Genomic DNA, 144,179 nt, shown 5'->3' on the forward strand with positions numbered 1-144,179 from the left:
TCCAAGCCTCCTCTTTAGGAAATACTTCCCCCCCAATTCTCCCAAAACAAAGATATCTTACTACACTATAGCAATGTTTCCAGAAAGACTAATAGCATATCTTTAATAAGTAAAGACAAGTTTCTTGAAAATATAGTTTTGAATTTATTGGCTATTGTGTATGTATTTAAAATACTTTGAGAGACACTGAAAAACACAATAAGTTTTTTCCTTCATAACATGTGACATATCTGCCAGTGTTATAAAATCAAAACTAGCAATGTGCAATACCAAGGAGAAACTGTTTCTTACTAGGCTGTCAATTGTTTATAGTTGAATGGCATACCTACCTTTTCATTAAAAACTTCCTCCTTGACCAACAGTAGGGCATACAGAGGAGGTACTTGATTGTCTGTTTTTCTTTGCATAGCTGAGGAACAGCTGTATTCAGTTATATTGCAAGGGCAGACCCATTTCAGCATAAAGGCGATCAGAAAGATGCTTTCTCTAAGCAAGAAGACCTTCCTGGGAACACCGTGCCTTTAACAGAGCATAGGGCTCATTTCCTTCACACTGGGGTTATCCATCCCAGAGGTGTTAAAATCTAAGGAGGGCTGAAGGTTGCAGCCTCAGGTAGATCCCTGTTAGGAAGCCTTCCTTAGATGACCTCTGTAAAAATCTCCTAAACTGAAGTATGCACATTATACCACCTCTTGTGCACATCTCTTGTGCAATTAACAGTGCTGTAATTATTTACATGTGTAAGTCATATATCTGTAAGTCTAGATAAAACATCTCGCTATAAATCTTTCAGTTTTTGTAAGCTTCACCAAAAGTAAAGTGCTTTGCTCATTACTAAAATTAAATTGCTTATTGTTGTTTTTTGCGATTTTAACTTTTTTTATTGTTATTATTAAATACTTTCCATAGCCAAAGACATTTCAGTGTCCCGTGCTCTGCATTGCTCAGGTGCCCCAGAGGCTGGGGGAGCAAGGCCAGGAGAGGTGACCCGACCTGGCCAAAGGGATGTGCCCTACACAGAGCAGCATGGCCAGGATGGAGCTGGGGGGAGCTGGCTGGGAGATACTGATTGCTGCTGCAGGATGACAGGCTGGACTTCTGTCAGTGGGTAAAAAGCAACTCCATTTGAGCATCTCTTGCCTTTCTGGGGTTTTATTCCTATCTCTGTTTCACTATTATTGTTGTTGATGACGTTGATGATTATTGCTATTGTTATAATTTGTATTATTATATTTTGCTTCAATTACTAAACTGTGCTTATCTCCAGCTACAAGTTTACTTTTTTTCCCTGACTTTTCTCTCTACCTGGGGAAAATGAGCAGGCAGTTGCACAGTATTTAGATGAAAACTGAGTTAAGCCATTACAAACAACTAGGAGATTTTAAACTTTCTCTGCAAATCCACTCTTTGTTGAAATAAAAGCCTCAAATTGATGGCATCTGCACAGCAAGAAATGTGATTAGGAGTAGTAAGTCATATGCCTAATACACAGATGGGGTTCCTTCCATCCTCCCCTCCAAAAGCTCAAAGAATATAGATTGTGTGAGATGGTGCTTTGTATTTTTATATTTCTTTTCCAATAGGTTGAACACTGCTGTGACACGGCCATCCTTGACATCAAACTATTAGGATCGTTCCTATGTGTTTCATGACCAGCAGCCTTCCTCTTCATTACCCTTCAGGTTACTGAGTTCAACTGTCCACCTACAACAGCTGGTCTCTGACAGAAGTAGAGGTTTTGGCTGCAGAGATATGTGCAGGCCTGCGCATAAATTCTGTGTTCTGGACAGAAGTTCTGTGCTTCTTGGTGGTTTTATTGTCAAGCGAACATCCCTGAGCATATTTAATTTACTAGCACAGATACTGCCGAAAAAAGGTCTAAGACCAGCTCCATTTCCTGAACAAGTAGGCTTTGCTTTTCTTTTCCTTATGCCTACAGAAAGGGCTATTTGAAGCCATTACTCTCTGGCTTTGGGCAATAGTTTGCGGGAAGAGTGTGGACTGAAGTAAGAAAGTAGCATCATATCCACACCACCGAGACACAAACTAAGATTTCAAACATGTTTTTTGTTTTCTGATCATCATGTGTCTTTGTTCATGACAGCACACACTAAGAGTGCAGGAAGCAAAAGACTAAATTTTACCCTTCTTTGGGAGTGAAGGAAACAAAAAGCTACAGATCAAGAGATTTTTTTTTCTAGAGCTTCTGCCCTCTTTGTCTTAAAATTCCCCATCTATAACTGCTCATTTCATTGCATTGTTGGTGATTTTGTTTTGGGGGTTTTTTTGTTTCATGCTTTTTATAATTAATTTTAGTTGTTTCTACTTTCTTTACTGTTTCAATTAATTGAAACAATTTTTTGTTTGAGATTAAATCACATGATAAAATATAACCAAAACATATATAATGTATCATCCTCCATTACTTCATAAAGTGCAGTTTAGGCAGATTTTTGTCCCATCTTCTTGATTCCAGTTTAAGAGAAAAGACACCTTGAAATGTGGCGCAATGACATCCCTGCTCCTTTCCATTTCTATTAAAAACAATTCTAGCCCAGTAATTCACCATCCTCACTCTTTATCTTGATATGCACTGAGTAAAAATCACTGGAAGGTTGTCATAGACATCTTTTAATGAAAATCCTTTTCTTAGGATTTTTTCCTGCTGAGAAGCTGAGAGCTTTCAGCAACAAACTATAAACAATGGTTATCTGCTGCTGTGGAATGCAACAGGTGCATCTGTGATTGGCCCATCTTGGATGTTTACAATTAATGGCCAACCACAGCAGTTAGCTTGGACTCTGTCCGAGACACAGACCCTTGTTATTCATTCCTTTCCTTTCTATTCTTAGCTTAGCTAGCCTTCTGAGATGAAGCTTTTCCTTTGAATCTTTAGTATAGTAATAATGCAATATATATATCATAAAATAATAAATCAAGCCTTCTGAACATGGAGTCAACATTCTCATCTCTTCCCTCATCCAAGAACCCCTGTGACCACTGTCACAGGAGGTAAAATATCTTGTAACAGCATAGAATACAAGTGCATTATAGATATTACAATTCAAACCCCACTGTGACACAGGATCAAAGCAGATTTTTTATTTTTCTTTATCTTAAGTATTGGAATGTGCAAATATTTGTATGTTTTTCTGTATAGCTACAATTTCCAAGTGCAAAACTAAATCTCAGTGAAAATTCTTTTTGCTGTTATGCTTTAGAATCCAGTAATTTTTATTTTCCTTGCAGCCCCCTTCCACAGCTCTGAGCAGTAGCTTCTCCAGAATACTTGCTACACCTTATATGACAGCTCTGGAATTCACATCATGACCTGCTGTGATAGAGCTCTGAGCTCATACTATTTTTTCAAAGAATACTGAATTATAATTTAAAAACTCAGTTCTAAATCTTATAAAGTATTTTAAGTAGCAAATTAACAATAGAGTTTTCTGTAAAATTGCACACCATTTAAAAGCTTAATCATGTTAAACAGTCAAAGGACTCTGGAGTAATCTACTTCAGGAATTAGGAAACAGGTACTTGCATCCAAATTGGAGAGCATTCCTATTAATAAAGTGTATATAGTACCAAATATGTACTTTCCTGATTTGAGATTTTTTTCCTGCTGCATTTTCTGTGGAATTTAATTGATAAGATGAACAAACCTGTGTATATGTTACACATTCCGAGTCCATGAAAAGCTATTTGCCTTACCCAATCTGAGGCTCAAGAGCATAGGGAACTGGATTTGTATTTAGAGGGAACAAAACTTAGAAAGGCTAAGCAGCATTCGTGGGTTATAATGGCATTCTGGATCAGTCAGAGGTGGAAAAGATTACATCTGCTTTCTTAATTTTTGACTGGAAAGGGTCGACTCTTTCTTCTTAATGCGCAGCGTGCCCTGACATAGCTCATCTGTCTGTTACTGACGATTTTAATCAGGTAACTTCAAGAAACACGAAGGCTGATCAGATGACGGAAGTTGAAGTAGTGATGAAGCTGCCAGTGACTATGATAACTTTCATAAAATACTTGTTTCTGCAAAGACTTGTGTGATTTTTATGTTGTCAGCATTCTACCCCAGGTACAATGAGGGCAGTATGACTACATTGTAGCTGCTGTGTAGTTTGAAGGCATACAAACAGCTTGAGTCCTGGAATTACATTAGACTCAGCCGTGCAGCATGACACAATTTCATTTACTCTGTTTCTCAGAGCAACAGGTCTCAGAAGAATTTGTTGAGCATTGTAGAATTCTCCTATTCAGGTACCTAAACCAGCTTGAGATCTCTACACTGTCTCCAAACTGAACTTAGGATGCATCCAAAGCAGCCATTCACTTTGTGTACAGCCTCGAGCCTCCCCAATGCCCATGTGGGACACAGCCTGGGCACTGCTGCCTGTGAGTGTTGCTGTGACACACCGCCCCTGCAGCAGAGCAACATTCAATATAGCAAGTATGGCCATTGAAATTTGGCCAGAAGCAGGAACTTGTGAATCCAAAATTAAAAGCATCAGTCTTTATAACCTGGGATGAAAGAATCAAAATAAAGACAGTCCAAGCCAACCTTATGTGTAGAAGGACAAAAAATGCTTCTAAGAGAACAGGAAGAGTATGGTCCAGCAAGTCAGGAGAGGTTGATCCTCTTCCTCTACCTGACCCTAGTGAGGCCACATCTGGAGTACAGTGTCCAGTTCTGGGCTCCTCAGTACAAAAAAGACAAGGAGTACCAGAGAGTGTCCAGTGAACAGGAGCAAAGATGATGGGACTGGAGCATCTCTGATAAATGAATGTGATTCATGCTAACAATTGTAACTATATCAGTATTTTAGAAAATATTTGTTAAAAAGTAATAGAGGAAAAGGGTATGTAATTAGTGTCACAAAACAGATGTTTTCAGATGTTCGTGAGAAAATAGGATGCAGGATGTAGTTTGAGACAAATAACATCCCAAAACAGAATGGGCCTCAGGATAATTAGAGAGTCGACCTTGAAATGGACAAAATTGAAATTATTCCAGGAATCTATAAAACATTAAGGCTTATTTTTGGAATATAATGCTGGCTTCCATAGCACAAGACTTGGGGCACATGTGGGGTTGTTCAAAGGACAGTGACAATGATGAGAAGCCTTCATTGGAATTGACCACCAAAAGCCAAAGAAGACCCCTTAGAAACAAGCGGAGCATGCGCTATGCAGTATAGTGGCATAGATTTCAAAAATAAGAGGAGATTTACGGGAAAATATTGGTGAATATGTATTAGCATACAATATATGAGTTGTGTTTGGATCCTTTTGCCTTTTGTATGTGAGGCAGGGTGGGAAGCCCTCCCCATACCCCAATAGATTGGTTTTGCTTATGCTTTATCTGAACCACTGCCAAATAATTTTGTACCTGCTTGATTATATTTGATTGCATTATTTTATATAAAATTGCTGCTCAATTAAAATTGCTGCTAAATTCTAGACATATAGGGACCTCATTCATAACACCTCTAATGAGGAGAGACTACAGAACCTGGGCCTGTTTAGTCTAGAGAAGACTGAGAGGAGATCTCATTGATGTGTATAAATATTTCGAAGGCAGGTGCCAATAGAATGGTGCCAGACTCTTTTCAGTGGTGCCCATCAACAGCACAAGATGTAATGACCATATATTAAAATTAAAAAAAGTTCCACCTAAACATGAGGAAGAACTTTACATCGAGGGTGGCAGCTCACTGGAACAGGCTGCCCAGGGAAGCCAAGGAGTCTCCCTCTCTTGAGACATTGAACGCCCGCCCTGTAGCAGGGGTTTGGACCAGGGAATCTCCCGAGGTCCCTTCCAGGTCTGACAATGCCGTGATTGTGTAAAAAGGAGTAGATATAACTTACACGTAACAGACATGGCACGTTTTAGATAAAAACACTGCAAAGTAAATTTTACTTTCTCGGTTTGTCAGAGCAGACAACGCACGCGAGAAAGGCTGAAGGCTTTGGAGTTCTGCTTCATCTTCCTGACACTTATGGCGTGGGGGTCAGCGTGACGCCAGCTCTCCTGCACACCAGCACGCGGTACCGAGGTGACACGGCCGGGTCCGCTCCCGGCCCGGGCTGTCGGAGTCACCCGGCTCTGGCGGCCCCCGAGCGCTCCGCTGCCTGTCCCCGCAGCCGCTCCGCCGCCGGGGCGGGCGCCCCCTCCGGGCGGGGCCGGGCTGGGGCGGGCCGAGCGCCGTCGCCGGCCGGGGCGGCGCCGCCAGAGGAGGGTCCCGGCGGGTCCCCGGCGCTCGCTGCCCCGCCTCCGCCGCCCCGCCCGGCCCGGCCCGGCCCGGCCCGTCCCGGTCCGTCCCGGTCCCCCCCGCGCCCGCACGGACGGTCCGGCGGGCCCGCGGCCGCCATTGGCTCACGGCGCCATCCGGGCACTCGGCGCGGCGCCGCCGCTCGGCCCCATCGTCCCAATATGGCGGAGGTGAGCGGGCAGAGCGGGCCGGGCGCGGGGCTCGTCCGGCGCCCCGCGGGGCTCCGCGCCCGCAGCGCCCCCGCGCCGCCCCGGCAACCCCTGGAGGCGCCCCCGCGGCTGCTCGGCGGGACCGACGGGGGCGGCGGGGCCGGGGCGGCGGAGCCTGCGCGACCAGGCCGCGGGACGGGCGCGGTGCCGGTGCGCGGCCCGCGGGCGGCGGACGGGCCGCGGGACGGGCCGGCGGTGTCGCCGCTGCGGCGCGGGCCATGGCGAACCGCCCGGAGGGAGGGAGGAGGAGCGAGCCCCGGGCTGGGAGCGGGGACGAGGCGGCGGCCGGTCCGGTCCCTGACACGTCCCGCCTGGCCGGGGCCGGAGGGAGCGGGAACGCCGGCCGGGCCTGGCGCGGCCCCAGGAGGGGCCTTGTGCCAGAGGAGGAGGAGGGACGGAGAGCGGCAGGCGGGAGCGAGGGAAGGAGGGATGGCGAGGGTGAGCGGGATGGAGCGGCCAGCAGGGCGGGACGCCGGGGCTGAGGCTGGAGGGGAGCGGGGAAAAGCGGGGTGGCGGGGAAACGAGGCAGCTCCGACGGCTGGAATGAAGGGCCCTGCGTGCTGCCGGGCCGCGGGGAGCCCGCTCTTATCTCGCTCTCTCCTTTCCTTGCAGGCTTCCTTTGGGAGTTCGAGCCCAGGTTCGTCCTCGCCCACCTTCTGCATCGGCACCCGGCCTGTCGCCCGCACGCCGTTCTCTCCTTGCTGCTCCTTCCCAAATTTATCCCCTCGTAGTTTTCCTAAGGCTTCGTGTGCACGCTGTTAACCGCCTGCCAGGTTTTTAAGAGGAGATGTGCGCTACGGAATCCTTCACTTAAGTCCAGTTGCACTTAGAAATTGGCTCCTCGGAACCAAAAATGAAATCAGACTTGTGTAGCACTTTTGAGGCAGCACCTCAGTTAAGCCAGATAGCTTGGAGAGAGACAGCTTCTCTTGTTGCTGATAACTACAGGCTTGTCTAAATTTTTTACTTCTTGGTAATAACAGAAAATGTTTAAAATCATAATAACAAGTAATTTTTAAGGCTGTAACTAAATTCTGTTAAGGTTCTTTGGACTACATTATACAACCAAATATCATTAACATCAGCAGGGCTTTTCTCAAGTATTTGGGGAACACACTTGCTGATATGTAAATGCATTCTGCAGTGTTTGTCATCATGTTTAACCATTATGAAATTTGTTGAGTTTGTATTTTTCAACATAGTTTTGAATATTTTAAATGGGGTGTTGAACTTTCAGAACTACAGGAGAAGTGGGACTTTTTAATGTAAAGTCTATAGAATGGAACGTCCCCTTGAGTTAAATGGAAAGTGAGTTAAAAAAGCAATTCCAATCAATAATCCTAATCACACCCTTGTAAGTGCATGTCAGATTAAGGCAGTTGAGGCTTTCCTAAAACTTGAGCACGATGTGATGGCCAACAGCAGGAGGATTAAACACATAATACCATTATTGGAGCTATAGTAGCATCAGCTGGGCTGAAAGTTCTGTGAGACCATAATATGAATAGCATGTGAATAAAAAGCATTTTTGGCCTGAATGTTTCTCTACAGTGTGATATTACAAATGTTGACAGCTTTGTCTTAGACAAGCTGAACAAAGTTCAGTTACCTGCATGTACAGAATGAATACTTAGCATAAATGATGAAAAGTTGCATTCTTTAAGGTTCAGAAGTGTTGGTATATACAGCTGTCTCAAGGCTGAAAGCAGTGCAAAGAGGAATATTGTATTATTTTTTGAAGGGGGTTGAAAATTTGTAGTTATTTTTTCAAAACTTTTGAAGAAGTTCCTTGATAGAAATAATTTTGGTAAACCTTTTCTTTGATGCTTGAAAGCTAAGGATTGCAATAGACCACCAGTATATAAGGGGAAGCCAGAAGTGGAAGAGAAATATACTAATCTGTCTTGTTCCTCCAACCTGAAAGCCATAAAGAAGTGAACATTAAAGAGCAAAGCAACCCTGTAATTTGGTGATTCTTGACTGCAGAACATTGACTACTGATGCAGAATATTTTTGTCTTGAAAATTAGTTGACTGTAATCATAATCTTTCAAATGACAAAGTGCATTTAAAATAATAGTACTTTTCTGATTACTTCTGAGTATTGTCTTCAGTAATTAAGTAGTGTCTCTTGGACCACACACTGGGTATCACACTGGGTTGTTAATTAATGTGATCCATTAGAAGAATTTAGTTATTTTTAGTGTATTTTCCATAGCATTTCTTGAAATTCTGCTGTATTTTTCTAGATCTAGTGCTACAAATTAATTTTATTAGAAGATTCATTTGTGAGGCTAAAGCAGTTGGAAGCGAGTCTCACTTGTTTTGCTGTTAGTAGGATGTGAATTCATAACCTAAGTTATCTGTTTGCCAGTGAAAAACTATGCTTGTTACCATATAAATCAGATCAATAAAATCAGAGTCTGTAGATGACAGTCTTGCAGCTTCTGATATCTTTTGATGTGTGTGCTTTGTAGCTTAATGATGATTTCAAGAGTGTTTTGAACAATCTTTTATTCAGTAGAATACTAATTTGGGATTGTATTTCCTAAAACTTAGTTTTTCTTGTTTAGGTACTTTTCTCTGCTGTTCTGTTTGTAGCAAGACAGAAAACTTCCTTATTACTTAAAAATATGAAAAGGAAGGTCATCTAAAGAAGCTGCTGAATTTGTCAAGTAGTTACAAATTTGTTACTCCACTGAGAGTTCTGATCCTGTTTGTAAGAGAATAATTTTTTTTTTTTTTTTGCTGGGATTTAATTTCTTATATTGGTATAGGGGAAAAAGTTTCTCACATTAAGTTTTTTTTTTTTTTGATAGTTGGCTCTTTATCATCTGAGGATCATGACTTTGACCCATCTGCTGAAATGCTGGTACATGATTATGATGATGAGCGAACTCTTGAAGAAGAGGAAATGATGGAAGAAAGCAAAAATTTCAGCTCTGAAATTGAAGATTTAGAAAAGGTAAGAGAGACTCTCTTCCTTGTGAATGTACATATTGTAGTTTTCTATACCTTTTTCATATGTACTTTTCTATATAAATATTTGTTTTCATACATATTGTAACTTTTCTAGTGAAAAGAATATTCAACCTGCCCTTCAGTTTGTGTTGTATAGTTCAGTTTTCTGCAAAAATGCATTTGCAGCTTGTATAAAAGAAAAGTCAGGTTGGGATGTAGCAGTGCATCATCAGAGAAAAGGCTGAACTTAGCTTCTTAAAGGTATTGATGCTCATATTTTCTTTGATTTAGTAGCACATTTGCTTTGGTAGAAAAATCACTGGCATAGGTTTTAGAGGCCTGTTATCTAAGATCACTTCTACATTGAAACTGTACATTTTGCATACTATTAAAATGGCATCTAGCTGTGTTTCATTATGTCGGTCAGGTTTTACTTTTCCAATATGCAAACAAACAACCTGGAATTATGCATATTGGGTCACATTAATTGCTATATAAATGGTATTCCTATGTCTTAGTTTCATCAGTTTAGCATTCAGCAGATGTACAAAATTATCAGTGTGCTCTTTGGCTTTTTCTATTCCATTTTACAGTATTTAATAAGAAGTTTTTCATATTTACACCTCTTGTACATCCCTGGCAGTGTAGCATGCATTCTGCTGAACACTGAACACCCAGAAACTGATGCTATTGGTGTTACTGTTAGCTAACCCATGTGCACCCCTCAGCATAATTGCAGGTCTTGGTCAGTGTACTTCTGAAAAAGTGTTATTTTTTAGCATCAAATACAAGGCTGTGGTTGTGTAGTCCACATAAAAACAAATTTTCTGCATGTGGAGTTCATAGTATTTGTACTCCTGCCTTACTAGCTTTAAAATTACATTTTTGCTGATTATGAGCTTGCTGTTACAGTAGTGAAGCAGTTTGCCTGGTCTGATGGTTAAAATGGAGTTTTTACTCCACAAAATTCTCTTACTGCTTCTGTAATAGAAGAAAGAAGAACTGAGAGACACTCATCTTAAACACGATATTACTTTAAGTCCTTATCCTGGAAAGACTTGGACATGAGTTTCAATTTACCCATTGTGAAAAGTCTTTGCAGGACTAACACCTTCCCTGGCTAAAGAAAAAAAGGAATTTGATCAGCTATGTAGGAATGAAGTCTTCAAGGTTTTCGATATTTCTCTTGAAGAAATGTTGACAAATCATGTTCTAAAGTATCAGATAAACAGGAAATTTGTAATATTTACTCTTTAGTTGCACCCAGTAAAATGTCTTCCCCAACAGCTTGACAGAACTTCCCTATATGCCAAGAGATATGTTTATGAATTATTGTTACCATAGAATCACAATATTTTAAACCTTTAATCATTCCTGCTTTCAGCTTAGTTTTTCTTTCTTTGTTTTTCATTTCTGTTCTTCAAAATATGTCTTATTCTCTTAGGCCTGCACTGTTTACAAGTAATTGACAATATGTTGAAGTGTTGTTAATCTTCTTGTATTAGGAAGGAAACATGCCATTGGAAGATTTACTAGCATTCTATGGCTATGAGCCCACGATTCCAGTTATGCCAGGTTCCAGTGCAAATAGCTCTCCAAGTGAACTTGCAGATGAACTTCCAGATATGACTCTAGATAAAGTAAGTCTGAATCATTTTCACTTGAATTGTTGTTTAAAAGCAGAAATCCAGATGGCTTTAAATTACATGTCATAATCTCTTGATGTTACAAAATACACCTTTGGTGATTTCAATATTTATTGTCACTCTGGGATCTTACCTTTCAAGGATATTGGACATCTAGTTCTCATAATGGTGCACAGCAACTTTAGTGTCACTATATTAGTACAAAAGAAAACTGAAAATGTTAACAGTTCTTCTGAAACACATGCGAAGAACTTTTAAGTAGGAGATTTGTTAGTTGTTTGGGGTTTTTTTAGTTAAGAAGTGGGATTTTTGGATAAAATATGTGATGTCCAGAAATAACTCTGACTTCCACCACACATCAAGTACCAAAAAATGGCATGAAAATAACTTGAAAATGTACTCTTGAATGCTTTGGAATTTTATTTTCAAATGCAAATCTTTCAGAAAGGTCTCAGCCATGGGGGGTGAGAGATTGTTTTATGTGTTGTGACTATATGTGTTGCATTGCTGATACAAAACTCTGAAATTTCAGCTTTTGTGGTTTGCAAGTTAACTTTAAATTCTGAGATTTTTATTCTGATTTTTGGCCACAAAGCATGTGCAGCTTGTAGTTGAGCTTAGAAAGTATGCAAGTAGTAAGTATATGTCTTTTTTTTTCCTGTGAGTATGATGTAATGGTAAACTCCACAGAAAGAAGGATATAATGATGGCTCTGCACATCTGATTCTCATTACGATTCAAGATCGTGTTGAGGCTACAAAAATGTAGTCGGCTAGTTGTCTAATGTGGTTCTTTCCCTTCCAAATCTCTGTTAGAGGAGTTCAAACATATCTGTGAGTGGAGGAAGTGTGCCTTTTCTCTCTTAATATTGTTTCTTTAACCTACAAAAACGTCAGATTTTTTTGGTGTTTTGTTACCTAGAAGTATCCTCGTGGCAAAGTCTACAAAAAATTGGGCTGGGGTTTTTTTTTTTGGTTGGTTGGCTTTTTCCTAGAGTTTAGGAGGCAGTAGTAGGCTTCTAAAGCTTTAGTATATCTGTGATGCAAAGAATGACAGAATGCTAAGTACGTGAGGCAGTTTACATTGGTGTTTCTTCCTGGAAGCAGTTGGAGGAACATGTGAGATTGATCCTTTCAGAAGTTAATTCTTGTGCATTTGTTTTAATCAAAGACAGAGGGAAACCACTATGTGTGACTCTGAAATGAAAGGCTATGTTCTTAGAGTTAGTAGGAGCAAACCGGCTTTTTCTTTAAAGGAATAGGGTCTACTAGTCTGCTGCATTTTCTTATGGGAAGGTAATTAATTTTAATTAATGAGGCTTACAATTGGCTGAATCTAAGTGCTCACAAATCTGTATTTTATAGTCACTCTGAGGTTTCATTTTTTTTATTTTAATGATACAGGAGGAAATCGCTAAAGACCTCTTGTCAGGTGATGATGAAGAAACACAGTCTTCTGCTGATGACTTGACACCATCAGTTACTTCACATGAGGCTACTGACTTCTTTCCTCGGCCGCTAAGATGTAGGAAACCTAATTTTATAATAGTACTCCAAAAGTCATAGCATTATATATAGCTTTGTACCTTAAAATACCAAAACTGAGGAGTACTCACTGACCAGGAGAGTGAGTAGTAAAACCAGTAGAAAACCAGTGCTTTGCAGGATATTGTACGTGGTGAATGTTGCCTTTGATTGGCATTGCTGAGTACTTAAAACACTTAAAATTTGGTTCTCTGCTCAAAACACAGGTAAAATTCATTTCTCTATAAATATAATGACTTCATAGTCAGTAGTTAATACAGTATTGAGGAACACCCTTCATGATTTTCCATGTTAGTGAATTATATGAACATGTAACCCATCTTTTAAATTAGTGTTTCTGTACTAAAATTTTTGCTGCTGCTTTTAAGCCAGTGACTCCTCCATGCAGCCTGTGGATGTGAACTGGGGCGCAGTGTCTTTGTGATTATTTCCCTTCACACACTCAGCACTTTTCCATAGGACTTCATGGGGTGAGCCAAAGCAGTTTTATATGGGATGGGGCCTGTAAACCCATGACCACCAGAATTTCACTATCCATGGAGCTGTGATGGGAAAGAACCAGTGGTTCAGTTATCCAAGCTGGATGAGATACTCCTCATTGCCTGTTGCATCTCATTTGCTCACTGGTGTCCTAGAGTTAAGAGCAGTGTGGAGGACTTACATCACAGTTTTAATTTGGCAAATATCTTAAGGTATTCCATGGGGGATTTCATTTTTGTAGAGGAGGGGGGAATAAAAGGATTGTGCTCCTCAGTCACCAGCAATCATAGCCCTTTGCATGCTGCTGTCTGATAAATGCAGGACCTTTGTATTGAAAGGGAGATACGAAAACTGTTAAAATTGTAACGCCGCTTTTTCAGTTAAACTCCAGAACGTGCTGGCACTTGGAACTGTTAATGAATATGACATTTTAAGTGCGGCAGCTTCATAGAGAAATATGTTTAGCCCCTCATCTGTACTGAGAATTAAGAAACAGTTATCTTTGTTCTCTGCTGTCATGGTTTTCTTTCAGACTGTTACTTTATTAGAACATTAGACTGGACATTTTAAGATCAAGTATCCACCATTTCAGGGAAGGAGATGTCAGTTCTCTGTGCTGTTGGCAGTTCCATCATTTTTCTGGTCGCTGTCCATTTCCCAAATTCTAAGATAGCATTAAGTTTTAAGATACACATTATCTGATACATAACACAGACTGTTTCCTTGAGTTTACATTAGTTGAGCAAAATAATTGTCTGATTGTCCAAGCATATTTTTCCATTCATTCAGGTTAGCCTCTTGCTGGCTACTTATAATACCAAAAAAGTGATAGACTGGTGATTTTAGTAATTGCTATGGAAGAAGACCATCAGTCCATGCAGTCTTGGATATTGTCTCTGATGTTCATGATGTTTTAGTTGTGATGAAGCTAAAATTTCAGCCCAGTTTATGAGTATGTTTTTTCTGAAGTTGGAGAATACAAAATAGGTGTAATTGTGTCACAACTGTAGATTCCCTTCTGCTGGGGATTATACAACTATAAAAATAGAACTGCTTCAGAACCCAGTGCCACAGCATTCCAGATTCTAAAATATGAGTTATTCTATGGAGTAATGTATTTGAATTGTTTGGAGGGCTCTGCTGTATTTCTTCCTAAGAGAAGGAAAAAACAGGGTCAAGGAGGAGTAAGGAGTCTTTTGCTCTCTTTTACCTACTCCATTTTGTATGTCTCTCGTGTATCTTCATTCTGTGCTAAGGCAGCCTGGTTTCAAGGAATGTTGTGAATGCCCATTAAAACTTCTGTTGAAAGGTTTTAGTAGGTAATAGAGGCATGCCTTCAGCTTCACTCTCTTTGTGATTAACCTGAGGCTGTGTCATAGCTCTGGAATTTTTCTGCTTTTTCTCTATGTATAAGCTTTTATTGAGAAAATCAACCAAAAAAAAAATCTTGTTTCCTTTTGTACAGTAGATTGTGTCATTTGCAATGATGATGAATGTTTCAGTTCTGCAGTATACAAATACCAAATAGTTCCAAATACAAATAAATAGTTCTGACTTCCTTCTAGTTTGGTTTTGGTAGAAATCTGGCTCAACAGACACTCAATAAGTGTCTCCCTGAATAAAAGCAGGTGCTCCTTTTAAAAGTAAACAATATCTTGTAGTTTTATGCTTGAACATAAAATTCTTCATAGCTAAAAGCAAACTTCTTTGTTTCTGAAGCAAACACCACTTGTGATGGAGATAAGGAGTCTGATGGTGAAGATGTAGAGGCAGACAATGGTAATTCATCTGAAGATTTGAGAAAGGTAATAATTACATTTTTTAAAGTTAGAACTTAGCTGTTAAAAAAAAGCCAGTAAGATTTTTAGTATGTATCTAAAATTGTACCTTCATTTAGGAATTCCATGTCACATGCCAGGTTAATGACGCTATTTATACTTGTATATCCAAAATCTTGTTGATCACTTTTTCTCTTCATTTTTATTACATTTTCAGGAAATAATGGTTGGTTCACAGTACCAGGCTGAAATTCCAGCTTACCTTGGCAGATGTAGTGATGATGAAAAGGGTATGTTCTTCTAATTGTTTTACTTCTTATTTTATGCTTATTCATAGTTCTTGATGGGAAAATGTTATTTAAATTTGTAAGGTCAGTTCAATTACCTAGCTAAAGTCTCAGAGACCATTAAAGAAGGTACTAGAAAATGGAAGTAGCACAACTGTATACTTACACCTCAGAAATGTGACTCTCCAACATAGAGGGGACATTCTTATGTCAAAATTAGAGGCTTAATTCTGAAGTGTCTGGTAATATCAGGTGTCAACTAACTGTAGGAGTTAGGAGTTACTTTTGTTGGAGAATCATAGCTGGTCTATGAGCATGTAACTTAGTTTACACTGAAGTGGTTCAAAACAGTCTCCTTCCTTGCTTGTTTTTTTTTTTGGCAGGTAAAATCATGTGAGTTACAAAACTGATATGGAAAACCAAGCAATAAGCTATTTTAAATTTCCTTGTATAGGTGCTGTTATACTGTGTCTTAAAAATTAGGTGTTCTAAATATGATTTTACTCCAGTGCAAATTTAGGTTAAAAACTGCAGCTGTGCTAGAGTGGAAAAAAAGATCCTTATTTAATAGAGTTTTGTTTCTTTAGAAACACAGTACATATAGCTGTGAAATTAAAAAGGCAAATAATGCAAAAACATTTGGTCATGGGTGGAATAGCTGGGAAATTAAGAAACAGGTAGGGTGATGTAATAATAAATGAAGGGCATTCTGTGGTTTTTTTCTGTAAATTTTTGATATTCTGTAAGGTTCTTTAACATTTAAGGGGGATATTATTTGAGTGAATTGTACTGAATCTTTTTAACAGTGCCACTTGCTCTTTTGAGGAATAATCCTTTGCAATAGAGAAGAAGAATGTTTGGTAGGGATGGAGCTGGAAGTGTTAGGAAGTGAATATCTTTGTGTTGATTAAGATCTAGGAAAGCCTCCAATTTTTTAAGATCCAAGCATGGTGCTAGTGGGTTGCAAAAAATGGAAAAGTAAGGACTGGATTTATGTGGGTAGTTCTTTTATTATTTCCACATCTTGACTTATCCTTAGCCAAGAACTAAGGAAGTTCTTATAACCAGAAGATGACCAAGGAGGTGTCAGTCTGATGGTTTTACCTGTAATGAGTTGGTAGTGGAGAGAACCAGTGAAAGTGTTGTCTGATAGCATGGCCAAGAGCAAAGGGGTAGCTGCTAGATCAGAGAGCTCAGGGAGCATCTTTTGGGGTTATTAGTAATGGACTCCAGCAAAAAGCACTGCATTGTCTTGGCTGATAAGGACAACTGGAGAGGAGTATCACCAGCACTCTGGAAGGCTGGGCTTGGTAGTAGGGCTGGATGGTTAAATAAAAGCCTTTCCTCTATGCCTGGAAGAACTAGTGATGGCAAATACGGCTTACATCTGTGCTATGTAATCCAGCTACCAGAATTGAGCTAGAAAGCAGTTCTCCACTCCTATAAACTTTACATTTGGGACATGTCTGACTGAAAGCTTTCTGTGTTGTTAGGCCATAAAAGAACTTTGTGTCATTTTATTCTTCACCTTAGCCTAATGTTGTTTCCTGCAGTTTTAGGAGAGCTTTGAGCATCTCCATTTTTTCTGCTGTAACAGCCATTAGGATTCTATATTTGAATTAAATAACTCAAATTCTATATTGCCAAGAGAGTACATAAAACATGATGTGCAATGATAATCACATCTATTGATCAGAGTAGAGGATTTATAGTTTAATCTAGTGTTGGAACATACGCACAGACTAACAAAGCTTCATGTCAGCTGTTGTGTGTTATATCATCCTTGAAATAAGCTATCTGAGAATTGCAGATGTCATTTCAATGTACTGTGGAGGACTCTATGTCCTAATCACTTAAAGCATACAACATACCAAGTTCTTAATAGCATTCAGTTGCTACTGAATGAAAAAACAAATCACCACATTGCCATATAGATTGCCATTTTGTTATGTAATTTTTGGCAAATTTTAGTTGAAAATTACTAATTAGCTAAAGTGATCTGCAGTTTGAAAGTTACATGGTCATGCTTGATTTGATTGCTTCTGCATTCCTGTTCTTTGTGAAATAGCTTTTAATGTTACAGCCTTAAAAATGTTACACATGGCATGAATGGATTTCTGTTTTATCAGCTTATGAAAATGAAGACCATTTACTTTGGAAACCTGATGTGATCTCAGAAAGTAAAGTTAAAGAATACCTTTTTGAAACCTCCTTAAGAACAGGAAATGAAAAAATGATTGGCAGAATTCCTGAAGGACTGCATACACGGGACAATGAACAAGTAGGTTTTATATCTGCTCCATTTGTGATACAGAGCTCTGTAATTAACATGTAGTCTCCTTCTCTGCTTTGTACTATAAAGGCACTGCTACTCAGTGTTGGATATTATGAAGTCAGGATCTTACTTAAAATGTTTAAGCACATGTTTAAAAGTCTTGAGTATTTGAATGTTAGCAGCCTTGTGATCTGTGATGTTTCTGATTGTCACACTGTTGACAAATTCAGCCTTTTTAATAATTTCATATAGTGTTTTACATTTTTTGAGTTAAATCTTGCCTCAGCTTTTGGGTGGTTTGGTTTTGGCTCTTATTTTTAAATCTTCATTATATGTAAAGATAAATACTTAATTTTTTTTACACTAGATATGTTCACTGGAAGACTAGTTTTGGAGTCTAGATTGGATATTGGAAAACAGACTTTTTCTAAAGACCTTTTTTATTTTATAGGCACTGTATGAACTTCTTAAAAGCAGCCATAATGTTAAAGAAGCAATTGAGAGATACTGCTCAAATGGAAAGGCATCTCAGGGTAAGGGAATACCTGTTTTTTCAGAAAAGTGTGGTTTAAAAAAAAAAAAAAGTTGTGTGGAAAATCCTTGAGTAGGAATCACATTATCAAGCACATCCCTGTCATGATGATTTTAGCCCAAATTAGGTGTAATCTGACAGTTGGCCAATTGAAAGTTCTGCTACAGTAGTTTGCAGTTTGTAGAAAGGCTGAGGATCTGCGTTTGATCTTCCCTTCTTTCTTCCACAGCTGTTGTAACAATGAAACAGATTGAGAAGGGTGGGGAGGGATGTGATTCTGCTGCTATAAAGCTGTTCTCGCCCACTATTAATTTAGTATCTCTTTGAGATAGTGATTGATTACAGTCTGATAACATTTGTACCAAAATCAGAATGTAGGTTGGTACATAAGTAAGCCCCCACACTGTGCTAGCATTTGTGCTATGCCAGCCCTGAACAGGCTATAGTTCCAAAGGGCATGGAGAGCTTTCCTTGAGTCTGCATTGGAAAATGGGCTTCCATCTTGTTTGTCCTTATTATTTATTAATCCCTTAAATGAAAACCAGAGTCTGTCAAAGATGGGGTTTTGTCCTTTATTTTTGCATGTGTATTGTGTGAAGTGGAATGGGTTATGAGCTCTGCTGTAAGTTGATATTCTGGCAGGTAGCCCTGTACTCAGATTCAGAGGGAAGCTGCATGTGTGCAGTGTAGGTGCTGTGAGACACAGGTGTCTGCGTGCATGAATGCTGGCTGGCAACTGAAGTACCACACAGCTGCTCACTCACTTCTGCCCCACCACTTCCTTTCCTGGTGGAAGTAAGAACTAGAGGAGAAAAGTAAAACTTTGGTATTGAGCTAAGAATAGTTTAATAATGGAAACAAAAAAAGAATACAGTAATAATACCAGTGATACTGATGATAATAATAACTGTAATGAAAGGGAAAGACAGAGGACTAAAGCCCCAGGGAGGCAGTGATGCTCAGTGACGCAGGTGCTCAGCACCTGCTGACTGATCCCAGCCCATCCCCAGCAGCTCCCCCAGCTCCATCCTGGCCATGCTGCTCTGTGTAGGGCACATTCCTTTGGCCAGGTCGGGTCACCTCTCCTGGCCTTGCTTCCCCAGCCTCTGGGGCACCTGAGCAATGCAGAGCACGGGACACTGAAATGTCCTTAATTGCACAGTTTGGCACCTGCTGAAACATCAGTGTGTTATCAATATTATTTTCATATGGGATCCAAAACACAGCACTTTACCAGCTACTAGAAAAAAAAGTATCTCAGCCAAAATCAAGACACTAAGGTCAAGGTGAAGGGGGCAATAAGGACTATAAGAGGAATGCTTTAAAAAGTCATGTACAAGAAGAGATTGTGTAAACCTTAAAGTGTCATCTGTAGGGCTGTATCCTAAGTCCAGTACCTCTCTGGAATTTAGGTTCCCGTTTCAGGATTGAAAAATACCTCTGTTCTTTTGTGGCTTTGATGCCTTGTGAAGGCTGACCTAGAATAGAGGCTAGATGGAGTTAAAGAACAAAGTAGGGATTTATTAAAAGGCTTAATGGATGCGCATTGGGCAGTGCATCCACAAGAGTCCAGCCAGGGCTACACACAAGATGAGCCCAAAACGGTCACAAAATCTGCAGCCAGAGATGAGGTCTCTCACTTTTTTAAGTTCTGATTCATTTACATATTGGGAGTTAATTGTCCAGTTACAGCTTTAGGTTATGAAGTCCCATCCTTCTTGTTTTTCTCTCTCATTCTGCCATTGTTTATGCTCTTGGGCCTGAAATTTGGGTTGGTTGTCCTTGGTCCCAAGCTAGGAAAGGAATTGTTGTGTCTCCTTGCTCTGTGAAGAGAGCTCACCATCCCTTCATATGAAGCTCAGAACTGCACACTAAAGAACTGCACAGAATCTGAAACATACAAAAGCTAAAACCTGAGGCATCAGCTTAGAGGCCAAAATTCCATCCTAAGGACTAGTAGTCCTTACCCATACCCCATCTCCAGTTCAAATGGAATTGTCATACTCTCATTAAAATGGTACGGGATAGATGGATGAGTAAGGCCTAGTAGATGAGGAAGAGGCTGTGGATGTTGTCTACCTAGACATCAGTAAAGCCTTTGACACCATTTTCCTCAGCATTCTCCTGCAGAAGCTGTCAGCCTGTGGCTTGGACAAGGGCACTCTTTGCTGGGATAAAACTGTCTGGATGGCTGAGCCCAGAGAATGGTGGTAAATAGAATTACACCCTGCTGGTGTGTTCCCCAGGGCTCAGTGCTGGGGGCATTTCTGTTTAATATCTTTATCAATGATCTGGAGCAAGTGCACTCTCAGTCCGTTAGCAAGCAAAACCAGTTTGGGTGGGAGTGTGGATCTGCTGGAGGGCAGGAAGTCCCTGCAGAGGGATCTGGGCAGGCAGGATCATGGCTGAGGCCAATGGTGTGAGGTTCAACAAGGCCCAGTGCCAAGTCCTGCCCTTGGGTCACAACAACCCCGGGCAGCTCCACAGGCTGGGGCAGAGTGGCTGGAAAGGAGCTGGGGGTGCTGGTGACAGCAGCTGGACATGAGCCAGGCCGTGCCCAGGTGGCCAAGAAGGCCAATGGCATCCTGGCCTGGATCAGCAATGCTGTGGCCAGCAGGGCCAGGGCAGGGATTGTCCCCCTGTGCTGGGCCCTGCTGAGGCCACACCTCCAGTGCTGTGTCCAGGGCTGGGCCCTCACTGCAGGAAAGGCCCTGAGGGGCTGGAGAGAGCCCAGAGAAGGGCAATGGAGCTGGGGCAGGCTCTGGGGCACAAGTGCTGTGAGGAGCAGCTGAGGGAGCTGGGGGTGTTTGTCCTGGAGAAAAGGAGGCTCAGGGGGGACCTTTTCACTCTCTACAGCTGCCTGAAAGGAGGCTGTGGCTGGGTGGGGATTGGCTTCTTCTCTCAAGAAACCAGTGACAGGATGAGAGGAAGTGGCCTCAAGCTGCATCAGGGGAAGTTTATATTGGATATTGCAAAGAACTTCATGGAGAGGGTTGTTAAACATCGGAATGGACTTTCCAAGAAGGTGATGGAATCACCATCCCTAGGGATGTTCAAGAAACAACTGGATATAAGACATTTAGTGTTGTGGTCTAGTTGATATGGTGATGTTTGATCAAAGGATGGGCTTCATGATCTTGGAGGTCTTTTTCAACCTTAACGATTCTGTGATTCTGTAATGCTGTCAATGTCTGTCTCTTCAAGTAGCCTTTATACTATGATCTACTCTACCTACTGAAACTCACTTCTGTTCTCAAAAATATACCACTCCAAGGCGAGTTTCTTGGCAGTGAGACTTTCCATGGGGGTGTTTTCTCCTCTTCAAAGGCTGAGAACTCTGTAGTAAGGAATGCAAAATTAATGGGGCTCAGAAAGAAAAAAACAGCTGTGCAGTAGAGCGATTATCGCTTTTTATCTGGGAGCAAAAAGGTCTTCTTCAGTGTCTGCTTCCAGAGATACTTTGAAATGTGTGAATGCATTTTGCCCCACTGGCTTTACATTTTAGGCATTACATTCTGAGTGGAAACTTTCTGAATCAGCATTATGAATATAAGAGATCTGAAAAACCCCTCCTTGCTTATATATATACCCAAAGCTACAATCAAGATAGGAAATTAACAAGAATCTTGAATGATTTTTTTTGTTGTTTGTCAAACCAAAATCCAGTTTTAGAAAATGTAGGCTTAATTGTTAAAATAAAAAAAAAGAGGAGAAAAGAAATTTGCAGTTTCTCCTTAAGAGATCTGACAGGGTTAGAAGTGACCCCCTGTGGCTCTTTAGGACCAGGTGGTTATTTGGGGTTTTTTTCTGGATTCCCTGATATCCCTTACTTTTCAAAAGCCTGGATCATGTTAACTGTAGTCCCTGTCAGTTGGTGCTGTATGGCTTCCAGACCCAGGCTTGGTGCTGAGGCACTTCTCCAAATGTGGAAAAACTACCTCACCAGGGGGTTTATGATACCAGGCAAGGTGTTGTGTGTTCTGGGCAGTCTGTCTCATGCTGGATCCGTCTGGGTGTCAGTGTCAGGTTGGAATTGCCCTCTTGATGACAGTTCATCCCACCCTGTGTCTCAGCTGTGATTTACAGTGCCGTGCACCATGGCTGCCATCCAGGCTGGTCCTTGGATCCTGGGTAAGACATGGCCTAGACTGCTGAGTGCCTGGCAGGGTGTGGGCCTAGCACTGCTCTGTGGTTTGCACTGCAGGGCTGAGCTCTCTCAGGCCTCCTTGTCTGTGATGCTCACTCAGAACAGGGCCATCTGTCAAAACAGGATTTTCTTTTGCTCTTTTTTCCAACAACCACTGTTCCTTGTGTCCTGTGTAACAAGAAATATTGAGAAAAATTATCATACTTACCACCTCAGTGATGTTTATCAATCATTATTTTTTGATGACAAATGTATTAAGAACAATAAACCTTTGAAATATCCTTTGCCTTCAAGTATGAAAGATTTCTGAAATCAAACTCTTCTAGATCATTCTTTGTAAAGAAGAATGTTAAATTTCAGGTAGGATAGTTTCTCAGTAGGGGAAATAAAATGATCTAAATAACTGAATTACTTTCTTTTTAGAATGCATTTGAATATTCATCCATTAGGAACAAAATTTTTATTCTTTGTAAAAGATTAATGAGTGAAATCAAGTTTCTCATGCTCCTTTTATAATTATCTAGAAGAGATGACAGCATGGTCAGAAGAAGAATGCAGAAGCTTTGAAAATGCACTTCTTATGTATGGAAAAGACTTCCATCTCATACAGAAAAACAAGGTTAGTATTTTACAGTTAAATGAGTTCGTAAATTGTATGATACTATGTGAAGGCAATCTGTTTGTTAGAAGCCATACAAAAGAAGGAAATAAGAACAATATTAAAATAAATTTGGCATTTTTGAACTAATTTTTCCTTTCTTTTGCACTAATGTTTCCAAATGTCATTGGAAATACTAGGCATTGTGAGATGAGTTGAGTTAATATATTGTCTCTGAAACCAACTTAAGTTGACATTACTTCTATACATGCATGTGCATTACAATGCAGATTAAATTCATGTCTTTCCTAGAAGTGAACAGTATTTCTTTACCATGGCTATAGGAGGGGAGAATGCATCTTTGCCTAATTTATTCCATCACCAGGAAGGTGCAAGTTTACAGAATCAGGCTGAGTTCTGTGTTTTCATAAGGTATAGTCATCCATAACACTCTCTTTTCTGAGCAAAAAATTAGTTCTAAGCTTGGTCTGGATTGCTTCTGATTGACTTCTCTGTGCCTGAAGAATAGGCCTTTTTGTTATTTTTATCAAAAAGCAATAGTTTACAATATCAATATTTCCAAATGTCTTGTATACCTCTTTTATGTTTTTGATACTATATTAAAGGGATTCTTTCTTTAGGAGCCTTTATTGTATTTCAGGTAAACTTTGTAGGGTTGTGGTTGCTGTTCAGCAACTATTTTCTGGTCTTACCCAGTAACTGGTTTGACCTATCCTAAATAATTTGGATAGCTGAGATTTTAAATGGACTTTAACAATAAGCATTAACGCATCAGAGATAAAAAATATAGTTTCCAACATGGAACAAAACACTTGTGTTGATGTGTCACTATGGTCCATAATTTGTCTAAGAAGTCTGCTGGGTTTTTTCCCCAGGCAAAAGGCAGAAAAGTTTAGGGAAAGTTCTGGGATCCAGAACAGATAAGGTGATGTCACTTGTACATAGAAAGTATCAGCTAGACAAGATTTAGTGTGTGGAGGAGCTTAACAAGATGTGTTTCCTTATCACTGCAGCGTAAAGCTTTGTTAACTGGGACTTCATGCATTAGCATGTGGACATCTGCTAATTTCCTCCCCTTCCTGGTATGTCTGTGCCTAAACTAGCAAGGTTTACTACTGCACCCAAGGCATTTTGGATTCACCACTGATCTTTCTGCATGTTTGGAAGTGCTCAAATATATTTTACTGCCTGACTGTATTGGATAGCATTGTATATTGGATAGAGTTGTAAAACTGGAACTGTGGATGATGTGATGATGATGTGAAATGTTTCAGTCCTTACTACCTTCTCAACAAGACTACAGTTTTATTTTGTTTAAGCATTTACTGCTCTGGTTGGACAACTCTTGTTGCCAAAGCCTCCACAGTTCTGGACTTTCCCCAAAGAAACACATATCCAGAGTCTTTGGTACTTCATTCCTCTTAGGTCATTCATTTGCTCAGCTTTTTCCCTCACAAGAAAGGGTATATCTTACAGTTTAAAAAATGCTTATGTCTAAGTACTTCAGATGTAGATAGAGCTTCAACCTAGATTAAGAAAAAAACATCCAATAATGCATTGAATAGAACAAATGTAATACTTGAAACTATAGGTCTGTTTGAAGTCTGCTAAGATTTGTTCCAAAACAATAGAAACTAACAATATTGCAGGAGTGGGAATTGGGAAGATGACAAAACCTAAGTCTTTGCATTAATCTTGTCAATTCTTCTTGCTGCCCTTTAGGTAAGAACCAGAACAGTTGCTGAGTGTGTGGCTTTCTACTACATGTGGAAGAAGTCGGAACGTTATGATTACTTTGCTCAGCAAACACGATTTGGAAAGAAGAAATATAACCATCATCCAGGAGTTACGTAAGTAAAATGTTATTGGAATGTGTTTCTGTTGCAAATCTATATAATGTAGAAGACTTCCCCCCCACCCCACTTCTGTCATTGCAGTGTAAAGCTTCAGTGGCTATGGTAACTGAAATTAAATCTATCATCATTTATAGGTCTTGTTTTCTAGTTACATAATAAATTATGGATGCAATATTCTTTTAGGGACTACATGGATCGTTTGGTAGATGAAGCAGAATCCCTTGGAGGAGCAGTACATTCTTCAGCCTTAACATCTAATAGTCGAACAGAAACCATTCCTGACCAACAGCTAAGCATTCTGAACTCTATCACTGCCAATGAGTTGACAGGTAAATCAAGGGGAAAAAAAATAATTGTTGGAACTATGCAAACAACTATTTCATTTGCATTTGTGTTCATCTGTTTTCCAGCACTGACAAACACTGTAGCTACAGTCTGCCACACTTCAGATGTGAACTGCCTGGATGATGCTTTTCCTCCCATGGACAGCTTACCCCGAGCACCAGTTAATCATGTGCCTGTTGGAACAGAAGAATTGCTTAACTTGCCCAGCAATGGTGAAAGTGATTGTTTTAATTTATTTGAGACTGGCTTTTATCATTCAGAGCTAAACCAAATGAACATGTGCAGTGAGGAGGCAGAAAGACCTGCGAAGAGATTGAAAATGGGGATTGCTGTCCCAGAATCTTTCATGAATGATGTCTCTGTAAATAACCTTGGTGTGGACTTTGAGAACCACACACACCACATTACCAGTGCCAAAATGGCTGTTTCAGTGGCTGACTTCAGCAGTCTATCTGCAAATGAGACAAATGGTTTTATCAATACCCACACTCTCCACCAACATGCTGCCCTTCATTCAGAATGACTGTGGAAAACTAAACAAACAGTGGGTACTTTATGCAGTAGTAGTAAACTTGATGGGAGCTATCAGGTTTGCTTAGTCTTTCACTGGAAGTTTGAACTTTATGACATCAGTGATGTCTTTGTATGTATAGAACTATATCTTGATTTATCAAGAGTAATTTCTTTTTTCAGTCCATAAATGTGGAAATGTCATAGGATGTGTGGCAGAGTTTGGGACTAAGAGAACTCTGTGATGCAGCTTTAAGCTCTGCTTCAGTTTTTTTTCCTAAAGCCTGTAGACGGAAGCCACCGTTTCAAAACCAGCACAGAAGTTCTGAACGGATTGGAGTGGCTTTTTTAGTAAGTTACTTTTGCCGTAATGGATGCAGTGGAATAACAATGTTTACAGGTACCGATCCTGATCCCTGCTCAATGTAGCATTTTTTTTCCCCCCCTTATAAAGGCAGGGATGGGTTTGTTTATTTTAAACTGCACAAACATACAAGGATGTTTTTTAAATGGAACCTTCTCTCATGTGATACTAAACTAGAGCACTTCAGTTTACAAAGCAGCAAATTCATGTTGGTGGAAGCTAGCACAAGGGACTTAAGATGAGTAAAGTGAAGATCTATACTTGAATGCTGTTGCAAAATTAAAGATCATGGCTACCTTACAAAGAAGTAATCATGCTGCCATAGATGTCTGTGTACTTTAAACTTACTGGCTCAAACAGATGAGTTTTAGGCTATATTGTATTTGGAAGGGGTTTGTCCACAACTTTGAAGAGTAATGCAATCGTGTACCTTAACTTTCCTAAGGCAGCTGATGTATAAAGCTACAGTCTGCACAGCTTAGGATTTACCACTAAACAGTCTACATTTGGAAGACATCTTAAGTTGTTTGGAGCACTGCAGTTCAAGTGTTACAGTTTTGAGGGACTATCTAGTTTATATAGTAACAGTAGAACCTTGAAGTACATGCTTGAAAGTTTTTATTTAGCGGGGATTGCATTTATTTGTTTTGGCAAGTCATTGGCTTCAAAATGGCACTTCACTTCTGTGGTTAAATAGGAAAGGATGAGTATAAATGCATCCCATAAAAGCAGCTATTTAACTTCATTACATTTTTTTATTTTGAACCTTGAGTGCAATTTAGCCATCCAGGATGTTTGTCTTGCAAATGTTTGTTCCAATTGCTGCAGGAACCAAGCATAGTATTGGCTTGTAAGATGTTGTAGCATACAACTTGCAGGGTGTTCTCATGAAAGCCTGAACGTCCCTTCAGGAGCATTACTCCTGTCCCTCCATACTTTTTCTTTGCACTGTTTGTATTACAAGTTTAATTGCCACTAATTTGCTTTCATTATTCCAGCAATTAAGTTTGCATTGTTGATATTTTCAATAGTTGCTTCAAGGTTGTGGTGAGTGATTAGAAGGTAGTGACTTTAATATTTGAAAGGGAAGAGGGTATTTATTATGCATACTGTGAACTGCATTGATATCCCAAGTTTCAGATGCAGCATATGGAGTTTTCTTTACAGCATTGTAATGAAGATTGCTTTGAAGTGTTTATGCAATAGCACATTTATCATATTAAAAACAAATCAGTTTAGCACAGTGGACAAAAGTAGATATGATTTTGTAATCAGTTCTTAACTTAAACATCTGAAATATGTAACTTTAGTAAGTACACAGTAAATAACGGGTAGCCTTGGCCCTGTGTTGTACTCTTGACATTTTTAGCCAAGTTCTCAGCTTCTTACTGCTGTGTTTTGTGCTGAACTTTGTACCTTGTTTCCTTCATTTATGAATCAGCCCATTTTAAGTAATTTTGTAGAATTCTGGCCATAATCTTCCATTGTTACACATTCAAGTTTATCTATGGGTTTACAGTGAGTGGCTGGTCTGTATAAAAATCATACAAGGATGACTGAATGCTTATACCAGTTGCACTTAAATGAACATGCCCATTTTCATTAGTTGATGCAGTAATATACTCAGTTTATCTATGCATTGCTGGGCTCTTAAAGTAGGCAGAGACTTGTCTAAGGTTTGGGTTGTCAGCAAGTTGAATGGACACTTTAGTTATTTAATAAAGACTTTGACCAAAATTCAGAAAATGATATGAGAGAAAAATGATTTCCGGGTAGTCTAATATAAATGCTGATCTTATTTAGCCTGTTGGCTAGCTAGCTGGTATCGTTTACTTTTAATTCCTTGTTAAAATGAGGCAATAATTTGCAAGATTTCGTAAATATGTAAATTCTTCATATCTTTTTAGATACTCTTCCAATATTTTCTGACTACTTCTGTGTATAGTAACATTTTTGTGCATGCTTGATGTGACATCCATGAATTTGTACCACTATGACTTTATCCATGTAAAATAGCTATTTATTGAAGTTTACTTTTAAAAGCTGGACTTACTTTTTTTCTCTCAGTTTAAACATTTAAATGGAGAACTTGTTACTGTTTATTAAAAGAATTGTGTTTTGAAAGTCAGCATGGAGATAACTGAATTGCAACCATGTGAAGAAATTACAATGCCTTGGCTATTACACAGTGAAGCACAATTCTTGTAACAAACTGTGATGAATTCTTTGTCCTTTGCCACCTGTGTTCTTCATACAAACAAACCAAAAAATCCATAATGGGCAATTGCAGTGTTGGTAAATGTATCCTTTTTATATGTACAGGGAATCTAAAGAGGGTAGCAGATTCATGTAGAAGTGTAACTGGTGCTGTGATTATAGCAATACCACAGTTGGTCACACGTCATCTTCCCATGCTAGGTTCTTAAGTGTTTAGTCTTCCTCTTGTAATGGTCAAACTGCTGAATTTACTTGAAGGATGTACAATACTGTTTGAAGAATACGAAATTGTGTATGATGAGGTCAGTGAATTGTGCAATTGAAACTGAGAGGCAGAAATATAGGAAAACTTCAGTTCAAGTAGAACACAGTGATACTACTTAATTTAACCAAAGTTTCTAATGAGTATTTCAACTTTGAATGTAAACTAATGGATAAACTGACCAACAGGGACGCTATTTGCCCAGCATTACAAGCACATCGTCTACAGACAGGGAAATGAAATACAGTAATTTGTAAGATAAAGACAAGGTTACTATTTTTATTATTCCTATTTTGCATTGAAAGAAGGAGGAAGATGCTATCAATTGTACAATAAAGTAGGAATGGTTATAGTCTTCCTGATAAAACAGAGATTCCAGTTATTCTCAGTTCAAAGTAACTACCCTGTGCATAACAACAAATCAAGTGACAATCGGAACATGTTTTAGTATCAGATGTTCAAGAGGAAGTCGCTGTTGTTGCATTGGTTTTAATATTTGTACATAAACACTGATTTTTTTGAGCATTATTTTGTATTTGTTGTACTTTAATACCTGGTGTACAGCTCCAGAAATAAATGTCTGGAAACCTTTCTTTATTTGTAAAGCTCTTCATGCATCTACACTAGTGTTTGCTACTTCATTTCCAGAGATATTTAGCAGTAACTCTGAATGCACTTTTAAGAACTCTGCACATGCTACCATCTTTGTAGAGGTACACCGAGGAGTGAAAAATGCAGCACATGGTGGTGCAGGTAGCTAATGAGTAATGGTTTCCCTCAGACATTTAAAACATTATGGCTAAAGTATAGCAAATCTCAGATGGGACTTAATTGTAGCTTCAAGGTAACACATTGCAGCAGTGTCACCCAGAGCTCTGACTATATCTAAGCTGTATGGAACACATACCTGTTTTCTGGGGAAAGAAAATTCACCCAAATTCATAAATCCATGTCAAGCTAGATTACAGGTGTATGTACAAAAATTTTACTTGGCTTAGGCCTTAATGTTGAACTTAAACAGTTTGAAGTGCTTTTTGCCTTGATTTTCCAGTCCCTCAAGACAACAAGCAATGATCTTAGACCCTGAAAAGCTGTAAAATCTTATGTACCAATTCTGTCAAATGCCAGATGGAGTTAGTGGACCTAGACCTCTCCTAGACCCAGCATGCTTGTTTTTACAGTGGCTGACACAGTAAATCTTCAAGTAAAGAAATTATTATTTTTTTACTTAGACAGGAGTACAAGCTGGTATAATTCTAAACAGCAGAAATTGTAATTTGCCAAGTAATGAGCTTTGCTTCCCCTGATGGGAGACATACAAGGTTGTCTTTCTGATGATGGCCAGTACAATCTGCAAAACAAAATACCTATCCAAAACATTTCAGTTACAAGCTGCACCTCCCTTTTTTAGTTGTTTAGCATAACGATCAATATTACAATAAATGATTAGGACTGACCCCATCTAGTTCTTGTTTTGATGCAACTAATTGTTAGCCTTGCAATATTGGAGTCTTAAAAATGGTTGTATTTTTGCGTGTGTGTCTATTTAATCTAAACTCCCCTCAACTCAGTTACGTAACTTACACTTCCATTTAGGTAGGAAACCTGAGTTTCTGTCAGCAAAAGGTAAGATTAAGTCCTTAGAGTGCTTAGGCAACAAACAGCCAAGTCATAGGATCATAGAATATGCTAAGTTGGAACGGATCCATTAGGATCATCCAAGTGCAGCTTGCTGTCCAACCTCTTATTCCCCTGCACACAATACCCACTGCACACCATGTGTCTGAGAGCATTGTCTGAGCACTTCTGGAACTCTGGCAGGCTTGGTGCTGTGACCACTTCCCTGGGAGCCTGTTCCAGCCCCCAAACACCTTCTGGGAGAAGAACCCTTTCCCGATAGCCTACCTAAACCTCCCCAGGCAGAACTCCAGGCCATTTCCTTGGGTCCTGCCACTGGTCATGAGAATTAAGAGATCAGTGCCTGCCCCTTTGCTTCCTCTCCTGGGGATGCTGAAGATGACAGTGCAGTCTCCCCTCAGTCTCCTCCAGGCAGCACAGACTGAGAGATGTCAGTTATTCCTCATCAGGCTTTCCCTCCAGAACCTTCAACATCCTCATGACCCTCCTCTGGATGTTCTCCAGTAGTTTAATGTCTGATACTGTGGCACCCAGAAGTGCCCCCAGCACTGGAGGTAAGGCTGCCCCAGGGCAGAGCAGAGCAGGACAATCCCCTCCCTTGCCTGGCTGCTGATGCTGTCCCTGATGCCCCCAGGACACGCTTGGCCCTCCTGGCTGCCAGGGCACTGCTGGCTCATGTTCAGCTTGCCATGGACCAGAGCCCCAGGGCCCTTTCCATGGCACTGCTGCCCAGCCTCTCATTCCCCAGCCTGTCTGTACATCCAGGGCTGCCCCATGCCAGGTGCAGAACTTGGCACTTCCCTTTATTAAACTTCATATGGTTTGTGATTGCCCATCTAATTTTTTACAGTCTCTCTGCCCTCAAGGGAGTCAGCAGCTCCTCTACGTTTAGGGTAATCAGCGAACTTACTATTCCTTTTCATCCTTTGTCCAGGTCATGTATGAAGATGTCAAAGAGCACAGGCCTGATGATAGAGCCCTGTGGAACCCCCCCAGTGACAGGTCCCCAGTCTGATACCACCCCCATGCACTGTAACCCTTTGTGCCCAGCCCATGAGCCAGCTCTCACCCATCCCATGGTGTGTTTGTCCAGCTGTGAGCTGGACATTTTGCCCAGGATACAGTGAGAGAGAGCAACGGAAGCTTTAGTGAAATCCAAAAAGATCACACCAGTTGGCTTTCCTACATGTGCTACCTCGTCATAAATGGAAATCGGGTTCAACAAGCAGGACTTTCCCTCTCATGAAGCTGTGCTGGCTGTGACCAGTGTCTGAATTGTCCTCCAGCTGTTTTTCAATACTTCCCAGAATAATCTATGATTTTACTGGGCACTGAAATGAGATTGACAGGCCTGTGTTTTCCAGGGTCCTCCTTCTTTCCCATCTTGAAAATCAGAACATTTGCCAGCTTCCAGACAGATGGAACCTCTCAGATTTCCAAGATTGCTCAAAAATCATTGAGACAAGTTTTGTAACAACATCACTCAGCTCTTTTAGGATTCTCTGATACATTAATCCTATCCATCCTGATAGGATGAGTCCTGTCAGACCCCATAAATTTGTAGGGATCCAGCTGGAGCAGCAGGTCCCACACAAGCTCAGGGTCAGCTGGGAGCTTATCATTCTCACAGTCATGGTCCTCCAGCTCAGGGCACTGAGACTCCCTTGGTTCATCATCCTATCAATATTATTCTTTGTTACTGTAAGAATCAAGGAAAACACTACCTGTACTCTTGATCCCTCAGACTCCCAGTTGTCCAGGGACCTGAAGGCTCTTTTGATGGCCCTAAGACTTCTCTTTGGTTTTTTTGTCAGTTTGAACAACCAATAGCAGATAGCAATCAAATACCCCTCCTAGACTGAAGAGCTTTCCAGTAACATCCTTTATCTGAGCCCCTGGGAGCCAGCAGACTTCCCGGTGCATTGGGTCCGATTGCATATTGGCCCTCTGTCCTTAGAAGGGAGTCTACTATTAAAGCCACCCCTTTTTCTCTTAAAAGACATGTTGTGACGGGGAGTACGGGTGATACAGGTTGTTTTACAAGGCCTCACTATTCCAGAAGGATCTTCACCTATCTCATCTGTTGTCTGGACTTCTAGTTCCAGGGCCTCTGTTGTAACAGGTGCTAGTCCTAATTGTTTTCAGGAGGAGAAGCCTTCCTCCTGGTACATGCAGTGATCTGCTTTCAGCCTTCGTCTTCAGCAGACCCTTGGCTAATTGCCTTGCAGAATTCTGAGTCCATCAGCTTCTCCACTACCATGGAGGTTTGAGACTCCTGAGAGTCTTGAGACTGTAGCTTCTCTGTAAACAACTGGTCAATCACTTACTCATTCACTCAAATACTACTTAACTTGTTTACTTCTTCCTCTGCTCCTTCACCCAGTTACACATCTCTTCAACCACAGCACACCTTCTGCAGAAGAACTGTTTGTTGGCCCAGCCCAAGAGGCATCAGACATTTCTGGAGATACATTTGTCATCAGCAGGTCTGTGTCTGGCTGAAGGCCTCTGACATGGCTGGGTCAGTGACTCCAGCAGCTTGCAGGGGAACGAGCAGCAACACCACAACACCCCAGCTTATGCTAATATTAGCTTACACTAATAGGATCGAGGCTGAAAGGATCTTTTCGTTGCTCTTCCCCACCAGATAATGAGTCTATTTATCTGTCTCTATTGGCTCTTTCCAGATGGTCAAAGGATCCCTTCCTGGTCATGCTGCTGTGTTCCTGTTCACTGCATTCTGGGTTGCTGAAGCTCCTTGGAGCTGATTAAATCTGCTGCACTGCTCCTGGCAAAGTGGCTGACTAGCTGCCGAGGGCTTCCGGGTCTAGACAGGGCTTGGGGCTGCTGCTCAAGTGCTGATGAACTTGGGGATCCTATGAACAGCATGACCTAACCCTCACCTCCAAATCTACCCAACCAGTCACTGCTGCTGCTTCACCCACTGACTTGTTTTGTCCGCAAGCTGCAAGGCAACAAACACTACAAGCATAAACCCTGGCTATCAGTTTGATAAAGAACTCTGCTAGTTCTTGTATTTCTCTTCCGTCTCTGTAAGTCAGTCTTGTCCCTCTGACGGGAGGAGGCCAGGATGCCCCAGCAGAAATGTGCTTTCCTGCTCCCTTCACCGTGCTGAGCCATGGGCACACTCCTGCCCTGCAGCATGACTTCTTATCCCCACCTGCTCCTTTGCTGCGGCCGGCATGCACCTGCCTGCTCTGCCGACAGGCCTGACACCTACAGTTCTCAAGGTGGCGGAACATCACCACCCCCACTTGCTGCAGTTCCTGACATGGTTCCCTGTGTTGCCAGGCGAGCTCCAGAACCGGCAGGGGGAGGAGCAACCGGCAGCGGGGAGAAAAGCAGCCTGGCAGGCAGTGAGCAAGTACAGAAACACCTTTATGTGCAAAATAGAATTGTCTGAAAGCACAGCTTTGTAAGACCCAGGGAGTCAAATCAGTCAACTCTGACACCACCGATGGGCTTCCTACTCTCTGGCTCACTCTGGCCCTTCTATAAGCTGTTTTCTATGAGCTGCTTCTGGTCACTGCTATAGAAGAGAACAAAACAGCAGAGAAAGCATGGGGTGGTGGTGGTGGTGTTACTGTGCTTAGCAAGTCAGATCAGCTCATAGGAGGGTCTGATGAATAGTGGCCAGGAAAGAACAGCAGGTGTAATAGCAAGAGAAAAGGGACAAATAAGCAGCAATATACACACCCCTTTCCTGCTCTCCTCCTTCCAGAGTGCCATGGGAACTCCCTGGGGAACCACACCCCCTGGATGCAAGTGCCCTTGACATCCAGCTTCCTCTACAGATCAAGAGGTCCCAATTACCTCTGAGAGAGCTGAGGAGAAGAGTCAGCTCAGGAGAGAAGGGATCCTCAGAGTCATGGAGGATGAATTCCCTCTTCGGCAGTGGTGATCACTGCTCTGATACTTTACCAAGCAGTGATGACACAAAGAATGTCACCAGAAGTCACCCTGAGCATCTTCATGAAACTTGCACAACCCATGCTGAGCCTGATGCCACTGTCTCAGAGCTCTGCAGGTTAACTTTAGCTGGTTAACTGCTGAAATAGCCAGACTCCTCTGGCAGTGAAGGACTTCCAAATGAATGTGGACAGGCAAGGTTCGGGCTTGGAAGCAGACCATGTAATGCAAATGCCACAAAGCTTTACATTCTGAAAAGGAGATGATGCCTCAGCAGCTAAGCAGGGCACTCTGGCTGCCCCAGCCACTACCCAGTTTGTAACAGCACAGCATTCCCCAGCTCCTCCTCTCTCATGAGCTTATGCCAACCACAAATTCATTGGGAGGCTTGCTTGGACTTCTGCAGTTAAATACTGGTTTCATCCTTCTGAAAGCAGTTTGCAGACAGCAGCAAAACTCAACATGGGAATCGCTGGCCTTGTTTATACCAGCAACTGATTAATGAAGTTCTCTTGCAAAATAGAAGCAATGGAAGTTGCTACATGCCAGGAAGCTTGCCATGAATCACTGGAATCAGGACTGGGAGAGGCTTAAAGGCACACAGGACTGGCACAGCTGAAGCCAGTGGCTCAAGATGGCCTCAAGATGACAGCGCACTGTGCAGGTACAGCTGAGGGCCCATCAGCATGGTTCCAAAATGGGCTTCATACAAGATCAGGACAACAACTGCCTGTACTGCTGCGCTTTTTAAAAGCAAGCTGATACCAAAGGGGTCAGCTGCAAGAAAACCAAAAATAGACCTAGTAACTACTGTGAACTATGAGGATTAGCATTGTATATTATACAATTCAAGAGGATAGTGATTCTTACAAGCTGCGTACTTTTAAAGCACAGGAAATTAAATGGAAAAATACTACAACAGTCCCAGTTACAGACAACTGTGCAATTTGGTAGATTAAATTACATGTCCAGAACTTAGGTTTTAATTTTATGAACTACGTTATGGACAGCTGAACACCAAGTACAACTACAGAAATATCAACAACAGCAGACATCTGAGAACCTAATGATGTAAATAGCTAAAACTTCACCTGTGCATCACATGTGGACTATTTTCAGAGAAACTCAGTTTTGCTGAATTTCTACAGTTTTTGCCCTCTGGATGATAAAATGACAGTTCTCCCTTACACAAAAATGATGATGAAACTTGAAGTACAGGCACCATACATATTTTATTGACACAGATTTCTTCCGTTTTGAATCTATTAATTCAGGTGACAACAGTGTAGTAATTTGAAAAAAGTTCTTCTCCTTGCTTGATGTCTCTGAGAGTGACAAGAACTACACATCTCAAGTGGCTGTAAGAGAAGAAGCAAAACACGTGAAAATTAACAGTTATATCTTCCTTTAAATTGTTTTCAATTCCTCATTTCAATAAGCTAAACAAGTGGCCTCATCCAGATTAGTTTTCAGTAATATGCATAATGCAGGGCAGGGAACATGGGAAATTGCACTGGAATACAGACAGCAATATAAGCAAAACAAATATAATTTAAAAACCAGCAGCCTATGTGGGTATGCAAAAAGCGTTTCCGCTCCATTGCTCCACACAATCATTCAGAGATGAAAAGAATTAGTCAAGTCTGCAAGAGACGCACTTACACAAACAGGAACAGAAGCTACAGCAAAGTTCATGCAGCAGAAGCCATTCCTGTGGACACACCTGTCCACAGGTGCCAGCTGGCTAAAGCGTCTCTCCTAGGGCCCACCACCACCCAGGAAGACGGCTCCTAGCTGCACCAGAGCTGCCATCTGCAGAGATGGGTCAATGATCACACAATCACTAGGGTGGAAAAGACCTTTAAGACCATTGAGTCCAACCCATGCCCTAACACCTCAACTGAACCATGTCACATCCAATCTTTTTTTTAAACACATCCAGGGATGGTGACTCCACCACCACCCTGGGCAGACCATTCCAGTACTTTATCACTCTTTCCATAAAAAACCTTTTCCTAATATCCAACCTGTATTTCCCTTGTCATAGCTTAAGACTCTCTTCTCTGGTTCTGTCAGTTGTTGCCTGATGAAAAAGACCAACGCGCACCTGACTACAGCCACTTTTCAGGAGCTTGTAGAGGGTGATGAGGTCACCTCTGGGTCTCCTTTTCTCCAGGATAAACACTCCCAGCTCCCTCAAGTCAGCTAAAATCAGGAGCTGGCAGGCAGTTTTGCACAGAGAAATGTAGAGGGATAGCAACCCACCCCTCTAAACTTCTTTTTAATGAATGATCATGCCCTAAAACTGAAGTATGTGTTCTGGGAAGGAGAGCACATGCTTTGTGTACTGATGAACCAGGAAGTGGAAAACAGCATGAAGTCTCCACTATTCGAAATTTAGTGTGAGGCCATTTTGAAACATATGAAACAACAAGGTAAATAAGTACTGAGAACTGTTTCATAAGACATAAAAAGATCTAGAAACCAGATAATCTATGTTGTCAGTATGGTATACATGAGTATTGAAAGGAGCACCTAGAAGCAGATGGGATTTTTGTCTGGTGGCAGCACACTGGGAGAAATGATGACCAGAAGACCATATTTTCTTGGACAGATTCCAAGCAAGAGCAAAATTCCCCCTTCCTGCAGCAGTCCTATAGTTTATGTGCTTTCACACTTCAAGTACAGTATCCAGGCTTCCTGAGAATTTAGTCCTACTGCTTATTTTATTAGCACTTATTTAATTATCTGCAGATTCCAAGTGCATCTTTGACCTTCACTCAACAAACTCTACGTTTTATCAGAAAAGCAATTTTTCCAATATGCACAGCTTTCTCCAGTGAAATTTCAGAATACTTAAATAACTCCAGAATTACACTAAAAGTTCAGATCATATGCTCTAAAATTCTTTTACATCCTTGAATTAGGAGATTTATCTCAGAAATATTTCCAAGTGTTCTAATTTCTGAAAATTTGGACTTTCAAGTCATGAACAGGATGCTGTAATTTTCCTAATTGTACTGTAACTATATGTCCTTATATTGCATAGTATTTTACTTGTCTCTATACAATTTTAGGTTTCTTCTTGCAAATTCATCTGCCTATTTGTCACATAAGCAGAAGACATAGAGAACAGAGAGTAAGAAGCCTAAATCTGAATTATCTCAGAAGGGCTTTGGTCAAGGCTGAAACAGATTTGAGATAGGTACTGAAAAGCTTCAGTACTGTAATAGAAAGTACAATTACTGCTTTATGGGATTCAGAAGAATTGCACTATAGTGCAACACTGCTTGTAAAACTGTGTCTTCAAAGATATGCTGATTTCACGTGTGAAAATGTGAAAAAAAGAATGAGGAATCTTGTAACTAAAAATAGTCTATTCAGAGAGGTAACTCCCCCGTATAGTTGCACACTCTTGTGTAACTGATCTTCATACGGTTTGCTACTTTTCAACCATGTCTGTCTCTTCTTTACACATGCAGTATGCTTTGTATCATACAAATCTATGAGCTCTTTCATTTGCTGCCAACCTCTCTATGTCATGGCTGTAGACGATGTTTGGAAGATACTGTTTCAGTTCTACTGGAAAATGTCCTGGCACGTCAAACTCTTGATAACACACGTTTGCTGCTTTTTCTAGGAATTAAAAAAAAAAGTTATTAGATAGGGCTTAGAGACATGTAAAAACATCAAATGTGCTGCTGCTACAGAAGAACCAGATGCTTCACCAAGCCTGAAAACCATTCCTCTGTTGGGAGGTACTGCGCTCCTCTGAAGGCCTATTTTGAAATACACAAGCGGTATGCAATCAACTATAGGAGCTTTGCCCAGCTATCAACATGTCAACGAAGAGCCACATCTTGTTTAGTGCCAGGGGTAGCTTACAGTGCTGCTAATAGCTCCAAATACAGTGTTTGCTTTTACAATAAAAAAAAAATTGGAAAATATTTTTGCCTTGTGGCAAAATATGTCAGAAACATAGGCAGGGAGAAAAATCACATACACACGACCTGGCAGAAACAGTTTCATGTGACATCCCTGTATCTCTGTGCCAATCACCAGCAAGCTTTGCTCCTCCAGCAGCCTTTCTGAATGCTACTTGGAGGCAGAGAATCTTTAGTGTAATGCAGGTAATGAAAATCACTTAGAAGCTGAGTATGGTATCAATTCAACTCTTTGTACAGTACAACTGTTCCTGTGAGTTACTTAAGGCCAACAGTGACACAGAATAAGCAGTTCCCTTCTTCAGGTCCAACAAGTACGATTACAACAATTTCCTAGATTTTGTGCATAAATGTAAGGAAGTCTAAAAAAGGTCTTACAGTTCAAAGTGAGCAGTGATAGAATCTTACTGTACATGTCACCGTGGGTAGTTTTCTCACAAAGCCTTCTAGAACAATACTGGGAAACTTGATCTGCAACTCTAAATTGTCCTAGTCCGGTGGTATTTTGCCAGATATCCTTTCCCACCATCTCACTTTTGGGGTGTGTGCCTTTCATTCTACATACCAGGAGAGAAACTGGGGCATCAGTGAGAAACGAAAAAGTGTATTTGAAGTGTTGCTGCATGGAAGGATTCTAACAGTCAGCTGTGACAAAAACCTCAGAAAAGTTTTACTCCGTAAGTGCTTGCTTTAGACAGCACTACTGCCCCCACAAGATCAATTTCTGGTTCTCTCTGTCACTTCAAAATAATTTATATCCATAAAGCCAAACACATTCTTGGAAAATTTACCTGACAACTTACCATGTGAGCAGTTGTTGACGTACTGTCCCACTGCCAGTGGGTTTTGCAGGGTGGCTGTGAGCCAGCTCTCATCACTCATTTGAAAAGGGCCAAGTTGATCTCTTCTGCTGCAAGACCTGAAATGCCCAACAGCATTAGCGTGGATCAAGGCTCCTTCATCTCACACGTTATCTTACTTCCTCTGTAGGAATGGCCACTGCATAAACTTACAGCTGCCCAACCCACCTGGGGTGGAGGGCATGTGCATTGACCAACAGATCCCAAAAAGTTCACGGAATGTTTCCGTGATGCTCTTAGTCACACGGTTCAGTTTCATGTAGTCCCACAAGGAGCAGGGACTCGGACTTAATGAAGTAAGCAGGTTTGAGTAACAGCTCAGAAACATTTCAATACTTTTACACTACGTCCTGCTGTAGTACAACTATTTTTTGTACAGGAAGATCTCTACATCAAAATGCATCTCACTGGTGTTACAGATGAAGACACAAGTACATAATGGATCACACCCAACATCTCTCACCCTTGTGCTGTCTGCATTATGAGCAAGGCACAGGTGGATGACAATCATGTACAACTCAGGGTAAGAAACAGAGAAGATGAGGAGTATCCCTGTTTTAAATCAGAAGACTGACAATCCTCTATTTCTTCTGCTTACCTGTACACTGATCTTGACAGTCCCTTATCGTTCCCATCAATAAGAACACCATCAATGCACCTAAAAATAAAGGGATTGCCAAGGGACTGGAAAAAGATGGGCTCATGCTTTCTGTATACTGTACCTGTTGCAAGACAGATATTATTTCAGAAGAAAATAAGTTAACTGTCAGAATGGGCTTTCAGTCCCCTCCACACAGAAACTCAAAGGAGAGACAGTGGGTAGGACAGAAATCCCCTCTCACTTAGTGACACTAACATCTGTAAACCTACAAACTTTCAGACATAACTTTTTGGGATGTAAAAAATCCCCTCTCAAGTAAATGAGCTGATAAAGAGAGAAGCCTCACAGAAAATCATACTAGGCCTGAAATTAGTATCTTTGGGAGAGGTAGATTAAGCCCTACAGCCAACTAGGGTGCTTCAGAGATGAAAACATCAGGTGATACTTGTTCAGGAAAACACAGCTCAAGATACTAAACTGTTTTATGACTACTGCACCAGGACTCTGAAAAATACACACAGATTCAGCAAAGAATCTGAAACACCTCCCTCCATTACCACAGGGATTTTGTTTGGTCCAGGAGATGAAAAATGACAAACCAGCAACAGAATATTTCAGCAGACTGTTGCCCAAATCTGAGGGGAGGATTTAACCTGCCATGACTTCCAAGCAGAGAAAAGCAACCAGCAAGCTGACTGGCTTGCCAATTTTCATGAAATTGTTGTCCTGCATCCCTCACACCCACTGCATCTTCAGCACCTCTCTGCAGAAATCCTGCACTGCAATCTCACAAGGAGCCAGCCAAAGCCACAGGCAGGCTGCAGCGCCTGTACGCAGGTCCCACGCCCAGCATGGCAGGTCAATACCCTGAGAAGGCATTTCAACAGCCCATCCTCTTGTTTTGCTGCAAGAGCTGTCACACGAGACTCTGAATGAGCCTACGCTCACATCTTGTATGTGCCTGAAATCTGAAGTGAGCTGCACAAGTGGCAGGCTCTCTCGCTGTCACTCAACTACCAGTCAGTGCACGAGTAATCAATGGCAGTGGCCAGGCACTCCAAAATATGCACTCCACTGCCCCGGCAATGCTGGGGCTGCTCCCAATCCTGCATTGCTGGCACAGGCCAGAGACTACGGGAGATGATTTTGCTGTAAGACGAAACATTAACAAACCCAAAGCAACTCAGCAGAGCTGCCAGCTTCGCCATACTGACAGAATTACAAACCTTTTTAAGAAATGTATGCAAATACAGTTCCGAGAAATGAGGAAGAGAGAAGTACTGATTTTTCCAAACACACTTCATAGAACAAAGTTCTGCTAAATGAAGGTTTTATTTCCATCCTCCACTCTGTACTTCTACACTTTGAAGGAGCTCATGCAATTGTCTACTGACCTGTGTGGAGATCTCAAATGTCATTTTTCAAATCCTGAACCAAAACGGAAACCCCAAGGAATTCAACTGTTCTGTTCATCTACTTTAAATTTCTCCTGTGCACTTACATTTAAAGAATCTGAAACAAGTTTTGCAGCTGCAGGAAAATCAGGGTTTAACTACTAAATTTTTTTTAATAAAGAATTTTTTTTTAATATTTCCAAAATAACTCTAAGTAGTTTATAAATATTCTCATGCAGCCTAACTGGCGATTTTGTTAAGGCATGATAGAAAGAAAACCCACAGAACAAAAATTAGTGTAGATCTTTGGCATTCCACGATCAGATGGTTAGAAGTCCCATCTAACTTAATCAAAAATAGGAACACTCCATTACCAGGATACATAGACACAACCGTCCCCCTGGGAACAAAACCTCTCGTAACAAAGACTCCAGTTCCAGCAGACACCAGTGAACTGCGGTCTCTGCTGACAGTGAACCCAAGCGTGTTGAACAAAACGTCCTCAGGACTAAACACATGCTGACCCTGATGGTTACAAGAGTTTACTTCTGATTGCTTCTGCTCCACAGAAAGTAATTCTAAATATTGACACTTGACTTCTGGAAGTAAGGCCAGAATATCTGCTTGTCTACTTAAGTCATTAATGAACAGAGCTTTAAATGTTTTCAGTAGTGTTTCAAAGACGTCTTCATCAGCAATAATTTTGTCCTGAGAGCTTTCAGGAACATATCGAAGGGTCCTGTAAAGAAAATAAAATATTTTAAAATTAGAAACATATATTACTTCTTTTTTTCTAAGTAGAGAAGAGCCATTTTGCAGCACCCAGTAACTTCAATACACTGTTTTTTTAGAAAACCCCAAGCTTTGTTCATGCTTGTTCAAGCTAAAGCCACTGTTCTTAAAACACTGAAAAAGACTGTTTAATAAAAGCTAGTACTTGTTCTACTATAAATCCTCATCCCTGAGTATTTACCACAAGTAAGTTAAACCTTACTGAGCTCTCAGTGGAAAAAGCACCAAAAATAAAACATAATTATAATAATGTTTATTTTAAAAACCAAGAACTCATTACACTTTAAGCAAGAAAAATATGGCATGGGCAAGGAAGGTTTTAATTTAGTTGCTTATTTTAATTTTGCTACTTATAACCATGTCCTAATAACTTAAATTCAAACACTACTTTTACGATGGCATACACATCTTACCAAGAAGGAATTATTTATCTTATCATCTATCTATCTATCTATCTATCTATCTATCTATCTATCTATCTATCTATCTATCTATCTATCTATCTATCTATCTACCTACCTACCTACCTACCTACCTACCTACCTACCTACCTACAACTTTAAACACCATTTTAAGGTGCCTAAGAATTTAATGACAGCCGAGGGGCGACCAATGCTGAAGCATTTGTGAGTGAGCTCCTGCGGCGCCCCAGACCATCCCGACGAGGGGCAGCGGGTTCTGGGCTGGCGCCCGGGGTGTTTCCCCGCGCCTCACCTGCGCTGGCGGCGGAGGTTGAGGGCGAGCCAGGGCACGAAGCGGTACTTGTAGGAGCGCCAGCGCCGCCGCAGCTCCCGCAGCATGGCGGCCTCTCCCTCACGGCCCCGGCACCGCCCCGCTGCCGCGCCGCGCCCGCGCAAACTGGAACAGCCAATCCGCGCCCCGGACACACGCCGGCGCGTTTGTGTCGTGAGCTGCCATTGGCTGCGAGCGGCCGGCGGGGCGGTGAGCGGCGGGCGGGCCGTGAGGGGCAGCCCCGGGGCCGGGGATGGGGGCCCGGCTCTCGCTCCGCGGATAACGAGGCGCGGTACCCAGGGTGGGGAGCCCTGCAGGCACCGGGAATGAAAAAGCATAGCTCCTGAGTGCACACTTACAGAGGGAAATACACACGGTTCTCTCGGAACAATGTTACGTTGCACCTTCTGTGTTGTACTGAACAATCCGAAAAGACAAAATCAGATGAAAAGGTGGTTTAAAAATAGTCTAGAAGCGGCCGTTGAAGACCACTCCTTACACTGTCAGAGCACCTCTCCAAAATCATCCAGTGCCTGCTTCCAGCGATTCTAAGGGCTGTTAGTGCCTCAGCTAGTCACAGAACGAATTAGGCTGGAAAAGATCTCTCAGATCGAGTCCAACCTATCTCCTAATACCACTGTGAGGATCATTGTTCAATTTTCCCTTGAACACCTCCAGGGACCGTGACTCCACCACCTCCCCGGGCAGCTCTTTCCAATGTCTTATCATCCTCCCTGTCAAGAAATTCCTCCTAATATCCAACCTGAACCTCCCTCAAAGCAGCTTAAGGCCACATCCTCACATCCTGTGTCCCGGGAGAAGAGGTCGACCCGCACCTGGCTCGAAGCTCCTCTCCGGCAGGTCACCTCTGAACTTCTTTTTCTCCAGACTGAGCCCATCCCCACCCCCACCTGAGCTCCCTCAGCTGCTCCTCCTAAGACTTGTCCTCCAGAGTTGTGATCCATGTCATAAAATGAGCGGCTCAGTTACAGACCTGAGCCTCGTTACACTTCTGTCCACACTTTTAGCTAGTATGTGGCTGTGGTCACAAGGAGACATGAGTTGTACTTTGTAGCATCATAAGCTACTGTAGATTTAAAGGTGCTTCCCACTGACCGATGTACAGCAAGCAGCAGCATCGAAGTACACAGATTGAAGTGATATACTACAAATCACAAGCATTTACAAACAGGGGCATAAACCCTTTTGGTGCCACATTCTGCCATCACTTATCTCTAAGGTAATTTAAAAAAATGTAGGAAGGAAAACAATCATTCAGCAACTGGTCTTCAAAAATTAGCAGTGGCCCCCAAACCATTCTCTACAAACCACCACTGATGTAAAGATAAGAGTACTGTTAAAATTTTTGGCCACTGTTGTCCTTTGGCTGCTTGGATACCTAGTTTCATAAAAATTTTATCTTTGGATGCTGCTATTTATCTTCAGTTTTAGTTTAACACTGCCAATGAACTGGGACAAAAAGAACATGTATGCATGTATTTTACTTTATTCAGAAAGCAGTTTTATAAATATGGAGCGTTTGAGAATTGGTTTGGAGTAAACAGAGAAATCAGACCTCAAAACACTCTAAGGGGTTACACTCCTTCCTCTGGACCTGAAATTTTGACAAGTGTTTTGGAAATTTGAGACAGGCCCATCAAAGCAAGTAACTATCAGAATTACTTACCATCTCAGAGCTTTACAAATGTTTAAAGTTGTGCCTTGATTTATTCCATAATCACTTCAATTCCACTGTTGGCCTTCCTCCTCTTTTCCAAGAACAGGAGCTGAGGGAAGGGCTAGTGCGAACTGAAGAAATTGAAGGAAAATGCAGGAAAAGGCACACTGGCCGCTGCAAAGTGCTTCCCTGCCATCTCCTGGCCTTCCTCTGTAATTACAGAAGAAAGGTCTTCGAGACTTGCAACTCGGGTTTCAGCAGCCGTGTGCTATAACCACAAAACAAGATACACGGTCACCACATCACATGTGTGCTGTGGCTCTTAAAAGTAAGGCAGTCACAGCGGGATTCGGATTACTAAGGAAGACTAAGCAATGAGTGAAAAGTTAGTAAGGGAAATAGCTTTAGGAGGCGGGCTGTTAGGTCACAACAGCCATTCACACAAGTTGCCCACTTCCATGTGATGAAAGGATATACGTGACATTCCAACATGTTCTGCAGGCAGCCCTTAGCCTCAAGGGAGAACTTGCAAAGATGAAACACCACCAGACCTTCAACCTATGACCAACATGCAGAAACGTGATTTTATTCCCACCGGAGAAGTCACACCAGGCAAAGAGCTTTCCCTGGGCCTGTGGAAGAACGTGCCCTGTGCACATACTTGGCTCCCTAAGTAGGTGTCTTTGAAATTCACTGCCGTCTGCTGGGCACCAGTCACCACTGCCATCCCTCGTTCCTGAAAAGGAGGCTGCAACAGCACAAGTAGGACACAGTACTGCAGGATTCAGAACTTCTATAGTAAATCAGATAAAGATACATTATAGTAAGTTTGTCTCCTACTAAATCTTTGCCATGTATTTTCCTTTCTGACATTTCAGGTAGTACATTTTTCTGATTTGAGAGATCAGGTATTAGAATTTATTTGAAGATTTCTGCTGCCAGTTTTTTCTCAATTGATGCACTTGTATCTATCTGCAGAAAGCATCCTACCTAATAAAAATAATAAAAAGTGCAGTCCTTCCAAATACAAAATTTATAGTCATAAGAAAGCCTATAGTTGAAATCTATTTCCATAAAAAAATTAATTTTTAAATTTCCAAAATATCTGGAGAAAGACAAGAACTGAAACAAGCCCTAGCTTTGCAATATATGGATTGCCTGGATGATAAAAGGCTTATGTTTGCAATTAAAATCTCAAGCAACAGAATGATTTCACCAGAAACACAAAACAGACTGACTTCCAACACACGCTTCAATGGCTGCAGAACTGACCTAACCAGCTCACTTGAATAGGTAATTGTTACCTTTGCAGTAATGCAAAATTTAGACAATTTCTGGCTTCAAGGCTTCAAGTGAGATTTGTAGATACCAGTGCTGTCATAAGAGAATTTCCTTTCTTCATCAGGAATTAAAAAAAATAAGTCTTTGTTGCTGCCCTTTATTAGAAAATAAGTCTTGATATATCAAGTGTATGAAATTGTGTATAAACAGTGACGTGTACCAGAAATATTTTATTTCCATCAGTAAAAGGAATGTGTTTGTCTTACAGTAAGCAAAGGACAAAGTTTGTTCAAAAACTTTTATTTACTATAAAGACAAAAACCACCAAAATACGTACAAATTATACTATATAAAATTGGTTCAATGGGGTAAAAACTTTTAATTAAAATATCTTGATATATTTAAAATAACAAAGGATACAATGAAGCCAAATTTCTTAACCCAGAGATTTCTGTAAAATTTGCTTGCACAGTAAGGTGCTAATAGAAGTTAGCCCTTAAGCCCTGGAAGTCTTAGGAATCAGTCACATAGCAAATATAATTTCATTGTGAAAGTGAACTTTGGTAGAAGAAACTCTATAGGACACCTGAGGTAGTAGAAACTGGAATAAACAGCAGTAGACGTTATTTACAACTTAAGTACCAAATAACATTAAGAACACAAAAATAATTACACAATACAATTTTCAGTCCAGCTTTGATCCAAAGAAAATAAGAATATTACATCACATCTCCATTTTAAAAACACCACAATTACCAGCAAGCCGAGGGAAATGCAAACTCAAACAAATGCATTTGGACACCTAAGAGGCAGTTTGAGTTTGAAATGTGGTAGGCATGGTGATCTACATAGTAATACTGATTAGCTGAGGTTCATCAGTTTATACAGTTTACATTTCTGCCAGAAACAGTATTAATCTGAAAACTGATCTTCCAGTACATGAATTGGCAAGAGTGCATCCTTTAAAGCTTGCACATAGGAAAGACTTGGAAACAATCTTATTAGAATGAGAAATTCTAAAGTGGTCAAAAAAAAAGTCAAGTACAAAACAAAGCTACCAAACTTCACATTTCGGTATTATCTTTTTAACTCTTCAAAGTCTGCCAATCTTCAAAAACAAAGGAATGTAAAATTTCCAAAAGAAACACATTCACAACTAATGACATGGTTTGTTTTTTTTTTTTATTAGTATGAGCACTATCATTCATGTAAACGTATCTTTAAGATGTCTTGCTTCCAATTTGTATTATACACTTTTAAGGTATTATAGCTTATTTAGCTTGTCCTGAGTCTTTGAAAATAACCAATTCTATTTGAGTCCAACAATCCAACTGGCTTCTGAAGAGTTATAACATGAACAGTAATTTTTTTCAAAATGGATTAAACACAATCATTATTAGATTAAAAAAGATCCCCATTTTTAAAAAAGCAAAAGAAAAAGCTGCCATTTTCCTTCAGAATTACATGCATCAGAATCTAAAAACCTGCCTTTAAAATAATTTTTAAAAACTGTTTAAAAAAAACCCCCACATCTCCTAAAAACCAACAAGTTTTGCACTACAGGTGAAGCTTTACTTCACATTTTACTTTATCTGGATCTTCAAGTCCAAGTTTGTTTCTTGTTAAAATAAATACCTTTCTTATGGTAATATTTTTAACATTTTCAAATTAAATTACCACTAATGGCTACAGTAAATAGATGATGTACGGCAGAAGGAAAACAGCAGGTAAAACTTGTTATCAGTAGAGAATGTAACCTCAGTTTCTTTACACAAAGAATGAGATTCGCTCATTTGGCACCTGCTCACACTGAAGTACATGCCAAGGTCTCCCATAAAAACTTTAATGGAAGCTGGGTTTGGGGGGGCCCTTGACATAAAACTTCTCTACACGATTTGCCAGAAGAAACAGCTATATGAAAAAAAAGGCTCAACAATTTCTAGCATGGTTCAGACTAAGTTACTTTATACAGAACAATCTTGTTTATTAAATAACCTATACTATCAGAGCCTTCAACATCCTTGTTGAAAGTGGCATTTTATCCCAGATTTCCAGCAAATCTGGTTTTAAAACTCTTGCGTCAGGAAAATATTCCTTGACACAGCTTGCATCTTTTTTTCTAAAGACTATTTTAAAATATCCCCTTTTCATGAAAGTTAAAAATACAAAGAAAAACTTTGATTTCAAAAGAAATTACATGGCCAGCAGTAAATGCACAGTGAACCATGAGTGCCTGCTCTTACTTTATAGGAAGGCAAATGCTTTTTTTAAAGTTTCCATCAATATTTGGATTTGTAACTCAGAGAGCATCAGGTAATTAAAAGGGACAGAATGTCCTTTTAACCAGTATTGAAAACTTACTAATTGCAGAGCATCTATATGTGAAATTGAACAGTGATTGCAATATTAAAATAGATCTTGAGCCTCTCAGCTTCTAATAGTGCTGAAAAAGTGCTCTAAATAAAATAAAAATCACTTACCTGCTAAATAATCATGCAGATTTAAGGAAAAATATTTTTATGTTAACATAGAGCCAGATGTTTGAAAAGGCACAGTTTACAAATCTCTGCATGAATTGTCAAATGTTGCATACTGAGCTTAGGTAAATATCTTGATTTGTCAATCACATACTTAGGTAGGGTCCTCCACTGGCCTTATGCTCTTGATGTATCTATCATTAAGGCCAGCAGAATAATATAATTTGCTGCACATAACTGCACTGCAAGACAGTTACTGTATATTCAGTAGCATTTTCTTCAGTATTTCAGCCTTACAAATAAGTAGCTACCATGTAGTACGGAAGACTGGGTGTTTCAGCAGCTCCCTTGAAGGTGGTCTGTCCTGAGGTTGAAGTTCTAAACACCGAAGAGTCACATCTTTCAAGCCCGGAGACAGATGTGTAGGGATTGATGGAGCAGTAGTTGCACTAGCAATCTGAACAAGGGGAAATAACTTTTTAGAAGTCAGCGATAATGCCTCCTCTCTTAGCCCAAAAACATTCTACAAACTGATATTTCAGCTGATGAATTTTTCTCCATTCAGCATGTTTCCTACTGCAGTTTGAAGATTACATTACTACTTTCAGTTTATTGTCCTTATGCCTATTGCTTTTTAATTTGACTCCCTCCTGATACTTTTCTCCAAAACTTCTCCTCACAGCAAGATCTTGCAGTGACCATCTCAGAGCAGGCCACAGGAAAAACTCCTACAGCACACATATGGACATTCTTTAGTCGACTAGCTGCCTTCACTGTTAACTGGCATGAGACACCATAGAGAGAGATGAAGCTGAGCGATGTTACGCTACAACAAGTTACACTGGGTGTGCTTTCTTGCACTGCCTTTAGTGTATTTCTGCTACTACCCCAAAGGCAAATATTTCTCAGAAAGACACAGACCCCTCCCAATCAAATTAATTTTAATGTTATCTATCTGGATTAAAGCAGAATGACTGGGAACACTAGAGTGGCACCAGCAGATTCACAGCAATTCAGAACCAAGACAATTGCATCTCTTAGCACAAGTGATTCTACTTAGAACATTTCTGAGTACTGCTGTGCAATGTCTGTTTTCTGCAAACACTTCCTTTACTTGCAGCAGTATTTTCTTCATCTCTTCATTAATTCTTTGCTCATTTGGCACCTGCTCACACTGAAGTACATGCCAAGGTCTCCCACAAAAACTTTAATGGAAGCTGGGTTTTGGGGGGCCCTTTAAAACTGGACCTTTAGAATTAAAATAATTAACTGATTTTAGTATAAAAAAATGAATGCCAAGATGAATGATCTAGCAAGCAAAGGAAGGGGCAAAAATCATATATAGCATGGCATATTGGAAAATATCTTTCAGCAAAATCTGATTGTGGAACATTAGGCTTTTATAAAAGAACTTTCCCCACTGTGAAATATGAATACTTACACAAATGGTTTATGGAAAAAAGAGCTTTTGTATTTTACAGGATTGTAAGAAAAAGTTAACACCCCAGTCTTCTGCCTAATTTAAGATCAACTCTATTCCTAATTTTTTTTTTTTAGCATGTTAATTATATTTTTATATCTTAGATCAGACATTTCTAAGCAACCTAGTCTAGTAGAAGGCGTAGCAGCACATGATGGGGAAGGTAGAAGTAGATTATCTTTAAGGTCCTTTTCAACACAAACCATTCTATAATGATTTTGAATATCATGTATTAGTATCTCTTTTTTGGTATCAGTTTCTTTTTTGGTTTTTTTAAGAAGCAAGTATGACTATATTGGTACCAGTATTGCTTCTGTGCTAACAGCTCCAACATAAAAAAAAAAAAACCTATTGCAACAACCCCTGCTACACACTTTTCTAAAATTCACATCGCTGTATACAAGATTACTTGTCTTTTTTTGTAGTATATTGGTAATAACAAAAAACCATACCTTAAATATCAGAGCAAGATGATTGGAGTGTTTCTCTGCGTTCCAAGGAGGTTTAGCACAAGCCATTTCTATGACAACACAGCCAACGCTCCACACATCACAGCTCCTCCCATATTGCTGACCTCTCAGGACCTGAACAGACAGATACCAAAAAACAGATTATATAATTCAAAGTCTCTTAGCTCTAAGTCATTTAGAAGTAAACCTCAACACATCATCAAACAAGCGTATTCTGATTAACATTTCAGGCTAAGAGAATGACCAGTAAATGCCACAAGATTTACACAGGTCTAGAGATCTAGTAAATAAAATGCCTGACCAAGTGGCAAGCAAAGTACCTTGCAATGCCTAGTTTTTGAGCAAATGGTCATTTGGGCATTAGTAACAACACTTGTGATAACAATATCTTGTAGCAAACTGCTTGAAACAATGACAGCAAGAAAGCAATGTCATCATCGCCATGATCATTCCCAATCTTTAGAACAAAGGCATTTAAAACACATTTGAAGCATACAAAGCAATTTTATGTTACTTGGCTATATGAATTAGCTTAAAGACTTCAAACAAACTTTTTGAAATAACTTTAAAAATTGGTTTCTTACCTCTGGTGCCATAAATGCAATAGTTCCCAACAATTGTCCCTGAAACTCCCCAGCACCAGTTCCTTTTGATGCCAACCTGGCCGCAGCTCCAAAATCAGCAATTCTTAATCTATGACCTGTGCTGTCAATTAGCAAATTGGCACCTGTCAACAGTAAAATAAAAAAACTACTAGTTGGCTTTCTATTACAGGGAAAAAGATGAACACTTTTGCTCTCTGCACCTCAAAATTATAAAACAGTTTGACATTCCCTACCTCAGTATCAAGGAAATCTAAAAATCAAGGATACGGTCTAATAACCTCACTTTTCGTTATGCCTGAATGATACTGCACACAGCTTGAGGCTGTTCAAGAGATTTCGAGAGGCAAACAAATTTTCAAAGTAGGGCAAACACACAGGATTCTGGAACAATGCCTGGAGATGGTATAATGGAAGAAAATGGTGACCCAAAGTCCTGGAGGCTTTCATTGCCTGTAGCTCCTCGTGAAATTTGAAGTTATTTCATGATCAAGCAACCCTGAGTTGCTTTAAAGATGTTACAAACAATATAAAGTTTTACTGTTTCAAAAATAATCAGTAAAGACACCTATGCCTTCAGTATGTTCTACTTTTATTTATATGTCTCCAGTTCATGGACAGCTACAGTGACATTAAAGGGAAAAATTCAGTAAGACTGGTATTTCCCAGTTAAGTTCACATTTTACTCAGGATGCAACTGTATTTATGTTCAACTAGGATGAAGTAAGAAAAGTCATCACAGTGTCTCCAAACATTAGAAATCTAGCCTCTTTATCTTGGTTTGTTCACAGATTTTACTATCATTTCAGCATAAACATTTACATTAATTTAAGTAGCAGTAGTTTTAAAACTGCATGGTAGCTTTCTATCTTATTTTAACGAACTCAGACAATTTTTCTAAACTATTAGTACAGGTAGCAAATACCCCCAAGCTTGCCACAAACATTTTGATTAATTTCAGTAGCATTTTGATTAATTTCAGTTATGGAGTTTCTTATAAATGATCAGACAATCCCAGTAGAAGTACCACTCCTGAGATGGTATCTCAGAGAACAAACAGATCTCAGGCCAAAACATATGCTGCTTTTTGAATACTTCTAAAAGAATTTATCAGTTATTCTCACCTTTAACATCTCTATGGATTATCTGATTCTCATGGAGGTAAGAAAGGCCACGTAAAAGTTGTTCTGTGTAATTAATAATAACCGATTCTTTGAAGGCTCCATATTTACTTAACAAATGAGCAACTGAACCCCCTAAAAGACAAAACAATATATTCTATCAACACTTAACACATTCCGTTAGTAGAGTGCAACACTGCATCCTAAAACTGGAACTTGATAGTAGTATTTCTAAGTTATATTTCTCCCTCCTCTTCCTCCCAAAATTAAAATAATTTTGTAGGTAAAAAGTTACATAGTTCATTCTTCAATTACTTTCTAAATTGAATTGTACATATTAAAGATGAAAGTCTTCATGCTTCCTAATGATTTTATACTTCTTTAAAAACAACACTTTATCCACACTCCACATTAACATGTAAACAGCAGAACATTAACTATTTTTTGAGGCAATAGGAAACCTCCAGCAAGTATTCCCTTTAAATATTTCAATTTATGTTTGTTCTCATCCAATACATAGAACTATGCAGACAAGCAAGGAAAAGCAGTATCTTCCTCTATTTTGAAAAACTGGTAACAGATTCTCAAGATTTTGGATTTCAAATTTTTCTCTCAGAGTATTGTAATATAGTCTGGGCTTGAATGAGGTAAATGCAATTCCTGACATTTAACTAGCTAAATAATAATATTTCAGAAAAAAATTACACTTAAAAGGTTTAGCACTCTAAATTTTGAGAAAATATTTCTTGCACTACTTATTGTAATGACATATACTTGGGAGCTTTGCATGTTAGCACTCTGACCATAATTTATGGTGCAATGCTTTAATTTACAGCAATTAAGGATGTATAAAACACCACTTGGTAACTGGACAGCAGCAAACATTCATAAAATTAATAAAACTACTTCTCAAAATAAAGACAGATTTTCTTGTCCCTACTCTACACATTTATGAAAACACTTCAGTTTTTTTTACTAGATTACCAGTTAAAAGGTTTAAGGTTTGAATTAATTTTTCCAAAAGCACTACTTACTACTTATTTGAAACTTACTTTAAATGTTCTTAAATACCTCTACACAGTGCCTGACACAATCTTTATGAAAAATCTTGGGACAAAGTGACAGGTCTTCCAAACTTTCTAGGAAAGTTATTTTTAATAATAACCTATAGCTACACAGATACACTGAAAACAGTTTGAGAGAGAGTAACTTCAGTTGGAAATAAATCAAAATTTAAAACTTCTCACTTGGAGTCAGAAATGGAAAGAAAAGTCAGGGTTTCCAACCAACTGTTTTAAGAGATTAGGTATGGAAAATTCCAAATCACAAAAGGATGCACCATTAAGAATACTGCTACAACCACTTCAGCTGTTCTGTAAGTAGACCTTTACACAGACTGCGAACACAGCAATGAAAATATAAATTCACAACCTCAAGCAACACTAGCAATACCACTAGCAAATACCATTTCAAGACTCAAATGTTATTTTCACCAGTTCTTTACCTGCCATCCATTCAATAAACAGGTTATAGTTGCTCTTCTCACATGTAGCACCCAACATTCGAATAATGTTAGGATGGTTCAGATGACTCATCATCCTTATTTCTTCCCTCAGTGCTTCAACCACCTCTTCTTGCTCAGATGATGTGTTCCTGACATATGTCACCTGTTTTGAAACATGATATTATATGATTTATATAATATAAATATTACTAATTTAAGTACAAGTCCTGTAATTGTCTTTCAGTACAGCAGCAAGAAGAGGTTTTCACCCTCTGAAACTACTTTTTACCTCCAACCCCACCAGCTGAGAACCTATCTCCATGTGAGACAGTCACAGAAAATTAAGAGCGATCTTCTAGGGTACAAACAAAATCTTCTCCAAGTACAGAGTGGGGAAACATCCCTCTTTTCAACTCTGTTTAAACTAGGAAAAAACCCTTGGTTTCCCAATATTGAGAAAAACTAAGAAAGAAAAGGCCTGAAGTGGGATTCTGAATGTCCCTTATAAAATTTTACCAGTTAAATGATAAATGTTTCGCAACTAAAGCTCTTACAGAAATTCAACTTGACAGATCAGAAGTAATGTAATTGGAGCCAATCTCAGCTGTGATCCATACCAAATATGACATACTGGTATGCTGCAGGGAATTTCCCCAGGCATCACCATCATCATCTCTCTGGGACCACATGGAAAGTCCCACTTGAAAAGAGTTTCAAAGGAGGAATAACTGATGGCACATACTCTTCCCTTGAGCAACTTCAAAACATTTTCTCTACCTCATAGGTGTAACTTCACTGTAGAACTGATAAGAGTGTTGGGACTAAAATGCCCTCTATTTTGTTACTACTAATTCAGCCCTAGGGCAGCTCTAGTGTGAACAATTTACTCACACCTGAAACCTTCAGAAATCTTGACTGAAGCATGTGCCTCTTCTCAGCCACAACTTCTGTATCTATTAATTTAAATAGTAAGATACTATTTATACTATATACTATACTAATATAGTATATAGTATAAATAAACTATATACTAATACTTGCCTCCAAGCTAGTTAGTTAACAAAGTTGAATCACAAGATACAAACACTAAATTATATTTCCTCCATTTAAAGTCATAGGGAAAATATTCTTGACAAGTGAGGAGAAACTATTTAAAATAGCAACCTTGCAAATAGGGCATTCATTTGGAATCAAGTTATCTGGGCTCCATTCCTAACTCAGCCACCATTTTATGAACATGATAGAAGCGAAAATGCACTTGAAGAACTATGGAAGAAAATGGGCATAGAACAAAGGACTTTTTTTCACTCTAAGAAGACTAAAAAAGCTTGTATATAAAGTTAATACATGCACATAAAGGTTTTTTAAATTATGTTTCATGTCAGAACACATGACAGGAAAGAAGCAGGAACACAAGAGGTCTGAAAGAAAAAACACAACAAAGTGAGGTACTTTCCTGAAGTATTTACCTGTTTTACAGCCATTAACGTCCCTGTTCCCACATCTTGAGCTTGGTAACAGGAAGAGAAAGCTCCAAGACCAATTTGTTGACCTTTAAGCCATTCTGCATCTTCTCTGTAATGGTGTTTTGCTTTGGTATGTCCAGGCAGGGTTTCCGGTGTCTGCAAATTAAATTCAAAATCAATTCCAAGTTTACTAACATGCATCTAAAATACAGGCATTCTAAAGTGTTAGAAAATATCCAAGTTTACATGCCTCTCCTCTCCCTTACACTTCCTTGAACTGCTAGTTACATATGTTCATATAGTTTATAGTTATATAGATGAGAGCACCAGAGTGTTCTGTAACCCACATACTCTACTACATGAAACAGAGCTTCCTCTGTGTTACTACATGAAGGTGAAAGGCAAGATTAGAGGACACAAGTAAGAGCACAACTTTTTTTTCTATTCCTTGACTCACATTTAGTTAAGGCTTTAGCTTGTACCTACAGTAAACAGAACCAAAATTAGGTTGTTTTCTATTTAATTTATCCCTCCAATTTTATGCTTTACATGCTGTTACCTCAAAGGATCACAAATAAGCTTAAGATAAGGCTTTAGCTTGCACCTACAGTAAATAGAACCCAAATTGGGCTGTTTTCTGTTTAATTTATCCCTCAAATTTTACGCTTTACATGTTGTTGCCTCAAAGGATCACAACAATAACCCTTTATTATTATTTCTTGTGCTTTTTGTCTATTCACAAATATATATGTCTTTTTTTCTGACTAATAAAATATCTCTCATCTTCTCTCAAGATAGGATGACAAAATCTTTTCCCATTCTTTCTTTCAAAAATTAGTTTGGTTATGTACAATTGCCTTCAAAGTAAATCAGCATTAGGACTCAGTACAGTTCTATTCTTGCTCAAAATTTTTAGTTTTATTTCCTGGTTTCTTCAACTTTACACTTTCTTTTTTGTCACTTTAAATGTTGATACATGATATAGTGCTTCTCTTGCAACCACCTTCTCTAGATTTCTTAATAACATGGAAGGATTCTGTTAGTACCCTCAAATTTATATCCAATTTCCTATGAAAGGGTATTGAGCACCTTCATGTTTTCTATCACTTTTGAAATGTAACAGCACTGCTTTATCATTTCCGTGACCCTCAGTTGAGACTTAAGCTAAATTCTCATACATATACTCACATCCTGCTGAATGATTATGATATCTTCACCATTTTCAACCTGTAGCTGGGGAATTACTGGCAAGGCATCTTGGGATGCTGACATTGCCATAGCAATAGCTAAAGCTTCCTCCTCTTCAGCTTCCATCTTTTCCTTGCATTTTTGATTATGATTTACATCATCTTTGTAAGTATCATCATTTTCTGCCCGCTCAGGAGAAAGAACTGCAACTTCAGACTTGAATGTAACTGTGCCATCACTTGTTGGCATGGAGGCCTCAAGCAGGTCCTCAATACTGGAATTGAGCTCTGCATTAACATCCAGCCGGCACTTCTCATCTACTGGTGTGAACACTGTCTCTTCACTTGGTATAACTGCACTGCTATTGCCATCACACTGTGAAATATCATTCAGGTCAAGTGTCATACTGCTTTTTAAGGTTTCTCCTTGCTTATTCACATCACTCGGGGTGGGTCGTGATGGCTTTGGCCTATGTACATGACTGGATGGCAATGGCCTGGCTTGGGTGAAAACCGGAGAGAGTTTCTCAGATTCTTTATTTTCAGAACAGTTTCGCTGAAACTGGAGAGAAAGTTTCCGCTGTGTTTGAGGAGAAGGTGAGGGGATTTTGCAGGGAACAAATCCCTGAGGTCTGAGTTTAGAGATATCTGTTACAGTGCCAGCTGGTACAGATGGGTTTGATGGAGACAGAAGTGTTGGGAATAGTGACTGGGAATGACTGGATGAGGGAGAAGAGTTCCCACACTGACTGTGGGGTTTTCCTTTTGTTTGTATGGCTGGTTTTGGTTGCTCAGTGGTTACTGATGAAACAGGAAGTCCCATAGCAATGCCAGCTAGCATCTCAGAAATGTCATCTGGACTGGCACTCAGTTTTCTGTCACTTAAACCTTTCCCACTTTTCCCTGATAACTGGACAGTATTATTCGGAGTATTATTTTCTGTAGTTTCTGGAGAGTTGTCTGGCACAGGTAGGTGTAAAAAGTCTTCATGTCGGCATTCCCCAGAGTGCATTTCTTGCATGCCCAGCTGAATGGCTTCTGCAATTTCCATTTCATCTGCTATTGCCATCAGACGTCGACGCATCCTTGCATAATGAGTTGAGCTTGTCACACTCAACATATCTAACAGCTTTACAAAAATATGGGGCACTCTTGCTACCATTCTTGCTGCACTCAAAAATATTCTCCGTGACAGTTTGCCAACCATTGAGTGGGAATTGTCAATTGACTGCAAGGCGAAAGTTAAGAGGGAAAGAAGCTTCTTATACCTAAAAAAAGAAAAGCGGTCTTTTATAAATTGACATACTCTAGTTAACTAGTATCAAAATAGCTGTTTCAAAACAATGTATTTAGTTGTCAGTTCTGAAGTAGGAAGGAGATTTATTGTTGCACTGGTGCTTCAAAAATGCTTCACAGGTCAGTTGTTTTTAAAAAGACAATTACTTACTCTGTAAAGCAAGCATACTTTGCATATAAACATATGTTATTTGTTTACAGGAATTAGAACAGTTACTTCTTTTATGAAATCACCAACAACAAATTCAACAACAAAGACTAAGATTTGTATAGAGTACAAGAAAGTACCTGTCAACTACGGTATCAGCCTGCAAGACATCTCCACAGACAATGTGGGGATAAAATTCACTAGGAAATTCCAACAGAAGTCTGTCTATTAGACAAAGTCGCCCCAGCAGTGCTTGCCAGTTGCTAGATTCAATTTCATTTCCAAGAATACAGTTTAAGACATAATCAACACCTCCGATACCAATGGATCCTATAAAAAAGTTGATAAAATGAAGATTACGTGTTATGTTCAGAGTCTACACAAAGATCAGAACTGTATCATACAGAATTACTCATTGTTTGCCCAAATTAGCCCCCTTCCAAACTGTTAACAGGAATACTGTTCTCTTTGCTATGCTTGTACTTGATAAATTCCAGTATTATTTGCTTGTATAATTCACTTGTATATGAAGTTATTACCAGATTTAAGTATTTCTCTCCCAACTGCCAACTCGCCCGCTTGACCTTTACACATCTCCAATAGCGTTGAGACTGAAAGTTGACTTGTTCGACTGTAAGAAAGTAAAACCAAAAAAAAGAACTCCTTTAGCAAATGCTTTCAAGGAAAAAGATCCTATTCATTATACTTAAAAAATCATCACCTAGGAATTATGTGTAAAATTATTTCACACCACCTTATTCCAGTAAATTTCTATAACCCACTCTTTGTAAGCTTACCTTACAAAGGTAAGGTAAAGGTTATGACATTTTTACAAAGATACTTCCAGAAATGTAATGTCTATCACTAATATACAAACAAAACCTCAAATTACCTTGTTCTCTTGCCGAATGTAGCCAAACGCATAAAACCACTTCTATTTCACTTACTACTTTAACTTTAGATATTCTTTTGCTAGACTGTTGCTGCGGGGATCTCTAGCTGCAGTTTCAGAAAAAAATGCTGCTTAGAAACTAAACCTTGAGAGACAAAACTCAAGCTGGTGGAGTTCTAGTTCATCTAGTTTACAGTACAGGAAAGAAATGGTTGGCCTGGAAGAACAAAGAGGGTAGCCTAGGACAGGAAGACTCAAGCCAAGGGAGTTCACCGTAAATATGTATCTCCTACCACTACAGTCTGAACTACAAATCAGAACTGTTATGTTACTGCTATTACTTCATGGCAAACATGTGTTACAACTTCTGCTGAAGTAGGAAGAATACTGAGGAGTACTTGCTCATAGCTCTAAGGAGAGTCATGAGAAATAGGCCAAAACAACAAAAACAAAGATGGGAGGGATAGGTTCATGTCTACACCTAACATCTTCCTTTACTTTAAGGGGGGCAAAAAGCCCTTACGAAAACAAGCTATACAATCACTTGCCTGCAAAGCCTACATATTTCAAGCCACAAGTTTGCAAGCAGCAGTCAGGCTAGCAAAATAATGACATATATTTACAACCCACACATTTTATTTTAACACCAACTGGTTACACATGAATAGCAACAAATGAAGCTTTAAGGTATTTCAGTATTAATCCAAAATGAAGTACATGAGACATCATACCTGTTGGCATCTGCACATTTAACTAGTATTGTCTCTACAACTGGCTTGAGAAGTCGCTGTAGTTTAGTCCTCTCTGCCAAAGTATGACAGGGAGTGTACACCAGCATGGCTCTTAAAGTTTTCTAAGAGAAAGGGAAAAAAAATACATATGAAATCCACCTAGCTACACAATTTAAAAATTTTTAAAGAGACCTAAATAAGCATTAAGGAGTTTTAAATTCAGTTCTACATAAATTGTGTTCAAAATGTCAGTGAAATGTCTGAAGGATAAAGAGCTTACTACATATTCATTGCTAAAACTGGTCAACTCCTCTTTGAGAGTGAAAAGACATACAAATACTGTCAATACTTAGCACTGTGGCAAGTGACAGTAAAATCACGTCCTTTCACTTATGATGAGTATCTTGATCACCCCACTTCCAAAGCATACTTAAAAGTCACCAGTGGTGCTTAACAAGTACTAGAATTCCTGATTACACTCATCTTCTCCCATTTTCTCCTCCTTCTAAAATGAAGTAATGTGAAATTAGTAGAATACAACAAGTAAACAACTACTTACTAAAGCAGCAACATACACTTTGTAGACAGGGTCAGCACAGACCATGGACAGCACACTGCAGCAGGATTCTACCACCACATCTCCTGAGATACTGGTCTGAGACGACCCACTAGCTGCTCCCAAAGCTCCAGCACTTGTGTTGTTTCCATTGCTGCTTCCAGAGTTTCCAGTGCTTTCACCATTAGCCAGTAACAGAGCACCACTAACATCATGGGAAAGACGTCTAAGTGCCATCTCTCGTATATTCCAGTTTCGAGAAAACAAGCAGCCAACTAGCTCCATCCCAAATACCTGCAAAGGAAGAAAGCAACATTACAGGAGTCAAAATTAATAATGCTGCAGCTTAAGTACCTAACAAGAGCAATCAAAAAGAGGAAAGGTATTTCTAGTTAAAAATCATCAAGGCTGACAGCAAAAATATGTCCAAAGGTACAGTGTATTACAAAAGATTCTGTGATAGAAATAAAACATCATCAATTAGATGCTACTTGGTTCTGTAAAAACTCTGTCAAGAGAATTTTAATTATTAAGCATGAAGCCAGTTTCAATACATTAACAGTCCTGAAAACAAGGTCTGGCTATACCAGACAAAAATAATGGCAGAAATAAAGGAAAAACAAATTCTCATTTTTAAGTGTATTGACCCCATGTTCAGCTGAACCCATCTTCACACTCTAAAGTCTATTATGTCATTTCACAGAAGAGAATTACCTGAATCCATGGCTCAGCTGAATCTTTATATGTTGAAGGGATCTGCTGGACTCCATAATGAGTAAGGTTAAAATTGCTATCTTGAGTTCTTCTCTGTGATCCAACTGCTGACTGCTGCTGAGATTGTTGCTGAACCATACGAAGAACAGAAGAATCCACAGGGCTTGGCAATTCATGACTACAGATCAAGAACAACACAGATTACAAATTAAACATCTGAGGTAAATAATGCAAGATATTAAAAAATATCAATTAAAGATCCAGAAACAGACAGCTTATTGTACACCAACTGAATCCTCACCTATAGAAATCATGAGATCTCCATTTAGATCTACAGAGTGGACAGATGAGTGGCTCTCTGTTTCTTCTACATTCTTCTGCCCCTGGAATACAGCAACAGGATCATATGCACTGAAGTTTTATAGTGTACAAAATCAGAAGATGGAATAACTACTTCTAGGTTTTACTGAAGAACATTAGTTTCATAATTAATACTTTTGAACTGGGCCACTTTCAACAGCCTGAGCATTAAAATATGGATGCTTAAACTTTTTTTTTCTGCATGAAGAAATGCTTCAACTTTAGTACTACAATTAATATTTTAATTTATGAACTGAAATTCAGGTCCTTTTGTACCTCAAATGTACAAAAATTTTATTTGTTAATGCAAAATGCAAATATTTATATATTTTATTTGATGCATTATTGAAACATACTTCATAATTCATTATATAACCCTAGCTAGCTTTACATTACTTTTATGAATTCTAAAGACAACTCACAGGAAGCTGAAAGTCCATTCCTAACCTTGTTCTAATCAGACATAGTGTTTTCACTCAGGTGAACCTCTAAACCTGCATGCAACTTCTCTATCAGACCATCGAATTACAAACTTGGTTTTGAATAACTGATGAAATAAGGTGTATCAATAGTACCTGAATGATACCAAATGTTCAGAGTTACCAGTCATCATTTACAAGCAGATCTCTGGTTTTTTTATTGAGCATAAAACAAACAACTCAAAACCATACTGAGCTATAATACTTTTGCAGGTTTAGAGTCACCAGAACTTGACAAAACAAAGATAACATACATATTGACATGCAGTGGTGGTGTAATTTGTTTCTGCAGCCATCTTCACACACAGTTAGACTCTCCTCATCCAGCATGCCTAACAAACAAATGGGGCACATCTGTTCTTCTTCATCCTTCATACTACAAAAAAAGACATTTCTGATTGTAGAAGAGGCATATCAGAATTCAGAACAGGCTTTAACAGTGAAAAAAGATTAACTTCCAGTTTGGAACAGTCACTTCTGGATAATTTTAGGCTATTCATGAATCATTCTCCTAAACCTTGGTCTGAGTAAGTAAGCAACCAAATTTTTAGAAGCACTGAGTACAGACAACACTTTGTTAAAATGAAAAGGAAAGTCACAAAACACATGACATCTTTTCAAACTAGGTCAGATACCAATTAGAGATTGAAAGGCTCAGCTTTGGGCACTTAACATTTTTTCCCTAAGGCTTCTTTAAACAAACCAACCTTCACTTTTTAATTTATCATTTGGGTTTGAAAACCCAAGGAATTCTTATACTTTGAAAACTACCCACATTCTTTTTCATCACATTCCTTTCAAAGTATGGAGTCACAAGGCAGTTTTTAGCCCTTTACAAGAAACTGTAAATACTCTTTGATGAACATATTAAAACTCAAAAACTACACAACTATTAAAGAATTTTCTGCCACTAACAAAAACTGATGGAACAGATTCGCATAAACACTAACATACATGTCATACATAGATATTTAAAAAAATTATTTTCCCTTTTTTGCTGTTTGTTTTATTTTTATCCACTTTAATTTTTAAATGGATCACCATTTGCCAAAAAAACTCTTCTAAACTTAAACAACATGTAATGAAAAGCACAGATTTTTAATCTACTGCAATACTATTTAAATGTGCAAAACTCTAATAACTCATGGCAAAAAAAGTAAATTACAGTTGGCGTGCATCTAAAATTTCGCAGGCATCTTGCATTTGTTCACCAACAATACACTTTCAAAATAAAATCAGCTTGTACATGCATTATTCCTATACACATGTATTCCTTTCTATTTCTCTGTAAATGCTTTTCTATTTCTCTGCAAAGCTATTTATTCCTTGAAAGCTCCACCAAGTAAGCTTACAATTAAAAATAATTCTCCACATGTGCGTGTGTATATATATTAATTAGAAACTTATTTCTGACAAATCAGCAGTAAGCAAAACATAATTGCTAGTCACAGGAACTATCAGAACTGAGTAAACTTCCAACTCAAATGAATCTGATACTCAGTGTTATTCAATTCCTATATCATACAAATTTAGACTTGGACAGAACAGTAGCTTCTCTCATTCAATCGGTATTGCAGGGTGAATCAGTGCCACCAGGTGTACTGGCAAACAACTTAAAATCTTTCATCCTGTAATAAGTGATAACTAATGCAGCAAAGTTCACAATCCCGTGGAAAAAAAAATTCCTACAGAAAGCATTGACATAAAAGGAACAGGCTTGCCAGGTAAGTAGTTCCAGAGTAATTATATATTTAACAACTTTGTTTATGCAACTTATTTACAGAGTCACAGTTTGGAAAAATAAGTAAAAGATGAAATGAGATTAATGTCAGTCTGTATATCAGAATTACAAACCTGTCTGAATATATTCATCTTACTACATGCTTATTATCACAAAGTAACATATCAAGGTACTCCTTAAGTTAGATTCCACTTCACACAAAACAAAGCTTCAATTAGGCTTGCTGTCTTTGGTCTGACCTCTCTAAATGAAGTAGAGTTTACTCACTAAATAATGCAAGCACAAATTATTTGTTTAAAAAAATTAATCAGTATCTCTTCAAAACCATGGAAAAGTATGTACAAAAGAACTCAAGTAGAACTAGTCAAGGAAAAATATATGAAAGAATAACACATCACTGGAAATTCACAGACAAGGCATGAATTCACAGGCAAGGCATAACTACTATGTTAATAGCTCTCAAAATAATTTAATCAACCATTTTTAATTAAGTATTTTAAAAACATATGCTTGCTTCTGTTTTAATATTTATGTATGTGTTTATGTATTGTGCATTTAACCTAAACATTTTTCAGTGTATTGTCAGAGCTACAAGCTTTTCTCCAAAGCAGACAGGAGACAAAAAAATCACATTTATTCTTTTGTTAACATCTGCACAAGTGCTATATTAAAAAAAAAGTTGCAAACAATAGGCTTCCAAAGTTTATGTATGCTTCAATCTGCACTCAAGATTTAAGTTTGTTTCGCAAAATTATTTTCACAACTTTACTTAATGTTTTCCAAACAGAAGTTACAAAACAAATATGCCCACTTGGTACCACAGTGACTAATGTATGCTTGACTTGATTGCTTGCAAATGCAGAGACTTAACGTGGCTTGAAATGAAAGCAGCTTTGAACAAAAAGAATGTAGGTGATTCTGAAACTACAAAATAAAGCTTGTAATTCCTTTAAAAAATACTAACCTGTTTTCTGAACTAGATGTAGAAGTACTAGATGATGACAATGTATGAGAATTTGACATGCGTGAGACAAACTTCTGGATGGTGTTACGAGATGGAGCTTTGATCCTCGAGCTACGCCTACTGTGATATTTCTGGAACAAACTCTCAACCTAACATCAGAAAAAGATAGCAACAGTCTTATTTATGCTATGAATATCTTGTAATTAAAAGTCATATTAACGAAGTGTAAACTACTGCTAACAGGAAAAATCTATTCACCTTCACATTAATGCATTAGCAGACACGGCAACAATTTCACAAGTCTTACTACTAAAAAGATCACAAGAAACATTTTACACCAAAAACTTATCTGCTTATTGAAAATAAATAACAGCTTAAAGTATACACAAAATTACTTCAAAATACCCACATCTTTTCTTCCTTTTAACAAATCAGTGAGACAGATCTATAAATCTTAATAGAAAATACCATGAGTTGAATTACTCATCAAACTACAGCTCTACTATACTACTACTATTCATACAGTTATGTCTTACATTTGCAGGTAATTTTTTCCACTTACAGAACTCCTGAGACTGAATTAAAGATATAATTATAAACATATATCTTTGTTACTTTGAAATCTAACACTTTTCAGCATGTTTCAGAGAGTGTCCTGAAGACATTATGGAGTGTATTCTAGATCATCATTACATCTATCAGAAATTGATTACCTCAAAGTTCTTCAGCGTCTTTCTCCACAGCATTGGGTCTGAGGGCTCAAGCTGAAAGACCCTCAGCATAACAAACAGCAGATGAATACAAAATGTCCCACGGCCGCAGCTACAAGTCTGCAAAGAAAAGAATATCCTATGGTTCTACTGACTTGACAATTTTTCCACATTTAAGTGTATCATGGAACATACCCATCCCCTCAACAAAAGTGTTTCATATATAGGCATAAATGTTCTCTTGCATAACCTTACAAAAACAGAGAATTCCTACAATATTATTAAGAAATGCAAACATGAATGCATAAAATTAAGACACCAGTTTTCAATTTATTTTCTTCCCCCACCCCCCTTTTTTTTTAATCAACTGAAGCTATTTTTATGCTTCATACTGGAAGTATGACATCACTAGATGACACCAACCAAACTTAAATGACATGCTTCTGTTCACCCAAACCTGGATGTGTCCCAATACTGCATCACATTAGTACTAAGAAAGCCTATCAAAATTATCTCAATTATGGGTATGAATGAAATTATCACACTATTAAGAGAATTATGTGTTTGTAATTTATACACATTTCACGAATAGAGGAATTAACTGGCCAAATTTTAGCAAAGAATATCTAAGGCATATAATTCAGAGCCACTTCTAAGAATGAGCCTTTTTTTCTTTTAAAAGACTCATTCTCTTTTAAAAAAGAGAAACTGTAGACAAATGTAATTTGCAAATTACAAACCAATTTTGGTATTGCGTGAGTACAGATTAGAATTATTAAACATTAATTTATAGAACAGTGATCATCAATTGAACAAATCTGGCTTTGGACAGTTTTCCAAAGTTAACTATGAATTGATAAAAGCTATAGACAAGACAAAGATGTTCCCTACCTGAGGCCCAATAAACACTCTGTATTTATTATCAGGGCTGTCGCCTCCAATTAAGAAGGAGTTGGGTCCTATCTGCTGCAGCAAGTACAGCCTGGCTCGCATCACTTTGTTGACTCGGCGATTTGTCTCCTCAGGGCTGTACGGAGAGAAGCCATCTGGAGATGGGGCTCGTCGAGGCGGCGTTATCCGTCCGCTCTGAAACTACACAATGCCTCCGTCATGAGCAGCCAAAGGACAGAAAAATGTTTAAATAGGTATGGTTTGTTTATTTATTCAGAGTAAGCGTCCCCAAAACCTGGAAGTACTGCAATCTGTTCATCTATATGATTTAAAAGGATTACTTTTCTCCATGCCCAGTAGCCAAGGTCAGAAGAAAACTGAAATTCTGCAGCTGAAACTTGTCTGACATCGGGACACAAAAGGAGTCTTTCAAATTGCTTCTTATTTTCATGTTGTCATATGTTGCCTTACCGTATTACCACTGAATTATCAATTGTAATTCAATCTGAAGACAATAAGAGACTTATTACTCAATAAAGAAGATTATTCTATATAGCTGTAACACTAATCTATTTCCTAAATGAAAAAACGCTATGACTGCAGGTTAAAAGAGAGAATATAACTTCAAGATCAAAAGATTAAGAAATTTCCAAAGAAAATAAAAAAAAAGATACAGCTTGCTCCCTTTTCCACCAGTTAAGCAACTTTTAGATGAGGATGCTTTGGCATTTTTTTAATATTGTTTCCCCATAATCAAAAAGTAAACAGCCCAAACATTTTGGGAAGATTGTCTTCATTAAAGTTCTTCACATTTCTCACATGAGATGCACTAATGGTTCCATCCCATTTCAGATCTTCTGCTTTTATTTGTATGCATTGAATTTCATGTTAGGATGAAAGTAATCATGAATTCACTGTCTATCATATAAGTAAAATATATACTGGATTTTAATGTTTTTAATGCGAAAAGTTAATATAAAACAAAAACCCCAAGCAAGTAAAAATAGTTGTTTTCTCTTTTTTAACCTTTCAACTTCTCTTGTCAAGAGGAAAGGACCAGTGCTGCTGTCCTGTAACTTCCGATACTTATCTCTAGTTCAGGAGACTGACAGTACATTTTTTAACTGATACTGGAAAAACTTGTTTAGAACAATGGGAAAATAAAACCAATTAGATCTTATTTATCCTCCAATTGCATTGTGAATTGCACTGTGAATTTAGCTGTTGATGAGCCTTTTTACAACAAGCTAGAGTGTTAGATATTATTGCTCAAAATATACTCTTGGTCTTTTTTAATTAAGCCAGTTACTCTTGCTCAAAACATTCTATTCTAGATGTTCTCTAGAATGCAGTGATAGTAAGTGTAGACTTCTAACAAAGTACATATATGAAATCTTCCCTCATCTGTACATAAAGGTAAGTTCTGAAATAGAGGATCACTAGAGCACACCAGTAAGACTTTTCTACAGGAATTTTCATCTCATCCACAGTCCCATCCTTAATGGAATATACCTGCACAGAGAACTGACAGGCAGGAGACACTGGCTAGTTATTTAAAAAAAAAAAAGACAAGAAAAAAACCCCCACCAACGAACCAAAAAACCCAAATCAAACAAAACAACAACAAAAAACCCCCTCACCAACAAAAAAACTACCAGTAATTCTTCATGCTAATCAAGCTAAGAAAACATACATGTATTCATGATTGAGTACGTATATTTCTTTGTTTATTTCCTAGCAAATGAAAGCAGGACTGAAGGAAAAAGAAAAACACAATGAGAAATACTATATGAGATATATAGGTCATTCAAGTGATACTCTGTAATAACCTCCTCATATCAGAATCTTGCTCTACAGAGGGAGGACCTACTGACCCTATAAGCAAGATTGTAGAATATAGCCAAACTGAAAATTACATCACAGCTTGCAACTTACAGGCACTGGAGATACCCTTTTTCTTCTAACACCTGGTGACTCAGATTTAACTGTCCTAGCAGATGATGAAGAGGAACTGCTAGGAGAAGGACTACGTCTTCCTTTTTGTGTAGGTGAAGAAGCAGTGCTGTGTCCTTCAGCTTGAGGATCTAGACAGAGTTTGTTCATTTCTGATCCATCTACTTTTCCAGGGATAGGTTTCACCACCTTGCAGGAATTAAACCAGATGTTAAAAATATTAATTGGTAATTTCACATTAAAGCAAAGCAAATTAATCAATAATTCATTTGTTGTAATTAAGCTATTATACGGATATCCAAATACTTCTTAGGCCATACTACTAACATTTGAGAGGAATTAGCTTAATGATCTATATGCAACACAAAAGCAAGAACCTTTCTTCCTGTCAGTTTGTGCAGCTTATATTAGTTATGGCAGCAACTGATTTGATTCTCAAAGTACTCCTGTAACTATCATTCATGATACCTAAAAAACCAGCTGTTTCCCCATTGGCATAGTAGAAGCCAAAATAATTTTCTTCTCTACAGGTACTGTTCTTATTAAGAGCTATAATACTGGATCCATGCATTCCACATGGTACCAGCTGAAAAAACACTAGGGCTACTATTTCTTTAACACAACACTTTTGCAAAACAAAGACTTCAAACATGGAGGTAATCCAGCAAAATTAAGTATCCCATTCTTTGTAAAAACCACGCCCAGGTTTTTTTGTCTGCCATACAAGCAAAAGAGCTACACCACATCCAGTATCTGAGCTAACCACTGTGCATGGTGGATAGAGGGAGAGCTCAAGCAAAGGGAGCACATGCACAGTAGTCCTTTGTTGCATCAACACTAAATTTTAACATTGAGAATTTGAATATTTCAAGACATTATTTCAGCTTTCTGCCAGCCAGACCCACATAACGCATAAGAAGAGTAATGTCCCTGGGAATCAAATTAAAAACAGTCACATTGGGAAGATTCAGTTTTAGTTCTTCATTTCTCAGTGTCTCAGAGGCTTGACTCAACACTGGAAGGAAGTTCCAAGCAACAACTAAGATAAACAGAGCACATATCTCCTAGAAAGTTCCAGAAGTCTCTTTACGACAAAAACTGAAAGGGGCTTTCCATCCTCAGGATAATAAGAGATATCTAGACTCAGTGCCCAGTTACAAAAGCGAACAGGATAGAAGAGAAATATAAAGAGCAGTGAATACCCTTTTTTCCCTCCTATCAATTAATGCAGTAATGCCTCTCCTTGCCTGGAAGATCAAAATGCAAATTCATGTACCTATGGACAAAGTACTTGTGTTAAAAACATCAGAAGTGTCAAATTATAGTAACTGAGAATCTAGAGCACCAAATCTTGTACTAACACACCCACAAACCTCAAGGGAAGTGGGCTGAGCAGGAAAATAATTTCAAGCTATTCAGTAACCCAAAAGCATTTAAATTTTAAAGTTAAAATTGTGTTATTTGAACCTTTGAGGTAATGGGGTTTGGTGCACTTTTAAGTATTTTCAACATTATTTCTCACAATAGAACTAACAGAACCTTCTTATTTCTGTTCCAGAGAAGCTGTCCCCAAACACTTGCCTACTGCATCAGATGATCTTAACTTTACATTAGTAGTACATGGGAGTCATATCAACCAACTATGTTCATAGGTAAGTAATGGGTATTAATTAACCAACATTACACTGAATAGAATTGGAACTACTCCTAAAGTACTTCAGGCTTGACCTACCTACGTTTTTTAAAAGCCATTTATGCCAAAGCAAGACCCAAAAGGCTAACAGAACACTGCCATGCAAACCTCATGAGAGCCGAGAGCTGGCAGAAGGAACAGCAGAGTTTGCGCTTGCTCCAGGTTGTAGGAGGTTTTTACTCTCGGTCGCTGGAGGGCAGCAGCGCCGCAGCCGTGCGGGACGCTCAGAGAGCAGCGCCGCGATAACGCCTCGGCTTAAAAACAAACAGCAACAACCGGGGACGCTGCTCTCAGCCAGCCCCGCTGCCCTATAAACACCGCGCAGGACACGGACACGAGCACCACAACTAAGTGCAGAGAAATTGTAAAGAAAAAAAGGTTTCTAATAGAAAGAAATTTAAGAGACTTTTATTTGTAATAGCTGCTACAGATACTGTCCTTCCATCAGTGCCACATACCACAGGGCCTCTTCTGCTTCTTCTTTCCAGCCATTCATGCTTCCAGGCTGGCATACATGTTGCCTTGAGTTTCTCCCTGATCATGCGCTCTTCTGGGCGGTCATCCATCTTCTGCAACCCCCTAAGGGTTTCTTTATTCTCCATGTCACGACTACAGCAAAGAAAAAAAGTCATAAACACAATTAATTTCAGTTGAAGTATAATGTCACTGCATTCTTAAACTTTGTGCCACCCTATTCTCCCTCTCCTTACAATGCAGCTGCTAAAACATTTCCACGAGACCACAAGAAGCCTTTTAAGAGTTACAACTAATCTCTTCTGCCATTTGAAGCAGAATACCTGTTTAGAGGAATATTCTTCAAAATGTGTGCACTGCTTGTAGCACTGAACACCCAGTAAAAATGAAGATCTTGGCAAATACAAAACCAATACAAAAATTACCCTCTATGTAATGTCAAGCCATTCATCAAAGGCTTCACAAATGTTGCAATGGTTCATACATTTCTTTCTCCGTTTAAAAATAATTTACAAAATTAATATAAAGACAAAAAATTCCCATAATCATAGGATGGACAAGCATAAAACTATGTACCTAGTGCCTCTTCATATATTAACTCTGCTCAAAAACAGAGAACTCATAAACTAACACACAGTAAGTACCAGAGAATCATAAAATGGCCTGGGTTGGAAGAACTCTTAAAGATCGTCTAGCTGTGACCCCCTCACTGTGGGCAGGGACACCTCCCACTAGACCAGGCTGCCCTATCCAACCTGGCCTAAACCATATTTAAACTTGACACAGAGGTCACAAAATTAAGGCTGGTGGCCTTAATGACTAATGACTTAAGAGCTCTTAAAATCAGTAAGAGCAAAATACAGTAAGAGCAAAAATTCACAGCAAGGTCATATCCGTTAAATGAAAATTTAATCCATCTGGGCTTGTACTTTTTCACCTACAGCAGAGTAGTTCTTTGTGATTGCTGGCAACAACAAAAAGGCAAGAAATACTGTCAGACACTGAAAAACAAATATGAACAGTCTGGAAGATTTCCTGATTCTGCTGAGCTATCTGCTAAATCACCAAGAAAACCACATTCTTAAGCAGCAGCACACGATCTCCACCCATCTTCTTGAAGCCAATGGTCTTTCAAAATAAGCAAGCTTGATTAAGCCAACTGTCAGAATGAGATTTTATTCTAAAAATAAAATCACAACTTAAAAAGAGAGAGTATATAATAATTTAGCTACAAGCACTGCTTTCTTCCATGCAATCTCAGCTTCTAAAACATTTAACCATGCAGTCACAACTGCACTTGTATATGATGACCTAAAAATATATCCCCCCTGCAATATTCATTGCAATAAAATTATGTGAAAATTACAATTCCTATCTTCAGCAGCATTGTATTACTGAGGTCATTTATCACAAATAAACATGCTTTAAAGAAAATGAGACGTTTTTGCAGGTCAGAAGGAGAGTACTGTTATTTTTTTTTCTTCTCTTATTGTAGAGACAAAGGAAACAAAGGATTCTGAGGCAGGAAATAATACTTCCTGTTCAGTGCTGAAACGTAATAAGCAGATGGACACTGTAAAGAAAATATATTTTCTTTCAGGCTAACTTCTAAATCTACTGTTAATAACTGATTTTAGATATGCGGAACGGTGTGATTCTACTGATTAAGGACTTAAAAATGTTAATAAGTAGAAACAAAATCCACCTAAGAATGAATACTTTTTCAGAGGTAAAGCATTAATTTTAATGAATGCTTAATTTTAAAAGTAATGCAAGTGAATTCCATAACACTGCCTTCTAGATACAGACACAAAAGTAGTGATAATTAATGAAAACCAAAGATATTATAGCAGTAGGTAGAACTCAAAAGAAAAACATCCTGAAAATTTCAAATGCAGAAGAAACTACTGCATTAAGATTCAACTTTAAATTTTTTCCTCAGTGAAAAAAATCTGTTCAAGGACAAAAAATATTTTATATGAACACAGCTCTTAAGTAATATAGGCACAAGTTAAAACATCATTATTTTTATAATAGTTACTTCATGGCATGAACCATCTCAGTTGCATGAATATTTCATATACTAGACAGAAAACACCAGCAGTGAAAGAACGACACAGTATTTCATTTGTTCATATAACCATGATTAACTTCCCAACTGATACAAAAAAAGTCTTTTAGAGGCCCTTGGACTTGAATTCATGAACAATGTAATACAACAGTAGAGGCTTTACAATCTCTGCTTGTTCTCTAAAAAGCAGAAGCAGCTATCTTCCTCTCATGTGACAGCTAAACCGATCTACTCTTTTCTGCACAAAGAACTCTTGTGCTTTCTCTACACGCAGGTGGGAAAGACCAACTGTGTCTGAAAGCTTTTGCTTAGTAGATCAGTTATCTCATGCAGAATTTAAGCTGTATGTATATCCATATGTATTTCTTTTTATTTATGGAGCACAACTTCTTAAGTGATCAAAACAACTTCATATTTTAAATCAAGCCTTGGCTAAAATATTCATTAGAATATTTGGACCTGCTGGGTCTGTGGAAAAAATATTTTTCCTGTGACTGCACTGAGCTCCTACATACTGCAAGACACCCTCACCTTGTGACCCTGAACCTACACTTTTTTGTTTGTTTGATTTTTGTTTGTCTTTTTTACATCTTAAGCAAACTCCTTCATCTATTCCAGGCAAGCTAATGTTTTTCTACACAACAATGTCTAGATTGTCAGTGTCAGATCACTGTACCTCAGCACAAAATAAAAACAAGAGATCCAGAGCATACTCCACCAAGGACTTCATCCTGCAGGGTACAGGGTATTTTAATCCTCACAGAGCAGCACCTATTTGTGATAGCCACACACTTAAGAGATTCTCAGGTGGTGTTTAATTTGAATCGCAGTACAATGCTAATGAGCAAGGTAAAAACAAACCTCAGAACATGCTTGAGCCAGGAGAGCCTTACATTTCTCAACAGCTCACCCTTGTGCTTCATTAGGAAGCAAGGGTTTTGCTCTTAAATCTTTCAGCTTCTCATGAGTAAAAGAAAAAAAGATAAAAGGCACTTTTTTTCCAATAAATTTTAACTTTTTAACTTTGCCTCCCTCTTTGAACTCCAAGTATCTTCTAAATTCTTTGTATTGGTATTTTCAAACCAACAGACAACCACCTCCTGTATTAATAGTCAAGAAATTCCAAAGAAATGGGTCTAAACTGAGTTCTGGACTACTGAGCAAGGTCAATACTGTGATGAATACTGGAGTTTAATGCATAAGATCACTGATATACACTTAAACAATTCCATTACTAACTGTGGATTATTTGCTTCATGAACTACAAAACTCAATACAGTAAGATTAACACACTGTATGGAAACAATCACTGCCACATCTTACGGACCAGAGAAAGTTAAATGTCCTTCATTTCTGTGTCTTAATTTTGAAGACCTGCAAACAGCAATTGAGTAGCTAGATCATTAACAACTTGTTTTCTATGGATCAATGACTCAGTATTTTATACTGAGGTACGCATTACACATGCTATTTTAGTGAACTATGGTAAAGTACATAAGCAAACTTTACTTCTAACAGCTTAGTGAATTCAGTACTAATTCTCTGCAACTATTTTTCTTACAAAAGTATATAATGGCATATGAAAGCTCAACTGTAGCTCCAGTTCATTTGCCAATTGTACATTTCATTGTACTTCTCAACAATTAGATGTCTTGGCTTCTCTGCTATCTTGTATGTGTAAAAAAAAAGCTTTATCCAATAGCCAGAATGGACACAATTTATTAGCAGCAGGAAGAAAGAAAAAACGCAAGCTCTGGAAGAGAAGTCAATTCACCAAGAAAGGGAAAGGAAGTTCTATATGTTGTATCTGCAAGTATCCAGTCATAGCAAGGAGAAAAATTATCAGTTGCTGAGTTGTTTGTTGTTTGTTTTTTTTTTAAACATTTGTCTGAAGCAAATTAGAAAAAGGTAACTTGCATATGAGCAGTGGTCAAACCATGGGGAACCAGAAGAAACATGAACAGAAGTAGTCACAAAACAGCTATGTCAGAACAATCAATGGAGTTACTAAGAGGTTTGATGGAAAAGCACTGGATAGGAAAGAACACATACAGCAGACATTTTATAATCTGTCCAATAAAAATGCTATCTATTATAACAATCAAAAATGGAAGTGACCTTAGATGAGATATAAAGATCTCATTTTGAGGATCTTAAGCAAGAACTAAGAATATGGTCACCCAGCTAAATGCAATCCAAGCCTCAACAGGTCCCAAGAACACCAGGCTGTTGGTCAGGCTGCCAGGAGGCATGGCACATAGGAGCAGTGCTCAATGTGAAGAACAGGGACAAAAGATTTAGCCATTCCCTGAACTAAGGAGGTCAGCTACTAATATGTTAGATAACTTCCTGCCACATTTCCAGCACTGCTCACAGTTTCTCTTTTGCCATTAAGTACTTCTAATGAAATCAAGATTAGTAAATAAGACACAGAGCAAGATGGACAAGCCATGGTCTGACCTCCTGACAAGTCTCCTGTTCCTTCTCCTGGTGATTTGCTACTGCTGATATCTATCATCTAACTACACGTGTCCATACTAATAATACAAAAGGTATGGCACATACTATGAAAATCTTCACAGAGAACTTTCTCATGCTGGTAATAAATGGCAGCAACTGCCACTTAACAATAGACTTGAATGCGCTACTTCCTAGAGACAAAGGTACTTAGCTTCCTAAAATAGTTACAGACACTTTAGCTGGATGTTATAGAAGTGTGAAATTTAATTGTATTCTGTTAAGAGTACTCCCTCAAAGGCTGGTATGTTAAAAGGTGCAATTGTCAAAGAGAGTATTTCACTGCTAACAGTGAAATATTCACAATCAAAGCTCTAACTACACAGACTGAGCCATCCCCTTCAGTGGAACCTCACAGGCCCTGGTCAGGAAGGATCATCCTTCCTCTGAGCCTCAGTGATGAAGGCTCCAAACTCCAAAGATGGATGTCAAAACATACAGAGGTAGATTTCCTGCACAGGTTTTCTAGCTCCTATGAAGTAAAATTCACCTATACAAAACATTTGTTTTATTTCTTGCTCTGAAACCACCTAGCTAATCCTTTGAGATACATTACTCAGCAGCCACGGAAAATGAGTTCTACAAAACAAGAAACAACAGCCTCTGTTTGCAACAGATACTCACTATGAAGTGAATGAAATGGGATTCTCTCCAGGTATTTCTTAAGAAAGCTAACAGACATCTCACACCAGTATTAAAGAAAAGTTCCTAGGGCTCTGTAATTCTTTCTCTCATTATTTAGTCAGCCAGTCACAGTCCAGATTGATCAGGGTGTACCCACAGGTGTTTTCACAACAGCAGTAATGTTACATGATCTCTTGGACTCTATACTTCCATACTAAATGCCTCAGAGAGAGAAGTTGGTACTTAATCTCTAAAACCCTTAAAGTTTATGCCATTATTGAACAGAATTTCTAGGACTTCCAGGAGGTAGATAATTTATATTGATACAAGAGACACAAAGGTAATAATAATAATAATAATAATTGTGTAATTATTTTAATTATGCATTTTGCTTAATATACCCAAAATGAGATTATAAAGGTTCATATACTTATTACTGCTGACAAACTTCAGCATCCCAGCAGAGAGCAGAACCCAGTATGCCCAGTTCATGTTATGCCAGCTGAGGAGAATATGCAAGTCCTGTCCCCATCATGGTGCAACACAGCACAGGGTCTTCAGTAATGCCATGACAAAGACTGAAGAGGAGTGCTCACTGACAGCTATATGACTAGTTCATCAGCACCAGGCTGTAGGATTTCACACATAGGTGTTAGGGATTCTTTCCCCCAGGTCAGCCCACCAGAGCTGTCCTCTAGCTCTTACTTAAGTGGAAGAACAAGTTTTTACTTGTTAGGTATCATGTAAGTCAACTCTCTTTTTAACAGAATCAAATTCTTCACTTCTAGAATGGAATTTGATCTCTTCGGCACCAAACTGATCTTTTGACCCAGATTCATCAAGGCTGAATGATGAATTCCTAGCTCAAATTAGGAATACTAGCTGAAATGTGATTGGCAAACACAGAGAAAGGATCAGGCCAGAGCAGATATGGCCCTTGCTGATGCAGAAGTCAGAAGCCATTAAAGGAAAGATGGCAATTAAAGGGAGGGTAAAACCCAAAATACAAGTCCTTGAAGTTCTCACTGGAAATGATTTTGATATGCAATATGTCAGGTACATATCCTACTATTTCAAGTGTCTGTCCTATTTTTTAAAGACAGAATTTCTTATTGTATATTAGGTGACTGTCAGAGAAGAATAAAATATCTTCACACATAAATGCACGGGATTAAGAGTTTCTTAGCAAATTTTACTCCCCTGTCACCAGTAGAGAACATCAGATATTTAATACAAAAAATTATGCTTTGAATCAGCTTAAGATACTAGGGTTAAGCAGATAAACCTGCACACCACATTCTCCACCTTCAATGAGAATAGTGGAAATAAGATACAAACAAGTAACTTGAACAAGAGAATTTAAAAGCTACAACCTACTAAATTATTTCTGTAATAGTTATAAAAAAAGAAAAAAAATTAGAATGCCTTGGTGCTGTTCAAAATGGCAGAATCATCAGCAGATACCAAATATTCAGAGATTACTGCTGGAAAGTTCTCTCAGCAAAATATGATCATAAAAATAAACAATGAAAGAAAGCAAATGAAAAAAACCTGAAGGTTTATATATACATTATTTCTAGAAAACAAACATAACAACCTCTACAAATTTTAGGTTTTAATGACTGGTTAGTTTAGTCTGGCCTCACAGAAGGGGCCACCAAGGGATGCAGAAAGAAATTTAACAGGACTCCTCCTGCTCTTTCCTGAAGAATGATCTGACTGACATGCTTTCAAGATAATCATTATTTCTTGCCAGGGTTATATTTGTTTCTTAGCATACACTGCTGACAATTACAACCAATTATCATTGTTATCAATCAGTTATACTGAAATGGCAATCAGAAGTCATGAAGCAGGCCCCTAGTATTCTAAGCATCCCAATTTGTTTTTTTTAAATTTATGTTCTGTTATTTGGTACTCATTTTTTAAAATTTAAGCTTCATCTTTTTTCCTCTTTTCATATTTCTTGTCTATATATTTATCAATCCAAGTCACTCTGGGGAATTTATATCATTAGTGTGATATCATGATATAAAAAGAGTAAGCTATACTAAACAGGCACTAAAGAGAGATATGTCTTGCTGACTGACTGTCAGACCCATTCAAAAAGGCCTCGTGCTCCGAAGATTCAGGTATACACTGAATTTTTCTCAAAGGCCAAAGTGGGCTAAATGCTTCTACAAAGATTTCTGACTGTCACAAGAAGCTTTCCTACAATACAGAAATAACATAAAAAATTCCTTGCAAGCCTATTCTGACTAACTGCTGGGTGAAAAAAATGTAATCCCAGCAACCCTGAACCACTTATGGTAGATACATATTGAAGAGCGTTATCTTCTATCAGCAGAGAGCCACAGGGGAACTGGCTCTCACCATGAAGATCCAGATTTAGGTTCTGCAGATCCTTAATGCTCACAATGCAGTGGCCTTGCAGGTACAGACTGCTCTGTGCTGAACAGGATTGTCTCCTTTGGAACAACAAGAACTTTTGGTGGTATCCGTCAGCTAACCTAACCACAGGCCAACCATATAGTAACTACACCCACTTTAACGATGGCAGCTACTGCTGCAAATGTTTATTTTTTTAAAACAACAAGCTACCATGACAAAAAAAAAAAGAAAGAGGAAAAGGCATTCAAAACTTCTGTGAGCATATGGCTAAAAATGATACAGCCTCAGAAACTCCTCTTTTGTCTTCTTTAAAATCTACAGAATAAAGAGAAAAGTACAGGAATCTTACCAGATAAGGATGAGAGTGTTTAGTGAGACAATTTTTAAAAATTTAAAAAAAAAATCACTGCAGTTAGCAAGCAATAAAAATATTTTTTCATAATAATAAATCAGGGCTCTATAACAAAACAAGAAAGTCAATATAGGACAGCAAGTACACTCCTTAAAAATATATCATTGTTGCTTATCTTCAGTGGGTTCCTGAGATTTGATTTTAAAACTTTGCTGCTTTCCCATCTTACTTATAACAATGTATTTAAGTTTTAATTTATAGCAATGCATACTCCTTACAAAATGTAAATCTTGATACTAACTAGAAATTACATACTGTCAGAGTAAAAATGTAATGAGCTCATTTCCATATGATATGGGCCTGGGTAAAGGAAATGGGTATTTTTAGCATTTGCTTAAAAACTGACTTACAAATTGCAGACTCATTCACGTAGCAGTGTGAAAGCATAACACAAGAGAAGCATTACTTTATGAGAATTTCAGCTTGTCAGCAGTGACTCGAGGAAAGACACTCTTCCATGCAAATAACATTTGATCAGAAAGCCTTCGCATTGAAGTTTACAGATTAACCATTTAATCCCAGGCTCCTAGGCACAATACATTCAAGTGTGCACAAATGACTGCTAATAACAGCAGCATAAAACATGGGCATCCCCCCATAAAAAGAGAGAAATAACATTACATTGATCTAGAAAGATGCATCAGAATCTAATATAGACACATACTGCACTTATGTAAAACATGCTAGTATATGAAAAGGAATAGCCTGACTTCATCAAGACATACCATACAAGAGGAATTAGAAGCAGTAGGAAGCTTTATACAGTACTTCAGGGATGATGTAACAGTAAGAGCTATTAGGTCAGCTGGTATCAGTTTTCCTGTTTGTGAAACATTCTTAAAAAATGAAACCAGCAAAACTAATTCATTTTTATCTAGTGACAAATATGGGGACCTTCTAAGATCAGGTTCATGAAGTATTTGACACAAAGTGCTAAGTCTTAAAGAAACCCTAGTGGTGAATAGAGATGCCTTAATTATGTTCAGATTTCAGTTAGCACACTGACTGCCAGCAGACTATTCCCAACCTGAAGGTTTTGTGGGCTACCAAGAACTGTCATCCCTCTGCTTATAAAAACCAGTGCTCAGAACATACAGCTCTACACACTGACTGTCTGCATCCCACTTTGACCACTATCCTGAGATCTCTAAAACTATGGCTTCATTCATTACAGAAAAAGTTATAAGTGGAGGGGGGCAGAAGGTAAATTGCACTTCATGCAGAATGTAATCAGATAGCATTCACTTAATATGAATTCAAAATGTTGTGGAGGAAGCTGCGGGTGGCACCTTCACTTTTGCCCTTCAGCTGTCCACCAGAAAATGCTTCGGCTACTCATAATTTCTTGCATTTATTTTGGCAATTTTTAACTCAAGTACTTTTTAGTATTCCCATGCTTGTCAGCTTTAAGAAATATTATCTTTCCTCCAGGATTGTGTGGAGTGATTGTTTAGCAAAAATTCTTAAAGTACCATCACTTTACAGATTACATCACAACTTTGCACACTGAAAGCCACTGTATCCATAAGGGAGTACAAAAAGACTCAAATATATGACCTATTGGAAAAAATAAACCACACTGTGGAACATCCCCAAATCTACACAGATATTTATTCATCTCCTACTACTGCTTTATTCAAACACTCCGGTTTGTACTTACAGTGTAGCTGGAACTACAGGGTAGGTGTAGCTGGAACTACAACATAGTTACAGCTAGAACTACTACATTACAATGTAGTTGGAACAAATCAGCCTCTAACCTCATACAGGACTTTGAGACCGCAAAATATATTGAGCATAAATAGTAACATTTTAAAACGAGTAACAAACACTAAGTAACATGAGTAACAATCATATCACCTGTATGTACAGTTGGCAGAATGCTGAACAAGCTCCTACTGCTGTTAAAAACACTTTTGAAGAGGAATGCAGGAAGGCTCTCCAGAACTGGATAGTTAATATTTTACTGTCTTCTCTAATCAGCACCACAACTGAGTAAGAGCAATTACTGCTCATTACTACATTCTGAGATTTCCTCCCAAGGGTAACTTAGGAGCATGGGGTTTGGCTGGGAAGGAGTTACAATAATTGTAACTCCTTAAACTTTCATACATTATTGATTAATCAGAGTAGCCAAATTTACCTTTTCTTTTTATTCATCCAGAAGAATCAGAGAAGGAAGAAAAAAAGTTGTGAAAAACGTGAAACATATAAACAGGAAAAAACACAGGCAATCATGGAACACGAGTCTCGTGGGCATACAAAGGAGTTCAAAAAACAATAAAAAACTAAACAGTTGAACTGAAAAAAATCTCTAAAATACTTATTTCAAAAATACTAAAAAATAATAGCAGCACTCACTGCTTGCTTTATGACTATGGATAGATATTATATAAAAGTAACTTTACAAAGATTCTTCATTTATGCTAACCCACAAGCACATAAGAAGAAATAATCTTTGTCTTTGACGGAGAAGCCTCACATTGCTGAAGCTACAAAAAAAGTAGGATTACAAAAGAGCTCATTTACTTTCTCATTGAGAAAACTACTGCACTGTTTCTAAGACAAGCACCAAAGGTACTTTCAGTGGAAATAATGTATAATTATTTGGAGCACAGGAATATACAGATATATGTATACTTCAGGCAGAGGAAACATGTTTTCAATTATAAGTATCTTTGTCTCACCTATTTACCCTTAAAAAAATAACTCAAGAAGCAGAATTAAAATTATGCACTTAAAATTCAAGTTTAGCTTTACCTGGGATTTGAGCTAAATATTTAATACTGGCAGTGATCATAAATGCAGTAATTAGTACTTCAAACAGTGCATGATGACCGATCTTTCTTTATAACTACCTGCACATTAAACTTCTTGTTTCATCATAAATTGACTGTCAACATTCAAGACAAACGGTTATGATTTTCTTTACATTATTGACCAGTTAAGATGCCAGTTACCATTTAATCACTTAAAACCAACAACTACTCAGATCATCTCTCAGGTAGCTGGCAGCAAGTCTGTGCCCATCCAAACTTTTCAACAATAAACTTGAAGCACAACTGCAAGAAAAGACATCAAGCCATGAACCAGCAACCAAGAAAAATTTGAATTGCCATGGAATTTATCCATAGTAAAGGACCACGAAAAGTTCATAGACAAGAAGCAGTTAGTAACCACTTGTGCAGTACCCTCAAGCACTGCTTCAGCTGAGATAGCAGCATCCTGCGAAGTCCATGGCTTCAAAATAATAAAAAAACCCCACTAACACACTAACACACAAGTGTATTTTCAGATTTTTAAACTGCTCTTACACATAGCCCAAAAGACAAACATTGCGCTTGTTCTGCAATAGTATACAGGCTTTTGTGGACTACTCATGTAAGCTCATCAATGCAACCCTCAAACAACCATCTCCTGTCCACAGCTGTGTTTGACCTCTACCTCATCTAAACTAATTGAACTGATGGAGCAGTTCTCTGAAATTTATACATTATTATTAAGCTTCCATTTTGAACACTAAAATAATAAAACCAAAATCCTTTAATGAATATTCTGAATATATGAAGAATGCTGGGATGTTCCTACATAAGGTTCACAATGTCTAAATATTCTGCATTGTAATGACAACATTCCGTTGCTTCACTACTGCCTCCACACCCAAAGGAATTAACTTTAAATTTTGATATAAAACATGTGGTTAGGCTCTCATGAAACACTAAGGCTTACCTGAACTTTACAGTGACATGAAAGCAGTGTAGTTCTGCGAAACCAGAAAAGCTGAATGTACTAAAGCTTTTATAACATTAACTCTACTAATAAAAATTAGGGTATGCATAAAAGAAAACTTTTTCCAATATGCCAAAATTAAAATAATTACAAACACTTTTGATTGGTTGAAACATCCCTTAACCTCACAGACAAACAAAAAAGTTTCAGGATTTTTCTCAAACTTCTCATGAAACATGTTTGAGAAACTTGTGTAAAGCAACATCTGTCTGGAAGATGACATTTCACTATTACACATAAGAAGTAAGGTCATACTGAAATTAAAATTTCAAGTAAGTAAATTTGGGCTTGTTAAGAAAGCCTTCTAAAGTAATTTTACAGCATGGTTTTCAAATATCTTTATTTGCAGACTTTATTTAAAAACTGTACCTTTGTACAGAGAAACCCTGACTTTCTTATTTTAGCTTTGTTAACTAAACTGTTAATCCTGGAGAAATATGCAGGTTTGTAGTTCAGAAGTACCTGTTCTACAATAGAAACTAATCAAGTCAACTTCCAACTTTTTTCCTTTTTTTTAAAAAAGGTTTCTTCCCTGACTGTGCAGATTTGGAGACTACTAGTATAATTGATGTGGCTGCATTTATATTTGGCCCTTCATCCCTTAAGCTCAGAAGTCAACTCTCAAAAACATCCTCAACTGAAATTATTTCATTATCCCAACTACAATTTTTCCACAGTTCTCAGCATGTCTCCCTAAAAAAAACCCAATATGCCCAGTCTATCATCCATTTGAAACAAGCAATCTAAAATAAGGAAAAGTTAAATTACAAATACTTTGGTTTTATTCCACCAACTGATTAACAACAATCATTATTAGGAATTGGTAAGTATGATTCAGGCATCAGTGGAAATGAAAACATTTCTGTAATTTACTTTAAATAGTTCAAAAGAAACTTCAATTGTGAATAGCACATGCTTTATTCAAATTTTCCCAGCATGCTTTTGTTTTTGTAAAAAAGCATCAGAAGTTTGATTTTCAGTTTCATATACACTGTACTTGGAATATTTTGGGGGCTTTGTGGTTTGTTTTTTTATTTGGGGGGGTGGTGGTTGTTAGGGAAAAAAATAACTTTCAGGACAAGTTAAAGCTGTATGGGAAAAGCACATGTTCTCTGTCAATCCCTGGTATAAATATCCCTCACTTATGGAAGGATCATGAACAAAAGTATTTCATATTCTCTTTTGTTGCCATATAAAGCATTTTAAAAATCAACATCTTAAGCAGAAAGCCTGCCACACAAAGCTCTGTCTACAGGACAGTATTTTCATAGTTCTTTTAAGTTGTAAAGCAAGATGAAAGAACTTTGTATGCTGCTGCAAGCATATCATACATATTCCTCCCTACATGGAAATTTCAACATGAGTATTACTTTAATGCACAGATATGTTTTACCCATTACCTGGATCTTCCTATGTACTATGCTTTAATGCTGCCCCCTGAAAAGTTGGATTTCAGATAGTTTCCTTAGAATTAATTCACAATTAACACTTTAATGACAAAAGGTCAGAAAATATGGTCTTGTTTATGGACATATCTACCTGCTCTAGAGAGATATAGCACAATTGCAGCCCTCATCTCCTAGAGCATCTCCTGGTTTTTAATTTACCACCTAACACTGTCACTGCAACCAGTGTGACACAACTCAGCACTGGATGGAACATACACACCACAGACTGGAGGCTGTGCCACTGCTAAGGGCCACACTTAAACGCAGTCCAGGTGTTTGTGAGAAAATGTCATTACAGCACTGATGTGAATCCACACTCACGAGACTGCTGTGCTCCCCTTCTTAGGGCAGGGCACTCTTAGACTTGACATATAAAGCTAGAGTAAGATTTCAGACTGAAGCCGCGATTGAAAGCTTTGTTTTCTATGCAGTTCACTTCAAAATAACGACTTTCTCAGGTCAATTTTTCAAATTAGTTTTCCTAAAATTAAATATAATATGAAATACTGAAAGGCTACTAAGAAAAACCTGTGTAAATAATCTTTTAAAATCTGTCATGCACAAAAAAATTGCAACATTTTCCCTAGTTAGCTCACTTGAAAACACAAAATCAACTAAGTAGGAATGCCAAATGTTGTCTCAAAAACTGAAGTACAGCTGACAATTTTTTTCTGATATTTCAACTTAATCATGTACTCATACAATAAAGGTGAAATTCGACACAAAATCTACCCTACAGGCCAGAACTGAACTAGATCACAAAACAGAAGTACTACATTTTTCTGCCAGATAAAGCAGTTTCCAGCAAGCTGCAACAAAGTTCTAAGACTTTCCTATTTACAAGCAGAATGTGTCAGAGCTATTAAGGTATTTTCAGCATTATAATGAAGTCTTTAAAAAAAAGCTGAAGTGAGTCTCTGGGATGTTATCAAACTGAATGTCACACAGAACATGTGTAAATTGGAGGTTCTAAGAGGTTACTGAGAGTTTATTCCAGCTGACAACACAGAAAAAAATTACAAGTTTTTTATTTCTTTACCAAGCAGCTTTCAAAATTTTGAGGAATGAAAAGCAAAAAAGTTACAATGGTTTTTCAGAGTATTCATCTTAAGCAAACCTACTTAAGGACCATATCCAAATTTCATTTCTTCTTACGTCCTTCTCTGCCACTCTGTATCAATCAAAGAAAAACTAAGATGCTGGGTGTACTTTGTCACTTTGGTCATGGACCTCAACCTCAGACATAAACATCTAAGATTTATAAATGAAGATGATTTAAAGCATTAAAAAATCATACCAAGTTTTTAAAAAATAATCATCAAATGGAGTATCTAAAATATTTATATGCAAGTAGAATTTTTAATTTGCTGCTAAAGTACTCTTACATCAAGTACTAATTAGAACTACAGTGGTAACAAGCCTAGAAACATTTTAGGTAATACCCAGGCTCTGAAAAACAGCTATTTATGCCAATCCAAAGAAGAAGGGGCCAGAAGCTATCCTATCTTGGGTAGGTAACCTGTTGAAACAGTCCCATATACCATCTCTGCAGACACAAGGTCAGTTTAAGGAGCTCCTATTCCCTACCTAAGTTATTCAATTCTATTTATCCCTACTGATATAGATCTGACTTCAGAACCAAACCCTGAAATACCACCACATATTTTGAAACTTTAAGATAGAGATGAGAAAATGGAAAATTGTTGGACTGGATTTGATCTCAAACCTAATCCATGGGGTGCTCCAACAATTTCCCAGGAAAAAACAGGATGACACTTCTGACAAGCAAGCTTCTTCTACAGTATACACATGCATTGTAAGACAGATTTATTCCAGTGCAGAAGATGCCCCACATGCAGAAATAAGATTTACCATACTAAAGACTACAGTTCTGTAGGATGAACAAAGTCTTATTACTAAAATAAAGCTGTCAGAGCAGAAACAACAGTCCTCAAAGGCTGAAATTTGTTCTCAACTCAGCAAGGTAGCACGAGTTATGACCTTAAGCCAGGAGACTAAATGTATTACAAAGCTTAACACTGAAAGCAAGTCATACCACGTTTTTTTCCTTTTTCTATTCAAGAAGTTACCCCCAAAAATAACAACTTCCTTTGTTTCTTATTTATTGTAGGAAGAAAATGCTACATTTCCAGGACAGAAAGGAAAAATGTCAGTCTGACTAAGCATAAGAATAGAGCTTACAGAGAACTGCAGACCTTGTGCATTCACAAGGCTCCCAGCTGCACCGTCTGTCGATCCACAGGATCTCCCCACAGAAGCATCTTTGTCAGTCCAAGCTGCAAGTCCATCCAGCCCAGCATCCTCTGTCAAACTGCAACTATCTGTGCGTGCTGTGATAAAACCACACCACAAACTCTGAGCAGCTCCTCCCACTAGATTCTTCCCCACTTTCACCAGCCAATACATGGCTTCAGCGATGAATGAGAGGATACCTCCACATGAATTTGTCTGATTTATTTATCTGCTTTATCTTTCATCTGCTGGTTTACATGTAGACTCTAGAAACTGAAGACATGCCATGTGAAATGACCCAAGAGGTTTAAAAGATGCTGAGCTGACCTCAGAGAAAAAGTAAAAATTGTGTTTAATCACCACACCACAAAAGTAAAAAAATAAACCTTTATGCTGAAAATAACTGCAGTACAGAAAATTGTTAAGATACATGCTAGAGGTAAATGCCCATTGTTTATTTGAATATATATGGCACCTCTGTGTACAAATGTAGGTCAGGGAACAAACCCCCACTGCTATAAGCCAGGAAGATTGTAGGTTGGGGAATACAGTAACTTAAGGAAATTACCATAAAGACACACATATGCCTTGAGCTTCCTGCTTCTTCTGAAATCCTCATGCAAGAATTAAAAGAGTTGTAACCATTAAAACTGCTCCTGCAAGCAAGTCAAAAGAGAGGAGAGTGCTGAGGAGAGTGCTCAGGTGTCGTCCTGGGGTATTGAGAAAATGCACTCATCTACAGGTACAGGCTTTGCTTTCCTTATTTTTGCTCTGACTAAGTTTGTCTTGAAAAGGTCTTTGACTTCTCTAGGCAGAAGATATTCCATGTCTTTGACTTCTTGCCACACTATCAGCATTATTACAAAAGAAACATGCAAGCAATTCCACTGTTTCAATGTTCAGAAAATGTTAAACCAGAAATGCCATTATATGCTACTGAATTTAAACTACACTAAGAATTATCCAATGAATAAGACCCACTCAAATTAAACTGGCAGAGAGAAAAACCCGAGTGACCTACTTGACCTTTTGGGGACAGAAAAAGGAGAAACTGCAGAACTACAGTTTATGTTAAAACTCTCAAGAAAGCTATCTGTGCCATCAGACATTCAACACACATCTGTCAGTGCTATCATGTATATACAACTCAGAAGAGGAGAAGAAAGGCAAGCTCCACTTTATTAAGGTTTTCCCTTAGGCAACTATACTAGCAAAAAAATGTTAAAAATAAGGTCTAATTGCACCATGGTATGTTAAAAAATTATTTCTAAATTATACAAGAAAAAAAAAAATCAGAAAATTATTATAAATACTAAAAACTATAAAAACAACAATTGAAACACAAAACAAAAACAAAGTCACCATCACCACCAAAAAACAAAAGAAAACCCAAATTAAAATCCCATCAAAAAACCAAAACAAATGTCCAGTTAGCTTCCTCCCAAACAGTAAAGTTAAAACAGAAACATTTTGCGTCCTGGAACATGTTCCTTGCAATCTTAGTAGCTCTTCCTGCTGTAGGCATTGAAGTCTCTGACAAAGAGTAAGAAGTCTGTAATTTCCTGCTTCACAAAACTATCAAAACAACTGTCACTTTTTCAGCATTTAACAAGCAGACAGGAACAGATTACTGTACTCAGATGGTGCTAGTGTTTTATTATCTCACTGGAAATGAAACTTCAGTTATGAAGGGAAGCTGGCAGCAGAATTTAAGATAAACAAAACCAAAAAAACCACCTCAGATTTTTGAGGCAGGCAATCTACAATAAAAAGGCAGTCTCTTCCCAAAGCCTAGCAAGAACACGACCAGACACTGATCAAGAAAGATGCATGCTCATAATCTCTAAAACATATCAGAGTGGTATTTGTCACAAAAGAGACAGCATTAGGACAAAGAAAATTACTAATTAAAGTTTAAGAAAGCTTCATAAGGGTTCCTTCTCTTGCAAAGCAAGAGAACAAAAAAGCATTTTGCCAAAGTCAGCTGCATGCTTTCGGTTTCTCTTATCTAACTAAGAAAAACCCCTTCTCTCTTCTTGCATTGCAGCCTGCAAGAAAATTCTATGAAAAACAGCTATTGACAGGCACATATCTGAAAACAGAAGTTAATTTCAAGCACTGTTAAAATATCTGAGCATGTTTTACAAAGCAATTTGTTTATTACATTAAAAAAACTAAAATGGCCAGACAAAGTAAAACTACAGCAGTTTGTTTCAAAAACTAGAAGAGGGAAATGTGTGTGTATGACTTCGTGTTACATGACTTTTGCACTGAATTGTTCCAAAAAGCATAGTATGCCAGTTGACTTGAAGTACATCATAATTAAATAAACTTGAAAGGTATGATCAGCACAGAACTGAATTTTACAATCTGATGTCATAGTTAAGATTCTCCTTAGATGGCTTGTTTAAGTAATAAACAATTGACTATAACAGAGCTGTTAAGAACAAAACAGGAAGTGTTCTGCTTGAGATGAGGACTTTGTTTTCTTGTTCTGCAGAACATACTCACTGGGACTGTTCTTTGTGTTACCTCTTAACTTTGCATCAGGTCGAAAGCAAACTCACCATCCATAAAGTTTCAGCTGCATGAGGTAAGCTATAAATACTGCAAGGTACTTGTTACCTGCAAATCATCTCAGAAAACTTTTATACCAGTAATTTTAAAGATTCATCTAAGAGAAAAAAAGACTCCTTAGATCTGCCTTTTTTTTTAAGGAAAGTTGTTTTCCAGTTCACAAAATGCAAATATTGATCCTATACAGTTATTATCTTTACAGCAAAAGAAAACTTGTGTCATTCACATGTAATACATTTAGTTGAAAGTAATATAGTAGAGAAAACATGGTCTAATTTACAAGACGTTACTATGTAACTAGCAGCTGGATGTTCGATTTACAACTTATTTCTAGTTTCATGGTGCATTAGACAGTAAGCTACTTATCCACATCCAATGATATCCTTCATCCATAGCACAGCATATCATACTCTCTTCTCAGTCCAGTACCCAATAAGCAAAGAGAGAGGTTTGCATTTATGTAACTGCATTAATTTAAAAGCACTGTTCTTACTAAGAAGAAAAAAGATCATGAAATCTAGCCCATGAATGGAAGTGCTGTCAAAAAATCAAGATCAATGTGGGAAGCAACTTATCTGAACTTTTTAACGTAATTTTATTCAATCAACATATTGATAATTTTTGTCCCTTATGAAGGGCAGCAAAATACACATGTATGAGAAAAATAAGTGAAAATGTCTATATCTAATTTCAAACACAAATGCACAAGTGTCACTAGTGTCTGGGGGTGTGAGGCAGTGGGGGGAAGAAGAAAAAATAATTCAGACAAAGATAACATTCTCATTCCATATAATCACCAATTATTTATTACAATTTTAAGTAAATTCTAATATTCTAATGTATACCTCCTCATTGCTTCATTTGATCATTTAAAGCACAATTTCTAGTGTGAAACAATGTTAAGTTGTCATAAGAACAAGATATATTAGAGTTATTCTGGTATTAATGGTGGGATTTAATTGTACTTCCCAGGATCTCCTTGGTAATAAGGCACTATTAAAGAGCATTCAATAAATTTACTTAAGTATTAAACTGAAACATAGGTGTAATTAGGAAAGAATATGCACTTAGTTTTAAATCTTACGTTCAAACCTTATGTATACAATTTTACACCTACAAGAACAACTTTATTTAAATGAGCATAGCATGAGTGTCTTTCAGGTAAGAAAGCCAGAATCATAAGCCCACCTCCCAAAATCTAGTACAGAACCTAACTACAGAAATATTTTGTCCCTCCTTTTGTCCCTACTGTTTAGTGCAGTGAAGGAAAAAAAAACCCACCTGAAAAACCCACAAAGGCAAACACAGAAGAAGAGGCCATAAATGATAATGCTGAAGAGGTCCAGAGTGTTTCAGCAAAGCCAAGTCCTGACTCTTTTCCTTTCCACATCCCGCTGGCAGACACAAATCTTTACCAACACAGACTACAAGTTTCAAGGCTGTCTGAGAAACAATCTTGTCTTACAAAAGGTCCAGCAGATTGATGGTTTGCAAGTGTTGTCATTTCACTTCAGAACTAACCTAAAAGTACCCCAAGCCTAGTAACTTCACAGTGATACTCTTCACTCACAACTTCACTGATATATTCTTTCTGCATTGTAGTTTTAACAGGAATTTTTGAAACTAATGCATATCAGTGTTTTTACTTCAATTTATTACCCGTTTCTCATGAAATCTTGTATAGATTTAAACACCACAACGCTCTAAAATTAGAAAGGCAGTAAGTGAATTCTGTGCTTTCAAGGGTGTTTTAATCTGGTTTCCAGCTTTTCCACTTCATTTTATTTCAGGGTTCTCAGGGACGGTTAAACTAACATTGACTGAATTTTCTATTTCTGTTTAAAAACCATCTCAAATTCTTCATGCACCAACAAATCCTGGTCCATTAAAAAAAAAAAGAAAAAGCAAAACACCAAAATTTATTGGCTCAAATTGGTGGATGCAAGCCAGTTCTCATCACAGACTTTTAACCAAAAGCACCTCAAGCAAGATATGTATTTTGAGAAAAGGAAATTTTCTGCATTAGTCTTGGAAGATTCTTAACTACTTCCAACTTCAAAGTAATTATGTAAATAACATTTAATAATGTGTACTCATTCCTTAACAAGTCAGAATAAACCACATCACTTGGAGAAACTGGCTGACAAATGCACTCTTCTGGTGCTTTGTTCCCTCTGTCAGCTTTAAACAAAAAGGACACTACATTTCTGAAAAAGGTGTAAGACTACTAGTGACTATTTTCCTATATTGTTCCCTTCCCTTCCTCCAGATTAAAATAGCTTTCCAATTCATATCAAAGCATCCAAGGAGCAGTTTCATTTTATAAAAATGAAGGTTCCTTATAAAAAACAAGGTTCCAAAGCTGTTTCCAAATTTAGGCTTCACATTTAAGTAACTAAATCTGTATTTCAGCTGTATTCAAAACCTACCTTTACCTTCAGCATAAGCAATTCTAGTTAAAGACGGCAGAGTAAAGAAAAAAACAAAAGAGGCATTTCTTTCCAGAGAACATATAAATCAAATACCAACATGAGAAATTCAGAACTATTAAAAATGTAACTAAAAATTAAAAATTATTTTTTAAAAAATTGAGTAACTAAAATGAGGTTTCTTTTCTGTGTGAACAATTAGACAAAAGTTCTATCAACCTAGAAAACAGCAATACAAGACAACAACGTGTTTTAAAACTCCAGTATTAAAAAAAAAACAAAAAAAAAAAACAACAAACCAAACCAAAACCAAATCACTGAATAAGGGATATGACAGTTATTTTGGAAGCAAGTTCACAGTAAAAATGGGACTGCAATGAATGAGAATCCAACTGGATATAAAAAACAAACAAACAAACAAACCAACCAACCAAACAACCAAGAGGAATTTGCTAGTTTGAAGTTTTGGTATGGTTTCTGAGCCTTTTTCAAGTACCAGCAAGTACTTAAGGCACAGGTGAGGCCCAGCTCATTTAACCCATTTTTGATTTGATGAAGCCAAACTCATCCAGAACTGATTTCTGTAATTCTTTATATCCACAATTATATTAAAGTATCTTCAGAAAGTAAAAATCTAAATTGCACAGTTCAAAAGAGTATTTACCCTTGTGCTTTATTATTTAATTCCTTCTGAAGCAAATTCCTCGCTCTTTGTATTAGACTCATTTGACCAAACTACAGATTTTAAAGTGACTTCATGCATTTGCCAGCAGCCATAACTGACATTACTCAAAATCAAGTGAAAGAAAAATGAGAGCTAATTATATTTAAGAAAATTAAGTCTTATTTGGAAAGATGAGATTGTCTCATCTGCCTTAATAAAGTTTTCCTTCAAGTTTCATGGGTGTTTTTTGCACAATCATAAGTGAAATCTCAGTCTTGTGAATTGTCCATATTTCCATAATCTGTTGGAGGATTTAATATCAGAATCCATACAAAAAAAAAAATCAGTATAGCCTAAGCCACAATGTTGTTTTTTCAAGCAACATATTTAAACATAGGAAACACAAACTAGGACTTGAAGAAATAGTGACGGAAATCATAAAAACATGGGAAATAAAAGCCCAAGATGTCACTGAACCAACTTAAGAAAGGGTAAATTATGCCATTTGTTGTAGAGGAAGTACCTTTCACTCAAAGGAAATCAGTAACAACAACTAAACCTGAATTCCCTGAGGTGCTACCAAGAAACTCATCAGCCCTGATTCAGCACATGAAATGGTAAAATAGCAACAAATTAAAACAGAATACCAAGAAGTCTGAGCATCGTGGCAGCTTTATGAGTTAAGAGCTCCACTTGTGATTACCCCATTGTGCTACGACTTCTCTAAAAGGACTTTCAGCTTCAGTTGAAACAATGTGACACAGTAATAATTCCATCCTAGAATTTGTCTGATTATTCTAATTTCATAATCCCATTTAATTTTATTTACTTTTCTACACCATGTAAGGTTTTTTTTTTTTCCTTTAAAGGAAAAAAAAGTGGAGGAAAGATGGCTACACCTCTTACAACTATAAAGTGCTCCAGTTTAATGGCATATTCACATATTCAGATTTTAAAAGGACTCACAAAAAATCAGCACACGATCAGACATCTTAAAAGTTTAACCACCACCACTGAAACACATTTGCAATATGCTCATTTTACAGCCAAAAGAATACTATTCTGAAAGACCTTAACAAGACTAATGCCTAAGAAAAAGAGAAAAAAGCATTTTCTATAACATGTAGGGAACTAATTAAATTTTAATTTAAAATATTCAAAGATCACCCAAATATTTGTGGTTACTAAAGATGTCGCACTAATTTTATTTCTTACCATGAAAACTTGTATGTCAGCAGCAGCATCTCAAATATGGGACAGTAACTGGCTTTCCTAGTTCTCACTTGAAGGAGGTGTGCAAGTGCTTTTCAAATCATTATGAAACCACAATAATATATAAAAGTCTAGAAATAAAAACTAGTTTCCAGGACACACTGGTGTAACTATAGCTGGGGGAAAGCCTGCATGTGAAACGAGTTGTGACCTTGTGACTGACTAATGGACTGTTTATGGAAATACTTTTCTCAACAAGTTAATCTTTTACTAGGTACTGGAGTGACCTGACTGTGAACTAGAAGCTGAAGACTCATGTCACCCATTGAATTAATTGCTACATTAAAATGTCAGGCAACCTGAGACAAGCAAAGGGTGACAGAGCCCCAAGCCCATGCAGACATCAGAAAGAAAACACGCCTTTGAAATGTTTTGAACAAGGCTGACTGCAGCCCAGAACCAGTGAAGAACACACTGTCACGTAATCCTGTCCTGGAAAACCAGAAGGCATTTGCATAGTCAGCCTCAGGAATGCTCAGATGCGTAACACAAACTGTATCAATCCAAACAGTCTCCACAGGGAAGGTCACAACTTTCAGAAGACAGACTTCCCATACTTGCTTAGTATGTCTGGGTTAAGCATTAGCTAGCCAGTCATGCACCTACACAAAATTATAAACAAGCTGCTGTATGAATATGGAAGAGCAGGGTTCTCAATTCTTACTCCTTGGCTGCCCACTCACAACAACTGAAATACCAATGCAGTTACACAGAAAGGGTTAAGAATTTTAAATCCTGTCATTATAGATTATTTTAGCAAGTGCAAATAGGTATACAGTAGCCCAACAAACCCTTATCAAAAGTCACCATGGTAAGAACTAACCACTTCCCTTGTGAGAGCCAGCTTCATCCCCTCCCAGTTATAAAAACATGCCATTTATTTGAACATGGAAAGGGAGTAACAGTGCTAGACCCATATTGTCTCATTTCCTATTTCCTTTTAAGTATCAAAATGCAGGTCTTTTCACAATGAGATTCAGAAATGCAATGAGGCATACATTGGGCCTTCAGGAGATAAAGTGAAATGCTGGTTCTCTAAAATGAACTTAATGAGAGAAAAAGAACAAGAGCATTTTTTCCTCCCCCAAAGTGGTTATAAAGAAACATAAGGAAAGATTGGACAGACTGACAAAAAAAAAACCCAAAAAACCAAAACCATGCCCGATAATAACTACACCAAAAAACTTTGCATAATTATTCGTGGTTTCAAGCAAAATTCAGTAGTTTAAAAATATTAATAGCACAAAGTCCACATTCTGTACCTCCACCAAATCAGAAATGTATTTGTCACCATGTGTGATGCACAAATATTTTGAGATCTGGAGGCAATGGTGTCTTCTCAACCAGAGATTAACTGACAATATGAAAAAAAGAGCCTTCCTAAGGCATCAGCTCTGATAACGCAAGCTGTGTTCTCCCCACAGAGGGGAGACACAACACAGTTGGTCCTAAGTAGTATAACCAGTTGAGCTCTTTTGCTCAGATGACATGTCACCTTTCTGAAAATACTGCTGTAGTATAAATCAGTCCTGCATCTGGTTTTGGCTTTGTTCTAATCCAGTTTGCCTGCTTACTATTTGTGCAAATCAGAGCTTTAGCACTTTTGGCTCTGTGATCAGAAAAACTTATAGCTTTTGTGACAATGTTAACCAGAGAAGGTAAAGTTCTTCTGTAGTCTAACCCCTCACAAACATTAATGGAACAGACTTGAACTATTTCCCAATAAGCTGGATGCAACAAACCGTATTTTTATCAAAATCTTAAGTCTAACTATTCATAGCTACAGGTCCTAGGCACATTAAAGAGACAATCACTATCTTAATTTGACCACCTGCAAAATTGTATCCTTTCAATACAGGTCTTAATCATGACAAACCCATGAGTTTTAGATATTTCACAAATAAGTATGCACCAAAAACTATCAGCATAGCCTAAGCAAAAGCAACTTAAGCGTGCTAATTAAAACACACACTTCTGTGTAGAGGTTCTGTTATAGCCAGGAGGTCTTGCAGTTTGTAGCACATACTACATAACCAGATGTTGCATCCTTCTTTTTCCCCCCAAGTTCTACAGAGGTACCGAGTGCCTGAAGCATCAGAGGCAATCCAGCTCGCTAACTTTACAAGTCCTAGAAAAGTTTTACACAGCTGCGTGCCACAAGGTGCAGAGAACTTACCCAGCCACTGTGAGTACAACAGATACAGTAGCTTCATCCTGCAGCCAGCTGCTACACAGAGCTGATAAGCAGAGAAAGCTCACTCAGAACCCTGACAGAGTCACATGTAACTCCAAGATGGGCATAATGGTAAATTCAGGCGCTGATTTTCCTCTGAAGAGGAATTTATGTCTTGAATAAAGCCCACACTAGTTAGTCATGGACTTAGTAATAAACTGCTTTATTTCAGGCTAAGGTACCAATATTACAAATATGGTAGACACACATGAAGTGAACAGCTGCACACAAAGAATACCAATAAAGCCTTATAAGGTTCCTCCACTGTTTAAGGTTTTTCCTAGAGGCTCATTCACAAGATTAAAATCTGAGTTTTTGTCTAAGTCCTAGCTATTTAAGTCTCTACTTATGCACATGCAAGTATGTTAAATTCAGTTGAAATACTAATGCATACAGCTAAGCTGCTTCCTGGGAAGAAATACTTTCAAAAATTATTTGTTGAATTAGAAAAAGTGAAAGACCTATTTTGATGAAGCTCCCATGGAACTCTGTCTACATGATAGAAACTGGCAGATTTCCTACTAGTTCCCCTTGCTAGTTCCTCAACAGTCTACCCGGTAGGCTGAAAGGAAGCCAAAAATCTAAAAGTTCTGGCTGTGCTCTCCCCTGCAGTCTTGATTCCCAGGGTCTACAAGTGGCTTGCCCTGACACTGAACCTCTATTCTCATTTGCAGTCAATTTTAAAATAAAGGAATGCAGTTCATATGTAGCTGATTTCAAAGTGTCACAGCAATTCTCCTTCTCCACCTGGCTTTGCTGGGCATCATCGCTAGCAGCAGCAGCAGAACTGTAAAACTCTGCCACAAACATGCAACTCAGAGCAGGTCAGAACAAGCTAACAGTAGAGCATACTAATTTACTGCTGAGACACCAGGGAGAATTAAATACTTCAGCACATTTACCAGGACAAGATGGTTTACTGTTGTACCTGAACGTGCTGGAACTTAACCACACACTGAAAAGACAAATCTTACAATACAGCACCACTGTTCTGCTTATCATACATACACTTAACTTCTCATAAAAGAGCTAATCTATACTTCAGAGTTTTCAATATAAATAAGAATTTCAAGATCAAGTATAACTTGTGAGTTAACAAGTGAGTTTAGAAAAATGAACAGTAAGCAGTTTCATTAGTTTACTACTATAGTTTACCATAGTTCATAGTTTCAATAGTTTACCACCATACCAAGCTTGCTTAAAGACACTATTTTTCTGAGAACTGCCATTTTTCACAAAGGTTTGTGACATTATTAGTAAACTGTATCCCAAAGAGCAATAGCCAAGGAAACTTACTGTCACTGTTTTATTTGCAACAGACAGTAAACATTTGAATGAGATGTCATCAAGACCTTTTTCAAGGACATGTCAGAGGGCAATGTTCAGATCAAACCTTTCCAACAATATTTTTTTCTTCAGAAAGGGAAGTCCATCTTCTACTGTAGAAAAGAGACCGGATTTGCAGGACAGTCTAGGAGTCTGAAAATCCTGACTTCTTTCCATTTGTGGAATAAAAAAACCCCTCAGACTGAGAAATTCTTTTTGGCTAAAATAATGAGCGTTTCTCAGGTACAGGGAACACTTGGCATTGTTTTATATTATACTCTGTACTTTCTAAGCCCTTTTCCTATATTTTCCATTTCTAAGAGAGTCAACTTAGACCCACTGGGCTTTGAAGTATCTATACAAGAAAAAAACATTCTCTTTCAGTATTGAATCCTTTGCTACCTCCAACATAGCAGAAATGAGTGACAACAGTAACCACATTGAACAGAGGATGCTGGCATGCAGCATAAGCCAAAGGCAATGAGCAGGCACAAATCTCCCAGCTCGAACACTTTGCCAGCCCACACCTTTCCTCACTCCACTTCACCAGTGTATCAGTATATGCTAGTTTACAATGCTGAATACACACTTACATGAAAACACCTTATAACTTTGAAAAGATGGAAGATATCTTAGCTTAATCACAAATATTTATTATTTTATTGTGCCCACTCACTACAAAAAAGGGCACTCAGTCTGCATGGTAATCTTCACAGTGAGAGAAACCAAGCAGATCCAACTTTTCCATATTGGTTCGGCATAAGGCATTTCCAAAAGGACAACATTGAAGGCCACCTACATTGCTCCCTGCCAGAACTCTGCACGGCTTCAGGTGTCTCATTTTATACCTTCTTGTCCACAAGCTGGAGGGGAGTGAAGCGGGAAGCTTCTTCTCCCTCTTCTTGTACTACTGGCTTAAAGCAAACGCAGAACAATCTGCATGCCCTTAAGATCTCTCTTCCATGTACTCCTGCCCTTCCTCCCAAGAGCCTCTGGAAAGGGTAAGAAACATGCAGTTGCAACTCAGTAAATTCTTGTCCAGGGAACAAACTCTAACTTTTAGTTAATTTTAGGAAGATGTTTGAGGAAGTGTGTAAACAAAGCTGTGTGGAGCAGAACGTAGGAGGCCACCAGTCCAAGCCCTAACCTTGGAGGTTCAAAGAGAAAGCAAGTGATCCTGGTTACTGTGACCCTGCCAGAAACCAGGACCCACCCCCGGCAGGCAGATACTGAAAAGCTCGGCTGCATTTAGTGGGCATTTTAGAAATAGTTTCCACACCATGGAAAACCTAATAAAAACCCCAAAGCCCTTGCACTTTCTACAGGCTGGGACATTCGATTTGCCTGCAGAGATCAGGAGACCTACTGTAATAAGCTGTTCATTACAAATCAATGAAGAACTTACAGTTAAAAACCCCAAAAATCAATGGTAATTCTATCTTTACAGGAGAAGCCATTTTGTGGATCAATATAGAGGAATTACTGAAATATCTTTTTAAAAATAAACTTATATATATTAGTACAGTTTTAAGAATAACTTCATCCAGCTCCACACAATTAAAAACTAACTCTTCACTATTCCATTTCAAGTATGAACTGTGAAAGAACTTTACTCAACTACAGAAGCCACCCCCTGTGTTTTATTCATATGGATAATCTAACAAAATAATAGGCAAAACAGGTCCTTAATATGAAAGTTAAGTTATCCCAAGTTTTTAAGAATACATTAACACTGTCTCAGCAAGCTTCCATGCTAACCAAAACTGCAATCATTTCTTACATAAAGCCAAGAAATCTGTAATCCTGTAGCCTAGAGTTCTGTAGAGGCATTTCCTTTAGTGAAATAACAAACATCTCAGATCTTTACTTATGGAAAGATTTAAGACACTAACTATAGATGCAATGCTAAAGTTAAAACCCTCAATCAGAGAAAAAAGATTTAAAAGACTATTAATATCAGACCTTTCAACTCCACCATCTAAACCCATGAAAGAAGAAACAAAAAAAAAAAAAAAAGATAAACAGAAAAACTGTCACTGACTAAACAAGAATTTTCAAACTATATATTCAGCAACCAGAAATTAAAAGTACAGTCATAATTCAAAGCAATAGCAATACTGTCTTAGCCATGGTGGTAAACAAACACTAGCTTGCTAGAATGTCATAATCTGACAAGGTCAATAAACTGTACATGAGCTGCAAGCTTCACCACACTTTTGACAGACACATTTCTGTATACATCTCCAAAGGCAGAGCACCTACATATTATCTGAAGGCAAAATATCATCCACTGACCTTAGAAGCCTCCATTTTAAAGAATACTAAGAATTACTAAAATTATATTGTGCAGACATTTTATTTGCAGTAGAATGGGAGGTAATATAAACACTTTGTATTAAAAAAAAACCCTTAACTGTTTCTCAGTTTGTTATGACAAATTAGGGTTAGGGTTTTTTTTCCCCTTCAGCATTTTAAATATTTAGATCAAGCTCTTTCAGCGTCCAAAAGGAAAAGTCCTGGAGATAGAAACATGATGATTATATATTCAAAAATCATCAGGCTTCAAGATGGTATTTCAGAGAAATAACTACTGAAATGAAACACATATATGGACACCCTTGAGGGTGAACTGCCTGCACCCAAAAGTACCTGACCATCACTGCTGAGAGCTGAGTAAGAACTCATTTCAGTTTGCTCAAAAGCAAGATGACTGGAGGCTCAAGAAGAGGATGGGGGAGAACTCGGAAAACAAGATGTCAGATGTGGCCAGATGTCAGTGAGGTCAGGCAGATGCAACCCACTTCTCAGCACTCTATTTCCACCTTCCATAGTGACCCTGGACAAGGAGCTGCAGTACCAAGAGCAGGGTGGGAAATACTAGGAAAGAACTGAAGTTGTCCAGCATAATAATCACATTAGCAGTCATTTCATTACTAATTTGAATACCAAGACAAGAGAGATGAGAGCAGACAGTATTATGCTGTATTTCCATGAATGATTTGAATAGTTTACACTTCATGGACACGATGAAATATATGGAGACACTGTGAAACAAAGGTAGATGGTCCTGAATTAGAGTTTAATCTCACAAATAGGAATACTCCATGACATTTTAAGTTTAAAGAAAAAACCCCACTTTCTGCAAACATCTTAAATTATTTAATCATCACATGCTGAACACTACTTAAAAAAACCCAAAAACTGGACATTAACAAGCCAAAAAAGAGAAGGACTGATGCCTCTATCACCTTTTATTATGACAATTTGAAAACTATTTCATCCATTTCCAGACAGAACGTAAATAATTTCCAATTTCAAGTTGCTCTTAGATAGCAAGTAAATAGAGCTGCTGTGTTTTCAGGACATTTTACAGCCAAAAGTCAACAAAACTGATCTTCTAAAACCACACCAACAAACAAACAACTGCAACAAAATAAAGCAAACAAACCCCCAAAACTCAACAAAAACAAAAACCCCAAATCCTACAATCCAAGAAACAGACCAAAAAAAAAAGAAACCAACCAAAACCCCACAACCCCTTCCCCCACCAGCAACAAACCAAACCAAAATCCCCTCAAAACTCCAAACATACAGGAAAAAAATAGTCAAGACACTTCAGCACCAACCAGAACACTCCAGTTCTACTTGTGCAGTGTGAGACTGGAAAGCGGAAGCAACCCTGCAGGCAATACACTCAGCCTTCGGGTAAAGATAAAAAGGGAGGGTAGCAACAGAAAGCAGCTCTCCACTTAACCACGTTCTCCTAGTCATACAGAGACAAGTAATGAAGCCCTTTAAAAGGCTTTTGGCCACTCTGCCTTAAGAAAAAGAATGAACTGTAATTCTAGAGCTTTAAGTGAGTGCACAGCAGATAAAAAGTAAATTAAGATGACCCTCGGGTCTCTGCAGAGAATCCTCTGAGAACACTCAGATTAGCCTCAGAAACTCAGAACTCAAACCAGATCCATCCTCTTATCACCACTTCTGCTGAAAACTAGCTTTACAAGTTTGTTTAAAAAACAGCTACATGGCAACGTATAATTTGTATTTTAAACAAGCTTAAACTTAAGCCAAGTTTCACCCACACTGGAAGCCAGTGAAAGCCAACAGAAGCATTCCCATAATCATTACACCCCGAGATGCCTATTTCTACTCCTGCCTCATGCCTCCCTGCAGCAGCATAAATCTCTGCACAGCTGCACCATTACTACTGAAAGCGCTAGTACACTAAAAGGTCTTGTGAAGTTCAAATCCATCGTACAGAAGGAAAAACTGGTATTCAAATCTTGTGCTCTACATGTTCAGCCTTTGGGTAAGATATGACTGCACATGTCTACACACAGGTATTGCACTGAGCAGACTTAGACTCCACTGAGTGACAGCAGAAACTGAACCTTTAGTATCACTAAATCCAATGAGACAGAAAGCTCCAGATTAGTTAGTTACAATCTATTTACTTTGCACAGGAACAAAGAAACTGCCATAACCGATCAGACCATTTAAGCAGAACCCTACCACTTGCAATAACTAAGAGTGATAAAAATCAGACATGGGAGAGGGTGACCCTCTTCCAAAAGTACTCCCAAGCCACAGAGCACAGAAGAGGTAGAAAAGCAATCTTCTCTCACCACAGTATCCGCTCAAACTGGAAGCAGAAAATTTGGTAGCTTATTTACACAGATGGTTACAAACATCAAGCATTAGAGACTTGGATAAAATACATAATTATATTTTACCTTATCTGGGAATAGCCAAGATCAATAATAAGATATTTTATTTTTTTTTACCTTAGCTACAGAAAAAGTTTGCATTTCAATGACAAAGAAATTCTTGGCCATGCTGTGCCGTCACTGTAGACGCTCTCCTGTTCTCACTACAACTCCCAGTGCTCTGTTAGAAGAATTCATGTCCTCCTTTGAAAGTCAAAGGTGCTACAAATTGATAAACATGGCTGAAACTGATGAGCTTTTACTAGCACACTTGTACATACAGACAAAACTTCAGTTTTACAGTGTGACTTTGGTGCTTCTAGCATGTGTCAAACGGCAACTGCAGAAAAATACACTATAAACATCTACAAGGGGAGTCTTGCAGCTGACTAGCGTATCTAGCACACGCCTTTTCAAACACCTAATTTTCATGGAAGCCACAAAGTATGTGGTTATAGCACACAGATGAACTGCACCATTTATTTCCTTTCATTTTTATAAAAACACGATTGCAGCAATATAAACTAATGCTGTACTTGAGGAAGTAATAAGGCATCTACACCAATTTCAGATACAAACATCACTTTAAGGTCTGGATGCTTTAAAAGCATATTGTTAAGCTCACAGAGAAGGAAGTGCATTTTATCTCCATGGATTTCCCTTATGCGACAATAAATCATACTACAGTTATCAATGAATTCACTATTTGGCTCTTGTTATGAACAAAAACAATATACCGACAGTAAACAACATATACGGGATACAAGATTTGAAGTGTTTTATCATGTTGAAGCTGCAATTCCTAGGAAAACAGCTCCCTTCTTCTCTTGCAGTGATATAAGATAGCTTAGACCCTTCACTGCTTTTAGTGAAAATATTCACTCTACTGCCTGACATGCAGAATGCTTGGGAGCTTGAAGGAAAAAGGTAATATTTACATCTATAATTCAACAGCAGTCAGTTTCCCTTCTCAGGTTCATTTTGAGACTCAAGAAGTTCTTCCAGCATAAACAGAAATAGAGAATCTATTTAAAAGGAAGTAACTGTAATACCAAAGAGACTGATAGGGGGACTTTGGAGCAAGCATAATATCTTCTAACTAATAGTAGATCCTTATAGGAAAGTACAACTAACTGCATTCAAAGCCTGCCCGATAAAACATTCTTTAAATTATGCCTTTAAGTTTGCGTCTTAATAAATATCAGGGCAACAGCTGCCCAGGCAAATTTAATGTGTATTACTCACATATTTATATGTGAGTAATACGCATTTAATATATAAATATAAAATATTTATATGTTACTCACATATAAATTAGGCTCTCTCCTCCAGCTGAAACAAGTCAATATTAAAATGAGGACAGATAGATGTTTTGAATTTTTTAAGCAGCTTGATAAAGTACTACTTGGTCTAACATCTGTTTATTGGTAATACAGCACACAGAATTACTGAGATACTCTACCCATAAATGAGCATTTATGGGTATTTCTGAAGGACAATCATTGTTAAAATTGTCGTGTATTTTCAACTGCCCTTATAATAAACTCAAAGCAGACTCACTGAAATACTTAAGAGAAAAGCTTTTGGCATTCAGTGTTTTTTAGGATTTGTTAACATTCCTAGTCAAATAGCACAAAGCGCTTACAAGTATTTTAACGTGTATACACTCTCAACACACTGACTTGGCAAAATGCAGGTACCTAAAAGTAAGCAAAATTGCCCATGTGGAAAGGAAAAAAATTCCACAGCTGCTTTGTCATTGCTGCTGTGGGACCAACCAGCCAGGATGGACGCAGTGTTTCACCACTGATGCGACATACATTGACCTTCCTGCACCTCCAACGTTGAGCCTGACTCCCACTTGCTATAACCATGAGACTCAGCCTCTTCAAACATATTCTGATATTCTTTTTTTTTTCTTGAAAGCCATGAAACTTGATACATTATTAATGCATTACAATATGCAGTACATTACAACATCATGACTATAAAAACAAGGATGGTGCTAAGAGTTTATAAAAAGACAAGGCACTCACTAAAACGTGTACATCATTACCGTTCCCCAAAACATTTACAATTTCCTGCTAATCCTTCTGTAAGTACAGAGCCATTTCTTATCTGCACAACCACACCACAACAAGTATTTTACACTGCCCTAGGAACAGGTCAAAATCTATCTGAATTGCTGAGAATACATATAAACAGGAGATTGGTCTAGAAAACTGTTCTTATTACAGTACTCCTGTGGTAATTCAACCTTTAAAAAAATACTCCTGAGGTCTGACTGACAGAAGACACAACTAAAAGAACACACAAGCCATACATCCAAACAGGAATTATATTTTTATGAGGTTTAAATGATGAGCCAAACTATAAGGCATCATTAAAATAGGTCCCTGGATGTTAATACTAAGTTCTTAAACTACAGAGTACGCACCAGATAAAACCTTACAAGAGATACAGGTGAAATTGTCATCTTCACATCAAAATTACCTGGTCATACTGCAGTGCCTACACACACGTACACCAGTAAGACCCAGCAAGTACACGTTAAAGCTGAAATGTGTTCTGAAGTACTTAAACTGCTTCACTGCGGGCATAAGTTCGTTTCAACATGAATAGCTGCATACAAGTTAAACAGGCAAAATAGTGGCAGATCACAAGAAAGTGGACTTATCAATTAATACATATGGAAGGCAAATATAGGCTGCAAACACCAGGGCACTGAACACAACCACTGTAATTTGTCACCTGGACTAAGCCACGACAAAATTACTTTCTCCTAGAAAAACAGCGAGAATATTTATGCTTCAAAGTCTTTCCTCTTCTTACTAAAATAAATCAGTTCTGCATTATCGCGAAGCTGCAAACTAGAATCTGACTTCGGAGAAATCGGGGGGAGGGGAGAGGGGGAAAATGAAGACATAATAAAGTCGATTGCTCAGTTTTGCAGCAAAGTGCTCGGGCAGCGCCCGGGGAGCCCGCAGAGCAGGCGCCCAGCCGCCGCCCGCAGCCCGGCCCCGCGGGCAGCTCCGCGCTCGCTCGCCCCGCGCCCCAATGGCTGCTGACACATCCGGCCCCGGCCCCGCCACCGCCCCGAGCTCACACTTCAAAGCCTTTCGGGACTCCGGCCGAAGTCAAGCACAAACGCACCCCGCAGCCAGACGGGCCGCCCCCCGCGGCTCGGCTCGGCTCCCGCGCAGCCCCGCACCGCTGACAGCTGAGGCCGGCGGGGCAGCCCGGCCCGGCCGTGCCCCTCCCTCAGCCCCGGACCAGGTGCCCCGCGGGAAGGCGGGCGAGCCGTGCTCGCCGCGCCCCAGCGCTGCGCTCCGCGGCTGCTCCGCCGCCCCCGCATCCGCTACCGGCCCGCGGCCAGGGGGGAACGCCGGAGCCCGCCCGGAGCCCCGTTCGCGGCAACAGCCCCGACGCCGCCGCTGTCACGCAGCGCCCGCCGGGACCGACCCTTGCCCGCCCCTCCAGCCGTAGGCGCCCCTCACCTCGCGGCGGGGGACGGCTCCATCCTCCGCTCCGCGGCGGGGTCCGTCCCCGCCGGGCTCCCCGCCGGCAGCGGCTCCAGGAGCTCGGCGCAGCGGCTGGGGGAGGCAGCCGGGCTGGCGGGGCTGGAGCGCGGCGGCCCGGGCAGGTAGTGGAGCAGCAGCGTCTCGGGGGGCTCCGGAGAGGAGGAGGAGGAAGAGGAGGAGGCGGCCGGGGCGGCGGCGAGGAAGAGGGGCGCCTCCGGCAGCCGGTCCAGCTCCACGCTCCGCACTTTGCGCAGCTGCTTCCGTCTCCAGTCAGAGCGCTGTTCTCGGCTGCCGCCGCCCGCCTCCCGCAAGAGCCCCCCGCCGCTCCCGGCGACGCTCCCCGCCACCACGCCGCCTTTCAGGCTCCCGCAGGCGGCGGCGGCGGCCGCCTCCGCGCCGCCGCCCGAGGATAATCCCGATGACGAGGCGCGATCCCCCGCCGCCGCCGCCATTTTCTCTGTCGGGTCACATCGGGCTCCCGAGCACCGGGGGCGGCCGGCGGACAGCGCGCTGCGCAAACGGCGCCGCCTGCGCAAACGGCGTAGGGCGGGGGCGGACGGCGGGCGCGGATTGGCGGCGGCGGGCGCCGGGGGCGGGGCCGCGCCCGTAGGTGCCGCGGAGCCGCGCCCCGCCCGCCCCCGCGCAGGTGTCGGGGCGGGGCGGGAGCCGGGCGGGAGCCGCGCCTGCCGCCGCCGCTGCTGTTGCTCCGCGGGGCCGGGGCGGGGGCTGGGGCTGCGGCCGGGACTGGAGCCGGACGGGGTCCGTCCGTGCGGCCGCGCCGAGCCCGGGAGCCGGTGGAGGCGCCAAGCGCGGCCCCGCCCCCACGCGGCCCTCCCCACGTGTGGAAGAGCTGCGGGGGCTCCGGTGGCCCCGGGGCGGGTACGGCCGGGCGGGCGGGCCGGGCTCCCCCGTGCGGGGCGCGGAGGAGCCGTTCCCGTATCTCGGAGCGCTCCCGCTCGCACCCCCTTAAAGTGAGCCTCTCCTGTCCCCAGCATTGCCCTGGCAGCCGGCGAGCGGCCGGGAGCAGCGGAGCGCCCGCGGTGCTTCGCTGCGTGCGGCCGAGGAATCGCCTCTCCGGTGTGCCCCTGCTCACCTGGTCGTCCCTCTCTGGAGTCAGTAGGAAATTAAATGCACATCCTCGCTCGCAGCCTCCGCGCGTCCTTCGCCGGGCTGCCCTCAGTGGGCCGGCGCCGCTGCCCCCATGCTCAGGTCCTCCTTCTCCGTGTCTGCAAACGACGGAGAAGCGTTAATGTCCCGGAGCGCGCCCGCCTCCATGTGTGCGCAGGAATGCACATGCAGATGGGCTATACCCTGCCACGCACACCTACCGCTGCGGCTGTTTCCTGAAAGACTGCGAGACAGAAGAAAGTCAGGAGACATCACATGACCGAACCTTGGGAGGTTCAAGTAAATTTTCTACTTGTCGGGATTTTCGCTCGACCGCATTGGGGTGGTTTTGCTTTTTGATCTGAGATGAGAAAACGAAAACCGAATATTGCTGTGCATACAAGGTTGTTTTCAAAACGGTGTGGTTTTTAGATAAAGTAGAAGTCACACAGTTCAAAGCACTTAAGCTGAATATTTCAGGCTTATTTCTCAGAATTTGGTGTAACATCCAAGTGTAACTAAGCGTCACAACAATGATTATTAGTATGGTCAATGTGCTGGGATCAGTGATTTCATCTGAAGTACCAGTTGAGTGAGAATTAGCTTCTAACAGAAAGCAGATTATTTCTTGCCTTTCATATATCATCAGAGGCTGACCTAAACATAGGGTCTTTGCTGGAGGATGTGATGAGGAGATAGGAAGAAGTTTTTCCCTCTAGACAAAAGCCTGAGGACACTCTTTGTGCTCTATATTCTTGCAGAATAATATCAATAGGTAAGGCCTTGAGCGAATTATTTAGGTGGTCTGCCAAGATGCCGCACCACCACTGTCCTTGTGCGAGTTTTTCAGTGAAGGACGCTGTGAGAAGGTCAGTTGAATTCATTGTCATCTTGCAAGTATGGGATAAGCAGATCATCTAATAGTCTCTTGTAATGTACAACTCAGAGATCTAAATTAATTCTGAGTTTCATAAACGTAGTATTTGACAAGCCTCTGCTGCAAATTAGAGAGAGTTTTCTGGAAGATTCCTAGACCAAGACACATTGACGGAAGTGAGAATGTTACTCATGGGAATAAGATAACAAAAGTATCCACTTTGTAGACACAGCATGAAATTAGTTCCATGCAAATCAGTGCACTATTATATCTTTTAAAATATTCCTCTCTGCCATAAAATCACATTTACAGGAAAAAGAAAGAAAATAACCACACAAACCCCTATGCTTTTAAAGACATTTCAACAGAACAAGAAGATGACTTTTGGTATTTTATAAATGCTCATCAAATGGAAGAGGAATATCCCTTTGCATAGTGATTGGTTGGAATAGAACAGAATTGTTTGGTTGGAATAGAATACAGAGAAGAAGAAGCACATCTTCAATAAAAGTAAATCTAGGAGGTAAGGATGTATACAACGTGTATGACTGGTCAAGGGGACAGCTCTCTCAGGGTGTAAAGACTCCAACAGGGGAGAAGGAAATGGGAAATTCAAGGAAAATGTCAGAGTGGCAGTGGGGTACTGAGGAATGTGCATGAACACTGAGGTGAAATGTTTTCTGGAAAGCAGCTAAGAACGGGGCAAAATATAAAATACAGGGACAGTGGGAGGCACCACTGTAAGAAATAGCTAAAAGGAGACAGATGCTGTCACCACTCCTGTTAAGGCATTACTTTGCCTTTTGAGTAAGTGCTGTCAAGGTTTTGCATTACTTTTGGATAAGAGGCAAAGTGGAAAACCCTTAGAATTCTGTCATTTAAAAATGCATGGCATGCCTTGTAATGGTTGTTTATCCTTTCGTTACTGTCTGAATTTCAATTCTAATAAAGTACATTCTGCCTATAATCCTTATATTCACCTTATTTTTTTTCAAAAATGTGTTTCTCCACAGTGCCTTGGCCAGAGAAGGAAGCACAGTGGATAATAAAACCCACCTTCCATTCCTTACTCTGGAACACTATGTAGTGTACTGCTGGCATGCAACACAGATTTATGCACAATATAAAGGCTCTACCACTTTGAAATCAGAAATTGAACATGCTGGTTGACATCTGTGTTTTCTCATTTGCTCTTAAAATTTTTTTGCACTTAAATAAACAAGTTGACCTGATTGAAAAAAAGTGCAAAACTTACTGAAGAGCTCTGAAAGACACTCAGTTACCTCTTGCGCAAATTATTTCCCGGTCCATCTAAAACACAGCTCTAGAAGGTAACCTGAGACTTTTAGCAGTTTTTAGTCACAAGCAACGGCACCCGGGGTTTGTTATGAAACAGAGGCCTTTGGCCTCAAATTAGCATCGTGCAATATTTGGAACATCTACTGTTGTACACAAAGAAACTTCTGTTTGGGAACACACTAAGATTTTGCAAGCCAAGGAGTTTCCTTGTTGCACAAAACTTGTAACAGCGTAATGAATAATCAACAATTTTCAACATGCTAGAGATAGGGATCTGCTGTGCCCCTGAATACATAACCTAGGCATCATCATGCACAAATAGAATAAATATGAGACATAACACAATCCATAGTTTCTGGTCTTGACTAAACATGCAAAAAGTGTTTTAATACTGTATACAAACTGGATTCTCCATGTCTTGTTAGTCTCTGTAGAAAGACTTATCCCCACCTTGATCTTCTATTCATTCTTTCCGTTGTGAGAAAGGGAAAACAAACCTGCTCGTAAGCCAAAATCCTTTCCTGTTTACTCCTCTGTAATGTAATGGAAAAGTCAAGCAACTAAATGAGAACCAATCTGAGGACCTTTTCATGCCACTTTCCCAGGTCTTACTGAAAATATGCTGGCATTACTGTTTTCTGTAGAAATGCTTTGCCATCTTGCTGATGCACCATTCTTACTTTATAGCATTAAGGTATACCTTCTAGAAGAAATGTCCTTCAGAAAATCAGGATCCTGTACCACTTCTCAGGAGAGAGAATGTCAGGTAAAACTGGAATCTGTTACAGAAAATTATAGAGGTTTTGCTCACACACTGGGAATGTCTAGTCTACTGCTATTTATAAATTTCTTTCCTTAGTGTTTTACTTATGCTTTTCATAAATATTTTAATGGAAAACACATTTAAAGATTTTTTTTCCCCTCACATTTCAGTCCACATGGTACTGAACTTTCATGAAAAATGGTTTTTGGATCTGTGAAACTGAGAGTGATGTTTTGACCTAGGTTTCAGACACACAGTATAAGGAAAGAGCTGTACTTAAATCTCCTTGTTCTGCCAAAGCAAGTAATAACAGTTCCCTTATTCCTTTTAAGAAATAATGGTGGTGATGCTACTTACAACACTCCTACATTGTCTAGTCACATTCCTTACACTTAACAATTTTTTTTGCTGTAGCACCTACTCATGAACTGGTGAACCTTTTGGTCTATGTACCATATGATCCAAAGCAAAAAGGTGATCTCTTTCCAAAGAGTTTGCAATTTAAGTATGAAAGACAGGCAAAAACAGGCAACGGAGCAATCAGCAAGCTAGAGCATAGTCCTTGTACAGTATATCTGCTGCCTTGTTTTTTTTTATCACTTGTTTGTACATTTTGCACTAACTACTGAAATCAGTTCAATTTTTGACCTTAGATATTCTTTAGAATATTGATAGCTTGATGTCTAACTTGGATATTCTTCTTGGCTGTACTACAGAGGACTTTTCTGGCCTTGAATAAGTCATGATCCTTTCATGGTTCAATATTTCCTAGCTGTAACTGTGTAACAAATATATTTACCTACCTAAGGCATGACACAAGGCTGAGGGATATATTATTAAGTTTCAAGATGAATTCTTGCTCAAAAGAAATGTATTAATGAACCGAGCAAAACCTTTTAAACCTCTTCTCATACATCACTTATGAAGATCTACCAAAATTATTGCAGCTATAAGCTCTTTTTCTTATATTCTTCCAGACTAGTAAATTGACAGCATAGTTCTCATCTGGATCAACAATTCCATCTATTGCAAACACCACTATCTGTTAATTCTCTCTCTGGGGGAAAGCAACTCTACCATTTCAGACTCAGAAAAACACTGAGAGCTCAATTTCCTTCACCCTGCTGCTACCACTGTTAAATCTCTTTCAGCCTAGGTGTTTGTTATTCTTTCTGTTCTATGAGTCAAAGACACAAATAGAAGCACAGCTTTTAATAAATTGTGGGAGCTTTGTTCCTGGAAGCTACAGATTTCCAAATTACCGAGAAACAGATGCAAGAATTTCACTTTTATTTTTGTCTCAACAGGATGGAAGAAGGACCACTTCCTCACTCCCACTGAAGAGGAACCTACAGTTATTCTTTTCCTCCTCCTGCTGCTCATCATCCTTGCTCTGCCAGCAGCAGAATCACACAGTGCCAGCTGCAGTAACTAGAGGACAGTTCAACATTCAACCACCAGCAAACATTAAATGCCTGGTTGGTATATCTCAGCATGGCTGTGGGCTGTAAAGCAACAGTCCCGTGTGATTGATATATCCAGCACATACCACACAATCCTTTTGAACATCTGTAAAAGAAGAGCAGACAGAAGTGACACAATTTTACAGAGACCTCTGGATAACTGCCTCCCTGAATAATTGCCAGATGGACAAGGAACTGGCAGGAACACTCTCCACAGAGAACCCTGCTTGCTTTCTCCAGAGCCAGTGCATGTCTGAATAATCATTTCTGGGTGCAGTAATGGCATCCACATTCTCTCCCTCCTTTTCATTTCTGCTCATTCCACCCTGGCCCACCAGTCATAATGTCCATATGCTTCCATTTATGGTGGCCAGCAGTGATGGCAGTGCTGTTCCTCTTCCTAAATCCAGCAGGTGGACCTGCCAAGGACCTCACAGCTGTTGGAGGAAATAAAACTCAGCAGCAACATCCATGCCTAGCTCATCATATGACCCCTTTATGCCAAGCCTGCCAATTTTCTGGCACCATGGTGGAAGTGAATCAAACAGCTATTAGCTGTGACAATGTCAGGGAGTCTACAGATCTTAAGAATAATTCTGGTATCCTTTATGTCCAAACAGTCAGGTCTCTACCGTCACCACCACCAGCAGCCTTTTCTTTAGAAAAGTCTGCATGTCTTTTTACTAAGGCTTTTAAATCTCTGTTATTCCCTTGAGCAATGTAGTTGGCACAACACTATTTATTGCTTGTGTGACAGTCACAGTCCCTGAGAACAGTGTTTCCAAAGCCTTTTAATCCTGGTGTCCAAAGCTATCATCTAAACTAAACATCTTTAAAAACCATATGATCTGGACATCAGTAGTAGGCATTTGCCTATCTAATGACAAAGTGTTTTGAACATGTTGTTCTTTCAACGTCTTCTGTGCATAAATAAGTAAGTCCAGGAGTCATAAAAAACTTCCCCATGTGATTTCTGGAAAGAGAAAATTGCACTGGAGATTTCTGAGGAAAGTAACATTTCAGTTCTAGTCTTTGATTGGCATTAAAATCAATCCTCTTATCTTTGTAATTCACGAAAAGCTGGCTCCAAAAGAAATATAAAGAAATAAAATATATTTTTGCAAAAGAAATTTCTGACTTTTCTCGTGTTCTACTTTACTGATATGATATTTAAAAAAAATATTCTGTCTATTCCACAATGTAAACATACCTGTGGAATTTGATTGCCGTTCCTGAGGTTTTTCATTTATAGAGCTCTAGCTGTTCTACATCATAGCTTCCTTTGCTACACCCAATTAATTTGTAATTTTTATGATGTCTGGATACTAATCCTATCAATAAATCATGAATAGAAAAATCCTTAATTTTCTGCATGCTTATCATCCTTATGTTAGGTACTGAAATCACAGAAAATTGCTGTTGCATTAGTTGGTGGTCTTTGACGTTTGTAAAGTGATTTTTCATGTAATATAAATACACGCAAATACATATAAATATATGTGTTACTTATATATGCTGCTCCTTTAATGGATTTCTATTAGATTTTGTGGTTTTGCAATTTTCATTTTGATCATTTCATCTCACTGATGTAACCTAAAAATATTATCAGTGTACAATACTGAGCTGACTTCAAATGCTCTACGTGTTTGCACTATGAAAGGCTTTGAGAAGCAAGGAATGATCTTGACAGAACATTTTGTGTGGATTTGGGAGGGGACATTACTCTAATGCTTGCCAAGGTAGGATACACAATTTATTTTGACTGATTGCCTATCTTCCTTGTTCTTTGTGGTTCAAGCCAAAAGTTTTCAGATTTTGAATCAAGGCTTGCAAGTCTCCAGAGCATAACTGGCGACTTACAGTTGAAGGTATTATCCATGCAAGCCACTTCCAGTTAGTTGTGTAACAGCCTTAATCCAGTTTTCTGTGCATGACACTAACAGCGCAAGTCAGATCAGTTAAAAAACAAATGTCACAATTTTCTCTTGAGCTTCATTACCGAAGGAACAGTACTGAGATGCTGCATTTAGTTTCATTCCTCTACACACAAGATTTGGAAAGTGATTTTGCTTACAAATATGCACCAATTTCATTATATTAATTTCTTTAGGTGGTTTCTAACATCTTAATTTTAAGCTGCATGAATGGCCTCCCCTTTAATTTCTATCCAAGATAAGAATGTGTATTAACACTTTTCCATATTAGTCATGGAAGTTTGAGATTATAACGACTTGTTTGCTCTGTTTAACCAGAACAAAGGATGGATCCTTCACAGGGTGGTAGCATACCTTTCACTCTATAGTAAGAACTACTGCAGCCATGTTCTAACAACTTCTTTCAGCCTCTAAGTGAAATATGTATATATGAAGTATGGAGGGATAAAATAAAATGTAGACTGTTGATATTAAATAAAGAAAATTATACTACTTATTTTTGAGTTCCTAAACCCAGAACTTCCTGAATTTTTCTCAAATTTCTTTGTGTATTCTAACTCCCCATATTTACTATGAATTGTGACAACACATATTCCTTCTTTCTCACAAAGAACTCAGATTTATTTGGATTTACTTTAGTAGAAACACTTGCACATTGTTTCAGCAACAAAATAGCATTTTAAATATGAGGAAAGCCTAGCTTTGATATATGTTAATCTGCAGGTGTAAACTCATTAAACCTTGAGGAAAGGCACCTTTCTCTTTGTATATGAAAGCACCCTTCAACTTCAGGTCAATCCTTTATTCTCTTATCCTGCCAACTAAATTTTAGTAGAGGAGATTGCCTTTTGCTGCATCTTTAAGCAGCACCTAGCTATCTTTTTTTTTCCCTGACTAGATTCCCTTTCTTTTCCAAATTTCTAAAAATCCCCCCCAGATTCTTAAGACTCAGATTTGCATTGTGGGAATCTTCAATTTCAACACAATGGTCTGATGTGATATATATTTCTGTAGAACATTGTACATGTCCACCAGAAGCTGCTCTTTCAGATTTTGAAGAATTTAGGGTAGTATATACCCTACTCCATGAGTGTATAGGTATCAAAGAACAACATAGCTCATCTTTTTATCATATTAAGTAGTCCAGTGTTTGAAGACAGCTGAAGAGCATCTGAAAAGTATCATCAGAGAAAGTTATGAAAGAAGAATATGGCAAATTGGAAAAGCCTGCAGAAAGTTTAAAAAATCCTATTTTTCAAATGCCATGTTTCCCCTAATAGAAATGGTGTAAAGCAACGTCTTTAAATATAAAATAAACCAGTGCTATTTCTCTAACTCGTGTATGTTAATCAGTCAATAAATACAAAATTCTTTATAATATTTTCTCTTTAGTATTGTCTTTGGTTCTTATTTTTCATTCTAAAATATCACTAATGACAGCATGTTAAAGAGGTATGTATGATAAACTTCTGTCTTCTCCATTCTTCCCTCTTTTTTAAAGTATTGAAAGTAGATAAGTTAAATTCAAATGCATTTTGATGATGTCAAGAAAGGCAAAGTCATAGCTATGAAGAGAAAATGTTTCCATTTCCTCTGCTTTCAACAAAGCATGAGATAAACTGTTACTTTTTGGAATAACAGTGATTCATATCTGAAACTTAGACTAGTTTTGTAAACATGTCAAACAATTTGTTTAAAACCACAGCCTTAGTATATTTGGTGCAGATGCATGTTACAGAACCATGTGAAGGTGTTTGTTTTGGTACATGGAAAGGCATTCCAACCATCTTATTTTAGTAATTGTACCACACCAAAGACAACAAAAGCTGTCCTGAGATTGAAGTGTATGATGCTTTCAAAGCATGCTCATTGTGAATATTCAGAAGGTCAGAGGTCTGAATTCCACTGATGTCTCACATTCTAGTCTTGTTGCAGAAGATGGGAAAGTATGAATGAAAATGTTGCTAGTAAGCCTAAGCTTCGCATACGATTTTGTGAGTATTTTGGCATTCATTGGTCTAGAAGAGGATATACAGAAGCTCAAGAATTAGAGAGGCAAAATCTGTCTACTTCTCCTTTGCAATCTTAGCTAAGCTTTTGCAGAGCACCAGTCATGGCCCTGATGGGTAAACTCCAGGGATAGGGAAAGGATTCTGCTGCCATTCCTGCTCCCTGCACTCCTGGTCCCTAGGCCCAGGAAGGCAACATCTGTGTCCTCTCTTTCCCAAAGCCCAGCTTTAATGATTCTGATAATTATATTATCCCTATGAGAAATTCAGTTTCAGAAGAACCTCTTAAAAAATGAAAGGTACTTCTGATAAACCAAAATTCTGTATGTTATTGTCTCTGAGAGGTATGTTAATAGTGATATGAAGATCTCCTTAAACACAGTATTTGTTGTTAGGTGAACTGCTTAGGTGGCTCTACACTTTTAATAGTGTAATTCTGTAACTATCCACGCTGTATTTGTATAACAACTCCTAAAGCACGGACAAATGAAATCACTCAGAAAAGTGCTATGACTCAGAAAAATCATGGTCTAAGCTGGGAATGATATCAGATGAGACCAACTGCTCTGGACACTGGGCATTGGCCCATTTCCTTATGAAATAATAAAAGGGCTTCCATGTCATATCATAGCCTATTTGCCCCAGCAAGTAATGTTTTAGAGAGAGACATCTTGTGTTCAGTGTTTCTTGGTGTAGATATCATTGACTACATTTAAGATGCTGTTTCTCTTAGATTCAAACATCAAAGTGCTCTTTCAGGAATGCTTATCAACTCATGTAAAGCAGAATGTTTCATTCTCTTCACTGCAGACAGATGTACTTACCACACAAATTAATAGAAAGTAATCTAGGATTGAACTAATTCATCTAGGTCATTACATTCCAAGGTACTTATTCTGTCTTCCAGTTACAGCAAAAAAACCCTCATGAATATTTTTAAGCTCTAATAATTTTTTAGATTATATGAGTCAGACACAGGGGATTGTGGTGGCATTATAGCGAATAACACAGCTCCTCAGCCCTTAAAGAACATGAACAAAAGCTACAACTCCTATCACAAGACTCCTTGGGCAATGAATCCTGTTCAATTTTAACTAGTTCTGGGTAGTAGAAATTATGACAAGGGGCTAGGAAGTCTGCAGAATAAAGAGGGCTGTACTGGTCACACCCTCCTCTTTGCCTGCACTGGGCTCAGCAAAAAGCACACTGAGCTGGCCAAAAATAAGTTGATTCAGCATGCTTTGCTGAAAAGGCTCTTAAGCTGTTCCAGACAAAACTATGAGGAAGGATGACAGCGACAACACAATCTATCCTTCAGGCTAAGTCTCCCCCTCTACCCACTGCCAGGTTTTGAACTGCTGCCAAAATGAATCATCTTTACTTTAAAATACACTAGGAAGTTCATGTCTGGCACAGGTTGTTCCTTAGTTCTTTTTAATTGTCTTCCATGACTGCACAATCTACTGAACGTTTCAAATATAGTTTATATTGCACAGCCAGTAATGTGTGGTTTAGCTTCAGGTAAAAAGGCCGGACTTTGTTTGCTGTTATTTGCATGTTCATTTGTACAGTGTGATCGGAAGCTAAAACAGGAAGAGGTGAAAGCTAATGAGAACTGATCAAGACTGAAGTGCTTGCTTCAGAAAATTTTACCCTACGCTGCTTGACCTACAAAGCTTTGGCTTTTTCTTTGGTCTTGCTTGTACCACAGAAATTGCAATGATTTAACTGAATCAGTTTCTTAAGGAACATATTTCAATCAGAGTAATCTGCTTGTATGGAGATTTGAAGCCCTCTTGAGTAATTTCCAGAGATAAGACATTTTATTTAGTATCAGCAAATCTTTCAATTAGTTTTTTTCCTCAATATATCTCAAAACACTTTGTAAAGTAGGTTACTGCCATTTGCTCTGTTTTTCAGATCAAGAACATATGAAATTATTTGCCTACTGTGTGCAAGTAGAAAGCTGGGAATAAAAAACACTGTCTGCCCAATTCAGTGTTTCAGCCACAAAACCACACGGGGTTGTCAAGTTTTTCTGACATGAATGTACTTTGAGGATCCAATTTCTGCTAACATTTTAATGATACATCAGTGATTTTATGGCAATCACATTAAACTTAAAAAAACCCCTGAAATAATAGGTCTTATTGGTGTACTGTAAAGTGGTGGAGTATTGTTTTATTTTTAAAATAGAATAACAGTTCATATTTTAGGGTTTGCCATGTGAAAAATATTGGAAGCACCTATAAAATATCTAGAGCCTCTCTTTCTCCATCAAAGTCAGGCCATGGATAATTCATTCCGAAGTTATATTCAGATACAAGTAAACCATCTAAGAGTCAAAGTACAGTACTATAGCAGGATGTTAATCAGCCAACGTGTGAAGATACAACTGCTTTAACAAGGAGCAGGAAGGAATAAACAAGTTTATTCCTTTAAACAAGTACTGAAACACCACCTCACTTTCCATGTATCTTCAGAATGCTGAGATAAGTGGAGCTTATATTATCAGTAAGATCAGTAAGGCTGTCCTAACACTGGGCTATCAGGTGCTAGTCTGCTGGTGAATATTTTTCTATTAAATGTTCTTCTTCTACCACTGGATCTTAGGGAGGTAGTCATGCCTTCATCTTTGGAGGTTTCCAAGGCTGAGTTAAACAGCCCCACAACTGACCTGGTTTTGTGCTGGCAAAATCTTGCCTTTAGCAGGAGGCTGATCTGCATGTTTTCAGGAGAGTCCTTCCAAGCAACACTTCAATAGTCCTGATGTGAATGCAACAGGTCTTGCATTTAAATTGGCCTGTAGTAGCTGAAAAAAACCCCAACCCACCATCGTGAGAATGGATAATGTCTTGCAGAATTACTGAATTGGGAAAGTTCTTCATTTCAGAAAAATGGAAATACTCAATTTTCTATGGTACGCTCTCTCTGCTAGGGTAGAAGAGGGATTAATTGGGTTTTTATATTAGCCAGGTCTTGTGTGCAGAAGCATTTTATTTATTGGTCACTGTCATTAACTCAGTTTTACTGATGAATAAGAAACTGAGTTCCTGTTACAAATGATACTTAGCCCTTTTTCTAGATCTTGGTATTCTTCTTTCCCTTTGCAATAAAATAGAGAAAATTGCAGATCAGCATGGTCATTGTAATCTGTAACCTTTTTCTTTGTCTAACTTTTTTGGCCTTGACTTCTGAAGGCAACTGACTTGAAGAAGGATGTGATCATGGGAAAGGCACCACAATTTCATTTTGTGATTGAGTCCCAGCTAGAACTAAGAAGACAGATACATATTTTGTTCAGGGAAAAAGGCAAACCAAGAGAAGTATAAACATCCATGTTATATGCTGTGTGGGGAATAGTCAATCTGAAACTATAATTTTCATATATTAAATAATTTAATTAGCATTACTAGTAATTAGAACAAGGCAGAAGAAGTTAAGGGAACAATTCATACATACAAATGTAATCACATCTTGAACAGTGTTTGGCATATAGTTTTTGTTCTGACCACAGTGGTAAACTTTGGGTAGAAGTATTATATTTCTAAAACAATGACGTACTTATGTTTAAGGCCTTTCTTTGAGGATATCTAAAATATATTTAGTTTCACACATCTCTATACATTGCTGTATAACTATGAATAATCTTTTATACTGCTGGGTTTTCCCAGAACATTTGATGATGAATAGTTGCTAAAGCAACACTAAAGCAGAATTAGGGTGGGCATTTATCGAAGTTATCAAAGTTATTTTGCTTAGAGTGGAAGTCAATGGTATTTATTCAGTGTCTCCTGCTAAACTCATTCACAGAACAGTATCTTGCTATGAGAAATATGTGTACATCAAGACAAAATTAGAAGCAGACTATATAAACATGAGTACATTAGAGTTCTTGGACACAAATTCACTGTGGTCATTTTACAACTCTAGAAATCATCACTTCAGATATAGAAAAGTAAAAAAATTATTATTACTTTTATTATTACTATGAAGAAGTAATATTTAAAGTCCTGGGGGACTTTTCACTAGTTTTTTACTTGTGCTGAAAAAAAAAATTATATACAGAGCAACAGATACATATTAGGCATATTCTAAGACACTAAATCAGGACTCCTGCTGAATTTTGTTCACAAAAATCATATGTTATCCTTTTATGTAACTGCTGACAGTACCATCAAATGAAGAACAGCTGTCAAACTGTCGGCTCATGCATCTGGCATGACTTGATAAAGAAGGAAAATTATATGCAATAAATTAAATGAAGTTTCAATTAAATAATCTTATTTTTGTTGAAAATTCTGAAATATATATTACAATACTTTTGGAAGGGTAAAATGATGCGCGGGCTTTGTGCCAATGCATATTTAAAGAAGAATACAGTACAGGATATTAAGATACACATGTGGATAAACTTGCTGCAAATAAAACTGTGCAGGAATAGGGCATAGATTTCTACCTGTTCACATTTTACATTTCCTACGGTTGCTGTATGAAGAAAGCTCTTCCCTTGCCTCATTTTAAATTAAATAAACGTGTTTTTTATTAATTTGCTTTACTTTAGTTTGTGGGTTTTTATAAGCAGGGATTTTTTTTTTCACCACCTGAAAATTAGAACATTTTGGGAGCATAAACCTCCAAACACTGGAGCTGGAGAATACATGTGTTTATAGCATGTTTTTAAAAGACCAGCAGTACTGCTTTTATGATCAGAAGTGTCATTCCCTAATATCTGAACTATGTAAATAAAGGCCATGAGTACATGCAGTTAAATGTAGATCAAAGTGTTCCTGATTTCAAGACACAATGCACAAAAAAATGTTTTCTGAGTCTGCAACATCAAAGACCCTGAACAAGGCAATACGGATGACTGTCAGCCCATTCATATTTGTGACTTCTAATATTTCCTTCTGTAAATAAGAAGAATGAGGAAATGATCCAGTTTATTGTCTTCAGACAAGAAATCACCATACCTGTGTGCTTTGGAGCAAGAGCAAATCATCTGCCTGTAGCAGCAGGAGAATTCTAAGGGCCAGAGGATGGACAGGTCCTTGTTATATTACATTGTTGTAAAGATAAGTTACAAACGTGTCCCGCTGCAGGCCTGTGATACCCACACAGCATCAAAGCACAACATGCTTTCTTTTGCACTGGGAAGCCAAGAGAAAAAGGCAGCAAGTTGGCAAAGCCAGTAAGAGCAGCCAGAGAATATGTGCTTTGCAGCAGCACTCCCCTTCACTGGGACTTTGACTCAGTGATGTGGTCCCAGGGACCTAAACCCAGGTTCATCACCTCAGCTCTCCCATCTGCCTCCCATGAGCAATCCCATGTACTTGCTGAGAAGAAGCTAGAGGCACTTGAAGTTTCATCAGGATATATCAATTACACATCAGAAAGTTCTTGCAATTATAGGCAGAGATAAGCATTAATCTCATCACTAACTTAAGGCAATGATATTAAAATTTCTTTTTGCAGAAACCCCTCCTGCCTAATTTTATAGTGATATTTAAAAAGAAATATAAATGGATAGCAAGCAATGCCTGTTGCCAAGGAAGACTAGTCTGTCTGTTGCCTCAGCATTGTGAAACAGATGTTGTGAAACATCAACTGAAAGAGGCCTAGCCCAAGACCCAAAAGGGGTGATTTATGCTACTAACTTGAGAAAGAAAACTGTCCAGGACTTTAAAAATAAATAATGCATTGGGCTCTTTTAACTTATTTCTCAAATTGTTGCCAGCTTCATACTGATTTCAAATCTTTATACACTACAAAGCACCCAGCAGTGAAACTTGGCAAGGAATTAGCAGCTGAGAAAGACAGAGGAGATGAATCATGATCATACGGATACAGCGCTGCACGCACACAGCGCAGAAAACTCTGTATTTGTAAATGTAGAGTAGTCATGCAAAATTTCAGTATTCTTTCAGATGCAATGCATTCACACCTTTTAACAACCTGTAAATAAGAAAAGTTCTACCAGAGCCATTTTGGAGATCAAAATTCCAAGGTCTGAAAGGAAATAAGCATTATACCATCCCTTAGAGCAATGTTTATCTTGCAAGTGATGTAAGGAAGCATCTTGCATTTAGACAAATGGAACTGATCTCAAAAAGAAAAAATTGAAAAAAATTATGTGTGCCCTCAGTCTACACTATGTAAAATAAGGACAATTTTAAAGACTACTGAAATCTGTGTGACCTGTACAAGCACTCATCAGCTGGGTGACGAGTGTAAAATGGAGGGAAAACCTGCTTTTAACAACACCCAAGAATGACGTTTTCTATGTATGATACTTTCTTCACTGTAAAGAGGTGGTCAGGTGCATTGATATTGTATCCTTTGCTCATGTGAATCACTCAGTACTACTTACTTAGGAGAACTTACTTCAAAATAGATATGCAGCATCATATTACTCTAAAAGAAAATTCAATGTTATTGAGAGTAGAGCATAAGTTTACTTTTGATTACCCTTATTTTTATAATATAAAGCTCTGTAATTTTTTAAGTCCATGAAAATACACCCTCTAACAGTTGTAATTAGAAGAAGAAAGAAAAAAGAATTACAAGCATTTCATGGAATAATTTTATTTATTATTAGTTTTCTTCTTACAGAGCTAGTCAAATAAGTAAACAGTTAGAGTAATGTCTGTGATGACTGACCATGTCTGAAAAGAGAAGGTATTGGTCATTTTGCAGGCTGGATTGGGTTAGAATAATTAGATCAATAAGAATAATTTCTTGTTCAGCTCTTGGGTAGATTGTGGTAGCAACTAAAAAAGACTACAGAGTGATTTCTAAATGCCAATACTACTACATTTCTTCAAGGTTACATATCCTCATCTCATATACAGCTGACTGTCTGAGACTAAGGAATGATCATGAGAAAGGTTCATGTTTCTAAATGGGAGATCAAGACTTCCAGGGCAGGAAAGGATTGCAGCAGTAGCACTGTATGAAATTAGTACTGCTGTCATACATAACCTGTGGTATTATGCCTGGACAAGGGAGCCTCATAGTTGCTTCCATCACAAAAACATAGTACTTTTATGAAATGTAACGGCTTTATCAACAAGTGATTTGTAGCCTAAATTAAGTAGTTTATTCTCTGTAAAACCATGTATAGCTTTTTGTCATAACAGGAAAAATTTCAGACTTGATGCATATATTCTCAACTTATTTCTCATTGCACAAATTGGGGGAATAATTATCTTCATGCCTAGAAAAAATAAAGTGATCAATGAAAGGTTTGCCCCTTTCCTTCCCTCCAAAAAAATCTTTTTTTTTTTTTTTTTTTTTTTTTTTTTTTTGTCAGCTTGATACACAAGAAAGCCTATGGTCAGGAAAAGTAATTTACAGTTTATAAAAGATTAGACTGTTCTTACTGCTGTACAGCATGGGGTGCCTTGTCTGAACTCTATTGTTAGAGTTTTGGCTCTGCTTCTCTGTAATGTACCAGATGCTAACAGGGGCAGAGGGACAGATTAGGGAATATCTGCCTTCACTATGGAGTTTGGAATAAAATTTGCATTGGCATTAGTAGGAAAACATATTCCTATGGCACTTATGTTAAAGGCAAAGGAAGATTAATTTCCCTCTTGAAAATATAAAGTAACACATGAATCTAGACATGGGAGGAGGCAGTGGTGTCTAACATAAATAGAAGGTTTTTTATAGCAAAGTGATATTTCAGGGTTAAACATACTTTCCTGGACTCAAAAAGAGAATAGAAAGGTCAAGATCTTTCTTTTTGGCCAAGATGCATTTTCCAAAACACAGCTTATAAAAAGTTTTATCACTGCCTTATGGTGATGAAGTAAACTAAACATGCTGGCACTCATGGTGATATGATGGTGATATCTGTGCTGGAATGCCTCTTCATACCCCATTGTCTGGGGAACACTGGGTAGGTTACTCAGCTGGCCACGAAACTTGTCATGTTGCAGATATTTATTAAGTGCTAACTACAAAAGCATATAGAGTTTAACATGACCCTGATAACTCTTTACAATTGACTAGGAATCTGTTATGGGACATCAGGTCCTGAGGGATTAAAGAACTTGTTACATATATATTTCTTTCACACCATTTGAAGGCTCTCTGGTTAGCTGGAATTTCAGTGCAAGAGACTATTATTTTACCCTTCAGGAAAATCACTGCTCTTACCAGGCTGCAGTGCTGGGGACTTCAGATGCACCCATGCACAGCGCTGTCCACAACTGTGAGCCAAGGGACAGAATCACTTTCAAAGGAACAGAGGCACTTTCCTGGATTTTAAGTTACCCGATGTACATGCATGGTTAAGTATCATTAATCTCTCAACAGAAGTAAAACCCTGTCATTTGCATTTCGATATGTACAGTGAAAAAAATATCCAGAATATATATTTCAGTATATCTATTACAGAGCTGCACTACAGATTCTGTTCCTGCAGGCTTGTGGACGTGACCACTGGAAAATTTAATTAAAAATGTGCATGGCTGTACATTCATGTGTTGCTCTGGAAGCAAAGCTGCAGCCAGGGCACAATGCACACTTAGCAGGATGCTGTGCCCTGATCGCAGAGAAAATGGGGCAGCCTTGCAAACCAAAGGCTGGCTCTGAGTGAGCTAGGATTGCGTGCCTGGGCTCTGCTCTGCAGTTCATGTTATTCTGTCCTTAGACAAGCAGTCACCTCAGGGCCTTCAATGCCCTCAGCCACTCAGAATATTGTCAATACTTAAGGGAAAAAGAAGGAGGAATTGCAGCATAGATAAAAGTCACTTCGAGGCAATAAAATGCCATGTCAGAAGAGCAAAAATACATTATTGGATACAGAAAGCAGGCAGACAAAAGGTCTGAGCTGTATCTTTTGTGAGTGTACTCATACTATTTCCACATGGTTTGAACCCCTGTACAAACACATGTTTACAAAATTCAGGGTGTTGTCTGCCCACATTTTGGGGAAATACTTCCAAGGATGAGAGGTTTTCCTATATCTTGCTCACAAAAAAGAATCAAATCACAAGCTTAAAGCTGTTAGTAAGAAGATAAATAGGAAACACAGCTTTCTGTTGAAAATGTCAATAAACAATCAAATTTTATTTCCAAACCATGTGTAATGACTGCTTTGGTAGATGCAGATTTTTGACAATCAGGAAATATGCACTTGTCTCTCATACACACCAGATGTTTATACTTTTTTTATGATCAGTGTAAGTATTTTTATACAACAAAGTGCCTGTAAACTATAAGCCCTCCTTCTTGTTTCCTTTCAGTTTCTCTAAGCCTTGTAAATACAACCAGTAATGAAATACAGTATGAACATGGAGATACAGGAAAAAATTAAAAATTGTGTTGAAGTGTAAATTCAAAACTTTTCATTTACTAAAAATAACCAAATATTTTTGTAACCAAGGTTGATTACTTGTGCTGAAGGCTATAGGCTCTCACTGTTGAAATTCAATCTAGCAATAATCTTTTCTTATGATTCATCCTGGGAAGGTATCATAATTTCCTAAAGCTCAGAGGAGCAGGGCATCTGTGTGCAAGAAATAGACCTTTACTAAATATTTATGAAAGAAAGAATACCTACAATGTCAATGCTTCTTGTACTTGAATAAGAAATAATATATGGGGTCTAAAATCTTCCAAAATATGAGAAAATTATCCTGGAATTCTATTTCTCTAAAGACAAAGCAAAGATGTGAACACATTAAGGCTCTTTGCTTACGGAATGGTTACACACAGGTGATACTTTGATTATCATGTATGTTGCATATTTCTGAGAGAATTTATAGCTTTGTTTTCAGGTATGAAATGTAGAGGGATGAAATGTAAAAACCTTTACTAGATAAAATTGGGAAAGAAAGGAGATAGATACTGACATTATTTCCCTTTATATTTTAAAAATGGACAAATAAGTGTTCTAAGATATAAATTGATCAGTAAGTATGGTCAAATTATACAATACTATTCAGCAAGGTCATAGCTTTGTAACCAAGGAACATCACATCCCATGCTAGCTAACACTGAGAATTAAGAATTATTGTGTTGGAAATAGGTCATCCATGATGACAGGAAGTATCAAATTAAGGATTATTAAAGCTGTATAGTAATCAGTCAAGAAAAATCCAAACAATTTTCAGAAGACACTAGCTTGACTTTTCTTTGCAACAACTCAAACAGAGAGGCTATTTGAGCATGCTGTTGCTGAATGAAATACATTTTCTGTGGTTAAAATCCTAGTAACTGAGATTGTCACCACAGGACATCATGAAGAACCTGTGGCATATCCTGGTTTCTGAAGAAGGAATCTCTACTCCCGTGCTGTAGTCAGAAGCTACTCCTCTGAAGCGTGAAGGAAAACCCAAGCACAAATACATTAGCAAGTAAATTTCTTTTTCTGATAAGTGGTTTATATACACTTGCAGATTTTTGAGGCCTTCCAAACAGAGCAAGGTTGAAAAGCATTGTTTCAGCAAACTTCCCACTACATAATTAACATTCTTCTGACTTTAACCATCTCCAATTTTCACAGCATTTCCTGTTCCCTTTCACAATGACAGGGTTGTGTTGCAGGGAAATACTTTTAAGGATGAGAGTTTCTTGTGTATCTTGCACACAAAATGAACCTAATCACAACTGAAACAATATTGATTCTGCCCTATTTCAAAGGCAAGTATATATCAGAGCCTCACACAAAGCTCAGAAGAGATACAGAAATTGAATGCTAATAGTACAGCCTATCATGCAAACAAACTTCTATAGCTGACAGATGAACATACAAGCTTAGCCGCAAGTGCTTAATTTTAAAGCAGTTCTGAAGAGACATCTGGGTTCGTCCAGAGTGCCCCAAAGATTACTTTTGCTGAAATTAAACTGCAAAAAGCTGCTGTTAGTTAAAGAGTAGTGTCCCATAACTATGGAGTGAAGGCCTGCAGCAGTTAAGAGCACCAAAGAAACAATGATTTATTTTGGGTTTTTTTCTTTCTGATGAAATGTTAAAGAGAATTAGTATGTCTTTTTGATCTGATATTGTGAGTTATTCAATTATTATTCTTTTCAAGTCACTTAGGCTGGTTACAGAGATTAAAAAATGTTTAATTCTCTGAGTAAGATGAGGCATCTCATGAGATTTGGCTCTCAGATTCCCCAGACTTCTATACATACTTCTGTTAACCTTATTTAGTCTTAACATAAAGACATTGACAAATACTTTTTTTTTAGAACAGTGTATTTTCTATCTGATCCATCTAATGACCCTAAATACAATGTTGTCTCAAGTACCTTATTTTACTATAAGCATTCTTCTTTCAACACACACAAAAAGAAAGAAATGGTGTACTACACAGCCTCCTTTTTATGGATGATGGTATTGGCTCCTGGACTCCAAGTGAGGTACATGTCATTAATTGGTGAGTAATTATACAAAGTAAAAAGCACACACTGATTCTCTCCATGGGAATTTGGACTGCGTTGATTTTTTGGCAGTGGACTGAGACTATTTTTGGTAGCTTTGTTGAAAAGAATCCAGGAAGTCAGTTTCATTTTAGTGACAGTATCTGTTAATGAAATACAGGGGATTTCACTTTGGTTAGCTATCTTGTAAGTGATTACTAAATGGGAAAGCTCTTCAGGAGGTGCCTAGTTTACACCATGCTTAGCTAGCAGAGCTAGCTCTCCACAGGCAGCCTGTCTGTCTGTCTCCATGTAATTAGGGCCTTTCTCCTTCAAAAACTGCCAGGCTCTATTTACATCTTCTGTTTTCCTTGTGACCTTGAACAAGAATATCTTCTTGGCCCCAGAGGTCAGGACACGGGAGTATCTGTTTATATAAAACACAGAGTGGTGGCCCTACAGGCTCTGCTTTCTCTCCAGTTTGTCCTCAGCAAACCTACAGCTCTATCACAACCCTGCTTACTCTTAGATAATTTACAAGTGGGCATCTCTTCACTCCTCCATTTTGGCTGGTCTTTTATGCAGATGTTTTTTGTAAGAGAGGTTGCTATCCTCTGTGCTTGCACATTGGAAATCTGTCTGCAAGGATGGGCATAAATCCGAATAGTAATATGGAGAATAATCACAACTGTAGTCATAGTAACATTACCTTGGGTCTTCATTTAACCATTAGACAGATGACTTGTCTTTCTGTCATGTGGTTTTTTGTCATTTCTTCTAGTGAAAAAAGTCAATTTAGTCTGCTTATATCCCTTCATACTCCTGGAAAGTCTTCCCTGTAATTTACAGCGAGCTGTGTTTAGCTTTGCCGGAGTGTTAGTCCTTACAGCATTAAAATAGTTTGCTTGTGGTTATGTTTCCTTCTGGAAGAGTTTCTCCTAACTTTTAATTGAAATTAAAAGAAGACTAGGAGGTATCTTGCACATCAGTGGGTTTATTTCAGGATGTGGTTACAATTGCTAATACTGATATGTTTAAACTCTTGCCAAATGAAGAATGAAATGCTGCATGAGAAAGAAAATTGTTGCTTACTTACTGTAAGAAGAAACAATGCAACCAAATGCCAGTCATGTATCTAGCCAGATTAAATAAATAAATAAGCTTAATTTTAAATTCCATTTGAATCCCAAAGACTTACTCCCAGGAAGGCATCCTGGGAAAAAAAGTGTCCTCTATATATATAAAAGGAAGAAAAACACCACCATTTTCATTTTAAAAAAATAAGATGAAAAATGTTTTGGTGAATACCTTGAGGTTTTCATATAGCAATTTTTAGTATTTGCTTTTATAGTAGTCTACTCCAAAATGAAATATGTTTTGCTTACTGTGCTGTGGGACATAACACTATTTTCCTTTTCCCACAAGTCAGTAGCTAGGACTCACAAAAAGCAATATAATAGCGACAGTATTTTCTCTGTGAAGCTCTGTGTAAGACTTCTAGAAAATGACCTGCTGATCATTTGTGAGTAGCCAGAAAGCTGAAGAGGGAGGGAAAAAAATTTGGGGGTGGGGGGGGAGGTAGGGCAGGAAGTTCTATTTAACTCTTCCCTATTCACAGACCAGCTGTGGTGCTTAGGTGCACAGGAAATACGCAGGATTGTGGTCAAGTGTACCCGAGCTAACAGGAAGCTAGATTTGCAAGAAGCTCTTGAGTATTGCAGGAAGTACTTTCAGTGTATGGGTAGTTTTATCTCACTTACTAGTCCAGAGCTGGCCCAGGCTCTTCCCAAGGGACAGCCAGTCACCCAAAACAAAACCTGTGAAGATCAGCCTGCTGCACACTTGTGAGTCTGCAGGGGAAAGAGCTTGGGAGCATTGTTTATAAAATACATTGTCTGCTGGGACGCACTGTCTTCCATCTGAAATCCTGATCTGAAGGCATCTAAATTAGCCACTTTCTTTCGCTTTGTCTTTCTCTGTTTTTCAAATTTCACTCTGCTGCCAAGATGTAATAGCCAGCTGTAGGCTGCTTGCGTGGGAGATTTCACTTCTCCTCTCACTGGCTGATTCAGATGGTTTACCTGACCTCCCATTTTCCACGTGCTTCTGTTGCACACTTACTGTGGCTGATGATTGCCTCTGAACTCATAATTTTGAATAGCCAAACTCTCTTTTGGGTGGAACCTTAATGCCTGTGCTTGTCACCTTGTTCTATGGCTACAAGGATCCGGATCTCGATCAAGGTCAGCTGTGAAGCAATGTGACTTTGTAGCAGGGTGCTGGTGGGAGGGCAGGTGTCCAGAGAGTTTTGGGTTTGTGTGTCAGTGTGAAGGGGCTGTGAGGTGGTTGTGATGAGAAAGCAGCAGGGGTAGCCTGTGGTTGGTTGCCCACCTGCTGCAGGGTGACAATAGTATTTCCCTGCCTCGGGGAGATTCGTGTCCTTTGTTAGGCTCTTCAGGGAAAGTATTAATCCTCTCTTTATTTTTGCGTAGTTCTCACAAAGTCATACAGATTTTTACGTAAATAATAACAAAATATCTTTTCTCAGCAGCTGATCTTAAAGCACCACAAGAAAACACCGTTAGCCCCATTTCAGTGACGGTGAAACTAAAGTCTGGGGAGCTAAATGGCGTGAGGTGACCTGGCCAGCTTCTGGGCAAGTTAGCTCTGAAGAAAGCTTAGGTTTCTTGAGGTGTATCCCGTGACTAAACTCTGTAAAAGGTTTATTATACAGCAGGATCTAGGCTGTAATAAAGCACTTGATCTCACACACTGTGCCCTGATCTCAGGCAGTAGGAACACAGGTGAGTCTGGTAATTTTCTTGTGATGTTTCTTTCAGTCTTCAAGCAAACCACTGCACTAAAGGGAAGCTGCTGAAGTCTTCTGTCTCTACGTATACTACAATGCTAATTATCCCAATTTGTTAAAGAGGAGGCCTATAGTTCTGTAGGAACCATTTGTGCAGCTCTTAGAGGTGTGTTGCGTATCACTCATAGTATCTATTCTGTATCAGCAACTCAGGCCTAATTCTTTCCTTGTTGCTTTCAAGGAAAGTTGAATTCAAGTGTGTTATTAGATGCTGTATTCCTGTATAGATTGTAGGAGGAAATATCACACAGCATGGAACCGGGTTGTAGGAAGGGAAAAGAATGTCAAAGTGTATTAGTTTTTGTAGATAAATTGTCAGGAAAAATCCAGGGGAGGTTTGAGGAGCGGGGCTACCTATTCCAAAGCACAGTCCGAAACCCTCTCAGCAACAGAATGTGACCAATCAGAGAATCACAGAATGGGTAAGACTGGAAAGGACTACAGGATCATCTGCTCCAACCTCCCGGCTCAAGCAGCATCATCCTAATGACACAGAATGCCATTAAACGGCTTCTCTGAAGCTTCTCTGCTGAGTGGAGGAGCCTATTATGGGCATATTGATCAGCAAATTCCTTGCAAATGGAACTGAAGAAAGAGTAGAGTTCAAGGAAGCCATTGCAAGTCAGCATTTGTAGGTGATCTGCTGTTGCATGCATAATGCAACTGAGGTGCACATGTGAAAACACGGAATATGAAAAACGAAATATGCAGTTAGCAATACTGACATGTTTATGAGAAAAACTGGTATTGCCAAATACAGGAAAATATCCTCTGTGCAATATCCACTCGGTGACCCAAAGGCTGGGCTCTCAGCCAAGATCCTAAACAAAAGTAATGTGTTAAGATGCACGTACTGTTGACTGGAGCCAAAAGCTGCAGCTTCTTTGGAGGACAGCATGCCTGTACAAGCTATGTGGCATGAGCGCAGGTATCTCTCGCATCAGTGAAATGTGACAAAGTAGCACTCTGTCCTCTCAGATATCTAAACTTACTGTAAGAGTTTGATCTTGAAAATGTGCAAGTCTGCAACAGTTATTTGTCCCTCCGCTAGATGCCTGCTGCACACGATTCACCAACACCCAGGCTTCTAAGCTCTGGCAAAGAATTTCACCTGTACCAGTACACCCAACTGAGCTTTTCCCAAAGGATTTCACTGATGGGATTCACCTGGAATTCAACAGTATTCTGTATTTATATTGAGTATTTCAGGATTTCATGGAGAAAGTCATTAATCAATGGAGAAGGGAAGGGAAGGGAAGGGAAGGGAAGGGAAGGGAAGGGAAGGGAAGGGAAGGGAAGGGAAGGGAAGGGAAGGGAAGGGAAGGGAAGGGAAGGGAAGGGAAGGGAAGGGAAGGGAAGGGAAGGGAAGGGAAGGGAAGGGAAGGGAAGGGAAGGGAAGGGAAGGGAAGGGAAGGGAAGGGAAGGGAAGGGAAGGGAAGGGAAGGGAAGGGAAGGGAAGGGAAGGGAAGGGAAGGGAAGGGAAGGGAAGGGAAGGGAAGGGGTCTGAAATGACCCATTGGCATAGTAATGTATGCAGACTAGGAAACCTAAGCATTCCTGATGAAGTAAAAAGTTCACTAGGAAGTTTGTATCTTCCTATTTTAGTCTGATAGTGTCCTAAAGCTGCAATATGAATATTGCTTCCTATCTGTGGGATTCCATCTCTTTACTGATAATTATTCTTACCTGTTTTTAGGCTTCAGATGCTCTCTTTTCCTATATTTGGTGGCAAAAGGTGAATTTAGATGTGCATAATCTCTTTTTACTACCAGTCTATGTTCAGAGAAAGTAATACAATTTCAGACTTCTTTAAGTGCTTATTTTTGAAGTCTGAAAAGCAGATTTGTGGTGTGAAGAGTTGTCTGCCAGTAAGTTCATACTTTTTTGGTATTTTTAAAACCTTGAAGTCATAACCACAAAAATAAGTAACATTAAAATTGGATACAAAGTGCTCTGTGTAAAGCTTTTTGTCAGATTGAGTGAAATAAAATTAGACATCCATCCATTTAGAGCATCAAAGGTCTAAAGTGTATTTCAAATATCTGAATTTATTTTTAGATTTCTTCTGCATAATAAATAGAGGAAAGAAACATGCTTCCAAACTGTGTGTTAATGTGTGGATCATATGCTTAAAACTATATTATTTCATTGTTTTAAGTAATACCCAGGAAATCTGGTAAATATTGGTGTTTATGCATATTGTCCCCATGATGTATACAGCTTCATTTGATTTTAGAGGGAAAGAACAATAACACAGTCCTCTCCAATGTATTGCAAATAATTTTACCAGTTTTGAAATAAATGCAGAGCTTCCTCTGAGGAATGTGCCTGAGCCTGGGGCTGCAGGAAGGCAGACATGCCCTGATCAGGGGGCAGCTCCTGGCTCCCTGCCTTCCCTTGTCACGGGCCCAGGGCACTGCCACCACTCCCTCGAGATGCTCGTGGTTGCTGGCTGTCCATTGCATGCCCGTCCATTGCATTCCCACTGCACAATCCCTGCAGTTTGCACAGTCATCACCCCCTGGGCCAGACAAGCAGCGATGGGCACTTGCTGCTGTGGTGTTCCCTGCCCCCTGTGCTTAGCTCTTGCCAAGTCAGGAGGCCCTTGGGAGGCACTTGGGAGGGGTCCTACAGCAGTGGTGTCTCTCTGGTAAACAGTTTCTCTTTTACTGGACCTTGTCAGACGCCCCCAAGAAATTGTTTGGACAATTTTTTTTTTTTTGGTCTTTTTTTCTTCAACAACAAGCAGGACTGGATAATGCCTTGTAATGTGAAGGTTTCTCTTCTGTCATCTGTGAATGTCAAGTACAATTAGAAGTTTGCAGAAGCAGTACAAAAGCTAATCCATTTGGAGTCCTCTTGAGCACTTGACCTCTTTTTATCTTGGGGCAGTGAGCTTCACAGATTAATGAAGTGCTTCTAGACTGTTGGTCTTCAGCATCACTGGGTGTCAGCTTCCCTGAATACAGATCACCAGGACCACCTTGTTCATGGTGCAAAGACCCTTCCTGAGTAAGCGTGGTCCAGCTGCAAGGCAGCACCACAGGGCTTGTAGCCAGGGTCACCGTGAGTTGTGGAATCAGCCTGACCTGGGTAAAAGACTACCATTGTTCAAGAATTTTTATTCAATAGCATTTTGGGCCAATTTTGCACAGGAACAAATGAAATTTCCAGTCCAGAGAGAATCAGAAGTCTATACATTCAAGACATCCAAGGCCATATTTCACTTACTTTTATATTAATTCTGACTTGGTTACATAAGGAAAGCCCGTGTCATAGAGTGGTGATCTCAAGTTACACCATTTATACCCCATAAAAGGAAAGAAATGCAGAAACAAACCACTAACCCCAGTGGAAAAAAAACACTCCTCAAAAATCAAAAATCTCTGAGCCTAATCACCCCTTGAGCGTCTGAAGCCCACCCAAAACCAGACTAATAAATGAGCTGATTGTACCACTCCTAAAGGTCACAAATTTGGAGCTATTTCTGACCTGAGGGGAGGAGGAAGAAAAATTCCAAAACCTGGAACACCTTGCATTGTGCAGACTTTCAAAAGTCCTTCTTCAGCTGAAGATATGTCAGTTCCAGCTCTTCCCCTTTCCACTTAGCTGGTTATTAGCAACTCTGGAATCCATGTCTCCACAGACTGGCAGCTGAGGTTTTCCTTGGGGTTGCTTTGCTTTTGCAGCAGTAATCGAGTTGTTATCAGACCCAGCTCTTTTTTTGGGCTATGCTTGGGCCAGCCCAGAAACGAGTCTGGCACAGGACTTTTGCATTTTCTGTTGTGTGTAATCAAGTGTTAACTTTTTGCTGTTTGAGCACCTTTAGGCTGAGGGAGGCTGGTTACAGGAAGTGATGATCAAGTTTGAACAAATCCAAGCATCTGATATTTTCCACCTGGGAGTTATTCATGAATAACAATCATATTCCAGTAATATCAAAATTGCAAATCAGTTGAACAAAACGGTAAAAGATTCAATTTTTAAATTACTATTATTCTGGGATTTTTCTGAATTATCAGACTTAATTCATCTTTAAGTGCTGTAAAGGATAAGCATATTGTGCTTATATAGGGTAGTATGTTCAAGGCCCAATGGATCTGCTATTTTGTTCTGAAAGGGAATACTGTACATCTTAGGTCTATCCAAAAGCAGTTCCAGGGGTTTGTTCAAAACAACTTTCCCTCAGAAACTCTGGGAAGCTTCTTTAACCAAAGAGTTGAGCGTAAGAGACTAAAGCACAAAATGGCTTCTTTTGAGGTACGTTCAAGCCCTTGGCAGCTTGAGGTGTCCATAGCAGGTGCTGGATTTGCTATAAGTGGGCAATTTATAAACAGAGCTGACAACTGGGAAAACAGAGCGTCAGGAGGGCGACATTCCTGAGCCGGCGGTGCCTTCCCTATGGACGCTCCCCTTCGGAAGAGCGACCTGCCTGAGCAGGGCCAGCTGCCTACAGCACAGCACAGCCACATCAGGGTGTGCTGCACTACTGCTGGGGGCCCCCACAGACCATGCAAACCAGCCTTTGCTTCTCCCTCCTTCCCTAATCAATGGTTAATTGGTTAATTCTTGGTGAAGCGGTCATCCCTGTCTGCATTTTGTAAAGAGAAAAACACCAGTGAGGTTTTACTCGTTTAACGTTTTGTTTTTTTCTGCATAAGCAGCTTGGCTCACCATAGATTTGCACTCACATGTTTTTGGAGCTTATTATTTGCCTTCACTGAACATTTTTCAAGTTAGGCTGAAGTCTTGAGTGATTTAGAAATGGTAGAGCATCCTCCAAAGAGGCAGGGTTGTAGGGTTTATTGTAACAGATCTGGCTGTAAGGAAGGCACTGGTGCCGCACAGCAAACAGCTGGGAGGCTGACCCTGGCCTCGTGGATTGGATGATCCATGCTTTCATTATGCTTTTTTAGGGCAGCCAGATCCAGTAGGAGCAGAACAACAGAACTGTGTTGTGACTCCTTCACAAGATTTTTTTTTTTGCTTCCATCATGCTAGAATAACCCAAGGAACAGAAGAAAAGAGGGAAAATACCCCTAACTCTTCTTCTCCTACTTATTTTGAGTGAGCATCCAGTTTCTCTGGAGGAACTCTGGTGTTTCAGGCCTTCAGCTTGTCCCTCAAAGCACAGGTAGCAAGCAATGCACCTGCTCTCACTTCTCATGGTGTGGTTGCAAACTCACAGTTTCATTACTCTGCCCAGGAGAACATCTGCTTCTGCTTTGCAAGCAACTCTTCTCCATTCTTCCCTTTTCTTCCACATTCTTCAAGAAGTCAGATACACAGAGATATGATCATTTTTATTTTTATTTTTTCCCACTCCTGCTCTATCATTCTGCAAAAATGGGGCTTCATGTAGTAATCTTAACACTCTTATTATTATTTTTACTTCCTTAGCCAGAAATGGGAGGCAGACCTACCTATAATCCCTATACCAGAGAATACTCAGCAAGGTATTCTTTCAGGGCATTGGAGATGGGTTTAAATCCTTGCTCCATTGGATTGCTACTGGGAATTCATTTAAGGGACACTTCTTCCTGCTACCATTGATTCATACTGTATAAGTAATTAAATGTTCACTGGCCTGGAAAGGTGTGTTTTGCCCTGGGCAGTAAGCTCCTCAAAGCGGGAGGTTTTTCCTCTCCAGGTGAAGTGAAGCTCTCAGCATCAGCCTATCCATGGTTCTGTGGCAGAGCTTATATCTGTGCTCTCCCTGCCATTCTTCTCTTGAAACCCATCCCAGGAGCCAAGGAACATTGATTGAAGCAGATCATGCTGCATCAGATCTGCTGATATTTTTGATTTCAGCAAAGGCACATTTTCAGCAAGTAACAGTTTCAGCACAAGACTGCTAAGCAGTTAGAGATATGCTGGCCAGGACACTGATGAGCTCTGACAGGCACTGCTTCAAAAAGAGTGGTGGCAGGTTCTAAAGGCAGAAATCTGGATGGCTAGTACTTGCATTGTTACTGCTACTTACAGCCCTAAACCTGAAAGGCCTTTAAACACAGCAATGGGTAGGATTATTTACTGGCTCTAATTTCAGAAAACCTTCAAACACTTTAGTAGATCAAGGCTGTGGTGAACAAGCAGCGAACAGTTTATCTGCAAGCCCTCAAATGTGAACATTGTAAGATACAGAGATATCTGTCCTCCTAATCATCCATGGATGTTATACTGCATTGTATAACAAGTTATAATCTGAATACACCTACAGCAATTTAGCAGTGATATTAAGTATATGCTGAATTTTAAACATTTGGATAACATTTGCTAACAGGGGTGATGTTAAGCATATGCCTAATTTACAACTGTTGGGTAACATTTGCTAACAGCAATTGCTCTTTCTATATTTTTGTGATTTATTTTTATAGCTGCTAGAGGTATCAGGAGATCCTTTTAAAATGTGCTTAAATTCAGCCTCATTTTGTAGAGCTCTTCAGCATGGGCTAAATATACGCCGAATAGTTTTTCCAGGAAGGGTGTTTTCCAAAATTGACAAGTTTCTCTAAAGAAGCAAAATGCCCCCCTATGTCACAGAGATTGGTGAACTCTTGTTGACTTTTTAGAGGTCTGATGCTGTCTGTGTTTCACTGTCCCTGGAATTTTAAGAAGGCCTCAAAACAGTCATATCCAGCCTACGGAGTTCTGCTCTCATATATTCAGATAAAGAAAAAGAGTCTGTAAAGTTACAAATTAAGGTTTGTTTAGGGAAGAAAGTGATCAGGACACTTTTGTCATTTTATGTGTAAAGAACTACGTATGTGTTTTGTATGTTTTCGGTATAAAATAAATATAAATAGATATGGGACCTTTTCAAGGAACTATTTATCAAACATGAAAATAATTGTAAGTCAATCAGTCAGAGAAAAAATATAAATGGGGAACTGAGATTAAAAGCAGATATTTATTTATAAATAACTGTAGCTTAAAAACAGCAATCTATAATCAGAACCGATGTTTACACTGATTAAAAACCAGGTTTACCAAAGTAAAGTGCAAGACATTAAAAAAAATTAAGCAAAATTAAAAGAAACATGGAAACTTGATAAACATTTTTATAAAGAGGAAGCCAGATGAAGTAAAAGACTAATGAAGTAAAGAAAAGAATACAACAGATAACCTAATGCACATATCAGCAGACACTTGAGAGAAAAATTAACTCCTAAGATTGTGAACTGAAGCAGACAACAATGATGGAATATTTCAGCTCGTCAGTATATATACATTTTTAAAATTATTCATAACAATGAAACTATTAATTGCAAAAATATAAAAGGATCACAGAAAGCTGAAGCTATTACAAAGTCATTAATAAATCAGTAAAACGAGATAACTTGTATCTGAACATTTCAAAAAAGCTTGTGGGTTACACAGCTTATATGAAATCTTCTCTAGAGCCCTAGAAAACTTCCAGAGAACTGGGAGGCATCTATTTTGAACTAATACTGCTAAGGAGAAACCAATTAAAGAAGTCTAGGACTCATCCTGATCTTGATGTCAGAAAAATAATGTTGATATAGGTCTCAATTCACAAAAAATCAGAGGGTTGGCTCAAAGAAACCTCAAGGAAATAACAGCACACATACTTTCCCTCTCTCTTATTTGGTACTTTGACAACTGTATCTGGACTCCTGTGTCCCCTCCATGTCTTCACAATGCAGGAATGAAGCTGGTGTGGGGTGTTCAGGCCCTGAGCCTCTGGGATAGTGAGGAATTGCTGCTGGCCAAGTGGGTGCTGGGACCCAGGGACGTTGTGGATGCTTCATCCCTGGCAGTGTCAAGGTCAGGCTGGCAGGATTCTGGTCTAGTGGAAGGTGTCCCTGTTCATGACAGGTGGTTTGGACTAGCTGAATCTCTAAGGTCTCTTCCAACCCAAATCACTTTATGAGTCTATGAGTGTTCTTAGCAGAAATGTGCACATAAAAAAGACACTTAATTTGTTTCTAGATTATATTATATGATATTAAAAGACAATTTAGTTCTATATTATGAGCTAGATAGCTCATTAATGCATTAAGTAGTTTAAATACTCTAATTAATATGCTACAAATATAATTCCACTTGAGTGTGTACCAGCTGTATATACTTACCTTTCAGCCTGTGCCATTTTATGATTTGACCAGTGGCTTAAAAAAAGTTTAATACTATTGTAAACACAATTTGCAATTTACATAAGGACTTAGAAGGGGAAGAGGGATGGGCTGTAGATACACAGTGCTCTGGAGGTCTCTGTGGGATTGGCAGTGGAGAAGCAATGTGCACTGCAGAAATGCCAACTCTAAGATTATGCTCTGGGCTCAGACACAAACTAGGCTTATGGACAGGAAAGCAAACACTAGGAAAAAAAGAGCTAAAACGTGTGGTAGATAATCAGGCACAACATGAGAGGATATGTGACTGCTTTAGTAAAGGCTAAAGGCCTTGAGGCTACAGCAAAATGCCTCTTCCCTGGGGAGTGAGGCCCCCCTGTCCTCACCCAGCACACAGCAACCACTGTGCTGTGTGGAGAGGGAGGCACCATCTACAGCCACCTGCACCATCTACAAGGGCTTGAAACAGCCACAGGAACAGGCACCACACTGCCTTCTGCTATCCCTAGGCAGGCCACCTCAGTCCTTGCTTGGAACACCTGCATCTCTTTTTGGGGTGCTTGGGTAGCCCATCCAGACTAAGTGATGCTGGAGCAGTGAAGCTGGTGCAGAAAGAAAGAGAAAGCCCACATGGCTCCAAATCAACAACTTGAAGCCATAGAGTTTCTTGGCTTAGCAGATGTGTCTGTTTGAGCACACCCAATCCCTGCTGTGGATGGGACAGCTCAGAGCATGTCTCCATTAGAGTGCTCCTACACTGGGAAGAAAACAGGGATCCATGTCTTGGAAAGACCCTGGAAGAAGCTGAGGTGAAAGCTGAAGAAAAATTGATTACATAATAGTTTTGTAGCCCAGACTTTATACCAAGGTGAATTCATACAGCTACATGGTCGGTGATCACTGTATGCATGGAGTGCTGTTTGTACAATGCTCTTTGGAAATAATGATATATTTGTGAGCAGATGTCTCCTATCACAGGTCTGAACAAGTTCAGGGAATACAACCATCTAAGAGTTTGAAACTGCCATGCATCGCGTCAGAAATATTGCTGTGCCTGATGTGTGTTTGGTACATCTCGTCCCCCCTACTTCTCAAACCAACATCCACACCCTTTCTTTCTCTGGGTTAAAAAAGTGGCGTGTTTACTGGCAGTACTCAAGCTGTGTCCACTGAATTCTGCTGATGATTCAGCTTTGCACATGCAAAAGGGACATGGCCATCAGGCTCTGGGCAACGCGCCCCCGAGGTCCTCCAGCTCTGCAGATGATACCCCTGCATCCCAAACCATGCTGTATCCTACTGGGCCACCAGAATTTGAAGGGTAGACTTTGTTTTAAGGTTCTGCCTCATGAATAGTAATTTGTTCTGTGGTGAAGAACAAGGGGCTGGCACGTGACAACACGGTGTCTCCAGTCAGTCTGAAATTTCCTAAACTTCCAGCCATGACAAGGAAATATTTATATCTCACATGAACAGCACGCCAACATTTTCTTTCTTGGCTCTTTTTCACACTCAAAAGTACTCTGTATCCACTGATTCTTTCCAGGGGGAGGGCAATAGGAACCGACATGAAGTCAGTCGGATGTCCTTTCATGTCAAGCATCCTGCGTCTCAGAGAGACTAGGGGTAAGTACTGCAAAGCAGGAAGCAAGAAACCTTGCAAATGTAAAAACCTTGCAAATATAAAGCACATTCACCACCCGTTATACTTGTATTCTTAGCTGATGATTTGTACCAAGCTCAGTAGTTTGCCTCTCTTCTTCATGTGTTTGCTCCCAGATAAGTAAGAAATACTAAATTTCTGCTAGCTCTGGAGTGCAATAATACTTGTGTTTCACAGGATAACACTAAGGAAAAGGACAATTTCCTACATTTAAAATTGGTTGCCCTTTGATTTCTTAGGTTTGACTTCCATTGTAAAAGGTGTCAAGTGGCAGCTATTTTTATGTATTTACAGATTCTTCCCTTTAAATTAACTCTCTGTAGTCTTTCAGACATGTCTCACATGACTTAAACTTCAACTTCTCTTTGAAGATTTCTTTTCATTTCAATAGTGTCCCTTCTTGCTAACCAATATTTCTGATGAATTACATATTAATTTAAATGCTATTTTAATGTCTCCATTATTGTATTATGTATATTGTCCTCATGATCATATTACCTACCATATAACCAAAATTTAAGGTAATAGGAGACTATCTAAGATCAAGTACTCCCTCCTGCTATAATTTATTAAAATATTTTGTAGATTCCAAATATCTGTTTCAAAATAGTAGTTAATAAATAAAATAATTTTTAGTAAGTTTTCCATGTGCAGCCATGGATGTGTCACCACAGGAAATATTTCAGTAAATTTTCCCAGTGTGTACAGCAACATGAAAATATGCTTTATTTTTTTCCCCCATTCCTGAAATTCATCACTGGAGCTGATCTTAACCAAAGCCTTAGTTCACTGAATGAAGAATATGACATTTCTGTATGGATTCACAAGGCACTTTCTGTGGAGGGAGACAACACCCTTCCTTCAAGTGGTACTATTAAAGCTCATTAAGCTTTGAGGAGTACAATGGTACTTATTATGAAGAAACATGGCATCATGGAATGGGTTTGGATTGGAAGGGACCTTAAAGACCATGTAGTTCCACCCCCGTGCCATGGGCAGGGAGACTTTCCACTAGACCAGGTTGCTCCAGAAGCTAAAGCAAATGTTTGAGTTCCTCCTCCATGGACTTTTTCAGACAATGTGTTCTGGACTATTTTTAGTAATGAACTTCTATTGCTACTTAGCTACCTCTGCAGCACGGTCAGAAATGGCACAGTCTGAATTAAACCTGTTATATTCCAGTACTTCTTTGGGAGTATACCAGTGTACCTTTCACAAAGGGTGCAAAAGGATGAAGGATAAGACTTTTAATGTGTTTTTAATCTGACACATGAGAAATGACCTGTTGGAATGGGAAGCTTTCCCATACTCCACTACTGGGCTCAAAGCTTAGCAATTAGTTTTGGTTATCAAATAATGGGCCAAGTTGCCTTCTCTTTGTTTTCAGTAATGTTATTGGCACAACAATGTACACCAGAGATGCCAAAGATAAAAAGGTTTGCTAAATGCCTCAATACAGAGGGCACCTCACAGTAGCAACAGGATTTCACACAACAGATCCATCTCCTACACAGGCTGCTCCTAAGGATTTCAAACTCACTCATTAGAGCGACCTGTATGGGGACTTTCTGCCTTGATGGCCACACTGATGAACAGAGAGGAATAGAAGGAAAGCAGGTGAACTGGAAATGGAAATTTTCAGTTTTCCTGAAAAAAATAGCAAAAAATACTTTGTTTCTTTTTATCTACTATGTTTCATTTTGCTTCAAGATGCATATTTATTTAGTTACCTTTTCTTTAGTACTTAAGTCTATTTTAAAAGTCTTCCCTAAATAAAAAAGTGGAAAGGTAAAGCTTCTATGATTTCAAAAATTAGCACTTGATTTTTTCAGAATGAACGATGGCAATTCAAAATCTTTGGAACCCTCTAACTTCTTGTAAAATTGCCTTCTGTTTTCTAAACAAAGGTGATCGCTGAACTCAGTCAAAATTTGCACATTGTTTCTTCTACTAACACTTTCAGTGACTTTGATGCTAACAGGAACCATTTAGCTCTCTCATTCTCCAACATTTGAAGCAATTTTTGAAGGCTTTCATCTTTCACCCAATTACACGCTTGCATATTCTTTCCCTCCTAGCCTCCTAAGTTCCTGAATTCTTCCTTACGTAGCCTGCAAAATATTCATTTCCTTTTGAGAACATGGAAGCCTTAATCACTGTGGGTTGCGCAACAAAGACCTCCAGGAAAAGCCTTATTTCAGCAGAAGGACCCACAGCTCCTAGGCAGCGCTGCTGGATCTCTGTGCTTGGCCAAGCCCCCGGCGTGCCCCCGGCGTGCCCCCAGGGGCTGTGCCACCCCGCTGACCTGCACCCACACTGGTGCCCGGTGAGCAGAGCACAGGGGGCAGCTGTGCCCAGGGCAGGGGAATGGGGGGCAGCCGCACACACAGAGCAGGGGATGTGGTGACTGGCTAACAGGGATGTCTGGCAAACAGGGATGGCCCAATTGTGCTGGTGAAATCTCCAGGAGCACGGATAAAAAAAGATCACCCCCATTAACTCTCTTAACTACATTTCATTTTAATGCATAATGTGACACATCAATAAAGCATACAGATAGCTGACAAAGAGGGACCATTTCTAGAGTAGCTCCATACAATTGTATGTCTGATGACTATATGCTTCAAGAGTCACCTCAGAGGAGAAGCTATATTGCTGTCTATATATCTAGGAGTACCATTTGAGGGTATATAAGGCCTCAGGGAGTAAGGTACTCTATATGCAACAAATTGAGACATTATTCCAGGCATGCCAGAGCACTTAATGGCCTAATTCATCTACAATTTTTGGGCCCTTTGAATAGCTAAATAGCGACTTGTGAATACTCTTAATGACTCCACATCACTCACTGGCCACAAACCTCAGCTTTGGGAGAGTGTGGTTCATCCCATGAAACACATGGCTATAACCCTGGTGAGGAAGGTCCCCAGCAGCAATCTCATTCTGCAGAGGACCAGGTACCTATTAGAGATGCCAACCACAGGATGACAGAGATTTCTGTCTTTCAGGTTCAGACCCCTGTAGCGCACATCTTCCTGAACCTCCGAAAGGCAAATATATGAGCTGGGGTCAGCAACACACACTCATGCTCACAGCAATGCAGTTCAGGCAGCATTGTGTTTATGAAAGATATTTGTTTAAGAACTGCTGACAACTTTTTTTCTCTAACAGCTTCACTGCTTGATTTGGCAACCAAGCCACCTTTCAGCCCGGCCTCAGACTCAACAGTCTTTGCCACCTCAGCAGCCAAGCCCAGGGAGAAGCAGCAGGCACCCCTGTGCAGTGGCCACGGCCAGCAGCACCTGTGCCATGGCAGCCCCAGAGCCCCAGCTGCCAGCATGGGCTCGTTCCAGGCCTTATATGGAGATAGCACACACCGACCTTGCGCAACTTGCTTTTTCTGGAAACCAGGAATAAATGGTGCTGGCACGGAGAGGTGGCTGCTGGAGCTGGAGCCACGCACAGGCACGCACCCAGGAGCACATTTTGTCTCTGCACCCATTGTGCAGCATTCTGCTGTGTGGGAGAGCACTGGCCTCTGCTCTGTGCCCAGAGCTCCAGGTTCAGCCATTTGGCTGTGCTCACGGCTCACTGACCTTCCCCCTGCATTTTCAGCCCCATCCTGTCTTGCTAAGGGCTGGCAGGAGTGCTATGAATTTCTCAGGAGCGTCAGTCATGCTTGTTCCCTGTCCTGCATCCAGCTCCTCTCTCTACTTTTGTCTCTTCTGCTTTAAATCTTTTCCCACCTCAACCATTCTCAAACACCTTTCCTTTCTGTCTGCCTTTTAAACTGATTTCCTAGCCAGGATCTTAAAACACAGACATGTAAGATTTGTATGATGTCTGTTGCTCTTGTTGCACCTCAACTCAAATGGCTGAGAGCAAAGCTCACAAGATCATATTTCTATATATTTGCCCAGAATGAAGTTATTCATTAATCCAAGCTGTTGTTGAAGGTCTGGCAAATTTTCTTTGACATAACTAATTTTCAGAACAGTGATAAACACAGCAGCACTGAAAGCCATTACTATGAATAACTCCCAATCCCTCAGGTTGGATCTTTGAGCAGTTTGCTCTTCAAGTAATTAAGGAGAAGCTAATCCCTGCAGGATTCACAGTGCTCGTGGGTCTTCCCAGCCTCGAGGTAAAGAGCAGAGACTTCCACACGGGTCCTTCATCCTCAGATCAACATATCAAAATCCTTTCTAGACAGGATCCTATTTCACACTTCTCTTTCATGAGTTTAGGAAACAGAGATTCATTCTGGAGGCTTGCATTATCTTTGAGAAGAGCTCTTGCTCTATCATGTGGGGAATGAGCATGGCCCATTTCAGCATATTCTTGTGATTCTAATCTGTCTGTGAAGATCTCCAAGCAGCAGTGGGAGCCTTAGGGAAACTGGGGATAGAATTAAGGGACAGTTCATCTGTCATAAGTGCTGTTCTCTGTGCACTTGCATCTGCACTGCAAGAGCAAAAATGCGAATCTCCAGTTTCTCTCTGAAATCTGACCATTTATTTGTTCTGCTTATATTTGAGAGCAATGAAACAGGATATGAAATGAAATTATACCTCTCTGCACTGCTACAGGGAACTTCCAGGCAAATGCCCTAACCCACAGTCTGGAGTGAAGCCAGAGGTGTCCCAGCATCTGCATTGTTCAGGACAGGGGATGTGCACTAATAGACTGAGCAGAGCCAGACACAGATCTGAGCAGCAGCTTGCATAATGCTTATCAATTAGCAGAGCCCTGGCAAAGTGTGGGCCCCTGGGAGCCCAGACTGCAGCAGGTGAGGTCAGAGTTAGCCCACAGCAGGCCCCTTTCCCAGGGAACAGCTTGAGGAAAGCAGGGTGAAGCCCTGAATGTATGCAGGACGGAAGTGCCACGCTAGCTGCCCTGAGGGCTAGAGAAACCATTTTCTTCACTAGAATAGATGTAGCCTTTCAGTTTGTCTTAGGTGTGTCCTGGTATGCATGAAAAATAATGCTCTCCAGGGGATTTAGGCATAGGGGCCCTTAATATCTGCATCCTAAAGCCCATAGGCAAGGAGATGGGTACCTAGATAGCAACACCAGCCAAGAGAGAGGTGCTATTGGGCATGCAAGATAGCACAGCTTCTGTTGCCTAAGGATATTTTTGCCAGAAACTGTAAGTGCTTTTGGTATTTCAAGTGCCTCAACAGGTTAGACAGGTTTTTTTTTTAACTGTTTTCTTGCAAAATAGTCACCTGAAACCAGTGCATGCAGCACTGGAGCTCCTCAGCACTATTTAAAGTCTAGTTTGAGATCTTTGTTTAATGGATTGATCAATTCACTTAGATGTAGCCAGAACTTCTGCTTGCAGCCTGTTTCCCGTGCAGCGTTGGCACAGCACATAGCAGTTTGTCTCACTGGTGGCATTATCCTGGTACCTGTTTGCTTTTGCAAGGTGTGAGGGAATCAGCAGAGCGGGTCTGCATGCTGCAGAAACAGGCAGTGAGTGGGATTTCCCAAAATGTTCCTGGCAAGTTTCGCAGCAGCTGTGGGTCCCTGAGCTTTGTCCATCCCCTCTCTGCATCAATGTGACTGCTTCTAGGACAGAAACTACCAGGCAGATTCATAAAGCAATTGCTGCTGTTATGGGTTACACCATTCTGTTCTGTTGCTATCACTGGATCGGGCTCATCACTTTTCACAGGGGGTGATCTAAATAAATCTTAGAAAACTTGTGAGTCGTTATAATGACTTACTGTCTTACCTATAAGCAGACTCCGTCACTGCAGCTGACTCTTGACTTACATGATCATTATGATTCCTGGAGCCTATTGAAAATTGCCTGATAGGTTTGAGCCTTGTCAACATTTGTGTTTTAACTTTATGATGTGTAGTTGTTTTAAATACACTATTGTATGCCAAGAACTATTCTGTTCAGGTAATTTTTCCCACAGTCCTCTTCAAAAAACTAATAGTCATGTTTCAGTTAGGAGGAATGTTTAAAAGCTCACTGAGTGAAACTCAGAGGAATTCCTCATTATCCTGAGCAGAAATCAGCAGAAAAAGGGAGTCCTGTCTTACAGACAGAAACAGAAATGGAGAAAAGCCTGCGCTTATGCTAACAGAAGTCCTTCAACTTCCTGAGGGGGGATTGGGATCAGCTACTAAATGAGAGATAACACAGTTTTTAGTTTCAGGTTTTCTCACATCACTTTTAAATAACAGCATGCATATGAATTTAAAGCATTCTCTATCTTCATCTTGAGCCCACACTGGTAAAAACCAAACAGGAGAACTTTCTCTGTTGATAATGACGCTGTGTGTTACCTCAGAGAACACAGACCTTCTCTATATCCAGGCTGCAGCCAATTAGTCATGGGGAAAAGGAGGAGATACACTGGATTATCCAGGGAAAGCCAAAAGAATTGAAATTTGTAAACAACTCATAAATTAAATATTTTAATAATTTAAATATTTCAGCCTTGAGTCTGCCACGGACAGCATCTCTCACATATGCAAAATTGGTTTATGGAAAATGCTTTGATATAATCTGACACCATGTCAGAGCATATCAGAGGTCTAAAGAAAACTCCGTTTTCAGAGAACCAAATTATTGGGTTCCTACTCCAGACACGTGTCTATCCTACTCATGTCAGAGAAGTATTGTAAGGTTAGAGTTGCCACTGAGCTGTACATACGACACAGCAATCCCAGATATCCAAGTGAGATTGCACAGCATGGGCCAAATTATTCACTGAATACATATCATATACCTCTGCCTTACTGACCTCAAACTGAAAAAGTCTGTGCAGGGTTAAAACCTGTTTTATGTCCTTAAACACTGCTAACTCTTTTGTGGGATAGAGGAAACTGCAGTGAGTTAATGCAAAGCAAGATATGCATTTCAGGAAGGACATGCACAAGCAATCAGGACTGTGATGGATGATCTGTGGAGATGTGTTGCCCAATTTCAGCCTTTCATTTAGATATTGGATAATATATCAGGTGCAATATAAATGTTATTCCTTCAGAAAAAGGAGTGTAAGGAGTGTTACAACAGTCAAGATAAATTATATTGTTTTATGTAGCAGGTAAGGGGAGACAAGTAATCCTCTCTAAACAAACCAAGACAATAATATAGCAGGTGAAAGATGATGAGCAGAAATGGTTACATGAAATCTTATTTAGTTGCATAATATTATAGAAATAAAAGTTATACATTATTTATTAAAGGAAGCAGAATCCTGCACCCACAGATCTCTGGAGAGTTGTTGGTAATAAGTACAATGTTCTCTCCATAGCGATGCTCTGCTTCATTATTAATGAGCAGTCTCATGAATTAACCACCTCTGTAAGTGCACACAGCACAACTGCCTTTAGGAAGCCACTTTGTTATTCACAGAATCCAAGAACCCTGAGGCTGGAAGGAGGCTGGAAGGAGCCTGGG

At 39.1% G+C, this 144,179-nt stretch overlaps 3 protein-coding genes across 5 annotated transcripts; 1 reads left to right on the forward strand and 2 right to left on the reverse strand.

The window, feature by feature from the left end:
* The first annotated feature begins 6,425 nt into the window (after positions 1 to 6,425).
* On the forward strand, positions 6,426 to 28,914 carry MIER3 (MIER family member 3). 2 transcript variants are annotated; one of them, XM_059492469.1, is made up of 13 exons: positions 6,426 to 6,448; positions 7,100 to 7,124; positions 9,306 to 9,451; positions 10,953 to 11,087; positions 12,497 to 12,617; positions 14,837 to 14,922; positions 15,113 to 15,185; positions 17,312 to 17,463; positions 17,909 to 17,990; positions 22,661 to 22,755; positions 24,478 to 24,605; positions 24,795 to 24,940; positions 25,022 to 28,914. In XM_059492469.1, exons 1-13 carry the CDS (start codon positions 6,440 to 6,442, stop codon positions 25,477 to 25,479), a joined length of 1,656 nt encoding a protein of 551 aa, XP_059348452.1. In that variant the 5' UTR covers positions 6,426 to 6,439; the 3' UTR covers positions 25,480 to 28,914. The 2 variants fall into 2 exon arrangements, with proteins under 2 accessions (XP_059348452.1, XP_059348453.1); XM_059492470.1 differs by having other exon boundaries at positions 22,664 to 22,755.
* A 6,176-nt stretch (positions 28,915 to 35,090) lies between these two features.
* On the reverse strand, positions 35,091 to 44,605 carry SETD9 (SET domain containing 9). Its single transcript, XM_059493092.1, has 7 exons — positions 44,540 to 44,605; positions 42,183 to 42,511; positions 41,051 to 41,415; positions 39,280 to 39,403; positions 38,625 to 38,740; positions 37,408 to 37,513; positions 35,091 to 35,235 (listed from the first exon to the last, which is right to left on the reverse strand). The coding sequence occupies exons 1-7, from the start codon at positions 44,603 to 44,605 to the stop codon at positions 35,148 to 35,150; spliced, it is 1,194 nt and encodes a 397-aa protein (XP_059349075.1). The 3' UTR covers positions 35,091 to 35,147.
* An 838-nt stretch (positions 44,606 to 45,443) lies between these two features.
* MAP3K1 (mitogen-activated protein kinase kinase kinase 1) lies at positions 45,444 to 104,543 on the reverse strand. Of its 2 annotated transcripts, none has more exons than XM_059492327.1 (20): positions 104,398 to 104,543; positions 69,053 to 69,203; positions 66,884 to 67,090; positions 64,949 to 65,149; positions 64,061 to 64,177; positions 63,348 to 63,496; positions 60,897 to 61,018; positions 60,105 to 60,186; positions 59,804 to 59,981; positions 59,093 to 59,383; positions 58,534 to 58,655; positions 57,450 to 57,541; positions 57,051 to 57,240; positions 55,468 to 56,734; positions 54,283 to 54,435; positions 52,814 to 52,976; positions 51,313 to 51,444; positions 50,171 to 50,313; positions 49,569 to 49,700; positions 45,444 to 48,093 (listed from the first exon to the last, which is right to left on the reverse strand). In XM_059492327.1, exons 2-20 carry the CDS (start codon positions 69,194 to 69,196, stop codon positions 47,944 to 47,946), a joined length of 4,035 nt encoding a protein of 1,344 aa, XP_059348310.1. In that variant the 5' UTR covers positions 69,197 to 69,203; positions 104,398 to 104,543; the 3' UTR covers positions 45,444 to 47,943. The 2 variants fall into 2 exon arrangements, with proteins under 2 accessions (XP_059348310.1, XP_059348311.1); XM_059492328.1 differs by lacking the exon at positions 104,398 to 104,543 and adding an exon at positions 103,281 to 103,777.
* Positions 104,544 to 144,179: the final 39,636 nt, after the last annotated feature.

The sequence above is a fragment of the Ammospiza nelsoni genome, chromosome Z (genome assembly GCF_027579445.1).
Source record: "Ammospiza nelsoni isolate bAmmNel1 chromosome Z, bAmmNel1.pri, whole genome shotgun sequence".
Classification (NCBI taxonomy): Eukaryota; Metazoa; Chordata; class Aves; order Passeriformes; family Passerellidae; genus Ammospiza; species Ammospiza nelsoni.

Coding starts and splice junctions, on each gene's coding strand:
- SETD9 (XM_059493092.1), bottom strand. CDS start 44,605: ATGGCAGTGGTGACTGGTGCCCAGCAGACGGCAGTGAATTTCAAAGAC. Junction 38,741..39,279: donor CTGTCAAGATCAGTGTACAG/GTAAGCAGAAGA, acceptor TGGGCATTTCAG/GTCTTGCAGCAGAAGAGATC. Junction 37,514..38,624: donor CGTCAACAACTGCTCACATG/GTAAGTTGTCAG, acceptor TTTAATTCCTAG/AAAAAGCAGCAAACGTGTGT.
- MAP3K1 (XM_059492328.1), bottom strand. CDS start 103,756: ATGGCGGCGGCGGCGGGGGATCGCGCCTCGTCATCGGGATTATCCTCG. Junction 67,091..69,052: donor GAAGCAGAAGAGGCCCTGTG/GTATGTGGCACT, acceptor AATTCCTGCAAG/GTGGTGAAACCTATCCCTGG. Junction 65,150..66,883: donor AAAGGGTATCTCCAGTGCCT/GTAAGTTGCAAG, acceptor GGCATTGTGTAG/TTTCAGAGCGGACGGATAAC.
- MIER3 (XM_059492469.1), top strand. Junction 7,125..9,305: donor CTTTGGGAGTTCGAGCCCAG/GTTCGTCCTCGC, acceptor TTTTTTTGATAG/TTGGCTCTTTATCATCTGAG. Junction 24,941..25,021: donor CACTGCCAATGAGTTGACAG/GTAAATCAAGGG, acceptor TCTGTTTTCCAG/CACTGACAAACACTGTAGCT.